The sequence below is a fragment of the Patiria miniata genome, unplaced genomic scaffold (genome assembly GCF_015706575.1).
Source record: "Patiria miniata isolate m_02_andy unplaced genomic scaffold, ASM1570657v1 HiC_scaffold_18, whole genome shotgun sequence".
NCBI lineage: Eukaryota > Metazoa > Echinodermata > Asteroidea > Valvatida > Asterinidae > Patiria > Patiria miniata.
This window is the reverse complement of record NW_024037056.1, coordinates 3,855,246-3,978,731: the sequence shown is the minus strand read 5'-3', so window position 1 is coordinate 3,978,731 and position 123,486 is coordinate 3,855,246. Positions and strand designations below refer to the sequence as shown.

Sequence of the window (123,486 nt, the reverse complement as noted above, 5' to 3'; positions counted from 1 at the left end):
AGTAGAGAATCATTCAAATCGCTCATGCCCTTTTCCAGTTGTGGAATTTTGAACACAAACACCGTTTTTAACCTAGTCCACAAATCACAGTAAAGGTAAGCGATATTTCAGCAAAACGAAAACTATTCACGTAAAACCCATCGGAACACTCCCATTACCATGATAACTGGCACTTGTCATAACATTGATTTAAAAACCTGCTGCTTCCAATGTATAATAACATGCTTTACAATGTCAAGAGTTTATAGTTTTGCTCTGCCTTCTACTTGGCTACCTCGGAGACGTATGGGATTATTTTAATATCATTTTCAGGATACGACATAGTTTCATTTTCACTGAAATATCACGTACCTTAAATGTGATCCGTGGACAAGGTTAAAAAACGGTGGAAAAGTACATGAGTGATTTCAATGATTCTTTCACTAAAAGAAAGCTATTAATTGGACTTTCATATCCTAGATTTGGAAATGCTACATGCAGAAATCCGTTTAAAAATGAGGGCACCATTTGGGTTTCCATTTTTGACTCACCCTGTAGTAATGGTCAAGCAGACTAGGAGTTTGGGATCATTTCTCTGAATCATTAACTAGATATCATGGTCAAATTGGCTCTGTCACGGACATTGCACTTCTTTTTATAATGCAGGCATTGCCCTTAGTTTTTACCAAATTTACAGACGACCGTAAATTTGGTATAGGGGCAAAAGAAGTTTCGACGGCCGATAGATTTGTTACAAGAAGAGAGGAAAATGTATACCATGAAGTTATTTTCAATGGATAATTCAAACCGAGAGCGGCAAGCAATGATGCTTAAAGATATTTTTATTTGCTCAATGATTAAGTCTACATTTAAACGCGACCTTCATAAAGCGTATATCTTTTGCCCCAAATACTAGGCACTTTTGCCCCATATACTAGCGTACATCTTTTGCCCCAAATACAAGACACATTTCTGTGACCTCTCGCTGTCTTTTAAACCGGACTTAGCCAGTTTAAGATGCAGTCGCCCTTTACATCATATAAACCAGGTCGTGACGAGACTTAAGTGATCGCTCGCCATATTCGCTTTTTGGCATCGAATTTGTTGAACGGTTTCAGCCTTAACGACGCCGAAGGACAAAATTGCGACACACTTGAACGTGCCAAAAATTCACCATTGGCAACAGCAACTATTGATCTATGATTGAATTGCATCCATCCGTTGTCTAACAATGTAGCTGAACCTCAGTGCTGTGCTGTGCCCTCCATTATCGTTAACGGTTTTGACGCTTGACTAGTTCATTGTCAATTGAAAGGAATCGATCATTTGGTTTCCTCTTTCACGCACGCTTGTCATACACTCTCCGGTATCGATCCTGAATGTTTGACACCTGCTACAAACTCGAAAATAAAGGATCTTCATAAACGAAAAGTGATTTGGTGAAGATATTTTGCCCGACTTGAATTGGTTCCGTATAGATCCGACGTGGTGCGAGATTTGGATCCGTAAAATACGGACTCACAACAGTCCGTCAGACGGAATTAAAATAAGGAAAATTCAGTTGTGAGAGTAACGGTCAACTCTCTAAATTCCGAAGAGTGAAAAAATTCAGCTCCATTCGAGTGAAGATTCACTCCCACAGTCGGAAACTAGGAACTAGACGTTTTAGCGAGAAATTTCTTCAATCGTAAAGATCGAGTTTTCACTCGAGCTTCGACTGAAGTGGTTCTTTTTACAGACTATTTCAATCGAAAATGAGACCACATTTCAATAGGGGTCCAATTTTCATATGGCACTTGCTAGATTGATTGGAGTGATTGTCCAGATTTTTCAGGAGCCAGATAATGAGTGCACTCAAAAAAGTTCGGCAAAATGGGTTGATAATTCGACCAACGCTGGTCGAATTATCAACTGCCAACACTCTTGGGCAAATTCTTCCCAATAGTTTGACAGTTTTTACCCAATTCAACTCATTATGAGATAATTTCATACCAATTCTGGGTAAATTACATTGCGAAACAGTGTTTCATCCAACCTTTTTTACAGTGTGGTCTTAATCACATTAATGTTCCGGCGATCGTCTGATGATGTTACCGTGTGACAATGCCGAATTGTGCCGTGGCTCGCCCGGTCGACAAAGCTCCATTCAAGCTGGAAAGATCCGTGCTTCCCGGAGCAATCAAGCACACACGGGGACATGCATTTTACTGTCATTGCTAATCAACTCTGGGGTCTAGCATTCGCAGGGAAATTACTCCCTAAAGAAGTCAGGATACAGCAGGCAAAACTCGAATAACAAAAGTGCCAATTTCATCCACTTATAAGAAGTTTCGATCGACCCACACCAATTTTCCGCAGATGGAAATCAGAAATGGGTGAGTTTTTTTCTATAGGCTTGCAAAATGCCAATCCTCACTAAATCATGCCAGACTCCAATGTCAATTTTGCTCGACAAAATCCATAAAATTGGGGCAACTAGCGGCACAATGTTTTTGAAAATCACTTCAGAAAGACGCCGTGCTGTAGAGAATGCTCACTGAACATAATTTGATTTGCTTCTTCAGTCAAGGGCAGAAAAACTGGGTTCCGAATAATACTTCAAGATCCTCCCTGGGACAGCAAGGCCCACGGAAGACGGGTTCTTATTCTTAATTAATAGGAGAAGGAAGCGCGCTGGAACGGGCGGTGTGGTCGCTAACCGAACGCTCATCCGTTACGGTGTTGATCGGGAATGAGCAACGAGTGCAGCACTTGAGGTTCGTTTCATACTAACTTTATTTACCCATGCTCAATATTCTCTGTGTTTGGCACATGCGCGATTGCACCGAGTGCAGACTCAGCACGGTAATGTCAAGCATGCGATCTCAAACGCCACCATCGATCTCTGATTGTTTGAGTAAACAATCTGCCTTCCCCTGTAATGATTTCCGAGCTGAGATGAAGAGATATGAAAAAAGCTATGTACGCCTTCTCGATTTAATTGAAATCATGCGCCAAGGTTTTCTAAATAATATGCGCGCAGTTTCAGGGAATTTTAACGAGCAGGAACCGGCTTGGACTTTAAATTTCATGGAAATTATGTGAATATGTCAAGACCGTTATTATTTTTTGCTGTTGCATCGATTATATAATGATAAATCAGTGATGTATTGGTAAATGTAACTTGAAAATGATTAAATAAAACAGAAAATTTGCCGGACAATTTTGTTTCAAACTATTTGACGAATTCAGGTATCCAAACTCAATACTGTTTAACCATAAATGTTACTCTTGTAGCTACATTTCAGTGGACTGTCTCTTTACGCGATGTAGTAGTAACCTAATAAGACGTGCCAGTGCCTGCAGACTGAAGTTGACAGCAATTTCTTTTATTGCGTAAATTTCATTTTACAAAATGAAATAATTACATCACAGTAGACTGCAGGCAAAAATATTGAGCGAATGTTTACGTTTACATAAAATGCTTATAACTACCTTTCACGGGCGATGAAACTTTCTTTAAGGCAGTCTTGAGTTCTTCATCCGTCGCCCCATCACTTACAGTTAGAAACTGTTCCACAACAAAACCCTCTGCGTTCAATGAGCTCTTGATCTCCTGACCGAGAACGGTCCACTGTGGGTCACCCACGGCAATGATGGCCGTGTATTTCCAGCCGAAGTCTGCCATGATTGCCCGGAACGCCTCGGCAGTCGAGGAATCGGACACGCTCATGCGTGTGAAGGACGGATAAGCCTTGTGATCCGTTAGTCGGGTATCGGTGCAAGACCAGGACGTTATGGGTACGTCCCTTGCTCTGGCCAGCCGGGCAGCCGGATCGCACGTCATCCAGTGCGCGGGGCCCAAGATGGCATCCAGCTCCGCGTCGAGAGTCAACGCCGCCACGGCCAACAACTCCTTGGGAGGGGAGCACTGCGTCTCCCGTACGCGGAGTGCCAAGCTGACACCTGCCGGTATGATAGGCGGTGCCGATGCGTTGATCGCCCCCACGGCGAGCTCCGCCGCTACGTCGGCCACCGCGCTGGAGTAAAATGAGGTGCAATTGACAGGTGCTAGGACCTCCAGGGTGTAAGTATTCATGAAACTGCCGGCCATTGTCAAGAGATGAGAGAAGAACGCAAGACGCAGGTAGTCCAGCATCTGGATGACGAGGAATCATATCATCTGCCCATCGGCGGTACTAGTAACCACACGGACGCTAACATTAACCCAAACTCGCCGGGAACATTCTTAGAAACGTCTCACCATCTAGCTCATCTTTGGAAGGAATGAAAGTCTGGAAATCCTTCCAATATACATCTTCGAACATGACGCTCCAAGAGTGAGGCTAATCTCGACCTTTGATTCGCGACATCGCAGGAACTTAATCGTGAATCTCTTTGCGAAGTTGCCGTCCGTCGAATGCCGCCGCCGTGCTTGCTCGCTGTCCACTTAGCCTTTTCTTCCTTGGAATTGAAGTGCCGGCGATAGAATCTGTAGCCTCGGAGATAAATTGTCTGTGGAGGACGCGGCGATGGGCCATCTCCGCCGAGCTCTAGACACATACATTTTGTCTGGTGATTTCGGGAAGCGGTTGGTGCGGTTGGCATGGCAACCGCAGCGGTGATTTCTAGGAGTCGCAGCAGTATCAAAATGCCTCGGCACGATTCGATCGGACGGCGCGTGTGCCGTTTAATAGCGCATGCGCGTTAGGGCGGGTAGATGGACCTCTTTTTTGTGAGAATACTGCGGCGGAATTTAATTAAGCAAACAGGGCTCAAAAGATTTTAATTTTATCTTGAGTGCTCTGTTTTTATTTGGAAATTGGAAGATCGTACCATGATCCTCCTTAGTAAACAATAGAGCCGCACTACAAACAGGAAGTGAATTCTTATAATTCATTCATTTTAAGTGGAGTTCCGATTTCGTTGTTATTAATAAATAAGTCGAATTCGACTTTGTGTATCGCTAATCTTTTTATAATTCACGAATATGCTTTTTGCACAAAAAGGGGGGGGGGGGATTGAGGTAGGATATAGGGTACAAAATGGAACTGGCTCATAAGTGTCTATAGAGGGCGCTTTCCATGACGAGATAATCCAAGGTTACTCTGGTTCCCTGACCTCATTATCCTTTGGACTTCATAAAAATGGGGCTCGGTAACTAGAGGTGAATCTGACATACATTGCCCGGAATTCTGGGTAATGTTAATATGCATGACGTGCGTAGGTCTCAATCCCGCCTCGCCTCGTGAATTCGAAATCACAACGGTAATGTTTGCGCGCAACCAGCCTGTTGCAAAATGGCAATAGGCCTGGCGACGAAAGTGCAATTTAGATTTTTGCTGAATTTGAAAGTATCTCTGGCACATATCATTGAAGAGAGAAATATTGCTGTTCAATTTGTACAATCTATGCAGTTGAAATGCTTGAAAGTTGCTTTCATGGAGCCACTGGTGATGTAATTGTCTACCTTCTGTGGTAAGCCGAGCTTGAGTTTCTTGATAATCGTGAGTTCAATCACCGGCGTCCATGCACAAAAGTTGAACAGCGATTCAAAAATAAACAATCATGATGCGCACGCGCAGAAGCGATCCAATCAAAGGCTTTAAATGGTGCTAGTTACCTGTCCCCATATCTTTGGTGTGTGTGTGTGGGGGGGGGGGGGGGAACAGTCTAATCCAAGGAGATTACGTAATAAAAACTAAATTGAGAATAGGGGTTTCTTTACCGAAATTTAGTGTTTGCACAACCGTCATAATAATTGAAATGCAGTACTCTTGAAAAGCGTAATTTTCAAAAAGTTTAACAAAATTGGTCGATCATGCAAACAATCCCTGGAACAATAGTTGTCGAAAATAGTTAATATTTCTTTTTCCAAGTGGATGTCGACATTCTGGTGCGTTGGATGCTAGCCTGAAATTGCCGGGTCGATATAAAAAAAAAGACTAAAGGGGTGTCGACAGTCGACACTATTCGAACCTTAGATGACTAAAATCCTCTCAACAGGAGATTTCACAAGTCGAATGTTGGGTAAATCAAAGAACGGGATCGTTCAAAGTTACCATGCCGTGCCCGCAGCCATACAGGCCGACAGTAATTCTCGCCACCTTCGGTTAATTATAAAACAATGACCCTGCAGGCCCCACCTGTTAAGTGCCATTTCTTTAATACATGCCTCGTTATTCCATCCACAAATGCGTCGCAGGTGTATGTAGTGAGCCCGTTCGCCTGCCCTCTCAGTAGGTGCATTTTTTTCGCTATTTCTGAGCGGTGAAAATGTCATCAATTTTTTATGATCGTGTCCCTGCCCTAAAAGGGTGAATTTATTTAATTTATGACATGCGTCTGCACTCCAAACGGCTCTTTAGATTTGACAAAATACACAAACATCATTCTCATGTACATCTAACACTACACTCTCAGCCTTAGCAGGGATCAGCATTTCTACCCTTTTTTTGTTGGAGATGGTGGGGGGGGGGGGGTTAAGAACTGTGCATGTAAATCGGGGGGAAAAGTCAAATTGAAAAATGCATTTCAGATTTTGTCAAAATTTTATTAAATTTGTCAATATTGTATTAATGAAAAAAAAGGTAAAAAACAAAACAATCCTGAAAAAGCACAGGAAGGCTACCAATGAATTTAGGAACCTTTAACAATGAAACCCCATAATCATAAAAAATATAAACAGATTCAGGAACTCTTGGAATATCAAAGATCAAGTCCTGTGTTCCGTAGAATCAGGAACATTTATCGTACAATTTTAAAACCTGTTAATAACATGACTTCTTACGGCTGGGCTCAACGGTGGAATTTTCCTCGCAATAGTGATCATATCAGGCTCATTTGGAGATCGAGGCTGCCTCCCCCTCCAAAAAAATACAAGACGCGGGAAGGAGGCCGTGTTTTTGCCAAGGTTCCATCGTGATTAATAGTCGCCACGCAAAATTAACCCGATTCACATCTAATGAATTCAGCACATACGGCTCATTACACTACAAAAATGTAGGTCTACACGATTGTTAAAATGCTTTTCACCTTCTTATATGTTGTAATATTTGCAATTAAAACAAAATTTATTACTTCAGAAACATCTTTAGAGGACATTTTTATTCCGAACATATGAAAAAAAACCAAATCACTTCAAAGCAAAATAAGGGTGTTGTAGGGCCTACAGAATACAGTCTCCTGACGACGGGCAGCGCATACTGTCCGAAACGTTGAGTTCCCCCGTTCTTTCAGAACCTCAGCAACTCACAAGAGAGATTTGTCAAATGATGCTACCGTAAATCTTTATCTTATTACAAATTTCTGTAAACCTTCCACTATAACTGTAATGATGACCACAGTCTTAGTAGTGTTTGTTAATTTATAATATTGCAAAACATCTTTTAAAATGTGTAAATAGCAGTATTTTGGCCATGATTCCCGTGAAGAATTCCGAATCTTGTATAGAGCACAGTGTCCATATTCCGATTTGGGAACCGTTGGAAACCAATATAATTCTGACATTGAAACCGAAAACCACGCAAAACACTGTGCAGATAATTTCAACCATGAACCTAGCCTTTTACACGAACACAAGTGGTCATCTTGACCAAAAAAAAAAAAATCCAGTGTGAATTCAAGCAGGGTAATGGTCTCGTTGACACAAAGTGCATTTACAATCGAAGGAGAAGTGACCCTTCTCCAATGAGATGCAAAGGATGTGGCGATGGTCAGACGAAGCGTCAAATGTAGCGTGCCTCGACCGTCTGCACGGTGCAAGGAAAGATAAACAAGTGCGGTGTTTTTCTCGGTATTTTTCTTCATGCTTCAAACTGATCGCTCACAGTGTCCTTAAAAAATGCTCTCTTAACGTCAGTGTCGTTAAATCAACACCGTATATCTTCCTGCTTAGACAGGGCGTGGGTTAATAGCAGCCGCCTACGTCTTAGAGAATAGGCCTATATCCTTTAAGATCAGTCGTTGTCATGAAATTGCGAAATTGTAAATAAGCTACAGATATAGTCGCCGACAGTTGGAAGCGGTGTGTCTTGGATACTGATCGACTACTGTCAGACACAACATCTTGACATGTCGGAGACAAGCATCAGCTAGGACGACGATCGTGGAAAACAAGGTTAAAAATGTTGATATAATGGGAGAAATCACAACACAAATGGCACACTGCTACGTACTTGATACGCGAGAGGGCTCACTCTATTGTGACAAGTGTCGATTTTAGGACTTCAGAATGGTAACATAATGCTTAATCTCTTCAAAATACGGCTGAAGCAATTTCTTACCTTTTTGCCACTAACATGTTTCCACTAAAAAAGAAGAAAAAAGAATGTGCTCGACATGTTTACTTATTTCAACATTTTGAAAATACCACAAATTATTCATAAGATTTAAGGTAATAAAACAATATAAAAACAAATTAAAAAACCCTTTACCTTTTATACTTGAATTACTAAGTAGGTAGATGTAGTGCCAATGTAATAGAAAACAATTTGGTGATAATAAGAACAACAAGTAGTACAAGATTTGTGATATATCACAGTAAATGTAAATACTTTTAACAATATTTGTCATTTTGAAGTATTGCATTGAAGTAGATGCTGAGACAAGTTGAGGAGTTAAAATTCCCATTTCTAAGATGCAGTTAGAGGAAGTCGCTACCACCATAGGCTGCTCAGGGGATTGTTTACGCCACTGACTGGACCACTGTGGTCCTGTTGCTTTGAGAACCTTGCCGTCGGTTTCCCCTTGAACCACAACCGCAACACAGCATCATTACGACCCTCTGCCGGAACTGCTTCATCCGGAACGCGTAGACGAACGGATTGACGCAGGAGTTCAAGAAGGCAAGGATGACGGTGAAGTGGTACCAACCACCCTGGTAGTCCAGCGGACCTCCCAGGTTAAACTGGAAGAAGGTGGTCTGATTAGGCGCCCAGCAGATGACGAATAGGACGAAGAGGGTGATGAGAGTCATGGTGATGTTTCTGTTACGAGCCGACATCTTGCCAGCACCGGTGCTCCCGGGCTGAGCCGGTGTATGACACACTCGCTCCTGGCGACGAAGAGCTCTCACGATGGAGATGTAACAGAATCCCATGATGCAGACTGGTAGCAGGAACTCCCAGAGGTAGAGCATAGAGCCGGTCAGGGCTTGGACGATTCGCCCCAACGGGGCGACCGCCTTGCAGGACCCGCTAGCTACGGTCGTCCAGAAGGTAGGATGAGCGTATTGCATAACGGGCGCAACCAGCCAGAGAATCGCCACGAAGATCTTGGTGTTGCGTCGCGTGAAGCAGCGGGCGTACTTGAGAGGGTGTACCACGGCGGAGTAGCGCTCCAGAGACATCAGCATCAGGTTGAAGGAAGAGATGGCGGTGAAGAAGAACAGGACAAACTGGGTCCACCAGAACCGGCAGAGCCAGGGGCTGGTCGGAGACCGGTGTCGCCAGATCTGCGTGATGCCGAAGAGGATCAGCAACACACTGGTGATCAGATCAGCCAAGGCTTGGGTGAAGATGAGCAAACTGACTCGGTTCAGTTGAGATTGGAAGGACCAGAAGGCAGCACAGGCCAACAGGTTCCCCAGCAAACCACACAGGCCGATCGCGCAGTAAGCGGCAGTCTTAAACTTCTGAATCGGTGTAAACTCGTCGTCAACATCAAATACACGAGTGGAAGAGTCGAGAGTTGTGTTCAAAGTATTTTCAATATCACTCACTATGGTCGTATAATCCATTGTGCTGTATTCAAAATACAGGTGAAATAAATTAACTGATATTATAGGTTAACGGAGAGAAATAACTCAGTAGGACACTTCCAAATAGACAGTTGCTTCCGATTGCCAAACTAGTCATGTATCGACAATACACGCATCATCGTCTACACACCAACGTAATTGGAACTCCTCTTCTTATAACAGGCAAAACAAAACAATTGGTTTAATGGGAAAGACACTTAAAAACCGCACCCCAAAAAAACCACTAGAGAGAGACACTTGTTTCCAGTCATAATTGCCTTTACTCGCCAAAAGCTGTTAGTTATTTTGTTGCAGGTATCAACTCAAAATAAAATTTACGAAATACGTCAAGGAGCTGCTAATGGCATCCCGGGAAAAAAAATTGCGTAGCTTAAAGGATTTTGAACCTTTTAAAAGCTTTAAAACAATGGAACACGTAGGTGCTCTGTAATCTGCCTAAAAAGCTTGCGAAATTGACTTCATATTTTTGAAAAAGAAGAATCTCTTGGATCGTTAACGTCACTAACACCTGTTACACGTCGACGTCCACAGCTTTACCCTTTGCTGCATAATGTTTTTTTTTTTAAGCAACGCTGCACCTATAGTACCACAGTTAATAGACCGTTTGCACTGCGGCCAACTTGGAGGTGTGTTTTTGTTCAACAGGTCTATGAGAAATATGAGACCCATTATGTAGCACCTTATAAGGGTTTACAAGGTGCTGCGGCACATATTGCAGCCACTGCCAGAAACACCGGGGCAAACCCCTTCTCTTAGCGATAAGTGTTACTGGGTTCTTTAACGTGCATTACACAACACACGGGACCTACGGCTTCGCGTCCCATCCGAAGGACAAAGCAATAATTGTAAAGTGCCTTGCTTAAGAGCACAAGCACCATGTTCTCACAGTCAGGATTCGAACCCACGTACCACGAGTCGAACACCGTAACCATTGCACCACATCACCCAAATAACGGTACACTGAACAAAATTCCATTTGTTTTCTCTGCAGGAGGGAAATTGATAGATCATTTTGGTTGTAAAGATTGTAGCTTAATGATCTTGACTCACAGTTCGGCAGTACAAAATAAAACGACACGAGAGTGAGACTACGGTATCAGACAACGGAGCCTTGATGATATTTGAACAATTAATATCGGCTTTAATTTAATTGGATTTTGGCAGGGAATGAGGGTAATGGTGTGATCAGGCATTTTATTTTATTATCATAAAAAAAGAGTCCATCCAACCGCGTCCATCCCCCATTACGATGGTCAGGTCCCCGGCGTAAAGGAAACTAACATTACATAAAGCGTCGTCAGGGTTACTTCTAATGCAGTCTACCACTCAATATAAGGTATGAACAAAGTCGTCGACGTTTTCATGTTAATACAGCCGCAAGAGGGCGCTGTCATGAACGCGCGGGGAGCAATTATTATTTTTGTAATGATTGAAGGTAAACTATTACCAATTTTCTGCTCTAAAGCGTAATTAATATTCTGAGACCTCAAGGAATTGAATGGAATGTCACAATTCTTAAAGTTATGCAAAACAAACTTTCTTTGAAGAAAAAAAAGGTCGGAATTTTAACTCTCGAACTCGAAGTCTGGTGAAGCTTTGTTTTATTACCATGGACGTATTGTGAGGGGAAAAAGCTATTTTGTTTTTCAGATAAGTACTGGGGATTAAGCTCGAAATCACCAGTTAAAAAGAGGCTTGGGGTCATGTTTTTTGTTTGTGCAGTTTTTGTCCTGAAGAAAGCTGGAGCCAAAATCATTTTGACGAAAATCAGGGAACAAATCACACACGCCCAATCACACACACGAGCAGTTCATAAGCTGTACTGTAGTTTCCCAGAACACGTACACAAAAGTTTTCACTGGAATAGGCATCTTAAGGCTTCAGATCTGAATACACATGTACATGTATAAAGGTAAATTATGCTGTACCCTGTACGTAATTATGGGCATGGTACGCTCACCAGGTATTGTCACAGTAAGAAAGGGTCCGAGCCTCCTAGGGTTAGTACAAAAGTTTGTGCCTAAACGCAGAAACACAGACTGTTGATGTTCATTCAACCACATCTTGATTCTATTGACGAAAGCACCGCTGATTTCCGCCAGGTACACTCACTCCACTCGCCGGAGGAATTGTTATGCAGTCAGTGGAGTACCGTATACCACAGAGCAACGAACAGATCCGCGATGAATCTTAAATCACCACTCTAAAACAGGTGATATCTTAACTGATAGGTGATATCTCGGTACTAACTTTGGATTGCTACCGATCTTTATGAACAGTTTGAGGAATACCGACTGAAGTAAAGCAACTCATGAAAGGTGAGCACAACTTGTAACGGATCGCAGCCATGGCACTGAGGTGACAATTAAGTGCTGTTGTGTAGGACAACATGGTACAAATGTAGGCTACAGTACATCGCCATAGATGCCTCCAGACTACCGCATGGTCAATCTTCTCAAAAAGTTGGATATGTACCAATCTAGTCTTAGGCTTCAAATTGAAATCATTTTGCATCACTCTCAGTTGCGAATGGTGAAGAAGGATCTCCTTCCAAAATTGAAATGAGCTCAAACTTGGCTGGTGATATACTGATCGAGGACCTTGTCTTTGCCTCATGAACATTTTAGACAATTGTGTCTGCTATTAAGGAGTGAGTTGCCCTAATTTTGTGTTGCATAATTTTTTTTCTGCAAGATGTCCAAGCCTGATTTTAGCCTAATCTCCCGTCCGCATGTCAATCATTGGATTAAATCTTCACAGTAACATTGATTTGCTATAAACTTCTTTAATTGCACAGTCACACAATCGTTCGTTTGCATATTACAGCCGTGAAGCCAACGTAGTGAGAAAGAATTGAAATATATCTGTTCGTCTGATAACCCTGGCCAGCCGTAACCATGGAAATGGAAACATCACGGGAAACATCTCCCATCCTGTCTCCTAGCAACGCTTCGTTAAACGGAACGGGACCTCATTCCTTGTCTTTGAACCACACGGAACCGGCGAAAAATGGCGACGAAAAATATGAAGAACTGGATGAGCCAAACGACAGTCAAGTGAGGTTTTTTTGAGCGAATGAGGCTAGAGGGCTCCGTTACGGGCTCTTTTTTGGGGGGGGGGGGGAATGGGTGGGGATACCAACAATTGTGAATCTTAGGTTATTGAGGCTAGGTTAATTCAAAATTTACATAATTGCAATTTTTGTATTCTCCATTGAAGTAACGTTACTAAATTGCTTCGATAAATTTGCCATTCTACTGTCTGTCCCAGAAAATGGCGTCTATACTACACAACGACATGGCCCATTGATCGAATAAAACTATAACACTACGAATACATTCCTTTTTTAATATATACTTAGTTGATCATTTAATTTTCTAAAACTTTACTTAATTGTTTATGTAAACAGCAAATGGTTTGTTTCAATTATCAACCTACATTTCCAAAAACAAGAAAAATACAACCAGTTAACTTGCATTTCGAAAATTTACATCGAAAAACCTGCTTAGAAACGAGCATTATACATGTACATAGGCTGACGTCATAGTCCGTTATGCATTATTCAACAGCTTGGAAGTTTGTCTTGATTTCTATTGACCAGTTTAGTGTATATTTTCTCCACAGAGTGGCAATGGTTTGAATGTGTGGCAGGCCGTTCTGTTTATCACCGGTCTTCTCGTTGATTACTCTCTTCTCGCTGTGGAAGCTTTGGTCGTCAATACAGGTAGGATTTGGACTTTGATACCTAAAGAAAAATTAAAAAAAAATGCTGTTTTTTTTCTCTACAGAAATTCCTGAGATCCCGAAATAAGGAAGTTTATTCTCGCGTTCAGGCATGTAAAACAAAATTATATATGTGTATTGCGAAATTTGTTTTCATAAAGGCGTACCCAAATCAATGTGGGACGACTTCCTTAATTGTTTAATAACAAACACAGATCACAGGAAAAAAATCCCTGACTTTTCAAATCTATTTAAACTTGAAATATTAAAATAAAAAGGCACTCAGTACTTAGCCTTGATTGTAGGACCGGTAAATTTCATTCAGCCATACTTGCTACCAAAGAAGATCCCATTTTCGGTGTTAATTTTAAAGCGGTCATTAATTACAATGGTCTCTTTTGCGGCTTCCGTAGGCTGGATTGGCCTCTTTCTGGCGACTGTTCTATGTAGCGTGATTGTCTTCACCGCGATACTGATCGGCCGTTGCTGGAACATCGTACGGGGAAGATGGCAGAATGAGCGGCATCCTTACGGAGCTATCGGCTATGAGGCTTTCGGGTCATGGGCAAGGTCAGTTGATAACACCTCTGAGATGCAAGAGGGCGCCATTTACGATAGAGGGGGCTGTTTGATACAGAGACCTCATTACGGCGCTTTGCGATTTGAAAAAGGAAAGCCATATGTCACTCCATATCACGGTTACACTCGAGTTGCCATGGTATATTTTGGGGGTCAATAATGAAGTATCTCACGTGCAAACAAGTAATTAATTCGGGCGATTCACAATGCAGTGCGCCACCAAGAGTTTGCAACGGAGAGTCCATTTTTCAAGTTTACGGTCGACAAACACATGGTCCATTTGAATGAGTGTCGGTAGACAATTTGAGCTAATATGTCATAGATTGGGGCATAGCGTTCTGCCCGCGCTGCGAATTTGTCGACCATCTCCCACAATGCACTGGGAAAAATGAACTCTCCGTGGCAAACTCTTGGTGGCGCACTGCATTGTGAATCGCCCGAGATCGACTTAAGTCGAGTTTTCCAATGATCCGATCCGAATTGTCAACTTTATATAAAGTATCAGAGACCGGTGTTTTCGTGGATGTCTTCACGACCTCTAAATTGGGTACAATTTATAGTATGCAAATTGTAAACGTACAAAAATAGGCGCGCTTGAACGAGGAGCAATCAGACTTTAGGGAAGTTTGAATCGTCTAGGCATAATTATAACAATTTAAAGACACTTAATTCCAGGCAATGCCTGTCTTGTTTCATGTAATAGATCATGTCACCAGATAAATGTTCCAGTTTTTGTCAGCTCAATTCCAATGGGAGACTTTTCAGACGCGTGGTGGCAGCAAACACAAAGGTCCTTTTCCATAATTGGTTACGTCATGTTTAAGCTAATGTGCGCATCTTCAAAATGACGTAAGCAATAATTGTAAATGACCGTTATGTTTGCTGCCTCCAAGCGCCTTTATTTTATGTGTTCTTATTTTCGTGAGGGCGTCTTGCTTTTGCCTCGATAGGACCGCCATTAATGTGATCGTGGATATCTGCTGTTTTGCTGTCACTACTGGCGTTCTGATGGTGACAGCAGAGAATCTCTTCGTGCTCGGCGGGCAGGCGCTTCACGGCAAATATTGTCTTCTCCCGGTCGTGATTGCCGTGGTCGCCTGCCCGTTCATGTGGCTTGGGACTCCCCGGGATCTTTGGTAAGTAACCACGGTATTAAACTGTCTTTGTATTATGTGCTGGAAAAAGTCTCTTTTTTTCCCGTAACATTTTGTTTTGAAAATGACTGCAATTGACGGAAAATGAACTTACATGCAGATTTGGCTGTAGTAAAGAGCTCAAAACAGAACAGTATTACATTTTATGACAATATTGCTTTGATTTCTGTATCCACACATTACAACCTGACAATATATTTAAGCTCATAGATACAGATTCCTTTTTTTTTCTGGCATCTATAGGTCTTTTTTTGCCCTGTAAAAAAGATTGACAACTTTCTAAACAAAATCGAAAGCTTTAGTTTCTCTGAAACCCACGCAATGCTTGGTGCCATGCTTTAGGGCAGAATAACCTTCAAAGTAGACCCGCCTGATTCTTTGTCACCGTTGAGGGGGTACTTCAAGTGCATGTGAGTCCATCGTTATTGTTCTTCCTTAGGCAATTGGGTGTATGGGGCGCTCTGACTGGTACCCTAGTGTACCTGCTGCTATTCATCGGCGCAATCGTCGACGACGAAGACACGGAGGCCGATACCGACTACTCCAACGTCACCAATGTTACCGTAGGTACGCCCTCTAACGTTGGACATGTACGCGGTACTTTGCTACACAGTACTGTGCTGGTGCATCTGGCGGAGATTTGCGGAATCGTCCAGGTCGCCCTTGGTATACATTACATTGCGCCGGGTCTCCAGCGCGACATGAAACGGCCGGAGAAATTTACCAAGACTGTCTGTGTGTCGTTTGCATGTGAGTGATCGCGCGAGACAGATTATTAAGATACTTCTATCATTTACCTTGTAATATATTATTTTATTTTACTTATTCATCTATTTCATTCTTATTTTAACTGAAAAGCATTCAGTGGAATTCACTGGTCTCACATGGATCCCAAAAGAGAGAAGACAATGTGAAGAAATTTCAGTTGAAAACTCCAGAAGAATGTTCGGGGAAAAAACACGGAATCAAGTCGTGACTGAAAACCCAATCCGCATATTGGTCCACCTCAATTTTATTTTACAAAATGCGTTTTTGATGCATGTTCAAAGGTTAGCCTTCTCCCGTTTATAAATCATACTGAAGGCACTTGAATTCTGTTTAATTATGTATGACATAATTTGCAGGTATCAATCGGAGAACTCTTTTATTTTCTTTAGAAAGCCTTGATTTGCCCTTGTTTTTTTCCCCGAAGTCCTAACTGTATTTCTTCGATTGTTTTATTTTCCCCCAGACACATTTGCTTTAGCTATACCTGTTCTGGTTGTAACATACGTCTTTCAGCGAGATCGTCTAGCTTACGTGACAGCCGACACCACCGTTCTTGCCGTGCTGACCCCGGGGCCGCTGTCTGTTGTCGCTGCTGCGCTGTTTCTACTCCGTAGCGTTATGGTGCTAGTCAGTAGCAATAATCCACTCTTCCAATCACTGGAGGAAAGACTAGACATTCCTTCAGGTACAAAAGAAGTCAACAGTTTTCTTTTCATAATTGGAGGTGAAGAAATTCGTGATCGAAATGTACCCACAGCCAATATACCGCCCTCACTTGGTGGCCTCAGGGGCACATTTCAAATTCGTGGAAAAAAAATTATGTCTCATCATGCTTATAGGATGCAACGGCGCAATGGAATGTATTCCCTCCGAAATGCACCAGAAAATATCACGTGACCAGAAAGATGGCGGTATCCATGAAACGGCCGTGCCCCTGGAAAAGACTGAACCGTTGAATATCTCGTTCCAAACTTTATAAACTCTTTGATTTTTTTTGTACAAACTCCCTGAATTTTGTTTAATAAAATCATTAAATACGAATCCGTTTTTGATATTTACCTTTTTCTCGGTTGTTGTTTTGCGGACGGCGACACGCGCAAAACGGCACAGGAGTCATTTTCTATGGATTTCCTGTTTTACATATCGCTGGCACATTGGACATTATTTAAGCATTAGAGTATACTGTTAAGTACACTTGCTTAAAAAAAATCAGCGAAAATTCCCCCAAAAGTATACCAAGCCATACACAACAGGTTGGTCAACATTTGGTCTGTATTCAGCATGTTTCGCTATAAAAGTCGTCTTTTGCTTTAATGCGTACCAAACAGCATGCTCATCATGTCCATGTCCATTGGCCTATCTTTTCTTGTGGCTTTCCTCCTCAGAGTTTACGTGGAAGCGAGTGGTATTGCGGACTGTCGTGTTTGTCATGCAGCTCTTGGTTGGCGAGACTATACCACACTTTGGAGTCATCTTTACCCTGCTGGGCGGCATCTGCTTCCCCATCCTTGTCCTCATGGCTCCCGCTATGTGTTACCTACGGCTTCGCAACATCCACACGCCTGAGAAATACAAAGAATCCAAGTAAGCTCACGATCGGTGGACAGACGGTCAGACCAATTTTGTTTGAACTAAAAAAGGAAAGAATATCTGACACATGTGATGTGCTCGGCGCATAATCGCTGAGAACATGACAGATTTTAAAGTATTGCTGGTCCCGAAAGCATAGACATTTCTACACAGATTAATCAGAATCTCTGTTCATCTTGACTTCGTAATGGGCCGGATTCTGCCCTTTCACTGGCTTTGGGGTAACCCTATATAATGGCACTGCCCGGGTCACCAGTTACGGTCAGTCCATGAGATGGGTACATAGCAGAGGGTGGCACTCTGGGGCCAGCAATCAACCATAGTTTCATACACATTTGGGCAAAATGCCTGTTTTGTGGTGAGAAGCTCTATGATGAAATGGGACCCAAGCGAACCCAGCTGATAGAAATATTGTCGACTGATCGACATAATTAATATCCAGATCGACATAATGAACAGACCGACTAGCAGAGTGGCTGTTTGGTTTTCTAGCCGACCCTAAAGTTTAACTAATATATTAATTATATCCAAATACAGGGTTTGTAGGAACGAAATGTGTATGCTGTAAGGGAATTCAAAGTCGAACCAAAGTCGATCGGAGGGAAAGATGAGAGTGAACGCCTGCAGATTTTAAACAGCAAGGTTCCACATTAACGACTGTTCTTTTCTTTACCTACAGGGCTATATGGATACTGGAAACAGTCGTCTGCTGGCTGATTATCGTGATCACTCCCATCATGGCGGTGATAATACTGTACGTAATGGGAGCAGGCATATTCCAAGGAAAAACAGTCCTCACTGTTCCATGCTTCATCAATGCCACATTAGCTCACGAATAAAACAGAACGCTCAATTTAGTTTTAAACGTAAAACAGGTATTTAATAAGGGAATAAATGTGTGCTCCGGAGGTTTTTATCACTCTGTTTAATACCACTTAGAGTCTGGGTGCTGATAATTACCCGGTAAAAAAAATATCATATAATTCGTTCAAAACATCCCGATTTTGTTCAACAAATTCACTTTATGCTTTTTGAATCATCCCTCCTGCAAAATAATGGAGTGTTCAGCTGGCGAGTAAGATGAAAACAACCCTTTTATGGAGATTGACGCGCGCGTATCATGTTCTATGCGATGTCGCGCAGAACGCACCTGGCGCGTTGCGTTTTGAATTTAGAACTATAAAATTCTGACTCGCTTGTAGTGTTGCGCATGCCTACGTGAGGATTGTGAACGTTCAACCAATGAAACGGTAAGAGGCACTGGATTTTTAGGAGTCCACATTTTATTGTGACACTGGAAAAGTGTTTAAGACCAGCTAGCCATGTCTTTATCATCCGTTTAAGACCGGCCACGTGACGGGCTCTCGACCAATAGGAATAGCTAAACTGTCTGAGGTATTTATGAATAATCATTTCAACCATAAGTGCACGCATGCGCACATTCTTTTGAACGTCGTGGTAATAATATTATATAAGCAGAGATCATGCAGACGGATGTTTTATGGTTAGAATCAGTAGCGTGAACTACATTGATCACAATAACGTGAACATAGTTATTGCTGTCTTCAGGACTACATCCTCAATACGAAGTTATTACTTTGTGCTCGGCGTACATGGTCCACTAACATAGAGACAGCCTATATTTACAATATTAACAACATGAAGCAGAATTGTATATCTAATTACGAGTATCTTTATAAAGTCCAATCTTAATCGTAATTAATCATCTACGTAAACACTATGTACATGTACATGTTTACATTTTGACATTCCGTTCAAGAAAAACAACAGAGAAACAATTGTCGTATGCTGCTAATACTTATTGAGACTTTATGTTTTAATTGACGTGAGATTATACTGAAAGAGTTAGTATAACATGTGGTGAAATAACAAGATGTTTGGAACTTGACGGGTCATTATTGAACCAAATCGAATTTTTCCAATTCCCATCCGAAACTAGCCTTTTCAATTAACGTTATTTAATTCTCGGTTTTTTTCTCTCTTTTCATTGTCGAATCATACTTGCTTTAACAACACTCTACAAAGATCATTCCGCGTACAAGAGCGCGCTTGATTTATATTTTTAATTGTAACGATTGACCGTATAGCAAGCAGCAATATTTGTGCATTATTTGCATTTTAATGAACTTCAAATATATTTAACAATTTGATTAATAAGACTTTTCGGTTATTTTGATTCTTGCATGTTTATTGTGTTGATATACTGTACCACCACTCACTTGTACATTTGCCGTTACATAAGTATATTTTTGGGTGCTGCTTTTTTTTGGGGGGGGGGGGCAAATCAAAACTTAAATAAGAGGATCATATGGATTTTGTTAAAGGATGACCCCTTTCTACTTGTCAGATCTTTTGCCTTTACCGAGAAGTGCTACCAGAATTATGAGGAATTAACACACTTTCAAAGATAGGGAACAAACTACAATTGACTGGGGACAAAAATAAACCTTGCACTTAATCTGACCCCAGCAGTGCAACTTCCCACAAATGACTCGAAAGGACAAACAGCGTACTACGTCATAGTGTTAAACTGCTAAAAGTCTATCATGACTCTAGACACCAACAGGTGGCGCTGTTCATCAAGGCCTCGGGGCAAGGCCAGCCATCATTCAGTTAGGCGCTGTCATGTCAAACTTGATTTTACGGGTCACGAAAGCTACACACAGAGTGACGAGAGGACCCGTAGTGTAGTCTGCGCCAGCAGTTGAAGTTCGTTGTTATTTTGTGTTAAAAATTGTTGGTTTAACACTCCAAGTTGTAGTTACGCCCGTGCTGCAATTCTCCAGCGTGTTTTGAGCGGTTGTCTGGCCAGCAGTGACGGGGGAATAATGAAGATTTACGCGGCGGACGGCAAGGTGCAACAGGCTAAAGTTGTGTACAATGGTGACACGTACACCACAGTAGCTGTGCCAACTAAGGCAGGGCAGTATGAATGCAAGGTAGGTTAGACATGTCACCCTGGGCGTAGTTAGCCTAAACACACACTGCATGAGTACCTGCATGTGCATATTGTTCACGTACATGGCAAGGTAAATAATTGAAGACCGTACACTGTGCACGTATAATGAAGGACATGTTAAACTTGATATTGAAGACCGTAAATTCATTTAGTTTTTGACATCCAACCGTTAGCTGATCGTCCGAAAACTCACCATATGGTACGGATACACAGAAGTTTTGTTTCTGCGTTAGATTTTGCAACGTTATATTTCCATATGTCTGTTTGTTCGTCGTGACAAACAAACTTTGCAGAATGATGCAAGAAAAAGCGTATATTGTCTCTGGTCGGTAAAGTGTTCTTCACCATATTATCGATCATGCATTTTGGTTGAAGACTGAAGTGTTATGGATTAGAAAACAATGTTAGGCGTTTTTTTTTAAATGAGACGGAACTAGGCACAGGCCGTAGTGGAGAAAAAATGCAAAATACCAAATTGGGGTAATTTGTGTTTAATTTGCAGATGTATTGGTAATCTTTGATATGTGTACAACACATATTTTAAAGAAATGGCATGACAATTGTGGAAAAAAGTGTTTTTATGGAAAAATTGGCATCTTTCATTTTCACTACAAAACTCTGAATCTTTAAAGGCCACTTTTCTCAGTATTTTACTTTTTTTTCTTGTCGATAAAAGCAAACTTTAAACAACCATAACTTGTCAACGGAATGTTCAATTGGAGTGCAACAGACAGTATTGCAAGGAGACTTTTATTCTCTTTCCTCATGCTCGCAAACCCTTATTTCGTCCTCTGCCCAGTTATGTCTGATTTTGCTAGAACGCCTAACAAACTTGATTTGGTGCCTAACTTAAATACTGGCCACGGTGTGCGTATTATACTACCGTCACGCTTAAAACGTAGAACTTGTGACATACAACCTCGTATATTTATTTTCACGTGAGTAGTTCGATCGGCTGGTCTGGTGGTCCGACTATATACGTTTATTCTTTGTATGCAAATTGGAGATCTTCAGTGAATGAAAATGAACTTTGAGATCAATTAAGCCGCATTTACAAAATGATATGCGATAAGTTTGGTTTGTTCAACCGCTATCATATGGCAAATACTTGCAAACTACAATGTAAATAGGGCAATACCTTCCGATTGCTAAATATGTCCCAGAAGGTTCGTGCCTCTTCAATGCATAACGTACCAGGGCCGGAGGACTTTTACCGCCCCCCCCCCCCCCATTTTCCCAGGCCAACAATAGTACCCCTCTCGCGTTTATAAATGTGCCCCTTGAGATGAAAGCAAAACTACTAATGCCCCTCAACCGCACACGTCAAAGCATTTGATCGCGGTACCAATAAAATTGTCTGCTCTCTTGTAATGCTAAATTGCCGCTCAAAAACACAAGTACCCCTCTCGATGTAAAAATATTGTGCACCTTCTCGAGATGGAAAACTATCCCTCGAAAGCACAAACACCCGTCTCGCACTTATAACATGTTGCCCCTCTCGAGATGGAAAATTGGCCGTCAAAAACAATAGTGCTCCTCTCATGATAACTTCTCGAGATGGAAAACTGCCCCATCGAAAGCACAGTTAGTGCCCCGCTCACAACATTAAAATTATTGTGCCCCTTCTTAAGATGGAAAACTGGCCCCTTAAATGAATAGTGCTTTTCACGCGAATAAAATGGTGACTGGACTGGCCATCAAAGGGAACAGTGCCGTTCTCGCGATACAAAAAAATGGTCTCTTTACATAATTAGGTAAAGAAACATAAGAAAGAGCAAGATGGACAAGTATTCATAATTTGTTCCTCGTCATACAGGTTTATAGCGAAACGATGTTAGGGAAAGCAGTAGAGTTTATTGAGATTTCCTCGGTATTTCCCATGATGGCAATGCAGATTGACGATTGTTTTCAAATGTTGACGCAGACTTTACGTATTGCCAGAGCAACCAACTTTAAAAATTGCAAACAAAGTGCTCACTGTTGTTATTAAATTAATCATTGCAAATTTTGCGATAAAAAATTGCGATCGTTACCTCTTACGTTTTCATTCGGCAACAAAAATATTAGTCTTTTTTTCCATACAATCTTTGTTTTGCGAGAATTCCTGAAATTATCGTACGAAAAACAAAACTGAAATCGAACCATTCCCAAGATCGACTGTTTCTATTTGTTTTCTTCTAAATTTACATGAGGTCATTGTCAATGTTAGTGCCGTGTGTCAGGTTGTGCAAATGTCACTTATAGTGTGCACTCTAAAAACTTTGTTTAGCAATTAAACATAATCTTGCTATCACATTTTTAGAAGCTTAACATTATACCTGTATGTTAAATTCCTAAACATCTATGTTCAATTGCTAAACACAATCCATCATTACGTTAAACATGTTTAGTATTTAAACATGTTTACAAACTGATAGCAAGAAAGTGTTTAGAAAAGTGTTTAATAGCTAAACACAGTTTTTGCATGCAGTGTGGGTTTTTAATACTCTGCCAGTGTATGTCATTTCTCATGTGACACAGCCTACTCGATCTAACAATCAGCACACTCTCACCGCTTTTCAGTCAATGAATTCAAGTTATCCCTTTAGGGGCTAAAAACATGACTTGTCTAACACTAATAAACCAATCCACAAGATAAGTCGATTAGAAACGGTTTAATCTCGAACCTTGATAGCAGTCGTGCACTTTGAATACGAGCCTTTATAGTAAGAACATGTACAATCATGGCCAAGTCACCTCAACCTATGGTATTCTAGCGTGATTCTGGCGTGGATAGTACCGGGGTTCTGGCGTGGTTTCCCCCGTGTATTTAGCGGATGTTGTATCACGAAGTTGTCATCTCTCGCAGGTGATGTGTTTTCGGCTTCAAGGAGCCACACAAAACGTGCTTCTGCACGAGAAGAACCGTATTTCCCCCCTGTGAGTCAGTCCATAAAAGTAGCATGCTGGATAATTATGTTCAAACAATGAGGTATCAATTTGAGATATAAGTCGGATTAATTGATATCTGCATGTAAACTATTTTTTAGCCTTACTTTTGAGGCCCCGCGTATTTTACGAGATTACAGACATGCTATTGGTCGAAAGAGCATTGAGCGCGCGCGTGCAGCCTGCGCGCGAGCCTCGTGCGTGCCAACCGCGTAATGACTTCAAAAATTGTGGTGATTGGATGAGTTTTATATTCATGCCTGCATATAAATTCTTCATCTTCTGTTACTTCCAGAGCGTGTTGGTTTGAAATAAGACCAACATCACTTTGCCACCGACAGTCAGCGTCTTATGTTGGTATGGATTTTCATCTCGAAGATTAAGCAATTATAGACCTCGTCTTCCTCGACTTGTCAACAGTTCCTTTAGACAGAGGATCCCATCTGTACCCCTACCCCCTCCCCTACCCCCTGCGGAAGTTCAGATTATTAGGGCTTTTTCCTTCCTAAACCGAATGACGTCTTTATGTATTTCTGACCTTCAACTCGAGTGTCCAGCTAAGGCTTGTTTTGAACCCGTCCAATTAAGTGTTCTGCTTTGGATAAATATTTTTCAAGGCGACCGTATCTCCCACGGGACGAAGTTTTGTGCTTGTTAATGAGCCACTATTGTAGCGCCCTCTACTGACACACATGGGAAATGACAGGCAGTAAGTTATGAAGAATAAGACCTTGGTAAAATATGCCCTTTTTTGACAGTAGCTTACATTAGCAATTGCTTGAAGAAAACTTGCTGAAGGAAGTTATTGTTTTGAATGAAGTGTGATTTTGTTTAAAAAGTGTCGATTTTGTTCTTCCCGAAATCAAGTCACACGAAGGTTCCTCCAGCGCGTTACACTATATAATACAGTCTAATACTTAAAAACTAACATCTGACGTTAGCTGGAAATGAAAATAACAAGTTGAAATGTTTCCATTTTGAAATCCTGCAGATATCAAAACACACACAAATTCAATCCTCGTAGGCATATGGTTACACTGCGGTCAAAATGTTTAACACTTAAAAATCACTTTTAATTGTTATGACAAAAACATCCGGAGTTCCTTAGAGCTACGGGGCCCGGAATATCATAATAAAGCCCCCTAGATCGGTGATGTGTCTATTTCTGTCCGCACCGAGCGACATTTGTTGCTGGTTTGTAAGTGCACTACGCACAAACTGAGCTTGACAGGAAGACTACTAAAACAACAAGGAGACTAGGTATAAAAATAGCGGCCAGCTAGGGACCGGGTCATATCGCACATTATTCATCATGAATCATCCACTGATGCACACACAATACAAAAACAACTTGTAAAATACATTGCGAGGAAAAACATTAAAGGCAAAGCGTCATTTTTATTGGTTGTGACATCCTTGACCCGGCTAAATGCAACAGAATGCGTTGTTGCATCTTGTTGCATAGGGTAACTGCTCATTATTGTGCCAATGCTATAGGCCTAGCTATACAAAATAACCAACTGTTGACTTTTGCAGCTTCTTGCATTCAGCAGGGCAACTGCTTATAGTTCCAAGGCTCAGAATCCACTGTTGTAGTTTGTAAAATTTAGCACGGTAACTGCGCATATGCAACATAGTTCACTGTTGTATTTGGTTGCATTTAGCAGGGTATCTGCTGATAGTTTGAAGGTTTATACGACAGAATGCAATGTTGCATTTGGTTGCATTTAGCATGGTATCTGCGTGCATATGCCAAGGCTGGTGGTGCAACATGCACTGTTGATCATTTGTTGATTTCATCAACATTGTCTTTTTAACTGAGTTGGATTTTGTTGCAAAAATTAAGGAGGGTAACAGCTCATCGTGCTAAGGTTGGTGCATGCAACGTGACCCACTGTTGTATTTTGTTGCATTGAGCAAGGCTTTCATTTTAACTGTTGCACAGACCTTTAACTCAGACAGAATCTACCGAAAAGAATCATCGATTATAATGACACTCATTCAAGTCACAGTAAACAAACTAGCCAACGACTCTACGTTTAGTCTCGAGACAAACGAACCGGTCTAGTCTCGAAAACCAGCAGCATGTGCTCCCCAATACCTACGGAGCATGTTACTCACAGAGACATGGACAAGCAATGTAAGAACTGCATGGGCAGTATTTTTCCCGCCATTATCAGACACAACTCCTCAGTCAACATGGTTGGGCGCGTCCGGTGGCCGTCTAGTGGGCCCGGCTGCGCTGCGTGTTAGGGGCTCACGGCAGCCTAGTTGCAGGAAGCTCTGTTTAGCGGGAACTCTACAGGCTCTATCTGCCGATGTAGTAATTGACCAAACACCGGTCTGCTCAGCGTGGGGGGAAACGACGCCAGAAGTACTCAACGTCTATATTTAGACGCCCCCTTCGCCTTAGATTTTAGCTCGTAGAGTTTTTGGCTAAGATTCAACGGTCTGGGAAGGAAGGTTCGGGAAAGCAGGGAGAATTTAAGAAGGTCATTGGGGTCGAGACGAGTTGTAAATATAGCCTCGGTGTGAATTTATTTTTAGACAGCAGCCATTTTCTTTTAGTCTTATTTATGGTGTTCCCTTGATATAGATTAACTTTGTCTGAGAAAACTTTAAATCAAATCTCAGTTTAACAAGAAACAGTCTGAACATTACTAACCTCTAAAAAGGCATTAATATTCAAATAAAACAGTTTTGTTTCAAACGTATATATCCCGATTGTTATGCCAGCTAAACTGCTATAAAAAAATTAATGTCGTCACCAACAGATTGTGGTTTGCAAAATAACTTCAGCTGTACACGTCCTTGTCCTAAATTAACGTCACGTTAACGCGGTCATATTGTTTCTGACTGTACATTTCTGTTCAGCACAAATTCAAGACACGTGACTAAAGTTGCCTGGCACACGGTTACCACAAGAGTCCATAGCGTTTCAACCATCGACGTCAGGAGACAAGACAAGATGGCGACCATGTTATAAGCTCAGAAATAGCAAGTTGGAAATGTAACGCCTACAAGCGGTAACGCCAAAGATAGAAGTTTAAACAAAACATTATCAGCAGGAGTTGATGTTTTCCAGACGGTTTCGCGCGCAAAGTGAGTTTACAATAAGCGCGGGAAGTAGTAGTTAGTGGGTGAAGTGATTAGTCCTGACAAGGTGATCTCAACTAATTACCGCCAAGGCTTAAACACGCATCAAAGCGGAAAGAAGATCACAGCCCGAAAAGCCCAGGATGCTGAACTGATAACCAATTTCACAAACAAGTGACCTGGGATGAATACAACACGAGCGCCGCCATCTTAACTGGTTAGCCATTAAGGATTTTGAGGTGTCAAACATTTGGTCTAATCCATGATTTTATATACACTCTCAGCGATAATTGTATTTGCCACGCAGGGCGCCCGGAAATCCCGCATTCTTGCAAAATCTCCCTGTTTCTATTAGATACACTGTTTATTTTTTGATCAACTTAATTAGATGCTTGACAACAAGCCTAAAATATCTTTGATTTAAAATTAGAAGAAAATTCTGACTGACGAAGAAATTAATTTATATCTCGCCGTATCTCCAAAAGTAATTGGTCTAGAAACTTGGAGATTTGTGCATGTTGTCGTCCGATCCTACTATAAAGCTTTCTATCCATAAAATGTGTGGAGAAAAAAATCCATTCTAAATACATTCACGTGTATAATCAACCTTTGCTAACAGGCCTACACACGGGATGTTTGACACACAACAGAAGCTGATCAATACATTATATCTTGTCATATCTCCAAAACTATTTGAGAAACTTGGGGATTGTTGCATATTGTTGTCCTAATATCCAGCTTTCTATTCATGTATCACTGTTTCTCGAAAATCCCACGTCTAGATACATTTAAAACCAACCTTCGCTAACGGGCCTACATACGAGATTGTTGAACACACAACAGAAATTGGCCAAGAAATTGATTTACATCTCAGCAGATTTATGACATCGTTCTCTGATCATCAGTGCCGTGGCTATTGGCTAAAACCTCGATCGCGACTTGACAATTCTTAAAGGCCGGTTTTGGCAGTTTATTCCTGTCTCATTTTTTGCACGGTATCGTGAATGCACCCATGTTCAGTTGCAAGGTGTGACACATCAACCCACACCCCCTGGTCCAGTGAGCGACAGGTCTCTAGTTCATCCACCTGCGCGCACCCCCGGTTATTCATGATAACACATGGAATCGACCCCACGGGAGACCCCTCCATAGTGAACCCACCTGGAAATCTAGTCTCCAATCCAGCCTGTTTTTAACATGTATATACCGACTGAAGTTCAACAGTATATTTACCACTTTTTTTAGAAGAAATTCAATTGAACGAATAAATCCAAGAGATTCGAGATTGAATTAAGAGATTCAAAATTTACAAAAACACTTTGTTAAGACATCAAAAACTAAACAGAAAGTATCTTATCGAAGTTATTTCGTATGATTTGGAATGAGAAAAAAAACATCAGATTTTTAACAATGTTTAATATTACTTCGTTGTAAAATGTGATTTTTGTTTCGTTAATTTGTAGTGTAAAGACGAAGACCTAAAGTTGACCAAGTCCTCCCATCCAAAAGTTACGCCGAACCACCACCAGACCCGCTGCTGGAGCTGCGGCCTGAGTGCCTGTCTAATATTCTCCATTGTTGCCTCGGTTGGTTTGTTCGTGCTTCTCTACTCCGCTGCGAGGCCGGTGTCAATAGAGGTAGGTTCCCCTTTACATGCTAATTCAATGAGTTTGAGTTCTGGCGACCGTTAAGGTAATATACAACATTTGGAAACATTAAACAAATAATAGGAATTACCTAATTACTTGACTGTAAGTGAATAATGTTCTCAAGTGGCCTGTGAAATCATGGCACCTGGTTTGCTATCATTTTCAAGAAAAGTGAATTTTTTGTATCATTTTCAACGGTGGTCAGCCGACCATCGTTTGAAAAAAACCCTGACTTTTTCAAATACTGCCTCCAATTTTAATTAGTCCACATTTTGCTTGCAATCGGTTTACATACGTGAACGGACTCGCAAGCCAGCTAGTCTGGTTCCCTGACCTGACAATTTACCGACGTCTATAAATTGCCCCGTTTCGTTTGAAGTTGGGCCAGGGAACCAGAGTACAGGAACATCATTTTTTTTCCTTCGTATTCCAGCATCTATGAACACAAAACTTCATACGAGTCAGTGTAACAATTTTTGCTATAAATACTAACCCCCATATCCATCCATTTTTGAAAATTACAACAAAAGCAAATGTTGTAACTACCTTTAATTAAAAATGACAAACGTTTTGAGAGGATTTATTTTACAACGCCCGACAGAATTAAAATGAGAATACATGTATTTGGGGAGAAAATAAAACAAGAAGCGACATGTCGAATTTTGACTTAAAGTTAAACTTTCAAGTGCAATTCAAGATAATTTCTGTTGTCAATTCCGCCTGTAATGGACTCGATAAATCTGGCTAATATTTGAACTACAGATAAAGAAATCGACACGAAATCAAAGCTTTGATCTTGAGCCGGTATTGTTTGAGCGATAAAGTCGAGGTCAGTTACCAGTTAAGTGCAGAATTTTATTTCAAGCATCCTCACTGACCAAAGTCCCAAAGTGGCAATTCGGGTAACATTTTACGGCAACAGAGATTGTTAAAAATTCACATCCGAAAAAATGGTTCAGTTTGCACACCGTTATAATAATATAAACTGAATTAGTGTTTCCTTTGAGGTTTCAAAACTTCCCATTCAGAGCTCGGAATACACCCACATAATTTCCTTTGCGGCTTTTACGCATTTTCTCTTTATTTGTTGTAAAATCTGCTATTCATAGTAAAGACAGGGAGGTTTTTGGTAGTCTTAATTCCAGAGTTGCCGTAGCTCAACTTACTTCCACAAATGTTTAAATACCAGCAAGTATTTTTATTACGGGGAATATAAGAACGTGCACAAAATTATTCCAACTTTAATGACCCCTAACCCCAATTTTTACCTGTACAAATTCAGGTATATCTACGTTTTGAACCACGAATCGATCTAGCCTATTGGCGACGATACAATTGTGCCTCTAACTAGGAGTTGTGACATTAGGGAGACGTTGAAATGTCTCCTTATAATGTCCGTTGTCTCCCTAAGGTATAACTACTTATGACGAAAATGTCTCCTTAAGGGTACGTCAACAGGAATTTGAATACCAGCAAGCTTTATTGAAAGAAATAATGGGTTATGTAATACCATAATTACTTGCATCCAATATACGTCCATACTATAATTTGGCATCAGAAAAAAAAGATGGTTAAATTTGATCTCCGTCATGAATTGAATTGGTAAAAACATTAGGCCAATAAGCGATAGATTTTTTTTCTTGCCACAACACACTTTAGCACGGTTTTGAGGATTTTTAAAAATAGAATGTCGGACACAAGGGCGTTCCACTTTGAAGACCTTGCTTGAACTTTAAATAAACCTTCGTTTTACTTTATCTTTTTTTGAGTGGATGGTAATGAGATCCGGAAGTTCAGGCTTTCAGTGAAAGTTTGGGTTTACGGAAAACAAGGATTTAGTGCATCTCAACTGTTGGTGGTTTCAGTAGTGCACAGTACACACTGTGCCCATGGGAAGCGGGAAAGCGCTATCATTTACGTTAAACACCTCCTCCTTCGTACATCCAGGCCAATCAAAAGATGACCTTTGACATTTTGGAAACAGGTGCATGGGCAGGCAGCTGACCAATCAGGAAATGATTAGTGACAGGGCTATCTGTCCCTGTACCCGGGCTGCATGTACATCTAGACGCGTTTCGAGTCTGTTAGTGGTAACGACTCTCATTGATCATGCACAGAGACGATTCCAAAAAGCTTGAGACACGGCCACAGGGGCGTAACCAACATGGGCGGTTGTCGTTGAAGGCGTGAGTGCATTTGAAAGTAACGATTGGCAAACACCAATCTGCATTGGTTTTGCGTTGGACTGGAATCAGCCTGGAATCAAGTCTATATCGTAGTAGTAGCCCAGTTGTGAAAAGTGGCTCGGTGCCAAGCGGGCACTGATTTCATTAAGGGCACGGATTTTGAAGATTTACTCCTGTCAGCTAATTTCCTGTTCCTCTCTTGCTCAAGGAAGCTCAGCTCTCTCCTTAAAAAAGACTTTCCATACCCCCGTCTCGTCCTACGCGGGGCTAAGCTCATGTAGCCAAGCACTAGGAGACTTCTATGGCAAGTTTAGCCAACTTGTAATCTTATCGCCCCTTGCATAAGATTAGCCCAACCCCCAAGGGAGGAAGACGCAGGCTTGAAGACTCCTCAACCGTTTATAAATGCTTCTGCCGTCCTTGAGAAAATATCATAAGCCCACAGAGCTTGTTCGGTTAAAAATAATACTTAAACTGAATTCCGCGCAATGCGCGTGTGATAATTGCGGTGTGGCAAGTTCGCGCCAAAAACGGTCTTCCGCCATGTTGTGAATGAATCACGTGGCCGGGGGTAAAATTCCGGCAAGAAAAAGGAGGCCAGTGAGAACGACTTTTGAAAAGCATGCAAACATGGCTTGTAAAAATAGAGTGTATAGTGCGCTGCCCGACTCGGAGTAGCGTGGACATAAAAAAGCGCGGGAAAGTCTTCGAGGAGTTCGGGGACTTGCTGTTAATCAGCGTTTCCTTTTGAAAATATGGATTTAGAAGCAAGGCACCAAACCCTAATCAGGTTAACCTTTTACTTTGGTAACACAAGTAACTCTGAAGCCCCAAAGAGTAGGTCTGATGGATTTCCAACTACGGATAATCTTAAGCAATAACATAACAAATAAAGTCTCCTTTTTTACAGCCTGAGCACATTGGGTTTATGGTATAGCATTCAATGTGTTAATGTCTGAAGTTGCTTCTGTAGCCCTCCAGTTTTGCAGATGAAATTGTCAAATTCCATTACTGCTGACGTATCTTGTTCGGGTGAATGTTAAGTTTACTCGATCGTGACATACGAGTCAGTATTACCAAGTTCCGCACGAAGGACAGGGCCATGTTACAGAAACACAAGTTGCAAAGTGGTGACTATTCACCGCTGAGTGATTCATTTCTGTCGATTCCCTTTCGACTGGTATTCAAACCATGAAGTGATAGCTTTTCCGGCGTAGGGTTGACCCCGTACTATATGGACTTAGAAGAGGAGTGCGTGTGTTATGATACAGCCACTGCAGTCGCCGCCATCTTGGAATTGTATCATACATTTGAGTTACGCAGTTTGTCCTAACCTAACTTCAAAGTCAAGTGGGTATTTAGCACTGGCGCATTGACAGCTTAATAAACCTCCTTAACCGGTTTTCGTTCTTTTTTTAATCAATACCTTAGCTTTGTTTATTGGGAGCAGAAAGAGAAGTGAAATAAGTTTGCCGAGTGGACGGTAAAGGATTCTGACATGAACAAGTGTAACAGCGCCCGTAGAAGTGTCTTTTGTTCTGAGACTTGTCATCTTTACAGGGGGTTTGGAGAGTTAATCTAGTCAATCATAAATCAATCACAAGTCAATCTCCGGTCAATCCCCGGTCAATCACAAGTCAATCACAAACAATGACAAGTCGAACACAAATCAATCACAGGACAATTACCGGTCAATCAGCGGCCAATCACAAGATAATCACAAGTAAATATCAAGTTAAGCACAAATCAATCAATAAGCAGTCAATAATAAGCCAATCACTAGCCAATCACAAGTCAATCACAAGCCAATCACAAGTCAATCACAAGTCAATCACAGGTCAATCACAAATCAATCACAAGTCAATCACAAGCCAATCACAAGTCAAACACAAGCAAATCACAAGCCAATCACAAGTCAATCACAAGTCATGAAATCACAAGTCAATCACAAGTCAATAACAGGCCGATCACAAATCAATCACAAGTCAATCAACGGTCAATCATAAGCCAATCACAAGCCAATCACAAGCCAATCATAAGTGAATATCAAGTTCATCACAAATCAATCATAAGCCAATCACAAGCCAATCACAAATCAATCACTAGTCAATCACTAGTCCATCAGTCCATCACAAACCAATCCCAAATCAATCACAGTACCAGTCAAATAAAAGTCTTAATAATTATTCGTTAAAACAATCGACACTGAACTTGATACTGCATGGATAACAGTTTATTAAGTCTTGTGTATTTTATTCGCAGGATAGCTTCAGTGTTGGCGAATGCGAGTTGCCGATTCTTCCCGACGAACGTCAGCCATACGGTTACAAGCAGCACATGGCGGCTGACAAGGAGACTATGACAGAGACCTTTGACATCCCGGAGATCAACGCCAACCACCCAGCCACTATCATGCACGACTTTTACAATGTAAGAATATGCCGGGGAAATAACCAATGTTTTCAATAACAATAGGCCCTAATTTTGCGCGAAAGAGGGCGCTTTTTGCGGGGTGCACAAACATTGTATAATCCAAAATTATTAATTTTAGTTTACATGTTGCTATAATTAAATAACTACACTTTTAACTGCTTCATAAAACATACAATTTCCAATCCACTGTTAGTTCACAGGACTAAAATAGCTTTGATTATAGCGCCCTCATTCGTCCACACTATGGCTTATTCAAAACGACAGTTCAACCATGATTTAAGTGAGTGATACGGAATTTCAAGATGGCTGCCAAAGTTTGAAGATACAAATAATTCAACGCTGGTTTTGTCAGAAATTGCACATAGTGCGTAACTCGTATTGCGAAAGCACCTCCGAGACCAATTCGGAGAAAAACAAACCCAATGTCTTGGCAGGGTAGGGGCTAGGTTCCCCCAGGGATCAGAACGGATGGACCAGGAGGTGGTCACGGCCTGACAGAATGGGCGTATCCATGTACAACGCCGTCTGATTCCACGGCGCTAGCCCTCTACATGATCTGTTCTATGTGCTACTACATCGCACGGATACGAGTTGCTTGTAGCACAACTGCGCCGAGCAGTAATTGAAAACATGTTTTGGCAAAGGAACTGAAACATACACGCAGTTTCCCGTTTGAAGATGTCGGCATAACGATGACAGTAGAGGGCGCTTTCGAACCACTCCCTAAATCGCCGTCTTCTCCTTTATTGGCTGTTGGACTCTTACGTAAACACATCATTGTAAACAAAAACATGGGGAAAAAACCCAAAAAGATGACTCCTGCTAAATTTATAGCTGTGGCTTGGTTGCAAGTTTTATAATGATTGTTATCTCATCAAATTTAACCGAGTTTTTTAGGAGTTTGCCTGACATCTCAGTCTCAGTCAGTTACTTTTTCACGCGTTAATATTAAATTCAACTAAATATTTTGTAGCGGACCGACTCGCTGACTGACTCATAGACCGGCTTACCGACTGACTGACTGACTGTCAATTGTGACCCGGGCAGTGCTATTGTATAGAAGTACCCGGTGACACCAATGAATGGGCTAACTCCAGTATGAAAAGACTTCCAGTGAATAGCCATTCTGATTTAATTCAATGTAGTATTTTGTTCGCTCTGGGACTATCTTTACTACCCCCCACCCTCGTGAGGGTTGTGTGCTTCAAAGAGTCAGTACTAATTGGGTTAATCATGGCTGCATGATGTTCTTTTCTGAATGGCAGGAGGTCACAGTGTATCTGGATCGATTGGAGGGGATATGTTTCGTCATGAAGCTGAACACAACACAAGTTGTGCCGCCCAGGTATCTGCTGGAGGCATTCATCAGATACAAGGTTTGTTAGAACAAAAGTCCATACTCAGGCACCATAGTGACAATTCGCAATTATTGCATAAAGAGTTATATGAAAGCTGAACCGCCATTGTAGCTGTTGTTACGGAAACTTTTAAAGTAAACACGCAAAGGCAACAAGTGATAGTTTCCGAACAATTATATTTGATGTATGATGACGTCATTTACTTATATCATTTGGCGTTTACTTGCCTAAATACAGAACGACGTCCACATTATGTTAAATATCTTAGCCGCGAGTGGACACAGACAAAAAAGAAAGAAAGACACCAAACGAAGATACTCAAAATGTTAACATAATCTGATTTTGTTTCATTGATCTAGGTTTGTATAATAATGTCACTCAAAGTAGTTTATTGTACTTCATTGTTACTTTCGTATTACATGGTTCAGTAACCACTGCAAGATTGTTCTTGCTGGTGTCAGTGGTGCATGGCTTCTTCACGTTTGACTAGTGTTGGAATAAAATTAATGTTCATTTTCTACCCATTTTCTTTTTTCAGAGAGGTGATTTTGCGCTGGATATTGACACCATTCAGGAGACCATGGAGGTTCAGACGCCCCCTATTGCCGACATTTCCTCCCTGGGCTTAGGGACTGAGCTCTTATGCCACGAGCTGCCGACATACTGGCTCGTCAAGCCGGGAACACCGGGTAAGGTGTTAACTGAGTTAGCAAATTTAACCAGCTGAACTGTAGTGGAAAAGTTAATTAACTAAGTAATAAAACAGTTGCAGTTAGTTAAACCAGCATGTAACTGGCTTTTGAAGTTTCACCTGACAATATATATACAATAATTATTTAAGATGATACCGAAAATTGTGTTTGTTTCTAAAAAACAGTTCTTCGGAAGCGGAGTATTCCTTCAGATGGGCATCACGTGACATACTTCAACGGCCTGCACATGATTGACCTGACGGTTACCAACGGAGGCGTTTGAAGGAAACCAGGAGAACAAACTCAAGACGTATGACATATGTTCCGGAAACAAACGTCTGAAAAAAAAAATGTTTTAAATCGTCCATTCACAAGTCTTGAATAGTTAAGTATCGCATAAATTTAACCCGTGTTTCAATCAAAATACAATCAAACTGCATTCTCTTTGCGTCCGGAGAGGGCGCTAGGCATACGCTACAGTTAGAAGATATCCCGTCGAGTAAAAAAAAACGGCGTGATCGAGCGCAGCATTCTCTGGCGGAGTTCAAACAGGCTCAGTATCCGTGGAAGACAGTGAGGCACTGAAGACCCAAACGCTCGTCCGCTATTTGACCGATTCTTGCAGACCTATTTAAAACATGTTCATAATGCATGCCCGGTAATCCACGTTTCAAATAGACCATGGGTATATGCGCCTACTTCTTGTGGTCAAACATTAATAATCCGGATTAAACTATTCCCCAATTATCGTCGACAATCGAAGCTAGCCAATGCCCGTCCAAAAACCGACATTAGCTGGCCCTATAGCAGCATTGATACCCCTCCATTATAGGCGACTGCAGCAACCCCATTGTCTAATAAATCGTTTTACATGTCACGCAAGCATAAAGTCACCATGTGACGTGTACACGGTTTCAGATATCAGTCGACTATGGTTGAACTTTCCTAAACCAAAAAGTGAGATATTACTGGTCATGTTGGCCATAATAAACTAAGCCTTCAATCGTAATTGCATGGCTATGATACAAAGAGTGAATGCTGCAATCCTGCTTAAACATTCTTATAATTTTGTAACAAAGTTTTTCCGTAAATAAAATTGGAAACTTACTTGAACGCCTGGTCGCTGCCTTGATTCACACATATCAACAAAGGCGCCACCAAGCGTTCGAAAATCCAATACTTGCTGACCTCTGACCTTTATCGTCGCCTGATGGAGATTTGTCTCGATTGTTCTAATTCATGTAAATTGCATGCATCATGCCTGGTCACTTTTTGTATCACTTATGAATTTTCTCTCTAATCTTGATGAAGGTGTCGAAATGTAAATAGACTTTCCAGTGCAATGCAATGAACGCTTAAATAATTGCAGGCCAAATTTGTTTTGAATTTATAATTTTGATTCTTACTGAAAGCGTTGCACATTGTATTATTTAACAGCTCGCATTCTGCTTGCAAATTGACGGGATTTTCCACCCGACCATTGATTAGTGAACAGTCAAATTTTTTTTTTTGTTATTATTGTTAAAAAAAAACAAGGATTCTTGTATCTAATTGTTACATGTATTTAAACATATCATCTTTGCTCTAAAAAACATGCTGATCAGAAAATAGCGGAGAAAAACATTAACAAAAAAAACCCATGTTAACTTCAAAATTATCAATTTTTTTTAACAATAATGATATTTTGTAAACCAAACTCGTGCCTTCATATACAGACGGGCATTCTAAGGCCGGGGTATTTTTTTAATACTTCTTGCGTGGTGTACAGGCCAATAATATTATCAGCTGTAAATTTTAAAATGAATGCAAATTAATAAACGAATATTTTAGAAAAGTAGCTGGTTCCATATGTATTCCTTGACTTCCTAGAGTCTTATCAGGAATATGAAAAGTATGGTGTATACCTTCAACAAAGGAATGACACCTGTTACTTATTCAATTAATCGATAATTTAATTAACTGCCAACTGACCGCCTGAAAATCATCAGGTTCAATCAAGTCTTATTTGCGCAGCCGCTGCAGTTTATGATTGTTTTTGGTAAGAGGTTGTATGTACCATTTCCGGTATTGTTATTGGTCAGTGGAACAGGTGTAAGGATTGTGATTGGTCCAGTGAAGTATGACGTATTTCCAATTTGCAATGGTCCACTATCCGTCGAGGCAAAAAAAGCCACTGCATCGTTGCTAAAAGGGCAGTTTTGTTCAAGTTGGCTCCCATACCTTACATCGTTCCCGCTTGCTGAAAGGTATGTTTAACAAGATTTGAATGTGTTGGATATTTTACAAAACGTTTATAACCTATTTGGGTATTTCGAATTTCAACGGTTTAAGATGACACGCAATGTAACATGAGTAAAGGAGTCAAACCTATTTTGTAATCTATTTTGCTTGGTCTCTTCAAAATTATTTGGAATCATTGTTCTCCACCTGCATTTAGTAATTGCATCACCGGATTGTCTCTTTTTTTTCAATCCAGATTCATTTGACACAATGCTGGCTACACTTCTTGTTTTGCTGAGCCTCCTTATTTCGGGCGTATCCCCGAAGCCTCTCCCCGATATCACCCACGCCTCGATGAGGTTCGCCGCTTCAAGACGGGACTCAGAACCTCACAACTCCCTCCATCGATCCAAGAGGTTCATCAGCACCTCACTCTCCGACCGGCGGCCAGAACCACCCCTCCGCCGTCCTGAATGGAGGGACCCTATGATGTCAGCTGCTAGTCTCGATTCAGCCGCATCTATGGTATCTAAGCTTCTACGAGGTTCGGTGGATGAGACCTTGCCAGTGAGGTTACTTCGTCAAGAAGGTGATGAGGTTCCCGTGAAGCGATTCATCGGATTGGAATCCAGTCCGGTGAGATACCTCACGCAGACAGATCGTGAAGGTCATCCAGACGATTCATCTATGGCGATGGGTTCCCATGGAGATGACGGAGCGCCCCCAGCGAAGGATCTGATCTCGAGGCTGATGGCCAACAGATATCATGCAGCCCCGTCAACAGAGGGCGCGGTTCCTCCTGAAGTTAAAAAGCCCCCTCTCACGGTGAAGGATGAGGAAGCGATAAATATGTCCGCTCTGGAGATTCTTTTGAAAAGGCTTCTGAGAGAGAAACTGGCGAAAGGGGAGGATTTTGCCGAAATGTCGTTTAGAAAATAGAGTAGATCTACCAATCGACATCACGGATCCAACTTCATTCCACCACTTTATTAAGCTCAGCCAATGAAACCGCACACATAATTATAACTTTTAAAAATTATATCCCAGTTAGTCAGCTCCATCCAAGTTAGTGAATAATTTTGCTTAAAGACAGTTAGTGAGTTAGTAACTGTAATTTTTACCCAAATGACGTAAAAGTTTAATTATCGAAAACGACTGAGTTGACCTACTGAGCCCCAAACAGTTGCTGTCACTGTCTTGATCAAATTGATAATGATTAATGTCACCCCTACAAACGGACTACTTTCTCTGAGTGTCTGCAATTATGTTTACACGGCTTACACACTTTCTGGGAGTGTTAATCTCGCTACTAATGGGCAGAAATTAATGTAATTCCTGGAACGTGAGCTCGTGCGAATGAATTGCTCATACGACCCACCGTTGTTCGTGTCGGTTGCGGTCCCTCGCGGCCGGCAACACGCGACAGAATCCCGCAAGGGAACGATCAAGTTTCAGGTGATTAATCAATGCAAACAAGCCGACCGGCAAGCCCTGTACATCTAATCGAAATGGAACGTGTTCTCCAAGTCTTCCGATTTCCATGCTCCCTGTATTCTTCACCAACATAACTGGCCACATCCACCCACGTTAATGCTAGCTTGATCCCTCTGAAAGTGCAGCTGCATAATGGAGAAGTAAGATCAAAGTGATCCTTAAAGTATAAAGCCTCGACTCTGTGGGCTGCGTGCGCGTTTCTCACTAACCCCTGGCCGTGTAGATTACGAAAACGACAATGATTGATTATTCAGAGCGTAATGCGCGCGTAATTATTTGCTGCGCGCCCTATTGCACGTCCTGTACGTCACGTCGTGTGCGAACATTTTTTTTTCAAGACCGCGCGATGTCTCATCTACGATATGGAAAGTCAAGATGAATCTTTTTCTTTCCGCCAAAAATAAAATAAAATTTATAGAGCCTACTACAAAATTGCGCTTTTTAGAACTGACCCCCGGTGTTGGGTGCATTTAAAACAAAGAGGTTTATATAGCGTACGAGTTTGCGAATCAATTTTCACTCAAATTCGTTGTAAATCACCAAGAATTAAAGCCGAAACTCATACAAAACTTGTCGGTTGAATTGTATAAGAATAGCCTTTGTTTCAACTACCAAAATACATAGTAAAATGTCCATGTACTTGCAACCAAATGTACATTATTTGTTTTCTTCAAAATATTTACCGTAGCGGTAACAGTGCCCGAATAATAACAATAGCCGTTTCTCGATGCATGAATAAAGTTCTATTATGACGTATTGTGCCACTTCTTTCGATCTCGGCTTGCTTTTCTTTCCTTTTTGTCCTGCTCCTAAAATCTCATTGTAAACGCCCTTCGACTCCATTCTGCAGCAAATAATGCAATATAATTTCCCCGAAGATTTGCAGAAAGGCCGCACTGCGTGCCGCAAATCATCTTCGATCGTGGGGCGGCGCCGACGGCGTCATAATCCTATACGAACGCCATGGACGAGTCTGCGTCCTGAGGCGTTGTCTGCGATGTTCATATGCCTACGTTTCCGGCCACGCTGTCGCAGACTACTTACGACAATACACAAACAATGCTTCCTCGTCTGTGTGCGTCATTGTTATTGGCCAGGGAAAGTCAAGGATTGGACATAATGAGTATAATATCATTAGTGAGCAGAATATAGTCCGCGCTGAAAAAAAAAGAAATACAATGTGGCAAAGTCCCTGTGTTGGGAATACATGTACCATACGCAAGTCAGTCCGGCGGTTTTGTTAGATGCAACATTTCACAGTCGTTTGGACATGAGTGCAACATTAATAATCAACACCATAGTGCCGCGCCTTTCTTCGCAGCTGGAATCAACGATCAATCTTCGGGGTGTATTTCTGAATATGTGTTCGCAGAATTTCTAGTTTATTAAATAAGTGTGACAGTTTGAAATCTGTATCAACCGGCATCGGGTGTGGAAAGCAAAGCGCCTTGGTCTGCCTGGATCTGAGACAGGTAAGAAATGTATTGGTATAACTGGAACTTCGCAAAAACAATGTTGTTACTTTTTTGATTTTCAACACATTACATGTTTCGGTAAAACCGTGCAAACGTAATATTTGGGGACAATCTTTAGTCGTTAGTTTAAATTTGCCTTTGCCGATTGATTTGTCATCTGATGACTGACACATAACTGCTCATTCTATTTAAGTTAAGTCTAAGTCTCAAGAACTAATATTTTGAAAATGAAAGCGCCAATCTACGAGACAGTTTAAATTAGCAGTCGTTGTTGGGTCGGGGTGGGTGTCGTAGATTGCCGTCGCTTAGCTGGGGCCGTATCATAAGTCCGACGCCTCATAGGTCCGACACCTCATAAGTCCGACAATGGACAAACGCTGTTTCGGACTTATGAGGCGTCGGAGCTATGAGGCGTCGGACTTATGAGGCGTGGGACATATGAGGTGGAATAAATATATGTCATGCACGCCTCATAAGTCCGACGCTTCATAAGTCTGACGCCTCATTAAGTCCGAAATTTCGGACTTAGTGCTCAACTCGGAAGGTTACCGTACATTTAACTTCATAGTTTGAAAACATATTTCGTTTTTTACTTCAAAAGTTTTATTTTCCAGTCACCAAGATCTGTTTATATAAAAAAGCAATGACTTTTCACCGTAGGCTGCTTTCAGAGGAAGCTCGTACCATAGGTATAGGGGAATACATTTGGATACAAACGAATTGTTAACGTTCAGGCTTTCGTGTATAAATTCCCCGGATATCAAGTGATGCGTTTATATAAACATGAATAATAATCCTAAGGCATTAAGAAAAGAGACATGAATATTATCTGACAATTATATTAAGACGATAAGCTTAGCAGTTTTGAATCTATGAATTATTATATTTACCAACGGTACCAGCAGAACTATCGAACTCCAGGACTGTTTGTGCCGGTACTATAAAAACCAAGAAAAACAATCATTTTTCTGTAGTCTGGTTCCCTGACTCCATATAAGAAGAAACAGAGCAGTTTACATACATTGGGGAATTGTAAGGTCAGGGAACCAGTCTAGCTGGCTTGTACCCGTTCATAGGTGTGTAATCGATTGCAAACAAGTTCGATGGTCAATTGGGGCCAGTATTTGAAACAAAGCCAGTTTTTCCAACGCTGATCGGCCGACCAGCGTTGGAAATTGATACAAAAATACTACTTTTCTTGAAAATGACAGTATACCAGGTGCCATGATTTTACAGGATGCTTTACACTGTCATTCACTAACAGTCCAGCAAGGTATTTCAAAATGATTTGGTAGTTTTATTTTTTGATGTTTGCAAATGTTGTATTTTCCCTTTAACATATTATTGTGATGTCAGAGGACACCTTCGTTTATTAGTTCGAGGTACGCTCTGCTGAATAGGCCTATGGGAAGCCAAAGTTGATTCCGTCCCTTCTGTTGTATTTTTTTCCCCCATCTGGTTAGAAAAATCGTTTTATTTTCCACCCCTGTAGTCAGGAGAGTAACATACAAACTAGACATCCAAAGTGTTCTCGGTCACTCCTGCTACGTTTTGACATCCCCCAGCAAATCAAAGAGATCTATGCTCCACTTGCAGCTGGTATTGAGGAGAGGGGGTACGACTGTAAACCAATCTGCTTTGAAGTAGGCTACCGTGGACTGATAACTAAAGACAATAACAACTGCATTGGTGCTTTGCTAAAAGCTGTCAATAGATCGGCCAAAACTGCAGCTCATTTTAGACATATACCTATATCCAAAGTAGCCATTTTAGCCTCTTATGCCATCTTCAATTCCAGGAAAGAATCAACTTGGCAAAAACTGCCTTTCATCATGTAAATCTTTTAAAGTATGTTCGACGTCTTAATCTGCAGAGTTGTTCTTATGACTCAACGTAATTTTGTTCATCGCATGTTTTTACCATTTTTAACTGTTTCGAAACCGTTTTATTTTACTGTTTCTCATTGTTCGTATTTTGTCCTTGTCTAGTCTTGAATGTATTGTATTGTCAGCCTTGTAATGCCCTGCTCATAGCCTACAGAAATAGCCTAGGCTTGAAACGTTGTTTCAATCTTTGTTTTAATAAAGTTTGATTATTATATTTCACACAAAAATACTGTAAATAAATACATACTTTATAATCAGAAAAATTCACCGATGAGACAAAAAGCGCACCAGTCACATTAAAAAAATCCCAACCTAACCAGTTTGCAAAGGCCATTTGCCGCTGGAAAAAAATACTGATGAATTTTCAATTCAACAAGTAGGCTTACAGGCAAAAACTATATGCCTATTTTGCGCTCCATACTGTAAAACGAGGAAAGAAAAAAACAAATTACATGTAGGCCTAAACGGCTGACTTCTCATAAAGTACCCGACCTTTGGAACCAAACGCAGAAAGGGGGATTCGTGAATTATTATGACTGAGCACACTGATAGAATCAGCCACGTTTTGACTAGTTCTTAACTTTATGAAGCCAAAACTAATGGCTCTGTCTATGTGATAACGTTGGCGATAAAAAGCACTGGCGTTTGACGAGACATTATAAATGACTGCGCACTGACAGAGCAGGAACTCAGTCATGTGATGATTCCCCGACCAGGATTCAAGTCACATCCACCGGTATATACGTTAACAACGTTCACTGCAATTCATGCATGTTATTCCTCATCCCATCTCATTCTTCGGTTTTATTTTCTTCCGTGCGGACTCCTGTCTCGTTGACGAGCAGACAATCAACTGCCGGCAGATTGCAATCATTCACGGTGAGTTGACGGCATTTAGAAATCCTTGTATAATGTAAAAGCTTGGTATATTAAGCGAGACCTGGACATAATTATGTATATCGTCCATCAAGCCGTGATTTGCTCAGTGCCATTTCGATTTCTCCATTAACCTACATTTTGTTGTCAAAAGTTATATTTTTTTCTTCCGGCGATTTGTCGTCTTCACGACCTTTAAACTGGCTGCACGTTTGCACCAAAACGCCCTTTCATTTAGAGGTTACTTATATCCAATTCTCTTTCAATAACAAAAGAGAGACGATTTAAATGTGCATGCTTAGGTCAATTTGTAGTTTTTAAAAATACGTCAAGAAATATCTCTTGAAGAATTCTAATTAAATCAGTATTAATTTCTCAGGAAGCTTTTATATGTAAAATATACATATCCAAATCTTCACTCTTTACCTAATCTTTCATCTTTATACTTATCTTTATTTAATGTTTAATATTTAGTTCTATTATTACTGTTATTTATGTAACCATTTGTTGTTGTTAAGTCTAAAAGCTATCTATTTCAGTTTAGATATTTTTGGTGTTGATAAACCTAAGCTCAACGGTATATTCACGGGGTTCGGCCAAGTGTAGGCCTTGGTTTTCTGCCAGACTCCATCATTCACTTGTATAGTCTGTTCAATTTAATTGTTCATTTTTTTTTTTACAATTATTGTGATGATTGGAACTAAATCAATTCAAATCAAATCAAATCCACTAACGAAATTGAGAAAAAAAGAACGATCTCAACAGCTGTTTTTCTGTAAATATTAAATAATTAAAAATTTGACTTTCGTTTTGGCCGACATTTTGCGTCTTGAATTTAGCCTGATAAGCGTAAAAAGAAAACACAATTCGAAGTGACCTACTTTTGTACTGAGGTGAAGCGCAACACAAAAATAGAATAGGCCTATATTTTTTTTCAGGGACTAATCCATTCATATTTTTGGCAACAAAGGCTTTGCGATGACTAGGCATTCACCGTGGGTCCTGAACCGAGCCCTATGAGGTGTAAACACTCTAACGAAAACAGTTTCGATCAGGTCAGTTTAGTTCTGCGAAGCAATGTACATGTACCTGAACGCCGCCATTACAAAAGCCTATGTGTACCAGCCAAAAGTTCAACACAAGTACATGAAGTATGAAGTATAAAGTAGGCCTACCGCGTACCGCGTACAATACCGCCTGCAATGCAGTACATCCAACATGCGGAGCTCGACTGTTGATAGTACACCATGTCATTATTTACATAAAAACATAAAATGCATGATCCGTTTGTTATGCGTATTTACATAGTTGATTGGTATCTGTGGGTAACATGATAAATAGTGACTCACGGTACTCGTTCTGTTTGTGTAATCTTTCATTTCTGTTTCGGGGAAAATAATTCTGCATAAAAGCAAACGAACAACTTCATCATCATCTAGCGGTCGCAACCGAGATCTCGTTCACAACGCCACGCCAGGTGTCTTTATACCTACATACGTTTGGAATGAAATCGTAAATTTGAAATAAGAACTAACAGTCTAACACTCAACTGACTTTCATAATATGTTTTGGAAACGCATGGAAAAGAAAACACGACATCTCCTCCTAAAAACAAACCACAACACAAAACAGTTCACAAAATCACAAAATATCTCGGCGAACTGTAGTCGTTAGGTCTACAATGAGATGTGGGATACAATATCTGCAATTTTCACTTTTCGTGGACAGGATTTAAAACAAACCACAAATTAAATCAATTGTACTTTGTACTGGCGTTGCTGCGAAGAACTGCGGAGAAGATAATTAATGATCCACGCACCCCATTGTAAAAGATGCAACCAATTTGAAATTAAACAAAATGGCTATTTGGAGCCGCATTCAATAGCATTAGAATGTAATCAAGTAACGATCGCGCGAATCCACGTGAACAGGTTAATGAATGGTGGTACACGTGGTCTCTTCAATGACGAACTATGGATAGCAATTTGGACCGAGAGATGCACGCAGCAATGATCGAATTTCGAATCTTTTGTTCGTTTGATTCATTCTTTGTCACTCAAGTTATACATTGTTATTGTCTGATATCACTTCGCTTCGCTTTGTTCGATTTCCCTTTGTGTCCATTCTAGTCACGGTGTTCCTCATATCGAGTTAAGATGGAAATATCACACTGGCACAGTTATCAAAGGCAATTCTTAATGGTAGGACAGTTGATAAGCATTAATAATGAAAATGTAAACTAAAAAAAAGTTAATGTATTTTATTTGGCGTAGTATTTTTCAGCTAGTGAATATTCACTAGGCCTATCCCTTTTAAGAATTTTGAATGCTGATGAATAATTTATATGCAAACCACCATTCCTATTTCATGAAGTTTGCCGAACCAAACACGAAGTGATCCGAACCAAACCGAATCTAGTGGAACCGTACCGATCTCTTTCGAATCGAGCCGAGCCGAGCCGAGCCGAGCCGAACCAACCAAAACTCGAAAACGTCCGTGAGCAGGACAGTTCACTAAACATTAAATCCCTCTGTTTGCTTCCTATGGTGGAGTATTAGTTTCTGTAATTTCAAAAATTTCGGAGCAAGAAAGTAATTAGCTTTGTTCCTCATGTTTACAGCTTTTCTTAACTTTAAGATTCGTTGAACTTTCACTTTTAGCCATCGTAACCTGTACGGTTTTGTGCTGCTGTCAAAATGGCCTCGATCGCTGCTACGTCCAGTATTTTTGCTACGTGCAAATCGTGTACGATATGCTACACTTTCCGAGAGGTCTGTGACCTCGAGCAAGAACTTCAACCGGAATTACTTGTCAAATCATCTGGTCGGGTGAATCTGCATGTGTTTCCTGTGGTGTTCGAATGTAATCATAACAGTGGGAAAAGCCCATTTAAAGGGACGTTTTAATCTGCTACATTCAACATTATGTACAACATGTATACGGCACAAACAGTTAATTTTAATGATTACAGACTAAAAGCTCAAGCGGGAATTCGGGCAGGTATTGTCCTTTAAACTTGAAGATTCGTGGAGTTGGACAAAAATTAAGGGTGCATTTTCCGTCTTGCAATTGTAAAAATAAAATAAAAATTACAACCTTGCACGGTGCGCCCTTGCTGAGGGCATTTTTTTGGTTGTTTAAATTCAGTGAAAATGAAAGTACAAACTGTCCACTCATGCGTATCAGAGAGAAAAAAAGACCTGCCCTCAGCTGTGACGTCAGCTGCAAAGGGTCTGTTGCGAAGCAGTCAGTCAACACGGACCATTTTACACAGTTCAAACACCCATTGGCAACACCAGTAGTTCACGGACAAAGCAAACAATCTTGCTTTAAACATATTAAACTGCCTAGCGGAAATTACTTTGTGGCTCTAGACCCTTCTGACATTTCCTGAGTGCGTACACCACGTACTTCCTGCTATAAACCACATATAAGACCCTTGGTGTGCAAACCAGGATGTATAGTGTGTCAGTCCCCTTTCCAGAGTTCTGTCTTTACATCGACAACTTTGTGTCACAATCAGTTTTTGAAAACTGGACTAAAGTTATGAAATTTCTTGGATTTCGAACAACGTGCAGTATCGCAGTGACAGCTTGTCGCGCTTAATTTTCGCAGACGGGTAAGTGTTGTCGATTACAAACTGTTTGTATGTGAAGTGAAACTTAGAGGCAAACTTTCTTCTTGAGTCGTGTTCCTTGATTATCATGTGTTTCCGTCTATATTTTCGGAGTGATCTTGAAATATTTTTCATTTATTGGAAAGACATTTGTTGGGTTCATTTTATCGCAATTTCCACTTTTATATCCCTTTTATTGTAAAACCGATATATCAAGTTTATATCCGTTCGAAAAATGTCATTGCTATCCGTGGACAAATAGAGATAATAAATTTAACAGCTCAAATTAACGAAATGAAAAATTGAACACTGAAAACTTACCAATGCATACTTCTGTAGAGTGATGTTATTCCCAATTAGTGCTTGCTGTACATTCGAAATCTTCCTGTCAATATCGCAGTCCTCTCGCACTGTAATGATCCATCAGCAATAACACAAACGCAACAGAGTTACTGCTCGACCGAAGCCAGAGCAGTGCCCTTCAAGTGGGGAATGAATTTCTCCATTCCCGGCGCTAGAACACATGGGTGTTCGGTAGTTTTCGTAAATCCAGTCAGTTTCCGGCGTGGCTGTACCATAAATCGCCATGTTGCTTCTCAAGGTGAACGACAGTAGAACGGATACATTTAGGTTGACTTAGCCCCATAAATGTGGCCTATTTTACTGGACTGCCTCCGTAAACATATGCCACACATCCACATGTACAAAAACGTGTCGCACTTTGCCAAATTTTGATTTTCACATTTAGGCTTAGTTTGTACGATTTTTTTGCTTTAGAAGCATACTAACCCTCTTTATAGGCTAATCAGAAAGTGCTGCCTTTTTCAGATGTCTAATTTTTGTAAAATTTCATGTTGAAATTTTGATACGCAAACGTGTAAAAATGAATCTGGAAATTGCACGAAAAATATACATCTGAAAAAAGGCAGCACTTTCTGATTAGCCTATAAAGAGGGTGAGTATGCTTCTTAAGCAAAAAACCCTACAAACTAAGCCTAAATGCGAAAATCAAAATTTGGCAAAGTGCGACACTTTTTTGTACATGTGGATGTGTGGCCTATGTTTACGGAGGCAGTCCAGTAAATAGGCCACATTTATGGGGCTAAGGTTGACTACACTCCGGTGTTAATGGCGGTCTGTGACTGAGCACAGTGGTCGAAATTTCGATGTCCACTCTTCCAGTATTTTCCGGTACCACCGCTTTCTCACAAAGAGATATTTTTCCATCGTGTGCCCACAACCTTATTTCACTATAGTGTACGTATGCATTTCACGCAGCATTTAAGAATCTTACTAGTTATGGCTTAACCGAAACTTGCAATGGCTTTTAACGTTTGCAGTCGGTAACTACAAGATCATGTAAATACTGTATGGTAAGGTCGAGGGGAAATCGAGTAGGTCTACACCGCCACAGAAATGTGGAGAATTAGGAATCCTGGGGAATCATTTGCATAAGCTTTGAATTTTTCAGATGTATAGTTTCAGTCAGAGAATGGACGGATTTGTAAGTACGTGCAAGAATGCTCATAACTGTTCCTAATCCTCTAATCCTCCTTATGATGGGATCGACGCCAAAGTTAGCTGCCTTTGATAGCTCGCTATCATTTGATTCGTCAGATTGATAATTCGATTCGGCAAATTCATCATTCCATTCGGCAAATTCATCATTCCATTCGGCAAATTCATCATCCCATTCGGCAAATTCATCATTCTATTCGGCAAATTCATCATTCTATTCGGCAAATTCATCATTCTATTCGGCAAATTCATCATTCTATTCGGCAAATTCATCATTCTATTCGGCAAATTCATCATTCTATTCGGCAAATTCATCATTCTATTCGGCAAATTCATCATTCCATTCGGCAAATTCATCATTCCATTCGGCAATTTCATCATTCCATTCGGCAATTTCATCATTTTTTTGGCTCCGAATTCCACATTCTTTTCTGTGCGAATTCCAATTTCATTGTGCAAATTCACCATTCTGTTCGGCAATTTCATCATTTCATTCAGCGAATTCATGCTGATGAATTCGCCGAATGATTTGGGGAATTGGCCGTTTGAACGTGACGATTTGGCGGAAATAAAATGATGATTTCGCCACAGTGAATGAAATACTGATTTTGCCGAATGTTGAAATCACAGAACCGAATGATAAAGCTCATGAAATAATGATTTCGCTAAAAAAAGAGTGACGAATTCGCGGACTTGAATGAGTTGGCCGAATGGAGGGACGAGTCTGACCATGGAGCGATATGAACCATAAAAGGCAGCTTTGGCGTTCCATACATTCTTGCTCAAACGGATACAATTTAATAATGGAGCTGTACATTAATGGCCCCGCTTACGATTTGAGATTACGATCTCATTTCTGTGCTAAAAGCGCAGCATTTGCACTCCTTGGCTGACTCAGTGACCCCAGAATTCTCAAATTACAGATGTACGCATGCGCACAAACCAAAAATATCTTGCTAGACCACGAAATGCGGTAATTAAACCTATCGACCAATCACTTTGCCCATGTTTGTGTGGTTACTGGCTGTCTCTCCACCACTGGTACGCTCTATGCTCGCTGTGGTATTTCGCACAATGCATTCCCCTTTAATCAGTGTCGTAATGTCAGAATCGGATCGGTGTAAAGTGGGGGAATTCCTGCTACGGTCAGTTGAGACTTCGCTTACGGTAAGAAGAGCCGTCAGATCTGAGGCCCGGATCCGTAGACTACATCATCTGTTTCCGCGAGGCTAATCAGTATAAAACACTCGCTTTTGTGTAGATAAACTCGCCCCTCGACAATCAAAAGTGGTGTCAAAATGTCACGGTAGTTAAAGATAAGAAAATGTTGTTTTTTTAATTTTATTTCCTCCTCCACTTAAGAAACAGCTTCCCGATTTAGTTAAATTTGAGTGGAATACAGTCATGACTTAACATAATTATGGGCCATAGTGGACTGAACTGGGTTCAAATGAAAAAAAAGTCAAAAAAACTTAATTTTTGGTCATTGAAAATGGCTGGACGATTAGCATTTGAAATCGAAATCGAACTCAAAATCAAATGGAAAGCTAAAACGATCGGCATGTTTTTGTAGCGACTATATTTCCCATCTCTTCTGCAGATTTTGAGATTTACGTTATTCTGAGGAGCTTAAATTGAATGGCTCTAGGCTATACGGACATGTCGACCTATGGAGGGCGTTGGGGATTAACGGTGCAGCCGCTACAAGACGTCTGTCGGTTCTTAACCATTGAGCCATGGAACTTGAGATTATGGTTAATGAAACAAGGATTTCAATCAATAGATCGTTTCTTTTTCATTAAAAAATTGTGACCGAATTGATGTCATTTTTTCCCCGGTCGACGACCTCAAGCTCCCCTTTTTCTCATTCCTGAAGTCGTCTTTAAAAAATAAAAATAAGTTCACGGAAGTAGGAAAACAATATCGCCATTTTGGTTTCCTTTTTCCTCATTTCAAGTGTTTTCTCGTGCACGATGAGTATTCTAATCAATAATATTGCGAATCACTAAACCACTGCGAAGTTTTGATGGCTTTTTATTCAGTGTGAAGGAACTAAAACACAAATGCAGCCTAACTGTTTGACCTCTTATGTGTTGTTAGGCGAGGTATGGTTTCAGGATACCACACGCTACACTGAAGGGTCTCATTTCTTACAGGAAAGTACAGAACATACCGTTGAAATCATTGTAGCAGTTACAATATTTCCCAATTTCAAGTTCAGTGCAGCAGTCTTGAGGACATGGGAAGTGCGTTGCTTCCTTGTTTCTGTCTCAATATTATTCAATTTGTTTTTACATAAATTTACTTAACGATTATTGTATGTAAATTGGTGGGACAATAATGCCCAAAGTCATTGTTAAAAGTGACGTAATTTTCTTGCTCAGCCATTGGTCATCAGTAGTGAGTACAGTGACCGTGTGATGAACCAATCAGAATTCATTGCGTGGAGCACGTTACGACCGAGGGCGTGAATTCACGTAAGGACAGGGGAATGTTTCGCCTGTTTAAAACCATAGCCTACTCATTATTGCTTTGTGTTATTTTCAACCGAAGGATTGAAAAGCTGAGCACACCACTGAGCTTCGAGACGGACCTTCACCGAGTCTGATCGCCAATCTGACAGCATCGATACCATCAAGCAAAGATGGAAAACGCAACCACTATGATGCAAGAAACTCCCAAGACGACTCCCACAACTTCGATGACCGTCTACGCCGACCGGGACGAGCTTTCGCCCAGTGACAAATTCGGAATCGCCATCTACTGCATCATTGGCTGCTTCGGTCTGGTAGGCAACCTCTTCGCCTGCATCGTGTTCAAGACGATCAAATCCAAACGGAACCAGGTCAGTTTGCTCATCTTCACGCAAGCCGTGGCCGATCTGGTATCGAGTTTCGTCTTAATAATATTCGGTATCACCAGGGTGTATCGACACCGGTTGCCGACTACCGGCAGTACCGGCGAGTGGCTCTGTCGATTCTGGTGGACTCGATTCCTCATCTTTTACTTCTTCGCCATCTCCACGTACAACCTGACGCTGATCTCGCTGGAGCGTTACATAGCCGTGGTGCACCCGTTGACCTACGCCAAACGCTTCACTCGACGCAACACCAAGATCTTCGTTGTCGTCATCTGGCTGTTATGTCCCATCATGCAGTGGGGTCAGCCTTTGTGGGGTTACACAGTGGTCAACGGTACCTGTGTGACTGTTGCATCCTGGGATCAAGTCGGACAGCCTTTCTTTGGTGTCCTGCTGTTCCTGTGGGAGCTCATAACTCCAATTTGCGTCATGGGCGTGTGCTTCTTCTCCATCGTCAGAACCTTACGGAGGAAGGAGCTGGCGTGTAGGACTCCCACTATGGTCAAAGTCAAACCAGAGAGAGCTGGCTCCGTCTTCAAACCAGCCAAGAAGAAAGTTCGTCGAGACATCACCATGACGCTCTTGATCCTCTTCATCCTGTTCGTCATCTGCTGGACTCCCAACCAAACCACGTTCGTCCAGTTCAACCTCGGAGGCCCGCTGGATTTTAACGGTGGGTGGTACCACTTCACTGTGATCCTAGGTTTCATGAATTGCTGCATCAATCCGTTCGTCTACGCCTTCCGACTGCGGCAGTTCCGCGTTCGGGTCCTACTCATGTTGAGGTGTCGGTGTGGCGCTTTCGACCGCGCGGACGAGTCCGACAACGAACTGTTCCGCGATCCGGCCTCCACCAGCAGCAAGTGGTCGACTCGCCGGGAGAAACTCGGCAAGATGTTTAAGCTGACGCGGCACGACAACGCCAGTATCTCGCGGACTCCGGAGAATACTGCCTCGCCTGAGGGTTCACCATTTCCTGCAAAGAAGGCCACCTCAAATCAGACACACAACACCAACGGAACGTCGTAAAGTATGCATTTATTCATACATTTAGTTTATAGCAAGTCGTTGCATTACAAGACAATATGATAATTAGTAGTTTTAAGACTATAAACGCTACAACAAACTGAACCGTATTTGAGCTTTGGATATACCAATGTTTAAATCATGTCCGCAGCTTGCTTGCCATAGGAAGATGTATTTATTTTTTTCTAACTTAGAATTTACTGAAAGGGAAATGTAAGAGAGTGCACTCATTTGGCATCGACCCATTGTTATTATTGTCCTTTGACCCAACGTGAACGCACACACAGGCGTATGGCCGGCCAATTCTCTCAAAACCACTGTAATGTCTTTACCCGGTTAGCAGGGAAACAGACACTGTAAACTATTGTTATTGTAAATGCCGCTATTTTCCTTCATATAGCTATTAAATTAATAAGTCTAGACCTGTTTTGAGACTGGACGCTGATAATGACCCCTGCCTTCGGCTCGGGTCATTATCAACGTCCAGACTCCAAACCGGTCTTAAACATAGTGTTTAAAACCGGTCAAGCACACATTTTATTCCCTTATTCATAGCCCATATATACTTTTTTTCTAGACATCATATCATTTTGCATTAACGGACTCTGTGATCAAACCAAAGAGGGCGATTTGACAAATACTGTACAGCGTTCACATTGTATGTTTATACTGAATATTATATGGTTATACTAATGATCTATCGACGCTCTTTTTCATTTCAACCATTGAGGGGGTACTTGAACGAAGTTCGCCAAACGTGTTTATTCAAGGAACGAGATTGTTCTTATAAAGTTAAATACCGTGAGCAACGTGCCTGTTGCTCGGTAATACGCAGTTTATCTCAGCCCTGGGGAAGTGTGCCGTTCTGTCTTGCCATCAGTAAAGCGACATAGTTACACTAGCTTGCATTTCTTTGAAATGAGGGACATGAAGAAAAATAAAGGTTTAATTGTTCAGAAAAAAAAAACATTTTCTTTGAGCAGGATCGTTGATTGATGTTTTAAGGAGAGGTGCTTGAGAAACAACACCTTCTAAATTAAATATTTTTCTTCATTTTTTTTCTAATGTAGTTTTGGCTTCAAGTGTGTCGTGAATATCACCAAAGAGATATTTTTTTCAAGCAGACTGTAACACTTGCGTGACATGTTTAATAAAACAAAACAGGAAAAAAGAATTAAAATTTTAATCTTCAAGGCTTTTCTAATGTAGTTTTGACTTCAAGTGTGTTATGAATGTCACCAAAGAGATACTTTTTTTGTTCAAGCAGTTATTGCATGCATGACATATTTTATAAAACAAAACAGATAATAAGAATTAATATTTTAATCTTCAAGGCTTTTCTAATGTAGGTTTGACTTGAAGTATGTTATAATATCCCACAAACGAGACTCGTTTAAATCAAACAGTAATAGTAACAGTTGCATATTTGTATTATAAACCAATACAAGAAATTCGAAGACAGTGTAATACTATTTTTTTACTTCGAATCTTATAATACCATCTCCAAGGTTATAATTATGTACATAATATTTATCCGGAGAAGAAAGTAAACACACTCAGCAAGAGTTACGTGTATAATTGAACTGTTCCTTAAAGGGAATATACAACATTTGCAAATATCAACAAACAAAACTACCAATTTATCACGAAATGACCTTCAGTGAATGACAGTCTAAAGCATCCTGTAAAATCATGGCACCTGGTGCGCTGACATTTTCAAGAAAGGTGTACTTTTTTTTAAATCAATTTCTAACGCTAGTCCGCCCACCAGCGTTGGGAGAAAGTTTTTTTTAAATACTGCTCCTAATTTATCATATTTAGTTAGTAAATACTGCTCCCAAATTAGCGAGTCCGCATTTGTTTGCAATCGATTACACACCCATGAACTGGTTCCTTGACCTTACAATTCCTCGATGTCTAAAAATTGCTCCGTTTCATTTTAGGTGGGGTCAGGGAACCAGACTACAAGAACGTATTTGTTTTTCTTAGTTTTTCCAGTATCTATGAACACAAAACTTAAACTTCAGTGTAACAATATTTGCAATAAAATAACCCCCAAAATGTATCCATTTCTGAAAATAGCAGCAAAAGCAAATGTTGTACATTATTTATTTTAGAGCGGCTTATTTAATTATGAACCCGGCTCATTTTTTTTTGGGGGGGGGGGGGCTGGGGGTCATGGATGAGAGCCTAGTTCGTGAAATATTGATGGTGCTTTCTTGTAAGTTTCTCCAAATTCCCGGTGGTCAACTCCTGGGTTACTCTGATGATCAACCCCGCGTAAGCTAATTATAAGCTACCTTTATTTGCAAATCGATTGTCTAAGTTTTTTTTCCTGATGTCAATATGAAAATGAAACGATTTGTATTTTTTCGAAATAGTTCTTGTATATATATTTTTTGTGTCGATATAAATTTTGCTGTCGTTAAGGAAGTAATACTTTGTATTAAAAGTAAAGTAATGTAAGCATTTTCCTTGAATATTAAATATTTCAGGGAGTTGGCACTTCAAGGATAAAACTCTGTTCTGCATCTGCTCGAGTCTGTGGTTACTTTGAGGTTAGCCCGCCCTCTATCAGTCATAACTTGACAGGCTCCCTTAATGAGTGCAAACTCAGCATAGGGGTGCAGGGCAGTAAATAGGCCCGAAATTGCCCACGCCGGCCAAAACACGATCTGCATGCCCTCAAATTCTTCGGTATTAGAGTATTGCGAGGGCCATGAAGTTGAGGGTTTGTAAAAAAAAAGAAAAAAAAAAGTGGAAGCTGTGCAAAGAAGTGCCAACTCGTATTTCTGTGAAACTGGGGTGGAATTAGGCCCTAAAATGGCTCTATTTTGCAACCAGAGCGCGGGCATCCTTTTTCAAAATGGCGATGTGCTTCAGGACTACTTTTAGGGGTGATCATCTTTCGATGGAATTTTCTCCCCAAAATCACTTGTTGACCCCGAAAAAAATTGAACATAAAGATGATGAAATAATCTTTAATTTGATATGTCTCAAACATCTGGGAGAGTTGTGAGTATTTTAAAATAAATTTTGGAATTGTACGTAATATTATCACTGAGGTCTATGGCAGTCTATTTTCTGGTCTGAAACCATAGCACTCGCCCATAAAGTACGTACGTGCTAATCGAAGTTGACCCCACGCTTGGGGTCATTAGTGCAGAAAGCTGACGTGACGGTCTGACCGTTCTCTGACAGTAAACCTTGATGACGGTGTTGATTGGACCAACACAAACTTCACGCAACCCGAGTAGTTAAGGCACACACAAACAGAGCAATGGCATCGCGTCGGCACACGATTGGAATGTTACGTAAAAACCAAATATTGATAATCTTACATATTTTGCCGACATGAAAACAAATTATTCAACAAATTAAAGAATTTACAGAGTTATAAATGAGAAACAAAACAAAACGACGATCTAGGTCAATATATTATCACTGCGCATGCGCTGTGCCCTTATTAGGGCCAAAGACCCATATTTACCAATTCGCGTTAATTTAACTTTCATAAATCAAGTATTTTCATAAATTATGATCATTAAGATGACTGCGTTTGGTACAATTTTTTAATCAACAATGACACCTCTTAAATGTCAGTACAGTCATCACGTTGAAAATGAACACAAAAATGAAACTGTGGTGAGAAAAGTTACCCCGAATTGATAACTGAAAATAAAAATAAAAAAAAAAGAATTAGAAGTTCGGAGTGGCACTGATTTTGAAGTGGTCCGGAAACCAAAGGAAGAAACCGAAATAGCCCGAGTGTGACCCTGGCGCTTTCGGCGGAAGGTCAAAGGTGAAGCGCTGCATCATGGTCGCAAAGAACAGGAACAACTCACTACGGGCCAAGGTTTTACCCAGGCACATCCGGGAACCTGAGAAGTAAAAACCAAACAGCGAACTATCAGGTTTGGTTTTGGCAGAGAGGAGCCTATCTATACTCAGTGAGCCAAACTGTAGTGAAGTGTAAAAATATCTAATTAAAAAGTTGGATTGTGTCTAGCAATCTTCACATTGTTGCGAGCAGGAGTGAATTAAATTGTGGTAGGCCTACTGTACAAGCAAGGGGAATCCCCACAGAACAAATAAGACTGGTGAAAATGTATGTGTAATCGGGAAATGAGCAGGAAAAAGAAACCCAATTATACATTTTTTTTTTGCAAAGAGTGATAGTTCGATAAAAAGGGCAAGGGCAAGGAAAGGGAAGTTCTCCATAAAACTACATCACCATCTGTGCTGAACCGTTCTATTGGGAGATAATGGCTGGTTGGTTGTGTTTTCTTTTTTCAAAGTGACCTACCCGTGCCGAAGGGCAGAAAACCAGGTGGCAGCACCATCGACTTCCCGTCTTTAGACAGAAACCTTTCCGGATCAAACTCCTCCGGTTCCTTCCACGTCCCGGGGTCCATGTTCATACAGGCGATGGGGGTCATGAGCTCCGTGCCCTCCGGTATGTCATACCCAGCCAGCTCGATGGATGCCGTGGTACGGTGGAGTAGGTTCAGGGGTACCGGGTGGGTCAGGCGGAGGACCTCGTTCACCGTGGCTTGGGTGTACGGGAGGCGGGGCCGGTCCGATAAATCGGGGGCACGCTCGGTGCCTACTGCGGTCAGTATTTCACTGCGGACCTGGTGTGAAAAAAAGCAGTTTTAAAAAATATCTATATAAAACAGACCTCATTATGAAAGAAAAAGATCTACTCGAGTATGTAAATCAAAATTTTCGAATCTACTCGAAACGATCCAAAAAAAAAATCCTACGGGCGCACTACATCGCGCCCTCAACGTTGAACATTGTCAACTGTCCAGTTTGTTATTATAACTGAGATATTTCATTTGCTATATAAGGAATCGTCTGATCCTGACGATGTACCAATTTAAGCTTATGTTAAGTTGGACATAACATAGAAAACGGAAGTGGAAGAAAAATCTTACCTTTTTCTGAACGTTAGGTTTGAGCGCCATGTGCCATAAGGCAAACTGTAGTACCGAGGACGTCGTGTCTGCCCCCGCCCCGAACATGTCAATCAATGTCCGGTAAATCCGATCGTCTCCGAACGAGAACAGCGAGTCCTCGTTTGAAGTCTCCTGAATCAACTTGTCGGTGACGTCACGGTGGTGATCCGGGTCAAAGGTTGCCTTGTGTTGGGCCACGATGTCAGTGATGATCTTCCGGTAGGTCAGGCCTCCCTCTCGGAAGACCTTGAAGCGGGGTGCGAGGAAGAGGAGCGGGATCTCCCGAGTGATGCTGAGGCCTGAGATGTGAGACACGGCCTGCAGACTGAGGACAAGCTGCATCAACTCCGAGGACGCGTAGTCGAACCTCCGCCCGAAGCAGAGAGTGCAGATGATGTTAGCCACCGCCATCTGGATCTGGTTTCTTGGATCGAAGAAGGTTCCTTTACCGGTCCTCTCTAAGGCTCGGCACAAGTGCTGGGCCTCCTCCATGATCAGTCTCTCCGAGGACTTCTTGCCCAGACCGAAGTCTCGAAGAGCCCGGAGGATGAAGCGACGAAGTGGCTTGACGTCACTGCCGCTGCAGCTTATTATTGAGCCTGCGTGATGGAGAATTTTTTGAGAACAGATTTTTCGAAACTCGAATAGGACAAGACACATGTAACTTTGTTATTATTATAAACATGACTGACACAGCCTGAGCTAGTTGGAGCATCAGACAATAACAATCAAGGGAATCAAGACTGACCGTCGAATTTAGTTTTTTTTTTTCGGGTGACGACCCAATCAAAGAAAGGCGAAAAGCACCCAGATTTACAATATTATAGCTTGAAAGCCCGAAGAAACCTTCAGGGGATGTGATGAAAACCTCAAATAAAATGGGGAAAACCTAACTCATTTATTGGAGGCAAGGTAAGTACCACTACGCCAACCCGGCACCATAAAATAGGGGGCGAACTCTGTGGAATTATTGGAAATACATGGTGGTTTTAAAAAGTTTTACCAGACACATCCAACCAATCAAGCGTGGAGGGGTCTCGTGCGCTGGTCGCCTCAGCTTTCTTGCAGTGGGCCTCACGGACGAGTTCCGGATCGGTGATCACCACCGTTAAGCGAGGACCGATGCGTAGACTGAAGATCTTGCCGTACCTCTTGCTCATCTCGAAGAGGGACTGCCCCGGGTTGCTGCCCAGACGGAAGTTGGCTCCGAGCAGAGGAAGACCCCAAGGCCCCGGGGGAAGGTTGGCGGGACCACAGAGCCACTCTAGGGTCCATTTGATGATGAGAACGGTCAAGAAGAAGGCCAAGAGAACGCGGACACTCGGCAGGTAGGAGAACATCTGGACGGCTGTCTGAAAGGCCATTTTAGTGCCGAGGTTTCGATGGAAGCACTGCTGGTTCAGGTTGATGATCAAAGTCAAAGTGAATATTCCGTTGAGGTTTTTGGCTTCGGTTTTATAGTCACAGGTGGTTCAAAGTCACGGGCGTGTCACTCATGATCTCTATTGGATGTGTCGCAAGGTTAAAGGTGAATGGTATGAGTTAATATGCAAATGATAGCATAATTCATAGGGTTTCGACTTCGTATTTCTATACATTGGAGAAAGCATTAACTGAAAATAATAGACCTGGAGGGTTTAGACAGTGTTGACATTGCCATTTTTCCAAAGTCAGGCAAATGATATGACATGAATGGTGGAAACAGGAGGGGGCTGAGGGTGTCTGCCCCGCCCCTTCCTCTGGATAAGACCCCCAGCTCCCATGACTGCAGGAGAGCTGGCTAAATGTCTTGTTAGGGTTGTGTTTAGAATAGCATCCCCCTCCCGTCCGATTCCCGGATCCTCCGCTTAACGATTTAGACTATTAAAGATGGGGGGGGGGGGGCTATGCTTGCTGGGTATCAACCAAAGTTCAACAAGTTTAAAGGCCGTCAAATTTCGCAACTGCTATGCTATCATGTTTTTCGTCCTGGAAACGCACGTAATATACCCGTGACGTGACGAGTTTTGTTTATTACACAAGTTTGTTACTTATCGTAATTGTTCCAAGAGAATTTGACCCCAGATTCTCAGGATTCTGCTGCCACAAAGTTTGTTGACATGGACCCGCAGATGACTTTTCTAAGTCTGCCGCCAGGGTCATAAAAGCAAGTCAACTTTTTGGTTTGCCATAATTACATAAATGTATGAATTTCTGATTCTGTTTATTATTTTGTGTTTTCCTTATAAAAAACGAACACATTTTTGGCTTGATTCTTACAATAAGCAAAATGTTCAAAAGCCAGAACTCGTAAAGGGATATTTAACCGCATGGTTCTGTTCTTGAACAAGATGATTTACCGTGATTTTCTTGCCAGGAACCAAAGAACATATACTTAAATTATACTATGTTATTTGTTTTCATCTCAATTTCAAAAGGACTTTTAAGAAAATAAAGACAAAACCAGTAAAAGAAGGAAAGTCTTTAATTATGCGCGGGGAGAGAGCATTAATACGAAAGAAGTACCTCTTTTGCCTTACATTCGTGTTTGGCGCTTGAGTGTTTATTGCTGATTAGACTTGATTACATTTAGATAAAGAGTAAACAAAATATATAGTCTATGCTGTTATTGGTTTTGGCAAGCTGGTCATGGCAACAAACTTTTCGGCTGGGGTTTTCTGCGGTACAAGGTTCAGGTTCACAAATTAATGAAAGAAACGAAACTGAATAGTACTCTGCAAACAAAGGGAGTTAGGAAAGAGTTTGGATCCTGCCCAACCTAATGAGAAAAGGGTATCATTAGTAGCTCTTTATTATTTCGTTGATTTACTGGACTGATGTTTTTCGTTTAGTTAAATTTTCGAAACATCTCAGTAAATCTAAATTTCAAGGATTTGTTATATTTTTGCAATTTATTATAGAAATTACCTGATGCAAAAGATAATTATCTGAATCTTTTACAGAGAAGCAACAAATAAAAAATAAAACCAAAAAGAGGATGGGGGCACCAGCTTTGGCAGGGATTTCGAAATCTATTATCTATGAAATTTGGAATCCCCCAGCATGGAGAGGTAAACACCGATGTTTGCATTAAAATTGTTTCTACAATCACTAAAGATTGGGCACGATTGGGCCACACAATCAGACTGATAATTGTGTTTACAGCAAAGAAATGAACACTTATTAAAGGGACTATTTCATCACGTTGTTGTGATATAACGCATGACTGGTACAAGTCTATTCATGTCTATCCTTGGTTACGTACGCAACGTACACAATTGTACTCGTGTGTTATGTGTGCAACCTCCCTGTAAAGCAATCATAGTCAGGTGGCTTAGATCTAATTTTTGTCCAGATCGTGACCGACTGGTCCAAAGCACCAAACTTGGCAGATAGATTCTTATAGACCTAGAAAAGATATTTAGAAGGGGTGACACCTAAAATTCTTTTGGGAAGGGTGCTTAATTTGCATAAATCGATAATCCCTGTCGTGTAATATATTTAATCCCATATTTGGGTATATTTCTATTTTTTTTTTTTTTGAAAAGTGTATTGTGGGGATTCTACTTACATATCTTTACCCAAATAACATTTTCCAAAGCATATAAGTGACTGAATAATTATGAGGACATAGTAACGATCAAAAATGGCTACTATTATGCCCTAAAATTGCGCGCATTTACCTTGTCTCCAGATATCATCAATTAGTCTTGCCAAACATCAGCACTGATGAACTTCAAATTCACCAAGTAGCTTACTGGTACAGTTACCCTATTAAAACCTTATGCAAAATCATGTGAACAATGATAGCATTGTGATATTTAGCCCAGAAAACAAAAACTGGGAAAAAACGAGGTGCCTATAAATTAGGCTAACAAGTAGGTGAAGGGTTGCCTAACATGGAACACTGGAACAAGTTCAAGGAAATTCCCAAAATTATTGTTGAGAAAACGTTTTGGCGTAGACAAAATTATTGTAAACAACAATAATCTCTTATTTAGGTGGATTTCGTTGAACTTGTTCAAGTCCCTACGTTACCCTTCCCGTACTAGCCCAATTGACGGACACCACATTTTCCCCCCCTTTTTTGGTCTTTTGGGCTAAACATCAAGATTTTTTTCAATTTTCAATTGATTTCTAAGTTATTTTTGTTAGGGTAACTATGCCAGTAAGTAACTTTGTGAATTTGAAGCTCATCAATACCCACGTTTGGCGAGACTAGTTGATGATATCTGAGGAAAAGGTAAATGCGCGTAACTTTAGGGTAAAATAGTAGCAATTTTGGTTCTTTACTATGTCCTCCTAATTATTCAGTAACTTATATGTTGTACAAAATGTTATTGAAGTAAGAATATGCAAGTAGAATCACCAAAATACACTTTTCAAAAAATAAAAAAATAAAAATATACCCAAATATGGGAATAAATATATTACACGGCAGGGATTAACGATTTATGCAAATTAGGCACCCTTCCCAAAAGAATTTCAGGTGTCACCCCTTCTAAATATCTTCTCTAGGACTATAATAATCTATGTGCCAAGTTTGGTGCTTTGGACCAGTCGGTCACGATTCCGACCATATGCCACCTGACTATCAGACGATTGTCAATAAATCACTCCGTGTTGAAGCCGATATATAATCTCTCCAGCCTTGTCAGTAATACCACATGGTGTCAGAAGTATTAAAGGACCCTTGGGACTTACCTGAACAGGTATTTCAGTAGATACAGTGACTACAAAACCAGCGAAAATAGGTGCAAAGTGGCTGACTATCTGTCGCTTATTCTGGAAAATTACACGCGTACATTCAGCGTGTGTATTACGTACTGTACAATACCGCATGCTACAGTGTAGGCCCTGTCGTACAAACATTACACTGTGTGTAACTTGCTTTCGGCTACTGTGTGCACAAAATAGATAAACTATTCTTGCAGTGATGGATGTACTGCCGCCACCAAGCGCACTTGAACTTACCGGTAATGTGGCGGAAAACTGGAAAAGGTTCAAACAACGTTTTCAGTTATACATTGATGCAATTGGGGCATCGAAGAAGGACGACAGACAACAAACGTCGATCCTGCTACATGTTATCGGTGAGCAAGCCCTTGACGTTTACAATACATTCAAATGGGATGAAGAGGGCGACCAGGAAGGGGATAACATGCGCCTGGTGAAAGTAATGGCCAAACTAGAGAAATACTGCACCCCCAAGACCAACTTGACACTGGAGAGATTTCACTTCAATAACTGTTGCCAGCAACCTGGTGAAGGCATTGACGCGTACCTCACTAGACTGAAAAAGCACAGCAAAAAGTGTGAATTTGGCACACTACAGGATTCGCTGGTCAAAGATAGACTGGTATGTGGCATCGTCGCTAATGTAACCAGAGAACGCCTGCTTCGAGAGGAAGACTTAACTCTTGAAAAAGCAGTCAAAATCTGCAAGGCTGCTGAACTTGTGAAAGAGCGTTCAAAGGAGCTACAATCAACAACTCCAACAGTCCATGCCGTGCAGAAAAATCCATCTGCAAAACCAAAACCGCAGGGAGCTAATAGAAAACCCCAGGCAACAGCTAAGCCACAGAATGCACCTAAAGGAAAGCCCAGTCGCTGGAAGCCCAGAAATGATCAACAGCAACAAACTAGTGACAAACATCACTGTAGACGCTGCGACAACTGGCATGTCTCGGGAAAATGCCCAGCGTACGGTGAAACATGTGCTTACTGTAGAGGCAAAAATCATTTTGCCAAGTGTTGCTTCAAGAAACGCGCACAGGGCCAAGTGCACACAGTAGACAATGACGAGTCCACTGACTTTTTTCTTGACACCATTACAGTAGATTCAGTCAAGACACAAGCAAATGACTGGATATTTCCCCTCGCTATGAATGGTACAATCATACCTGTCAAATTGGATACAGGGGCACAGGTGAACATTTTGACAGAGACAGACTTCAGTCGGCTGAAAAATAAGCCACAACTACACCCAGCCACAGAGACACTGAAAGCCTACAACCACAGCCAGATAATCGTCAAAGGCAAGTGTGTAGTGACTGTGGACCATGCAGCACGAAAACACAAAATGCTGTTCTTCGTCGTCCCAGGTGATAAACAAGCACTGTTGGGCAGACAAGCTTGCGAACAGTTAGGGCTTGTCAAAGTAGCCTGTGCTGTCACGAATCAGGAGCAACCCAAAGACCCCAACGACAACTACGCGAACCTGCTACACGAATACGGTGACATATTCGAAGGACTGGGTTGTTTGCCAGGGATGCACACAATCATCATTGATGAGACAGCACAGCCAGTTGTACATGCCTGCCGCAAAGTACCATTCGCACTCCATAATGGTCTAAAGAGAGAACTTGAACGTATGGAGAGTCTTGGCGTCATCACCAGAGTGGATGAGCCTACCGACTGGGTAAATTCCCTAGTCGTTGTCAAGAAAAAGAATGGAGACATTCGTGTGTGCATGGATCCGAGAGATCTCAATCGTGCCATTAAAAGAGAGCACTACAAAATGCCCACACGAGAAGAAGTCATGTCACAGTTCGCTGGTGCATCATACTACTCCAAACTCGATGCATCACAAGGATTTTGGCAGCTTCAACTAGACGACAAAAGCAGTCGCTTGTGTACATTCAACACGCCGTTCGGTAGGTTCAGATATACGAGACTACCGTTCGGCATATCATCAGCACCAGAGGTCTACCATAAAACTGTTCACCAAATCTTCGAGTCAATCGATGGTGTCAGTACCTTCGCTGACGACATCATCATCTATGGAGCAACCAAAGAGGCCCATGATCGCAGCCTACGACTGACACTTGAAACAGCACGTCAAGTGAACCTGAAGCTGAACAGAAGCAAATGTGAAATTGGCGTCACACAGCTCACATTCATTGGTGATCTGGTAACGACAGATGGTGTCAAACCAGACCCCAATAAGGTCGCGGCGATCAACAACATGCCCAAACCAGAAAACAAGCAAGAGCTTCAGCGCTTCTTGGGCATGGTAACATATTTGGCCAAGTGGATCGCGGGACTCTCGCAAAAATCAGCCCCGCTTCGAGCACTGCTGAAAGATGACAATGAATGGCAGTGGGGTCCAGAACAGGAGAGGGCATGGAGCGACCTGAAGGCTACAGTATCTACGGACCCAGTTCTTCAGTACTATGACTCAAATTGCCCAATACGCCTGTCATCCGATGCAAGTAAGGACGGTCTGGGAGCAGTGATCCTGCAACTTCATGACGACAAGTGGTCACCCGTGGCCTATGCATCGAGAGCCATGACAAGCGCAGAGACTCGCTATGCGCAGATAGAGAAGGAGCTTCTTGGGATAGTCTTCGCATGCGAGCGCTTTCATCAGTTTATCTACGGAGCTACGGTCGAGGCCGAAACGGACCATAAGCCTCTCATCAGTCTGTTTAAGAAGCCACTGAACGATTGCCCACTCAGAGTGCAACGGTTGCTGCTCAGGGTACAGAGGTATGACTTGCACGTAGTCTACACCCCTGGGAAGCAACTGGTGGTCGCAGACGCCCTATCGCGTGCACCAGACCGAAATGCTGATCAAGGGGAAGCAGCACAAGTCCAAAGCCTTGATGATGTCGTCGAGGCATTTGTAGACATGATCATCGAGACAATGCCTGTATCTGACAACAGAATGAAGCAGATACGTGAAGCTACTCAAGCTGACGACCAGCTGACCAACCTGAAGCAGGTAATACTACAGGGTTGGCCAGAGGCGAGCCAACAATGTCCAAGTGACATTCGCCCCTTCTGGAATATTCGAGCTGAACTGACAGTGGCCGAGGATGTCATATTCAAGGGTACGAGAATCGTTATCCCTCGAGTCCTGCGCAAAGATGTATTGCTCAAGGTTCACGAGGGGCATATGGGAATAGAGAAATGCCGCCGTCGTGCCCGTGATGTTGTTTACTGGCCAGGCATGAACGCCGAAATCAGCGACATGGTAAGCCAATGCGATGCTTGCCAGAAACATCAACCCAGTCAATCCGTGGAACCACTAAATCCACATGAGATACCAGTTCGAGCATGGCAACGAGTTGGAGCAGACATTGGTACCGTCAAAGGAAAGGAGTACTTAATTGTCTGTGACTACTACTCGGGATATCCAGAGGTGGTAACCCTAACCACCACTACAAGCAAAGCTGTAATCAATGCCATGAAATCAATGTTTGCTCGACATGGCGTGCCAGATGTGGTTATTTCAGACAACGGACCACAGTTTGGCAGCCGAGAATTCGCAGACTTCACTAAAGACTGGGGATTTGAACATCATACTTCAAGCCCACACTACCCAAGATCCAACGGCTTGGCAGAGAGTGCTGTCAAAACTGTAAAACAGATGATCAAGAAGTGCCAGGAAACAAAACAGGACTTTCACAAAGCTCTGTTAGCCTATCGCTCTACGCCACTCCAAAATGGGCTGTCCCCGAGTCAGATGCTAATGAACAGGCGTGTTAAGACAACCCTACCTGTTCATCCACAACGCTTGGAGCCAGAGGTGCAACAAGGTGTGGTCTCCGACAAGATCCTGAGACGAAACCAACAAAAACAGGTGCATGATAGGAATGCACATCCGCTGAAACCACTTCACACACAGGACAGAGTGAGGGTGCAGGACCATCGCACAGGACTATGGACAGTGAGAGCCACTGTTCTCCGCAAGCTGGCACCCCGATCCTACGAAATCAAGACTGACGTTGGCTGGATCTTACGTCGCAACAGAGGAGCCATACGAAAAGACACAGTACCGGACCAGACATCGATTGATCCTGAACTGCTGGAGGAGGAACTGGCTCTACAGCTAGCCACTGAACATCTGGTTGGGACTGAGGCACAAGAGCCAGCTAAACAGGATCATGCCACACCTGTTCGATCACTTCGGGAACAAACTTTGAGAAGATCCACCCGCACCATCAGGCGTCCAGAACGTCTGATAGAAACACTATAACTCTGTTAACATGAGCATTATCGTGCTAAACACTTTAGCTATGATTCACATAACATACCTCAACCAGATCAGTTAAATTTTGGGTTTAAGTCAACACTATAAGTTTAGTTTAAGGTTTAAGTCAACCTTGTAAGTTTAGTTTTCGAGAAAAAAGAAAAAGAAAAAAACAAAACAAAAAAAAACATGTTTAGATCAGCTGCATTAGTCGTCCTAAATTTCAGTCAGAAAAAAGTGCATGATCAGTCGGCCCTTCCCGGAAAAACAAGGAGGATAAAGGCATTAAGACAGTTGATATGTTTTATTTTTATTAAAGAATCAAAAGTTGTTGGAATGATTCAAGTTTAAGGCTTAAGAAAAAAAAAAAAAAAAAAAAGGTTTAAGAAAAATACTTTCTTTAGGGGGAAGGTGTTGTGATATAACGCATGACTGGTACAAGTCTATTCATGTCTATCCTTGGTTACGTACGCAACGTACACAATTGTACTCGTGTGTTATGTGTGCAACCTCCCTGTAAAGCAATCAGACGATTGTCAATAAATCACTCCGTGTTGAAGCCGATATATAATCTCTCCAGCCTTGTCAGTAATACCACACACGTTTCATCATGTTTATTGTGTGTGAGAAGAGAAAGAAAATGAACAAAAATGAGAATTATGGAGATGTTCGATGTTCCTAAGTCGACGTGTACCTCAATGCCATCTTTCCCAAAGTGACGTATTAAATGACGCAACCAAATTAGGGCCAGATTAAAAGCCAAACTTTTGAGTATTATCAGTGCGATACACAAAACTTAATGTGCTCATCGACTCTCTTAGACGAAATGACTGAGGGCGCTGTTCACACCGAGTCTCGGCCAAACGAATTGTCTTTTCGCCGTCCCAAGCAAGATTCACACAGCTTTTTAGCAAACAACTTTGCTGATTTGTAAAATTAAGAATCCCCGGATCAGCTCTGAATAGGAATGCAAGCGTGAAGACCCTGGAGGGACTGCTAGCAAGTTTAACGTTAGAGCCTGTGCCGACTGGGGGCGCCCATCACCGAGCAGCGTTGCATCCAGTTCCACTAGGTATCAGTTCAAATAGCTGAACTACATTATAAGGTTACTGTATTTCTTTCCCCTGCTGATTGTTCAGGGACAAAGTGTTAAGGTCAACAAACTGTTAGGACTCGAATTCAAATTCTAGGTGACAAAGCGAAGTCCGACAAACTTTTTAAGGCAATAGTCACAGTGAAAGGTGAAGGTCTTCTAAAGGAATCCTGAAATGAAATGTAAGGTTTTATTTTTGTTTTGTTTTAAAGGTTTAGTTGAAAGTTATTCAATTCTTTTCGGCAATGGAAGCAAGAGTTTAGTCGAAAAGCTAAAATCGGTCCCAATTGGGTTCGAGACTCTGACAAACTCTAAATAAAAAGAACAAACAGCATCTCCAGCTTCGAAACCCTTTTATCATACCAATTTCGGTCTTATCACCTTGGTCAGCTGATGTCTTGCGTCTTTTTGACACCAAACGAGTGCCAAATTTGGAAAGTTTATCCTTTTAGACTCCTGGTGGCGTCTTGTAGTCCACGCGAAACACTCATATTTATTCGCCATTGATGCCCCTTTTAAAGAAATAGAAAAAGGAGTGTAGCTTTTCTTTAACGAAAATAATAGTGAACAAGTTTAATACCTACATTCGAATTCAAGTAATGTTAACATTATTTATTGTAATGTAACTTTTAATTTTTTTCAAATTGTAATACATTCCATGTATTTCTGACCATGAAAATGGTGACTCAAACCAATATCTGTGACAATTGCGTAAGTTTGTATCCGTATACCAGCGTAAAAACCTTGACACAGTTCTTGCACGCTGTGACGTCATTGTAATATCGCTGGGGATCTTTTCCAGCCAACCACGTGACTCTCCTTATTTTACTAATCAATACTCAGTTGATCTGATGGTGGATGGCAACAAACTTTGTTCTGGAATGTTTGTATTTGAAGGGTTCACCAATTGAATTGTTACCCTAAATGGGTGAACCAACTTTTAAGTCTAGTAAACGTAAAGTAGATGTGATCAAAATGTGTATAGGGTCGACAAACTTATCCATTTCGTAAAAAAAAAAAAAAATCCATGGTTACTCGATACAATTACCATAACTCAAGGTAACTGTCCGAAGAAATTGAAATACATAATATTCCTATATTGGAGCACTTTGAATTATTCTTCTGTGATCGAGTTTATTCGCTATTATAAAAAAAAGTGCAAAGTCACATTTAAAATGCTTACTAGCTTACTGCTAGTCCTTACACAACAACGAATCACCAAAAACAGAGAGAAAATGTATGACTGTACAGCAACATATCCAACATTCAGGCATCTTATTGTGCTCAGTTAGCTGTAACATTAAGGTTTCTGCCCTGAATGACATCACAGTTTTGCTCATGAATATTCCAAATTTGTATTAGCATAAAAACCAAGAAGGCATCATAACATGTTCGTATATACCCCTTAAAATGGCACAAATGAAAATTGAAGAAAAAAAAGGTTAAATGGGACACGACACAAGGGTGCATTTTCAAGGATTGCTTTAATTAACAACATTACATTGCATGGGCCCTTTAAAGGTTGACCATGACAACCCAAGTGAGCCTCCTTAAGACATTAAGATAGTGTACGTGACTTATTGTCAGTTTCTTGGCTTAACAAGTCAAGAGTTCTAAGCCGATTAATGCTCCTCCTCCTCCTAGGAGGAAACTCCGGAAGGATGTAAGATGCGAAGAACACCATCGGTTTTCTTTTTACTTTTTAATCCTCTTATCAAAAAGGAAGGAGTTTGGGCCACAAATTTGTGAAAGCATCGGCACAAATGTCAATTTGTTTTGAGTTTTCTTTTGCAGAAGCGCTGAGGCTGAAAACCAAGACGGGAGATCAAACGTACTGCTTTAATAACCTTTGTAAGGGTATCATCGCAATGACGATCGGGCATAGAATAGAGCGCCACCTATTGTTTGTATTGGGTCAAAGCAGTGTTCGGTGAATATTTCACTGGGACTCCACAGCTTAACTCCCACCTGCGAGCAGATGAAACTGCGGTTTTCTTTCTGTTCGCATGACATCTTCCGACTCGTTGGAGACATAATTACTTACTCTCTCCAGATTTTCTAACTGTTTTGGTTTGGAGTGGTTCCAGTTGAAATTATCAAAAACCAATAGAATTCTGGTCACGTAATCCGATACACTTAAAACAAATCAATATTTACTATCAGTCCCATCAAGTGTCTGCAACAATGTCTTCATCGCTTCACTGGCGTTCATCACAGTTTCACCTGCATGATTTGTGTACATTATGGACTGCCGTTCGACTCTGCTTTGGTTTACATTGCGTATATGGCAATTAAAAAGGTCTGTGTGTCTTGCTTCATTGACGGCCTAACGTGATGCACGCGGATCAGCCCATTTATTGTGAATATAGAGGGGGTTGTATAATTTTAAGGCAGGAGTAACTAATAAACCTCGTTTATTGGCTGCGATGTTTGGCCAGTCTCCGCCCAAAGCGCAGTCACCAAAGTATGACGTCATGTGTGCAACAGCAAACATTCCTGCATGTTGGCAATAAATAACTACCTTGCGTTGGTTGTGGACGGATTATATAAAATAAAAAACTCTCGCTGGGAGCACGTAAGACACTTCGAATGATCCTGTAAAATTGCCTGTTTATTGGCATATCGAGTTGCCGTGTGAGTACATGTAATGGAGACCGTAGCTTGGACAGATGGCGTGATGTCGAGAGAGCCCATGGAGGCGAACATGACTGGTACGACGACGCCTTGGGATGTCAGTACGGAGGCAACTGACGGAGAGATGTTGGAGGGTCCTGCGGCCCTCTCGGGCAGCGAGTTGGCTAGTGTGATCATCTACTGGACTATCGGCTCGTTGGGCGTCATTGGTAACACTCTGGTGTGCATCATCTTCCGTGTGTTGAAGCAACGGCGGAGCCAGGTCAACTTGTACATCCTCAACCAAGCCTTCGCTGATTTGGTCACAGCTTTACTCCTGATCGCGTTCGGCACCACCCGGGTCTACCGGTCTGATATCCCCCTTGTTGGGGCTCAAGGTGTGTTCCTCTGCCGCCTGTGGTGGTCTCGTTTCTTCCTCTTCTCAGGCTTTGCCGTTTCCGCTCACAATCTCACCTTGATGTCCTTTGAGCGGTACATAGCCGTCGTGCACCCGTTGCGCTACGGTAAGCTCTTCACTCCTCGCTTCACCAAACTCACCATCGTACTGGTTTGGCTGATCGCGCCCATCATGCAGTACATTTTTCCCATCTTCCAGCGGTCTTTGACAGATGGGAAATGCACGTTCCAGTCCACGTGGACGCCGATTGCAGGCTCGGCTGTCGGTGTGTGTCTCTTCGTCTGGGAGTACTTCTTGCCATGTGTCATCATGTCTTACGCTTACATCACCATCGTCTGGACTCTGAAGCAGAAAGAGAAAGCTCTGACGGCGTCGACCCAGAGCCAGACCGTGCCGACCGTGAGCGGCGGCAACCGTGCCCCGTCTAAAGCGGCCTACTCCCGGCGTCGTAACGTCACCATCACGCTCCTCACCGTCTTCGTCGTCTACGTTCTGTGCTGGACTCCCAACCAATTTACTTTCCTGCAGTTCAACCTGGGCGGGTCGGTGAACTTCGACGGGGCCTGGTACCTGTTTACAGTCGCCGCTGCCTTTATCAACTCATGCGCTAATCCGTTCGTTTACGCGTTGATGCACAAGCAGTTCCAAGCAGGACTGAAGCTGATCATACGCTGTCGACGGAGAGGCAGAGCCATCATGGATGGATCCCTAACAGATCGAAGCACCATGGGAACAGTTGTCGACTAATCACCACAACACTCGAGATGCAAGACTATAGGCTGGACTGAAGCTGATCATACGCTGTCGACGGAGAGGCAGGGCCATCATGAATGGATCCCTAACAGATCGAAGCACCATGGGAACAGTTGTCGACTAATCACCACAACACTCGAGATGCAAGACTATAGGCTGGACTGAAGCTGATCATACGCTGTCGACGGAGAGGCAGGGCCATCATGAATGGATCACTAACAGATCGAAGCACCATGGGAACAGTTGTAGACTAATCACCAGAACACTCGAGATGCAACACTGTAGGCTACTCAAAATAATTCCCTACAATAATTTACACCTACCAAAAAACACTGAAGCATCCCAACAGAAACAGCTTCAGCATTTACTCCAGTTAAAATTCGGATGACGAGCAACCCTTTTAAGAACACTTGACACCATGCTGAACTTCGTATAAGTTCAACGACAGCAGACAGTGTCGTGTGTTTATAGAAGCATGGGGGAAAAGCTCAATGATTGAGTTATGAACGGACGATTTCTTCACACTCACATTTAAATTGCATTTACAGCAAATAGTCTTTGGCGTAATTGGCGACATGAATGTAGAGGCAGTGAACATGACAGATCAAATCTAATTCCAACAGTGAGTGACCTTTTCCGTTTTCATCAATGTCTCAAAGCCGCATCTGGTCCAACACAGCATTAAGCTCACATGGAATTCTATTTAAGGCTTGCATCCTTGTGTAGGTGACTGCTCTATGTTCCGACACCCCTGTGCTCCGACACCCCTTGCCCGGGTAAGGGGTAGGGTTAGGGTTATAGGGAAAGGATTAGGGTGTGTGTCAGAACATAGGTGTATCGGAACATAGACCCTTGTGCAAATATAGAAAGTGAAATTGAAAAAAAAATTTGATTCACTGCAAACAGTGTGATACGATGTCCTTTCGTCATCAAAACCAATCACATTCGGCATTAAGATAAAGTGCATTATGTCCATACATCAATTTTTGGGTTCAAAATATCAAAACCAATCAAGGAGTTCAGTTTTTGATATTTTGAACCCAAAAATTGATGTATGGACATAATGCACTTTATCTTAATGCCGAATGTACAGGAGATTGTGAAAATCGCTTCACAACACCCGTACGCACTGCGTGATGATACAATTGTTTTAATACTATTTATGTATTCAAATCGATTTTCTCGACAACTCAATTTGTGTACGCCAAGAACACCCCTTGTGAATTGTCATGTTTGATGTTGTGGTGTTCTCAAATGTCACGGAAGAATCCCTTCGTCGGTGAAGTAAATGTCACGGTTCTAATTCCCAAAGGCACTGCTGACAGCATCTAAGATATTTCAGGCCAAATAAAATAAAAACCGACAGTTTCTCGTGCCTGTCCGCTTCTTTTTCCCCGGCCGCCTAGCTCCTTTTTAATTATTTTTTTTAATTCATACATTTGCAATATATTTTGCACGTACATTGTCAATATCTTGTATTTTTAAAAATTCTGTTCCCAACCATCTTGTAGCTAAGAACAAAGCGTTATGGCTTCTTTGGAAACAATTTTTGTATCATGAAAGCAGTCTAGAAAATTGAAGTATCTATCTATTATCTTGGACTCAAAAATCCGCCAACTCGGGGAAAAAGCGCCCGCCTCCTTCATTTAAAAAGAAAAGCTCGGACGAGAAACTACTTATTTTGTTTACTCGGCCTTATGTCTACAGAAGTCAAGTTGTATTAATACCTGAAGTATACCATTTGTTATATATGCATTTTGTTTTCGTTTGAAGCAACAAAAGTGCTCAAACTCTAAAGAAGGGTGCTTAACAACTAACCTGATGAAGTTTTTCGCTCAGTGAATGCTGAATATTCCGAGAAAAAAATATTCTAGGATCTCGATTTCAATTCAAAAGTTGCCGAGTCAAGATTTGAATTGCGCCTAAAATCAGCGTCTGGGTCACTTTCTCATTCAGCCGATTGCACCTATACGCGATATCACGCACTGAGCCGACAAATTATAGCAACCGCGCGCGCGTGTGCGTCGTGTCAACGCTTGCGCGCACCCATTCACGGCTTCGCCGAATTAAAAACCAACTACTATAACGGACATTTCCAAAAATGCTTGCATCTTTGGATATGACTTCTTTTATTGTTTTCTTCAAATGACAGCATGCCAGAAACAATAATTTCAAAGGGAGTTTAGTGTCATTACTATCTTTAAACCAAGTATGCTTTTCAACACTAATTTCGTCAGTCACTTTGTGGATAATTGCAAATTATAGTGTACCTTTAAACACAATATCGGCGCCTTCTTCATAAAAATAGACCATACGGAATTGTTGCCAGTGGCCTTAATTGTAGACTTACATTAAACCATCTGCTACCTCATTAAGTGGTCATTAAATACCAACTCGATTGCAAACACTGTTTTTAAAGCGACATCCACGATTCGAAAAACAGAATAGTGTTATTAGATAACGTAAATGAAATTACGTTTCTTTTGGATGGTATTAGAATCGGCAGATAGGTGATTGGATTGTGCCTTTGACGATACAAGCATGGCATTTGGCACACAGTCAGAGTATGTCATGAGAAAGATATTTGTCTATAGGGCCATTGCAGATTTGTGCTTTGAAAAAATATAAGTAGAATAACAAGCAATGGCAGCCATTTTGAAAGTTTTGAAAATTGCTTGTTAATATTCTACATTAATTTTTTTTCAAAGGACAAATCTGCGATGGCCCTATGGCCAGATACCAATTTCTCATGACATACTCTGACTGTATGCCAAATTCCTTGCTTGTATCATCAAGGGCGCAATCATCTCAAATACTTCCCCTATATCTGCCCCACTACAGAATACGTTACATTTGTTTTAAAATTAAACGAACAAAACACCTGTTTATATTAGTATTCACAACTTGTATATAGCATTGCACATCTTGTGGTCAAGTATTCAAGATGTTGTTCATTTTTGTTGTGGTTACAAATTTCATTTGTTGCACCTCTTATATGTTTAATCAACACTGTGCAACCTGCAAGGAAAATTTGTAAATAAACTAAAAAATTACGAATAAATACATAACAGTATGTGAATATTTTCCTTCAAATTACAGGGGTAATAATTGTGTAGCGCTTTGAGACCTTTGGTGTATTTCGCTAAATTAAGCACCACAATTATTACATTATTACATAATAAAACAAAAGTGCAGTTTAATGTTAAATGTCTTTCCTTTGGATGAACATCGTGAATGTACAGAGAACATACACCACACTCAACTTCAACCATTTGTGTTTGTAGTTGTACACATAATAAAAAAAAAAAATGGTGATTTTGCTGATGTTGATCGGAAAACAAACATCGCCAGTATATTCTTTGACATAGCTAATTAAGTAATATCCTTTCCAATGCCGAGTCAATTCGCTTTACTGCTCGCTCCTTCGGCCTTGTCTACTCAATTATAGAGACTGGCATTGAATTTGCAAAAAATAAAATATATATATATATATATACCCTCGTAACTTGATAAGCTCCTTTTGAATCTCCCAATTTGCAGGTTGAGATTATGATGTTCCATGCTATCGAAGGTCCTGTTCAGTCGGTATCATGTCGGTAGATGATTTACAAAAGTGCAGTTTAATGTTAAAATGTCTTTCCTTGAGATAAACATCGTGAATGTACAGAGAACATACACGACACTCAACTTATGGAAATTATTATAATGGAGGCAACGAAGGATCACCGCAATTTATTTGACAACAAATGAGGCATGTACGTCCATGAGGCATGACTGTTGTTGACAACCTTGATGTTATTGCATTTAATTATTCAAAAGCATGTACATGTATAGCCTCAAGGTTCCCACAGATGTGTATTTGTTTTGTGTCTAGTCTGTTGGAACACAACAGTTATGTATTCCAGTTTTACGATTACGACTGTTTGGCGATCGCTGGCTACGGAATAAACGGGGCGAGGTTATCACACAAAAACATGCACAGACGTAATTTTGCATTTAGAGGGTGAATATGCGAGTCGTGTCGAGTGCGATGTACATTTACCTCATTCTTCTCAACAAAACATGTTGAAAAGTTTGGCCACTCATTTCAGAAAATCGGTACGTTTCTGCCCCCGGAAAAACACTGTGTGTTGGATTTTGTAAGCAATTTCTCATTTCCGACACTAAATTTCCCCTCAAACGGCTCTGAAGAAAATTGGTCACCCTATTAAAAATGGAGCCTGCTGATATCACGGCAAGACAACGACCGCAGATTCGATGTTCTCATTGGTTGCTATAGGTCCATGACGATCTGCCTTCTCTGATGTCTGATTGGCTGCGCTTTGCAAGTCGGCGCAGACGCAACACCAATTGTGCGCTTGCGTCAATATTTAAATTAACTTGGCCCTGTGCCAGATATTTACAATAATCAACCTGGAGTCTGAAATGAATGGACCGGATAACCAAATCCAATGGTTGCTAAAAAAGAAGAAAAACTGCAGAACAGTAATATTATATAATGATATACTTTGCAACCCGTGAATATCATTTTTGCTGGATAACCTCGTTTGCTAATAATATTGTATTTAATTATTTAACGGTATACCTACTACAGGAAATTTGCCTCCATTCTACATGCGGAAGTTAAAACAAACCCTCAATTTCATTATTATGTAACCACTGACCAGATCCGTCACTCACGGGCGTCAATCGCTTCTCAAAAAGTTTTTTTTTTTGGGGGGGGGGGACATACCTCGATCAGAATTAATGCGAGCGCGAAGCCCTAAAATTAACAGTGTGAGGTTCGGGGCCCGCCCAAGGGCTCCGGGGAAAAATAATGGATTATAGACGCTCTGTGGCGCAATTTGAGGCAATTTCTGACCATTTGAACCAAGTTTGTTGGACAAATAGATCATCATTTAAACATCAGTTATGAGTTCGGAGTCACTGAATCAGCTATTCTGAGCCATATAATAACTTGAAAAAAAATGGGGGACAAAGATATATCCCCTCACTTTAAAAAGTGTGGGGGGGGGATGTACCCGTCCCCCTCCCTATCCTCCACCGATCAACGCCCATGCCGCCACTCGAGATTATGACATTAAACTTTATTTGCCAAGCGTGATAGCTCACCTCAGCCGAGTAAACACAATCAATGATTCGAAACATAAAAACGTCGTCATTCTTGAAAGACACCACACTAGCCCGATAAAATATGAGACTTGGTTTCATGAGTAATGACATGTTTGTATTAATTCGATCGGGATTGGCAGTCACGCTTCAACCATTTGCTACCTCGTCAGCGGGAAATTAAAATCGTGTTCGAACACTCGACACATATTCCTGTCCAAGTTTCTTTTACAGATTAGCCCTGTGCTCAACATTTCATTATTTTTGTACCGGAAACTCGGAAGATGTATTTGGCGCCAAAACTGACGAAAGGTCGAGACACGCTTGCGCACTATTAACTACAGCGTGGGTTGTAATAACGTGCATGATTGTGGTGATTGTGCTCAACAGAGTCTCACTCTTGAAAGGGATATTTCGGCCAGGAAAACGCATTTTCAACGAAATAATATTAACCGGAAAGAGTATTTCAGAACGTCCACACAACCATCCAAAAACTGGACGTTTTTGTGTAATTCTTGCGAGATTGCGAGAACCGTGCGAGTTGAAGGAGTATCGGGGTCACAATTTCGTCCCGAAAAAAATCGCGCTGTTCGAGTGGTAGTTCTGATCCAAGCCGCACAGTGGACTTGTAAGAAACAATTTGTTTGCAAGTATTGAAGCTGTGTAATTTATGTCACACTCACAACGTGTATCGTATATTAAACGAAAACAACAGGAAAAAGTACTCCGTCGTATTTTCAACTAGACCTTTTAAATAAGGCCCCCCAAAAAAGTCTCCGGTTTCTGGTATGGAGCTTGCCCCAAAAGTGGTGCGGCGACGCGGCTTTTTTTTTTTTTTTTACCTGTTTTTTTTTTTTTTTTTGCTTCAAATGTCGGCTGATGACTGCAAATGGTGCCCGACTAAACTTAGTGCAAATATATGGGAGTCCAGAGAGGCCACATAAATCTTATTCTCGATCATAACCCCTTCTAAAAACACGTTAAAATTGTGCAGCAGCAGAATTCCAGTCAAACCAGTGAGTTTGGCGGTTTTGAAACATCATCTTGTATTGAAAAAAAACCTTTTTTCATTTTGCCGACGCGCATGGCTTCGGCGACGCGCGCGCATACCAGAAACCGGAGACTTTTTTTTTGGCCTAATATACGTATAAACAATCAAAACATGAAATTTTCGGGGATTCAGGCCGTAATGCCCCTTTACCGCCAATCACGTATATTGAGTACATTTCCTAACTGCGCATGGCCTACGTATTTCCTCATTAAATTTACCCGGAATGGGAGGAAAATAAAGAAGGGAAATGAACGTACGACTTTGTCGAGGTACGTACTTCAACAATGCTCCACAAATTCCTGATCAACATTTCGGGTTGAAGAGTTTTGTTGACGTAAAAATGATGACTGTTTTTTCTCTCTATGTAGAAATAACAATGCTGAGGCTATGCATACTTGCATTATCATAACAGAATCAAAATGGGACTGCTTATTAAATTCAAAGGTTGAATCACGCGAAGGAAGTTCAGACTCAGGCTACATGCAGGACGAATAAACACTGATGATCGGGCTGTAGTCCGTTATAAAATCGCATATTGTAAAACAAGAAATCCATGATATAAACGGTATAAAAGCCGAGATCGATGTTGTTGATTTAAATATAAAGGTCTTGAAGTTAGATGGAAGGTCTGAAATGATGCTTTTCTTTCTATGCCGATAATGTCTTTCTCTCAGGTTCAAAAAGTCTGATTTCAGACTAATTAATTAGTCTGAAAAATATTCATGCAAATGTTCATGAAAAAAAATTGAAACTGTTTCTCAACTGCGAAATAAGTCTTACTAAGACACGAATATTTTAATTCCCCATATCTTTATTTGTGCCAAGACACCTTGTTTATACAACTGTTTCTTTTTGATTTTCAGAAAAAGAATTATTTACAAAATCACTGCACAATGAGTTGCACGTGCATGTCATTTATACATGGAGCATACACAAGTGCTACAAAATTTATAACATACAGTTGAGAAATCGAAATGGATGGATATTTTAAGTTGAATTTATATTTCTCGAACTACATTTAAGGAACAAAAACACCTCCAGGTCAAATTCAATTTATTTTTAGAGCACCATTAGTGACAGAGGAAGTCATGTTATGGCAACGTACACGATTCATTTATCTTATTGCCGTTTTCAATCTTCCAAACGATATTTCCCTGCGAGGTTCCAGCTCTCTTAAAAAAAATATTAAATCACGGACTCTCAAAGTCGAAACCTGCCCGTGCTGCATGCACTTAATGACAGGTAAAGGTTAGTGGGAAACATGATTACATTTTAATATCAACACGACAGCCGACCTTCGATGTATATCGTTTCGTATAATTTGATAATTAAAAAGAAGAAACTGGCGAATCGCGAATAGTTGATTGAAAAGTAAAAGGTTACTCGAACAGCGAGATAGATTAAATCTGACGGTCGCTATTAAATATCGATGCGGTGCCGGCCGCGCTCACACGAATGCCAGACGCGTCCTGAAGTTGAGGCGCGCGTGTTATTTAGAAACCCTATTGGTCAAGAAAGCACTGCGCCCGCGCTCGCCATCTGCGTGCGGCCTGCGCGTATATGACACCTGTGGTCTATCCGGTTCGTAAGACAGACTGCGTCAAACACGCGCCCATTGGCTTAACACGTCCCTTTGCAGTTGTACTACTTCTGGTTCTCAGGACCCAATGCTTTTTAATGCTACTGCGTGTGTGTAGTGGGCGTGGTTAAAAATGAAATGGCATGGCACACTTACCCATTTACCAACATTTACTTAAGTGAATTAAGTGAGTATGGGCTTATTTCAAACCTTGGTGACACGTTACTTAAACTAAGCTAAGTCCCGCGTAATAAGTTCGCAGGGCAGTTGAACATAACTTCGCCTTATTCTGTACGCTGCTATTCTCACAACCAGTCGTCGCACTCTGTGCTCATTCTCTAACCCAAATACTGATGAGTAGGCCTACTAGCAATCTCATCCTCTGCTGAACCAGATGAAAGCAAGAACACGAGGTGTGAACGTGTCTTGACTACGGTTAAAAACGGCAAGAAGCTGGGCTTCGTGTATGCATGAAAAGTCTTTCACTTAACACTTCACAAACTTGATTAAGATCACCTGAGCAGATATGACGCCAACAGTTGCGGTATTAATCTGATACATTCTAGCTCTCGAAATATTGCACGAACGATAAAAAAAAACAAACATAATGGACATGTATTACACTTCATTATTGCATCATCTCTGAGTAGATGATGTCTATTTTTTTTTTACAGTTTACAGTACACACTACTAAACAGCAACCCAAAAATAATGTCCTCAAATTTTAATTTACAGACTGTACACTTTACCATGCGTGCCGTACATTTAAGTTGAACGCTTTAATTTGTATGAACTCGGTAATATAGCCGGGGCCCCGGCAAGGGTCTATGATATGCGAGCAGATTCGGCGATAAATTATGCAAAACAAGACTGCGTCTTGCCCTCCAGATTCTCACCATTCACACTTTTTTTGCAACTTTCTACTCCTGTGAAATGTATGAAAACTATTTGACATCTTTTTTTTGTTCATTTTAATAAAAAGTGCACTTTTTTAAAACATAAAACAAGGTTCCACGCTTTTCCGGACAACCGAGGGCGTTGTTGCTGTGATGTCCTTTCATGAAGACGCTGTTCACTTTTGGTGTTTTCGTTACAATGGAACCCAAAAATGTGTTCATTGAAAACATTTGTGAAAAATATTTGCTCATTGGCTTGCTGCCATGTACTGACACAACAAATCAGAGGAAAGAAAAGCTTCAACGGCAACATATCCAAAAGTGTGGCAACTTTTGCGCTGAAATAGCTATAACATCGAGGTTTCTGCCTGAATAATGACATCACACTATACTTTTGCACATGAACATGGACATTTGCATTAGCATAAAGGGCACCAAAATATCCTTGAAAATGGCCCCCAAAATGAAATAAGGTTAATGGGACATAAAGGTGCATTTTCAAGGATTGCATTAAAAAAGTTACATTGCATGGCTCTTTAATTGACTGCTACAAGCACTTGCCACCGTAGATGCCAATTTTCGGGATATTTATTTACAGAAAAAACAAACCACATAGTATGGTGAAATCAATTATAATAAAGCTTCCTTTTTTATTTACAGATTAAAAATCATACGAGGCATTGCTAGCCTTTGGCACATCGGTCTTATGGCAATTTCATGTGGCTCAGACAACCAAGCAGACCAAATTATACGCCAGCCATCCTTCTTTAACGGTACAATTTGACCTTCGGTAAAAAAAAAAGTAGACGATATTGACATAATTCGGTCAGCAAATAACCGCTTGTTTTGGTTACAAGAAAGTGTACTGCATACAAATCCATTAGAGACTTTCTTGTTTGGTTTATTTACATCCCATTCTATTAAGGCCGAGTATCTGTCTTTCGTTCAGGCACAATTCTCTTTCACTTCGCTTCACGCTGTCACCGGAGTGACAGGAATCGAGGAGGCCTTGTCTGTTGTATACACACTCCGGGGAGACGTCGCTAAAGAATCACGGCCTTCTGGTTCTTGGACAGCTCCTCCAGTGCCATGAAGTGCCGGTAATTGTACCGCTCCGGTGGCTCGTCTCCTTGCTGCTGCAGACGGCGCTTTCTCCGGCTGCAAGGGAGGGAGGGAGGGAGGGAGGGAGGGAGGAGAAGACAGAACGATTCGGTCAGAAGATAATCAGTGAGAGAGCTAGAGAGAGACACATCGATCAAAGGTTGATCTAACGAGAGGGTCAAGGATGACGGGAATGCACTTTTGGGATGGGAAGGGTTATCCAGCGATTAGGCGCCATTACTGAACTGGTACCACGCTCGAGCGCGTTCTCAAATCTGGGGCGTGCGTGCATTTGGCAAAGCTTTGCGAGTTAGCCACGCCCCTTAGACAACCCTATGGAGTTTTGCACGTTAAGTTTTGTTTGACTCAGATTTTGCGCGTTGCGCGTCCATTATTTTGTATGTCATGTAATTGCACAACATTTCACAAGCTGCGTTGATCGATAGTCTTGATCTTTGAGTTCTAATCTTCAATCTGCTCACAAACATCGATATTGTGATCAACGTCCACTGACCTTTGATGATCGATGTATGACCAGTGATCTGTACACACAGATCTTCAATCATTGATTTCTTGATGAAATGCTTGATTCACTCTACACTTAACTCGTTGCTTTCTTTCTTTCATTTTTGCCTCGTTCTATTCAACGAGCTGCATTGGTTAGTACTTTCAGAGTTCACACTCACTCGTAACCATCTCGTGCGAGAAATTATTTTTACGCCAAGTGGATAGCTTTAACAAAACTTGATTTCCGCCTTAAGATCGAGCTGTTTGTTGGAGGAATCTTAAATAACTCTTCCGTTCCAGAACAGGCTATATTGATAAATTGAAAGGTTTTTAAATGGTGCATCCATGCGTGCTTACGGCTTGGCGAGGAGATATGAGCTTCCGTTTTCACAAGGGAAATATCACAATACAACAAAAATGAGAAATAAGTGTTGCTGTATTGTAATCTTTCATCCGTTCTCTTTTGATGACTTCAGAACAATCCAAACGAGTGAAGTCATCACGGCGTAAGGAGAGACGCGTTGATAGTTCTGTCATCACGGGTAGAAAGGACAGGCTATCCATTAACCCCATGTCTTAATGGGTATTAGATTTTTATAATGCCGGTCAGATTGATTTTGGTATCTAGCAATCTTAATCCGTTAAAAGCAAACTAGGAAGCACTCGGTCAGTAAAACCTGACTTACGTTTCCTCTAAAGCAACATCCTGTACGCAAGGGCTTAAGTCCCTAATGAATTTTTATTAAATCTGCAGTGGACAGGGATGTGAGTGGTCTCTGACGTTTTTGGAAGTACAACTGAAGTACACTGAGCAATAGCTGAAATGTAAAAAGGGAGAAATTACGTAGTCGACAGACTTTTTTTACCACTGGTTTCAGCAGATTTCAATGAATGCAAACATTACAATGAGGATTAACGTACATGTACTATAATATTAAAAACAAAGTCATTTTTATTCTCTGGTTCTGTTATCTGGTCACGTTCCCCCTCCTTTGAAAACAACACCTTTAGTTCTTTGCATGGTGCGTGAGAAATTTAATGAAAACAAAATGAGCCAGGGCTTGGTGTAAAACGCCCGAAGCGTGTCAAGGCCTACCGGGGGGGAAACGATGAAAAGCCCCGTGACAGCTTTGGCTCGGCACGCTGCTTAGAGCGACAGAGTCTCGTATATTGGTGACGTGAGTTGGTTGAGCGACAATAAAGCCTCATCACCTTCATGTGAATTAAGCTCAAGACCTTTTCTTTTGCAACGGGGCCGCTAAATAACCAGGCCACGGGCAAAATCCTAGGTAATAATTGATGGACTGTTTTCCCTTCTGCCCGTTACTCGAGTCGGTCTATCAACTTGAACATATTTTTCGTCAAAGCATAGTATATGGCAAGACATTTTATTAGCAATCAATACAACGGTTTTTAAACGCTACTGCCATGCACTTAGGCTACAGCTCCGTTTTGGAGTTCCAAATCACATACATTGTACCTACCTCCCTTGAATTCTATCTTTGCTACTGTTTAAATTAAAAACACGTACAGTTGTTTGCAGGGGTTTTACAAAAAAATTCGCCATCCGGGTTTTAAGCTTGCTGTCTTGACTATCGGGGTTCGTGTTATCATTGATATGATGGCGGATCACCGTCGTGCCTCACTAAGAACCAAGAACATTATGTGCAATCTACGTAACTATGGCTACCATGACAGACATGCAACGTGCAAAAACGGTCGCAGCTATGCAAACACACGTACACTCTGTGCAAAGTTGTCCTTTCGGTCAAATTCAAACAAGTGACTGTTTTTAACAGTAATTAGCAGGATTGACTGGCTGTGATTGTTATTAAGCCTGATGTAGCTATGCTTTGACTGTAGGTGATGACTGATAAGCCAGCTGTGCTTACCACTTGCCTGCTTTTGTCTGTTGACTGAATTTGTCTGGTCACAGTGCTTGCTACAAATATGATCCGACTGTTGGTGACTGGCCTGTGTACAAGGCATGGCAGGGGCAGAGCATTGATTGTTTGACTGTCTGTGATTGTTCAGACAACAGGCAGGAGGGTTAAAGATGTAATATTACAAGTCATTTCATCGAAATGGTCCAACTAGCTGGCGGATAATGCATGCAGTTTTCCCTCATTCTTTGGTCACATATTTTACTTGATCAATTTTATCTAAAAGAAAATGAGGTGTGTTGTACAGCAACGCTTATCTAACATTCAATCTTTTCAACTGTTGAAGTGCTATTTATGCACGGGAACGACGGTTCAATAATTTGAAATATGACAAAAACGGAATGGAACAACCCCAAACGCACGGAATTTTAATAGGCCTACTCACAGTCTTCCGCTTTACAAACCAAAGCAAAGTGGCACTCTGACAATTCGTGTAAGCAGGTAAAAGCAAAATCTTGCCGCGAGCTGATCGAACGCTTCACACGTTGCCCAACAAATCGAGATAACCACGGCTCGTTCCTGCGTACGTGTATTTGGACGGGCTGTTTAGGAAGAGTAACTCGATTTGACGAGCGCAGCTGGCCAAACAGACCAAGGTCAGGTCCGCGAGGGGACGTGGCAGGCACAGGTCGTCCCATGGGGAATCTTCTGCTTGGACGACCAAGTCTTTGCTCTTAAGGTCGACTGCATCACGGTCTTGCGAATATTTCTTGTGAACACATAACAAGTGCATTTTAGGCATCATGCAATATGTTGACAAGAAGTTACTTTTATTATACTTATAGTGTTCATCATCTTGTTTTAAAAGTAAAACCCTCGTACGCCTACAGGTGGGATATGATGTTTATTCAAGATAGTTTGGGTTGATGTGCCTACCTTTCAGATGTAAGGGCAGTGTCGGAAATAGACCACCAATAGCCCCACCCTGTGTCAGTAATGTTAGGACTCACATGCACAAACCATGCGTTACATGCTCAGAGCTCCGTCCGTGCGTCACGCGCAACGTGCTCCCTCACGGCTGTGAGCCTGACCGACTCTTGAGGGCGGGCTGGTTTGGTTCTGCTTTTAGAGCTGAATCAAAGAAACACAAGGTTTTAGGATATTGTGTGCCAATGAGGAAAATGACACGAGTGAGACTTTAACGCAGCGTCTGAACTGCTATCTCCTTTACAAATGATAGAAACAAAATGAGCTCAAGGTAAAAATTTATCTCGTCGGGTGAGTTAGAATGATCTGGACCCAAATTAAAGAAAATATTAAAAATATGTAGCAATAATAAAAAAAAAAGTGCATATGAGTCTCATGTAATCCATTGTACCATTTTGAAGAAAAGCGCTATAAGAACAAACGCTAATAAACACTCTGACCACGGTTCCATGGTTCAACAAATTTATTGAAATCGCGTACTGATGTGAAGCAGGGTAATAACAAATAGAAACCTGGTCATGGTGACTGACTCACTTGAAGTTATTGGCATACTTAAAAAAGGCAAAACCAATTCCTTGTGCAGACTGGAAATTGAGCCACTCAAATGAAAATGGCATAACTCCTCACCACAGACGCTAATTAAAAAAAAAAAAAATCAAAATTCCTGTGGAAGACAATGCACTAACCATTCATATGAAACACTGTATTTTCTCAATATACTCTATTTGCCACAAAAAAATGGTGAACTTGGGTCCAGATCATTTTGACTCACCCTGTAATCTTAAAACGAAAGTACAACAATGTTCATTTTATTTTGGTAAAACTAGTACTTCACACACTTAGAACAGGATTAGAAAATCACACACTGCATATACCAGTTATTTCAAGCTCTCAAAACGCCGCATGCAGTCAGGCATTTAACTTTTGACCTCGAAAAAAGAAAATGGTAAACTCGTGCTCTTACCTGATTTGTATTATAAAAATAATTACGACCCAAACGAAGGAGACGACATCAAAGAGGATCCACATCACCAGGAAGTGAACTGGGCTCTGGAAAACAAACAAAAAACACACCAAAAACAGAGTAAAAACATACCGGTGTTGATTGGACTTAAATACTACTGACACATTATATTCAAAAATAGGTTACTTCCAACACGATATTAATGTCACAAACTTTGAGTTGTAAGTATGTTACAGGTTTACAAACATCTCTGATTAACCGTATTGGCAAGCAGCATTTTACTTTCTCTCAAACAAAGATCAACCGATACAGGTACTGGAGGCGAAGTTTCGATCTGGACTGAGGAACGACTGCGTGCTCAAAATGCTCAGACTGCGCGTGCTTTCGACCGCGCAAGACGCGTGCTTGATAATGGACGTACCAGCTTGCTCTAATTATTAGACGGCGTGCTGAATTGGCTAGCGTGCTGAAATTGGCCTCCGTGCCGGAGTTCGACAATCTGATAAATCACGCTCAAGTCCGTGATTTCCTGTGGCGTTTGCTCGTTTACGAACTACCCTAGCTCCTTGTACCGATTTAATTGGACGGACGTAACGTCCTTAATTGATTTTTGCCTCAATTTCCGGGAGATTCACCGGGTACGGGCCGCGGTCACTCCACGAGATAACGAACAATTAAGTCGGGCTGAAGTTGATCAACAAATCAAACCTAGACGAGGGTGGTGATATCACGGCGTACGCAAGATGACAAGATTGAAACAAATTGGTACCAAGGCTACAGGAAAGGCCTACGTGATTCAGGACATGGCATGAAATTGCAAACACCAAAAACTATCAGTAATTTGTACAGATGTCCCATCTTTTGTTTGAAAACGGGTCAAACGTAGGGTAGAAACAATAAAAACTACATCCCGAGTTCCTTACCAGTTGCCACAAAGGAGCGTCTTCTGTTCGTAACCTTTGACACGATGACGTAGAGATGGAAGTTGCGCCTGCGCACCAGAATAAAGAGAACAGCCAGTCTTCGTTGACTGTCCAAACATTGGTTGTTACGTTCAAAGTTGCGTTACTCCTTGAAAGGGAAAAAAGAACATTGTAACGTTGATGAACAATCAGAATAAGTTCAAACTAAGGCAATCACTTGTTAACGTTAACAGACAAGATGCTAACAACTTAAAGGGCCATGCAATGTAATTTGTTTAATGCAATCTTTGAAAATGCGCCTTAGTGTCCCATAAAACCTTATATTCAATTTTCAAGGGTATTTTTGTGCCTTATGTATTTTTATGCTGATGCGAATTTCCATATTCATGTGCAAAAGGTGTGATGTCATTTCAGGCAGAAACTTCTCTGTTACAGCACTCCAGCACAAAACGTTAGCAGAATTGTCGATATTTTGCCGTTGTAAATTTTCTTTTCTCTGGTAAGATCGTTGTGAAAGTACATGTCAGTAAGCCAATGAGCAAACTTTTCTCACAAGTGTTTCAATGAGCAAATTTTTAGGTTCACATTTGAAAAGAAATTGAACAGCGTCTTCCTGAAATGACATCACAGCAACAGCGCACTTAGTTGTCCTGAAAAGCATGGACATTTTTTAAAAAATGTTTAAAGAAGTGCACTTTTGAATATAATTAACCAAAAAAGGATGTCAAAATAGTTTTCATACATTTTAGAGGAGTAGAAAGTTGCACAAAATATGTTCCTAAGAAAAGTTCATTTCATGAACACTTTAATGTAAAATCTTTCCGAACGTTAAAACGCACTTACCAAACTAGTTTTGAAACCAAAATGTATATACAATTTGAAGCAAAATATAGATCAAAACAACTTGAATAGTTTGTTACAACTTTAAAAGCAAAGTCATGCCAACATTGATGAATCAGAGAAAGCGAAATAATGATATTCACCTTATTTCAAAGAACGGTATATCGTTATATGCCGTCATCAGTCTCCGTTCGTCGAAAGTGTTGATCGCAAAGGTGTACTTGGTGTCATTGTTTGGCGTCTGCCAGAAGTTCTGTTCAACCAAAAAGAAAAAAAAAGGAAACTTCAATTGTTTTTTCACTGAGCTTCAAATTTGCCGATAATGTAACTCTGCACTCGGTGCAAGTACTGGGTTGTCGTCATTTCTTTTTAATGACCTTATATTGCTACAATACTTACAATATAAAGAAACCAGTTACCATTAAGTCCTGATTCCAATTCGTGGATTTGTAATAAAAAAAATTACAACAAATTAAATAAAACGCGATTCTGCCACTGCAATTCTCAGATTTGCAGCATTTTGTTTTTTATGCAAAATCGCCCAAAGCAAGGCTATAAAAGCCACTCTTGGCAAAGGGCTAGAAAGAAGAAAAAAATATGACGAAAACAATCAGGACAGCTGGAGGTAGGAATTGATATTCCTATTGTAACAGGATAGCTCGATCATATAGAATAGGGGAACACGCACAAGGAAAGGTGATTCAAAGAGATCAAAGAGATACAGCAGGTGGGCAAGCTATTAGAGTAGCTCTGTGCTCTACATCTCGGCACAGAGTGTTATGGGTGAGAGGAAGTAGAGAGTCTGGTTGCATGCTCAAACATCCTGACAGGCCTGGAGGAACCAAAAACCAAGTCAAACAAACTGGTGGAACACCTTCCATGGAAATATCTGTAGAACAGACTGAGGGTGGCTACAGACCTCGCTATTTAAACATTGTGACTTTGGGCGTAATCACTGACAGTGACCAATAGGTCACAGAGGTTTGTTGCTTAAAAAAAAATAGGGTTTAATGGCTCAGTTGGTAGAGCGCCGGAACGCTGTTCCGGAGACCGGAGGGTCAAAACCCAGCTCCTGCCAGTTTTATTTCGTCTTTAATCTACCAATTCAATTAAGTTTTGATTTGTTTCAGTGTCGACCTTGTAAATGCTTTCAGCCGAGCTATCTGAGCACTTCACTAAAGTACACTCAACGTATTTTCATTTAAATCAATTATTTACTTTTTGACTATTTTAATTATTTTAATGAAACCTTTCCGGAATCCATCTATAGGGAGAATGGAAACAATCTCTAATTTAATTATGGCCTCCTACCACGTCATCTTCGGCGACCCCCGATACCGAGTCCAGTATCGTCTGCAGTGTTATATTCAACCAGTCCTCGTGGAAAGGGTGGTCGTCAGGTGGGGGCCGGACATCGAATAAAATAGTCTTGTTTCTCTCTTCCACCTGAAGCAGCATTTCCGCCAGGGTTGGGATTTTCTGCTTTCTGTAGCGAATCATTTCGGTCTCGGTGAGCTTGCCGGCGCTTCCGAACGGATTGCACTGTTAGCGATAAAGAAAAACAATACAAGTGACATGTTTTAAAAATTGGTTTTAAATGGCGCGCTCCAGTTTAGAAATTGTGCAGAACGAATTAAGAGCGTCCCGTTCTTAATTCAAAAGTACTTGTAAGGCCAAAAAAAAAAGTCTCCGGTTTCTGGTACGGAGCTTGCCCAAAAAGTGGTGCGGCGACGCGGCTTTTTTTTTTTTTTACCTGATTTTTTTGCTTCAAATGTCGGCTGATGACTGCAAATGGTGCCCGACTAAACTAAAGTGCAAATATATGGGAGTCCAGAGAGGCCACATGAAGCTTATTCTCGACCATAACCCAATCTAAAAACACGTTAAAATTGTGCAGCAACAGGATTCCAGTCAAACCAGTGAGTTTGGCGGTTTTGAGACATCATCTTTCATTGAAAAAAAAAACTTTTTCATTTTGCCGACGCGCATGGCCACGGCGACGCGCGCGCATACCAGAAACCGGAGACTTTTTTTTTTTGGCCTAATGGGCCGATTTTTTCGTGCGATGGTTAAGTGGAAAGCTTATAACTAATGCAATGCTAACAAATTCTCAATTCAATTTGAAAATCTATTTTTCAAGGTGCCACACCCAAAAAGCACGTATACACCAACTTTAAGCATGTAATAATTTTGTAAAAAATCATGGCATATGGCAAAGGACCAACAGGAAACTCGAGTTTGCTTTTTAATTAATTTAGGTTTTGTGTTCAATTAATATCGCAACAACGAACCACAATATTTGGATAGGCCTACTTCTTTAACATAGACTGCATCGGTCATTTTGAATGCTCCAGCGTCCATTAGGGACGTTCTTCATAATGACGCGTTTTGAGTGTTTTCATGAGCGCTCCGTAAATACAGAATAATCGATTATACTCGGAAATAAAGTAATTGAATTTGACATGACGGGACTGATAACGTCCGGTCCCTTGCGTAAAGGGCCAGGGGCAGTCGGTACTGCAATTTTAAATTTGAAATCTAAGAGCCCCTGCAACTACAAGAACAAATACAGAGTATTGTGCATTTATGCGCTCTGGTTTTAGAAAAAGTCTTCAAATGGCCACCAAAATTAATTCCCCATGATTGTTAGCGATTTTAATTCAAGGCACCTTTTTGTTGCCAAACCAAACTGGTTTTCGACCCTGCTGAGCTAGAAATATTAATAATGAATAACAACTATAAAAGCTAGAGACGCTTAATATATTTATGCTTCCTTTAATATTACTCTCTTGTCAATCATTTCCTTGAGTCTAGTATATTTCTTTCCCCGGAGAGGGGTTTGCCAGTAGTAGGCCTATAAATGTAATTTTAGAAGAATTTAACCTGTCATGGTAGCAGCAGAAGGTCTAAGGTTTTAATCTTTGGCATTAAGGTCTGAAGGTATATTGCAAGCAATAATGTTTAGACAGCGGTGGTAGGATTGGGCGTTTAATTAAAAAGTGGGTTGAACAACAAACACGTAGACTTGGCAATCAATCAATAAATATTGCTGAGTGTTACATGCTGGCATCCCGAGAATTACTTATTCAAATATTTATAACTAAAATTCATTTTTCACTTTGATTTTGTTGAAATAACTGATTCGAGAAATGACAGTTAACACTACAATTTACTGTAACGGAAGCTGTTAGAATATGTCGCTCTTTGTGCCCATTTTGTGAGGAGAAATACGTCGAAGCATGATGTCACAATGTCCGATTGATGTCATTTCTGGAAATATTTCCAACTCGCTAAGGATTTAAGCCTCGTCAGAGAATCATGCTTCAATTTGCTATCAACCGATACTGCAAACAATGACTATATATTGTCCAACCAAGCACCAATAAAGCCATCGGGGAGAAACAAGTGTTGTAAAGTGTCTTGCCCAAGGACACAATCATCATTTATCACTGAGAAAACAACAATGCAAAGTGGTCAGTTTTTACGAGGTCAATGAAGCCTTTTGTCTAGTTTCTAGGTAGCCAATCTATTCAAAGAAAAAAACAAAAAAGGACTTGGGTAATTGTTGATCTCTGCAGGTGTTCGTGATTGCGTAGGTTACGTGTTGATAGAGTAAAACAACTTGATGGGAGGTCGGACTACTTCATATTGATTGGTATGACTAGAAACGTTTTAAGGTCAGTCAAACAATGAGGGAGCCAGTGTTTCTAATTGAGAAAATAATTGGAAATAAACCGAATTGGGCACAACGCTGCTAGAAAATGTTGAGGGTGAGACACCGAACTGAAAAACATTCACTACTGTAGAGTAGACTTTTACCAAAATGTCACACAATTTTCATTAGCTTCAATCTTCAGCTTATCACAAGTTAAGGTCTTATACGCTATACATGTACCCGCTGCTACATGACACGAAAGACAATACGTGGTCTAATTCAAGGTTTCCTAACTGCCGGAGCTGGTGCCGAAATCAAACTCGGCCCGGACTTTCAAAAAAGGCCTTGACAAATCCAGCCCGTCTCACCGTAATGAACCAGGAGCCTGCGTTCAGCTGCTTCAGCTCAGTCAGTGTAAAGCTATCGGAGTGGTCCGCGTAGCGTTCGGGAAACACGTCCGCCACGTTGGTCGTGCGTCCGAGGCGTTCGTCACGCATGATGTACGGCACGCCGTCATAACTACCAAAACAATATTCAAGCAAGAAAAAAACATCATTAATATAGCAATTTACTTTTACGCCACGTCGATAGGCCAACGCTCAGCACATGATTAGGCAACACATTGTCAATACCTGGGATAGGGAGGCTTAATCCCCCCTTTTCTTTAATTTTGCCATTTAACCATGAATTTCCATTCAATGGCGTTCGACTCGTTACGGGTGGCACGTGGGTTCAAACCCTGACGGGAAGTATGGTGCTTGTGTTCTAGGGCAAGACACTTTACTACAATTGCGTCTCTCCACCCAAGAGCATTGGTCCCTGTGAAGGTAAAGACCAAATTGTGCTCATCTTGAGCTGCAGCAGAAAAATAATGGCCTGATGAACAGGGGTAATACATGTGACATGCTTTGAGACCTTCGGTACACGGCGCTATATATAAGCACCCCATTATTAACCTTCATGGAAAAATATCCTGCCTGCTGATTTCATGGAAAGACTGGTTACCTTATCCGTACGTCGGTGTGGATACCGTGAGCGTGGTAGACGTCTAGCGCAAGCTCAAAGGCAACAGGGGTGTTTTCCGGTGCAAGCTGGAAAGAACAGACAAGGTGAAACACAACACACAATCGCTATTTGCCACAATCTTACTGATAATTTCTTTATAAGCTGTAAACAAAAAATGGTTGGCAACTTTATTTAGCCCAACGTTGGAATAAAGTTAATACATCATTGTTGGTTATTTCCGGTAAGACGGGTTTGAAATATACCAAAACATTTGCCAAACCTCTTTTTTTTTTTAGTATTTGGTCAAATTGTCCAGTTCGCCTATGGGTCCACACAGCTCTCTCGCTAAAACAAAAGATTGCTTTGAGTAACTAATATCTACGACAAAGGTTCCAACAAACTTTAGGTATAACAAATACTGGTTGTCAAAAGATGGAACAGCGGGGTGTACCAGGCTAGACGCCAATTTACACTCAATACAAACACGGGTCTGGGAAAAGTTGCCACTTTTTTTGGGAGGGGGGGGGAGGGGGGGGGGGGAGAAAAGATGCCGCTAGGAAGCCCTCCCTGACTCCCTCGATTCTCTCTTGAAATATCGACATTGGCTGAACTTTGGGTATATCCAGTGGACAAAAAAATGCCCATCCGTTAAGATTAATGCAAGGGTGAAATTGGGACAAAACGAAAACTCCACGGAATAATCGGCAGAGTGTTAGAGGCTCACAGAGGACCCATGGTATACATTCGTATTTCGGCTAAAGGCAACCCTTACGATACCCACTTCTTTACTTTTACATTTTACATTTCCTTTATCTCTCGGAATAGACAGTAAAACCAAGACGAAAAAGGTAAAGGACAACAACAGAGAACAACAAGAACCTAACAGCTCCCGAAGGATCGCCCAAAAGAGACAAAGTCTCTGTCGAGGGCTCTCCTGACTAAAAGATGCACACAAAAATGAATTAAATTAAACAACTAAATTAAATCAAATTAAATCAAATTACACTAAAAGAAATTTCTTCCTTAGTTCCATATCAACTTTCTTATAGATAAAAACACCTTTACGGTATTATTCAAGCAATCCAGATTTCAATACAGATTCTTATCCACACATCTTGAAATCAGGAAAACTCCTGACGAAAAAAAACGCAATCAGGAAACATCCTGAAAAAAATCTGAACCATGTTAACGACAAAATGTGAACGAGGACATACACCACACTCGAGATCCAATTATCAGCAGACAGCTATTGGTATTAGCGTAGCATATAGTACGCATCACGGACAACCAATCAATAAGCCACCGGCACCAAACCTCATTACGGGTTGTTTGTCAAGAATTCATCCATTATTGGGGGAAAGACACGGTAACGAGTTTCTGCTTAAAGAGGTTTCAAATTTCATGACTGCGAGAGGGGAACACACGGTGTCATTTACGTCAAAAAGGGCCTTCATACTAAATCCTGTTGTTGTTTTGCAGACTTTTTATTCCATTTAATTAGCAAAAACATCTAACTTATGCTAGTCCCGGCAAGCCGATCTGGTTAATTTTCGAGGGGTAAACAGTAGCTGATCTAGGGGGTTGGGGTGGAAACCCCCCTTCCCCTGGGGCCGGGGAAAAAGGAATATCATTAAATAAAAATAAAAATGCTTGCTGAATCCACCCCCCCCCCCCCCGACAGCTAAATCCCCCTCTTAAGCCAAGCCAGGACTCGCCCCTGGTAAGCATGTGAATATTACGCTATTTAGAAACATAAATCAAATCGCAGCTTACCATCAGCAAACAAATACCCGCTAGTGAACAAAAACCTAAGTGTAGGTTACCGTTTCTTACGGGCTACCATCTAACTTCAGTAAGGATTTCTGTGCTTACGGTTTTTTTTAGCAAGGAATATTTTTGCTAAAGCTGTAAATCCAGAATATGGTGATCGTTAGCTCAGAATTCTGTGGTAAGTAGAGTCATGAAACAAAAATGGGCCCCGCACATTGGTTCCTATCAGCCCTTGGTTGCCTGATTACGAAAACAAACCTTGTTTTGAAATCCTAAGGTTTCTCCACTTAGATTTGCATAATAATGCCATCGGGGAGAAACAAGTGTTGTAAAGTGTCTTGCCCAAGGACACAATCACCATTTATCACTGAGAAAACAACAATGTAATATGGTCAATTTCGTTACGAGGTCAATGAAGCCTCCCACAGCCAAATCCCCCTCTTGATCCAAGCCAGGATTTGCCCCTGGTAAGTGTGTGAATATTACGCTTGTTTAGAAATCCTAAAGTTTCTCCACATAGATTTGCTGGACCGGAATGACTGACCTCACTGACTGACTACCTGACTGAGTCACTGAGTCTAAATACAATATACAGACAAGTATGGTAAAACACCGCTGGGCAATGTTAGTTTCCCAGTATTGATAAGACGTTACCTCATTGTTGGCAAATCAGCTAAAATCAACCACCTATAATTGGGGTTTGCCCAAGAGGGTCGGCAGTTGGTATGCTGACCAACATGCCAACCCATCTGCCAAACGTTTCGTGTAATGTCATACACTGAGCCTATAGTGGGACCATCTGGACTAGGCGAAACCTAGTCTCGTTTGTCTCTCTAAAACCAACAAATTGCATAAGAAACCGCTTACTAGCCTTTCATAACCGTAGCAGACCTACAGGATTCTTGCCTAACGATTGCCTTACACTCAAGGGTGTAACTATTTTTGTCATCATTAGCGCCAACATTCGACATTATTGTTTTTTAAATACATAATTCTGTAGTGGATATTGTACATCTGAGAGCAACCTCAAAGGCAAAAGTATTTTTGTCATCATTAACTCCAAACTATACAACATTTGTCCTATAAAAATATTTTTTTTCTGCACTAATAATAAATGAAGTAATACTAAGAATTTTACACCCGACAGCAACCTCCAGGGTAAAATGATTATTTTTGTCATCATTAACTCCCAAATATATACAACCATTCTCCAATAAATATATATGTTTTCTGCAGTAGTTATTTTACAATAGTAATAAGAAGAATCGTACATGTAACAACAACCTCAAGGGTATAATAATGATTATTTTTGTTATCATTAACTCCAAATATGCTATTGTCCTATAAATACTTTTTTCAGTAGCAGATATTTGTTTATCTGACAGGTGTTACGTAATTTCTATACCCCCAACCACGCACCTGTTCAGCACCCCTGTAGGCAAAGACCAAAGGCTTAGGCGGTAGCTCCTCGTACTTCAGCAGGCAAGGGGAGCGGATAAACACGGGTGAAATGTAGAGAGCAAGAAGAGCTAGGAAGTACCACAGGGCTACGTCACGGACTGGGAGCCCTAGGCAGGAGACAGGAATAAAATAACAAAGAGATAAAGGCAGTTATTGTTTTAGCACTAAAATTATGTAAAGTATTATGACGATAATTTTGTTTTCAAACTAATGCTTTCAATGTTTTGAATTTGTAGAAGAAAATGCACGGGCTGTATTGTCATAGTACTATAAGATATTCGCTTGATTAATTTAGAAATAAGACCGAGCAACAAGCGGTATAATCATTGCAGTCGGTCTCTTGGTCATGTTTGCTCTACTTCAACTATTAAAGCAAAGGTAATTAATTATGTCCTCCAAAAACAGGTTGTCAGGATATTGTTCCCTTAACCCACAGTGAAGTTCATTCTCCATTTACCTCAGTGCCAGTGACCACTCAATATAAAAAGGACTTTTCAACTAGTATTAGTTTGTAATGCATAAATAATATAGTGTAAATCAATACAGCACTACAGCTTTTAACAGTGCGATCAAGCCCTGCGGGTCACAGTACGGTAGACGCCTCGCAGTGGACAAACCCAATTCGGGCGATTCACAATGCAGTGCGCAACCAAGACTTTGCCGTGCAGAGTCCATTTTTCAAGTTCACGGTCGACAAAACATGACAAAGAATGAGTGTCAGCAGACAATTTGAGCTAATTTGTTATAAATCGGGGCATATCGTTCTGCCGCCTTAAACATACCCCTTAAAAAGAAAAGGGTAAACAGATTCTGGAAATTATGCTTACAAATTTACTGACCCCAAAAACAAACAATTTTAAATGTCCTGCGCTGTGAATTTGTCGACCATCTCCCACAATGCTGTGGAAAAAATGGACTCTCCGTGTCAAACTCTTGGTGGCGCATTGTAGTGTGAATCACCCGAATTCTCCAGTGATCTACTGTTATTGTTATGGATTTGCTGAAGAGGTGTACAGTATTAATAACAATTTCGGGATATTTTTAAGAGTACCATTCACCTTTGCGTTGAAGGGTTCCCATTCCTCCGGCCACAAACCAGCTTAGCCCCGTCATGATGATCACACCAACCAAGTGCAGAAAAGGTCCAGCAAACTACGAATTCATAAACCAAACAACAACAAACAGTATGTCAAGAACCAATCACATTGCTTCATCGGGCTTTCAAATCACACAATCAATGCGAGTGATTGAAAAGTTTACATGATTAGATTTAGGCCTACACTAAACAAACAAAGGATGTGGTGAGAATTTGCATGGTAGGAGGCCATAATTAAATTAGAGATTTGCATGAAGTGAGCAATACGAGTAAGTTTACAGTTGCACCATGATACATCTCTATTAGTGAGTTTCGTGAGGCTCTGCAAAGAATCATGGGTAAACTCAACGTTTCGGGCAGAATGCTCTGTCCCTCGTCAGGTCTGGAGACTGTGCATGGTTGTCTATTTCACGAATTGTTAGGCACCAATTGGTTCATCATTATTGTGTTAACATATTAATTGGATCATAAATTACATCTTTCAATTTTAAAAGTTCATCAATGATTTCGTTTAACACACTCCCTCAGTTGCTACTGATTTCATTGAAGGAAATTCGCCTAGGTATACCATGCAGTCATGACATGCTTGCCCGTAGGCGTTGCGTTCACCCATGGGGAATGGGAATGGGTGAAGTGGCGTCACGTTCACACACGCACCTGTAAAACCTGGGGTACGAAATGCCACAGTGAGCTGGACCCGAGGACCGTACACGGAAACACAAGCAGAGCAATGGACAAGGTCAGATCCAGTATGATTCCAATCTGTGTAGATAGAATATAAAACACGATAGTGTCCACATACAGAGGGCGCTTAATCTGTTCTACAGCCGGTAAACGGGGACGTACCTATATAGGCCGTTTTTCCGAACCCCGGACTCGGCTCCGTATCCGGCTCCAGCCCGTTGCCAAACTGCGTGAATGGAGCCAGAGACGGAGACGAAGCCGGGCTTTGGAAACTTCCTTTAGTAAAAGGTCACTTTTTTACCGAATGAGGGTGCTGTTGCATGCTAAAAGAAACATACGCAAATCCTAGCTTTTTGAAGTATAATATATCTTCACGAACCGATAGCTGTATTATAAATGGATTTATTACAACTTTTTTAGTTTTAGATTGATGTAAAGTTACTACATTGTTTTAATAAACTTTTTGAATATAAAGAATTGTATACCTTGTGTACTCCGTGCAGTTGTAACTGTTGTCCAATAGCAATGTGTAAAAATGCGAAGATCTGCAAATAAAAACACAAAAATAAGACACACCTTTTTTACAATCTGATTTTTATCTTCGAATAAAACATTTTTACGGTGTTGTTTATCATTTTTTTTGTATTACGTTGATTACTAGTAAATGGAACAAAACCTAAATACGGATGCTCAGACAAAGCCCAGTAGACAGTGGAACGCTGTCCCCAAGGCATGACTGGCGCCCTCAAGATTCCAAAATCAGGAAAAGATATAATCACGGACTCACCAAGAGCAGAGCAGCATAGCCGCAGAGGGCGCATGACAGAGCCATGAAGAAGATGTAATAGCGCCACCACAGGCCCGTCATCTCTGCAAGGTCTCTGGTTTGAAAGCGGAAATAACACGTCGTGTTTCATTTTCTGAAGATGGATCCAGTTCTGACAAGAAAACGCTTAGTCTTTGTCTTAGGCTGAGTGTTACTTCTGATACATGTATTATACTTTGTACATTAGAAAAATCACACACGTTATGTTGTCACACAATTCAAGGCTTTTAAACATGGAGGTTTCCAAACAGAAACATATTGTATACAGACTCCCTTTTTTGAAAACATTTTGTTCAGTCACGATACCAGAAATAATTACAAAATGGTCTCTTCCAAAAGTTGGACACGTGCCGGCAGTGTTATGCTTTGCGTCATGATTGTGGTTAAAAAGTTTGCAGAAAATGTCATGTTAAAATTTAAATCGAGGACTCAAATTCGGAAAGAGAAAATCTCAACTTTGCTGAATGAAACTGTGGAAAATTAGTAAAAAGTGAGCATCAGGTTGACCTAATTTAGTTGTTATGCCATGCTTTTCCGGCACTTGCGTCTCAGTCTGGACGATATTGACCAGCTTTGGCAGCAATGGGGTCGGAAGGGGGGCACCGTATCAGGGACAGAGCAGTACACCGGTGATAGAGCCCAGGTCACCGGCGTTTCCCTCACCTGTTGAAGTCAGCCGAGTCGTTGACCGCGGACAGCCAGAAGAACATGTTGGCCAGTGACGTGAACGACACCAGCAGAACGAAGATGAACCACAGCCGCTCCGTCTGCAGAGGAAACATACCCCCGAGAACGAAAAGGTAAAAAAATAAAATTAATAACGGGAATAACCATAAGGGGGTATTTCCTGTTCCTTTCCAAACACATGCACTGATAGACGTCTTAATAGAAATATTCTCCTGACTCATGGAATATTATAATATTGACCAGTGGTGACGTATAGATAACATAGATCCTTAAAAATTCCGTTACGCCTGAACAACTTCCGTCACGGACAACAGTATCAGCTTGTTCACGATGTAGAAACACGGTGAACATTTCTCCATAAGAGGAAACAAAAAACATGAAATTCAGACTGTTGGACTGCTAAGGTTCTTTGAGGTTTCCTGAATTAAATTTGGGAAGGAAGTCCTTCTTAAGCGTCTAGGGGATCGAGTTTCACGTCTTGAGACTGGCTACAGAGCCAATCTGTCACCAAAGTGTTCGATCGTTACCCTTGGGAATCGCTATAGAAATAAAGTGCCCCGGTGTTCAAAGCAAAACCATGATTTGCTGAAATTCTTTTCCAGCGGTTTATAAAACATGACCACCAATCCCATACCCCTAAAACATGCTTTTCCCGTGTTTGTCATAATGCCATGGCTCTTTTTACTGCAGATGTAGCAATCTTCATGCTAGACAGTTGATGCTAATGACTTAGCTTTTAATTCGATTAAAAGGTCAAAGCTCATAAATTCCGAGAAATTGTTTAATTAGACTAATTCACATCATTCGATGATAGTTATTGGTGTCAAAACTAAACTCAGCATCTATCCAGACTTGCAAGTCGAATATTTTGACAAACGCAAAACTTTCTAAAGTTAATGAAAACAGAAGACGACGTGTACTTTACGTCTGTGCAGTCACAATAGCGTTACGATACACAATCAGTAGATCTACGGATTCATGATCGACTTCGACTTTCAAATTTTGGCATCCTCAAGCTTCAGTATACAAGACGGGGTGTCTTTCTTGTTTCTTATCAGCCCAAGGCAGTGGCAAGAGTTTTGCCTGGGTACCAAACTCCCACGAGACGCGCCGACCTCAGCGCGTCTGATCCGGAGAGGAAATTGCTACAACGACCTCACAATTGAAGAGTGGGTTTACTTCGTGCATGAAAAAAACCCACGAACATCTGCAGAGCACCGTGGCCGGAAGATCGTAATCACTCGAGTTACTTCATGTCTACAGTATACAGACTTTCGAACATTATACCAATGTGATACGCCTAAGCTGGTGTTTGACGTACATTAGAACTCATCACACAACAATATCGAGCCTTCTCACGCGTGTGAGAAGGTTATAAATTAATGTGTAAATGAAAATAAGCAACGGGGTGATCAGACACGAGATATTAACAAAAGGTACGACATTTGTATCATAATAGACCGATCCACTAATTAAGCCCCGCCCAATACTGTTTTGACCAATCACAGCCGTGATTAATGTCCGACGTGCGTGCACAAAATGTCCGACATGCGTGCACGCGCATATGACGCGCTTGTCTGTAACAAATAGTGTGGCATTGGAGAGGCACACGTGTTGTTGATCACGCGCGCAGTGGGAGGGGCCTATAATGAATCGGTCAATTGCTGCCAACCCAATTAAGTCCCCTCTCAGGAAAATGCAAGTTATGTTTTGTTGCCACGGTATGTATACGTAAAGTTTGTTCAGGCGGTAAAACTTGATACTGTCTTACAGCAATTGCGAGTTTGAACAAACTAAATACGATCGGATATCTCGGAAGCTGCAGGTCAAATTTGTGTTCACCTTTTTTTTACCTTTGACCCCGTAGCTGTAGGTCAGACAAAGATGTCACTGTGGACATTTTTAATGTTTGACCAAGGCAAACATGTTGACAGCGCTACTGTTGAAAGTTGACGTTATTTTGACCTTGACCCCATGATTACCTTTGACCCCAGTTTGGTCATGCGACATGTTGGGGCTGGGCTAATGATACTTTTGACAAAGTTTGGTTGAAATTGATCAAAATGTGTAGGAGCAAAAGACAATGTATTACTCACTAACGAACTAACTAACTAACTAACGTACGGACTAACGGAAATAGATGATGATTGGTTGAGCTGCTAAAAATATGCATTTAGTTTTTCTAATAACATTCACCCGCAATGTGCGTCACTGATATTTTGGATTTGTTTCAAAAGTGAAATGACTCGCATCCGACGCCCCATATTAAAAAGCTGCCGCAGAGTACACACACCTTCTGTGATATCTAAACATAATAAGGTTATCGTATAATTACGTACACATCACAGTGTGCAGAAGGAATCCTGAAGAATCAAAGGCTCCAGGGACATGGCCATGTTTCAGTAACAACTTTTTTCGAGTGTCGACGATGACAGAACGTATCAGATCCCAACATGAGTCAGGCTGTCATTGATACGACATTTTGATAACGTTTCCTCTAGGTCCTTGAAAACATGACACATATTTGGTGTGAACTTGTGGTTTTTGAAGCCTCTATGTGTCGATGGGCTAAAAAATAATTTGCGAAGACAGTGAAGGTCAACTTTGCTAAAGTAAAACTTTTCTTCTTTATAACGTGATAATTCAGAATTGAGGACACTAAACTGTCCTTTCTTTTCACTGCAAGAAACAACGGACACTACAAAGAAAATATCGCTCAAAGATCTTTTCAATGCAGGAGTTTAGCTACAGGGAGTTTAAACGCAAGTAAAACAGATATATTGCGCGTAGAGAGGCCGTAAAAATAACCAAAGGCAATCCGATTGATGCTTGTGATCATGTGATGCCAAAACAGTCGCACGGGAAATCTGTCCACAGCAATGAATGTGATTTGGCTTAGCAAATGTTATGCTCTGCGTGAGAATAGCGTTGACAAAACTTAGTTATCTGTATAGCCTATATTTTCCAACCTTGTAACAATGACCAAAATCAGGTGTATTTTTATATATATTTCACAGTATAAATGACATCTCAGGTCCAAAATTCGTCAAGATTGTCCGTGTGTTAAATTTGTCGATACCAGTTTATAAACGTTGGCCGCACTCACGAATGTGGATCTAAAATGGCGTCAGGTTACAAGATGCATGACTAAACCGGATTTGACCTAGCGCGCCCTCAAGCGGTTGATTTTTCAAACGTCTCTGCATACATCTAATGGGTGAATTGTGACAGCACTGCACAGGAAGCAACTGCCAAGAGAAGCACGGGCCTTATTATAAGCAATATTCTGGACAAGTTGCCGGTCCGGTCGTAAATGCAACTACATGACAGCTAAAAGAGCCCAGACGAGTTGATAGAATTCATTAAGAAGAACAACACGGGACGGAAATTTGTTAGGTGCTCGTTAAGAAGTCTGAGGACAAAGGGAAATTCCAAGTTATAAAAGGGATTATGTTACAAGGATAGGGGCAGGAGAGTTGTGATAAGGTGCGGATGCTTACAGCGTGAAAGCAGATACGTATTTGTGACGGTGGCATTGCCTTTGGCACTGTATAGGTGGACATGAAAATCAAGTTCCTACAAACTTTTCTGTATGCTTTAATAGCGTATAGATGGCCCTCTAGCGATCGAAGCATGAACAGTTCCTGGTTAGAGAGGTAGTTGTGTATAGTACATACCATTTTTGTAATGAGGCAGGCCAACCAACAACAAGGTCATTTTTGGTTTTAGGAGAAATCAAATGTATCGCCCTCAACAGAGCGTGCATCGAGGGGATACAGACACAATAATGTGACTGATGAATTAGGCCCCCTATACAAACAGTTAGCTCGATCTTGGAGCATCGAGCCTGTGTACAAACCCTTCTAGAAATATCTCCAATATAACCGAGATATCTGTGAAAATTGACCATTAATCATAGAATCACTGTTTCAAAATACATTTATACGTGCATGGGTCGTTTGTTCACCGAAACAACAGTGACCTAAACATCAGTTTAACATTAACGAGCCAGGAAGAGACTTTTAAGCGTCGAGTAAGCTCACGCAAACATCCAAATTATCTCCATATCTTGCAGTATGCTTCTATGATCATCTTCACTTTAACAAACCATAAGTGCATGTAAGTAATGTAACAACGACTAAACATCAGAATAATTGAGTGTGAAACATAAACCCGGGCTACCACTTCAATGCCATGGCTTTCCAACCGCCCCTATGAGCTTAAGCTAATTTCCTGCTTTCGCTTATAGTTTTTACATCAACACAATAACAAGTACATGCACGGAACCCTGCTGGAACAGTACAAGTGTGCTTCATGTCAAGCGATGGTCAAAACCATAAATATTAAAACTCTGTGCCCTGGCTTTCATTTTCAATTGTGTTATCAGGATCAGGCTGTGTATAAATCATTCACGAACGAATCTCTGCGGAAGATTTAATTTTAAAAGTTTTGGTTCTGTTTTATTTCATTTTGTAAGCAACTCTCCTTCATCAAAGATTCCGCGCTATGATTTTTTTCATACATCAAGATACTTTGAAGTTAAATGCCTCATATAATACACAATTTATGCGTTCTCTTGATTTCCATTTCAAAAACTTTCGTGCTCATTCCAAGATTGGGGTGTACTGTACATTTAGCACTTCATTTCAAGTTTTGTATCCAGAAGTCCGTCCTATGATCTTGGAAGAGATTCTATACGGCGCAACTGATTTCTTGACTGGCCAGCTCGATGTAACACGAATCGTAACATTTTCTTTGATCTTTTCCTCTGTAAACCGTGCATGCACTAACCCATAGTATGAACATACACTCCTTTACTCCTTTTACAAAAAAAAAGATCTGAAAATATTCAGCTTACGAGTTTGGTGGCTTCTCTCTTTTCGACATCGTGCCTGCCATGGCACCCGTAACATCCAGTTACCAAAGACGCACAACAACCACAGAAAGCCGTCATCTTGCCGCCTGGAGGAGGAGTATCTACACGGCAGGCTCAGACGACGCAGACCCGCTGCTGGTACAAGAGCTTCCTGTCATGGGAAAAGGGTACAGTGCATTAGTACCAAATCACATTTTGGAATTTGATGTCGAAATCAGACATATCTAGCAAAGAATACAATGGGTATTCAGGTTAAGTCATACCCCTGATGTTATGAGTAAACGGCCTAGCACATCTTCTGTCTTCCTAGGAAGGTCTTGGAATAAAATAATCGCCTTATTAAAGACGGAAGTTCCTTAAACCCTGTAATTAGTTTAAGAGAAAAGTTTGCCACTTGTTCAACAGGTTGCCGCGTCTTCTGATCCAATACTGAGACCTGTACAGTCATATCTCAAGAAAGGGAGCAGGTTGGTGGTTTATCCGCTCAGGGGAAAAGATGAGGTCATCATGAGGTCATCGCGCAGGAGCTTTGTGACCGGTCAGGGGCATGTTGCTGTTGACTAAAACGTGTATCCCAGTCGAAACCGATTTGTGGATTAATTGGTATGGAAATACAGAGACGATAAGAATCGATGGAGATGATGGACGCAAAATTGGTTACGCAAGGGATCAATTTGAGCACGGGGGACAAAGTAGTTTAAGATCTAGGATAAGATCGGTAGCTTCTTCTGGCATACAAGAGATGTTTTGCCACTTCATACCGCCATTGTGGTCTTTTAAGTTTTTTCAAAGTTTCGACTAATCTTTTAATTTATAAAAACTGATACACTTCGGGTATCTTGGAACAGCAAAAGCGCCACACCTTCAATTTTGACAAATTATTTTAAGATAGAATAAGATCGGCAAATTTTGCCACTTCATACCGCCACTGTGTATGTGGTCTGTCAAGTCTTTTCAAAGTTTTGACTAATCTTTTATATAAAAAAAACCCGGATACACTACGGGGATATCGGTACATGTATGCCAAAAAGTGCCACACCTTTAATTGTGTTTCAACTCAGTCTGCCAGATCCAAAGGAAGCATGAAAAAGCAAACTTGAATTTTGTAACTTCATGTCCCGCATGGTCACTGAACCATTGCCCGTCCGTTCGCGATTGGTTCTGATCGCCAAACGCGGCGTTGACAGACGAGACTGTCAGTCCTGATTATCCTTCCACTCTACGTCCACTCCTATAGTCCATTATATAGTGAATCAGCATTATATAATTTTTTTATAGGGAACATTTCTGCCCGGTCTCCGGTGTTACATGATTATATGGAAAGCCATGTCGGACAGAAATGGACAGACATTAATTCGACTTATGTCAAACTAAATTCAAATTGTGTCATAAATAAATGTCCATTTTCAGTCCAGCTTGCGTGTTGAGCTAGTGATTTGACATTTGTAATGAGACTGGTTAGATCACTGCGCGTGCAACTGCGAACTTGGGGTCATTTTTGTTTTACTAAACCTATGGCGCGCGTTCATTGAGTTTCATACATTCGGCATGGTTTTCGTTCATTTCGTAACATTTTGGCTGACGCAGATGTCGTAAATGTTGGTTCTTTTTACTTACAGATTTAACGTTGTTACAAGAGACCTTATTCACGAGACGGCCATATTGAACTGACAGCGAGGTAAACTCTTGTTTTTGAAACTTGCGAGTAGAAATGAAAGCAATGAAATAAAAGTTCATAACAAACTTCAAAGTAATAGGCCTACCATGCCAGTCTGCTCTGATAAATCAACCCAGGTGTTAAATGGGTACCGGCATTATTCAATGCTGGGAAGGTAACAGACTCGCTGTGGAGGAGGTGTGGCGATCCCCCCACAGCAGCATATGAGTCTGGGGCAATTGCTAATGAAAGAGAGATGGGCACTCCGTTCCTGTTAACACAGGTTCGTCCCCTTTACTTTAACTTACTTTACTTTCTGATAAATAATGTAACTTTTGTGATTAAACATATACGCTAATGTTTTAAGCCTCATTCACAAGAAAAATGAAAGGAGGCATGGAATGCATTCCAAGCATATAATCGTCTGGCACCCTCCCATTAAACAATTTATAATTCATAAAACAGATTGGGGAACACGATCAAAAATGGCTTCCCTAAGAATGAGGTATATTATCCTCCTTCCACAGGGTTCCACGATTCTTCTGAAATGTTTGGACAGTGATTCCAGTTTCCCCCTATCTAAAAGATTCGGCAAACTGTGCAAAGTAACACGGATAGGCCTTACACCAGCGCGTCCAGCTCTCAGCCCGCCGTAAGTTGCTCCGACATCTCCCCCAATTGAGTGAAATGTAAATGGATTTATTGGCTAATTCCGCGGATATCCGGACTAATTAGTCAGATATTCCTCGCGCTCACAGCCTGTACATGACTGCCTGTGAGTAATCCAACCTTCCCTCCCATCCCATAATTTAATCACTGGTTGGATGCGCGTTGCCAGACCACTCCAATTGCATGTGGCTTCCATGCCTTTTTTTTTTTTTACATTTGTTACAAGTGTTTTACGTATTTAATTTCCAAGAGGATGTCTGGGATATTTCTAATGGCAGGATCAGTAATTACATGATACATCCTTTACAGGCTTCCGTACAACATAATCCGAAACTCTTTATAAGTTCACATGGATAAAAAAAACACCTTGTTTTCTTGAGTGTTATTCTGATTAAGTTAACTCACGAGTTTCCTTCCGGGAACTGCAACATTACAAGTTGACATCAAGTTCAATGTTAAAACTGATTTGCGATTGCCAAAAGTTTTGAAGGATGTCACAGCCCTAGTAGACAACTCTCCACAATCCGGTCACTTGAGGAAGTTGAAACTCGTATACAAAAGGTAAAACAACAAATCTTTGAACGGTCTACCTTTTAGCCATCGAAACGGCTGGGTGGGGGGGGGGGGCAATGGCTCAGGTGGCAAATGAGAGAAACAAGACGGGGAAGAGGCCCGTTGGGCGCACGAGTCATCAGTACATGTATATCGTCAGGGAGTTTCCTCAAGTACTACGAGGTGTGAAGATTATTTTCCTTGTGGGGGGAGTTGATGATTTATTTTTTTCCTCAGACGATTCATCTTGAGAGTTGAAAGCTTCGTTCATTGTATAAAGAAACCAAGACAAGCCCAAATTAACCTTCAAAAACAATCGACGAGAGAGCAACATCACATCACGAAATTGTTGGGACTGTTTCGGAATCTCGCGTCAGGAGCATCTTTGTTGTAAACATGCGACATTGTACTCTGTTGAACATTTTTGTTGTAGGCCTATACACCATTCACAAAAATAGAATTAGAGATGTGTTTGAACTGTCACAGACAGTCAAAAAAATCAATCCTCTTCCATGCCATGCCTTTTACACACGCTATCAGATCATATTTCTAGCAAGCAACGTGGCTAGTCAAATTCAGTCAACAGACAAAAGCAGGCAAGAAGTATATAGGCACAGCTGGCTTATCAATCACCTACATAATGCAGTCAAAGTACAACTCTATCAAGCTACATAAACAGTCACATGTCATCCAGTCACTCCTGTAGGCTGGGAGCTATTAACTGATGAAAACAGTCACTTGATTGATTTTGACTGATGAAAGGAGAACTTTGCACAGAATGTATGTTTGCATAGGAGGGTTAAGTGACAATGTTAGGTCTTGGTACAATTTAAAAGAAGATTTTTACTGGAACAGGTCTTAACATTCGCACACTCAGATATTCAACCCTCAAATGAGAAACCATAGACGAGAAACACAAAATGAACACTCTGGCCTCTATTGGTAAAAGGCGGGGATGACCGTACATTCAACATTTAAATGGTTACAAGGATTTCTTACAGTCTTTGCTCAAACCATGGACGGTTATTCCTCCATGTTCAAACTAACAGGTGCAATGTCCGCAGGCACGGTCAGTCAAACCCTGGTCAGGATCTCCTTGAATCCCAGGTTTGAGAGAAACAAGCAGGGAAATCATAATGACCCAGTGGACATGGGTAGTTACCCTGTGTCCGTTTGTCTCTCCTCGGGCCTAACGAATTGCCATTCTGTTGCCCTACTACTTCACTCAGACTGACCAACGGGCAACAACTCTCTAATGTCTAGTCCCGCTCGTTCATAAATCGTCTTTATTAATCGGTCTGAAGATGAGCAATAAATAGTTGGATCAAAAATGTCTATATAAAAGAAATCCTCCGGTGATTTCGCCAACCTTCTCACAAATGTCCTGAAGGCGTCAAGATCTAAATATAAAACGCAGAGAGTCTTGAATTACAGCAAAGTAAAATTTTTCCAGGCAAAACTAGTGGGGCAGATAGGGGAGATATTTGGGGGAATTGTGCCTTTGATGATACAAGCATGGAATTTGGCACACAGTCAGAGAATGTCTGTCTTAAGAAAGATATTTGGATATAGCGCCATCGCAGATTTGTCCTTTGAAAAAAAAATAGAATGGCTGTCATTGCTTGTTATTCTACCTCTAGTTTTTTCAAAGGACAAATCTGCGATGACCTATAGCCAAATATATTTCTTAAAACATACTCTGACTGTGTGCCAAATGCCATGCTTGCATCATCAAAGGCACAATCCCATCACCTACCTGCCGTACTAATAATAAAACAGGAAAGTGACTTTTATGTAATCTCACTGCCTAAAGAAGCTGCACCGTCTGTACTCCAAAAGTTTCCAATCTACAAATGACGTACACACTGATCCCAAGTTCCCAACCACAAACCCCAAAAGCATGTAGACAGCTTCGCATTTTGCGGCACCATTGTTCTCTCACTCGAGGAGCTACCCTTTAAAATTAATTGGTCCTAATCGAATCAGGGAAGCGGAAAACTGTTCCGCAAATGGCTGGCGGCGCTCTCAAATGGTTGAGATTTTGCCTTCCAGGCTGCTCGCGCGGCCGATCCCCCAGAGATATCCAGTCATCGCCAAGAGAGGGCGGGGTGACATGGGGTAAATCAAAAAGCCCCCAGGGCAGAAGCCCACCCCGGAGACGGTAGCAGGAAGGTCCCCCTCTCTGGCAGCTTGACAGAAGTAGGTCATCACCGTGGAAACCAACAAGGTCACTTGATTAAGCGCGCTCTCCAGAGACTAACCAAAAAAATCATTACTGACGTTCACGTACTTTTTAATTACTCAAGTACATGCACGGGAAGATGAAAAACAATCTAGATTCTGAGAAGATTTCAACTCTTGTAACAGATTTGTGACGCCAAAAGTACCGGATGATACGCAGTTTGGGATGCTTGAAAGTAAACTGCACCGAGTCCCATTGGTTCACATGCAGCAAGTGAAAATCTCCCTTAATGCTCTCAGATTGAAATGGAAAAATACACTTTTCAGGACCCAATTTCACCCATCTATACAGCTGTCTGACGTCGCTTGTTTTTACCAACCGACTGGGTAATTAATAACTTCCTTTATGAATCGTAAGGTCGTTCCCCCAGAGTATTCGAGGTCCATTCCGTAGTTATAATTCGTTAATTAGTTTATTCGACAGTAGTGTCTGATTGGAACTTCCAACTGACCTTCTCTTTTGTCGATGTTTGCGCATCGAAGCAATGGGAATCAAAACACTGCAATGATAGAACTGAGTTTGGACACACAAAACTCATTTTTAAAAACACTGGTCTGGAGAAATGTAAGAGATATAAAACAAAATGTACTGTATTTATGGGTTTATGGGCCCGAATATTAGGCCTATATACGTAGACTCTTAGAGTGTTGTCAAATATTATATGGACGACGCGAAAATCTTTGTTTTGCCACGGAGAATGCGTCTTATTTCTCCATGGTTTTACAAGCTTATTGTTTGTTCCAATATGGCGGATCTGCAGAGCTAGAGCGCATGCGCAACCAAAAGTGTATAGCGCTCTCAGCTATGCACAGAGTTGATAGGAAATGAGAAGGGCTTAAAATTAAAAATGAAAAAAACCCAATAATTCAACTCATCCCAAACATAAAAGAGGAAGTGTGATTCCATATTTGGGAGATTTTTGACCAAAAGTCTCATCACGCCAATCAAAATCATAGCAAGTATAAAATGCGTGGGTTAGATGTTTTAAATTAAGATCAATTGGTTCTTGGCAGATGAACCGTCAATTCCAATGCAAACTCGGCGAGGGCGTAATATGGAAATCAATCCATACGGAATCTATGAGTGAAAGGGGAGGAACCAAGGACAAACACAAATTAATCGCACTCGGTAACAAATAAAAGCGACGGAAATGACCAAATAAAAATGAAAATGCGCGCAGACACAAAATGGCAGAATGAAAATTACTCGGCCTCCTGGGAAGGGAGGGCGCACTTTCCGAGGGACTTTGTTTGATTCGATTACATAAAAACAACACCTTTAACACATTATCAAGCGGATATGAATAATATAATATTAACTCTACGCCAGTTTTTCCCCCCACTTATCAGTGCAATATTGTTTCATTAGGGGCTGTAATATGCCCCGCCCTCTTGCGATCATGATGTCACGACAAACTTGACATCGAATTCTCCGGAGGAAATCTATGCACAAGTTTTAATATTTCCTGAGGAAACAGCAGACATGTTTCACATACAGATATCTCAAACAAAGTCCGCTTGTGCATCAAACACTGAATTCCTTAGGGTTTGCGTAAAGTTAAAGTCACGTCGTGGCTAGGTGCATGTTCGTGAACACAACAATTCTTTACTTTTAGCCAACCTATACACACTAGAACCTATAGGCCTAAAGATTTTTCTGTGGGGTTTATGAGCAGAATTTCTCACAATAAGGACGTATCGTCAGTTCTTAGTTTTGTGATTGTCCACTCTGGGCCACCGTAACATTGCAAAATCCGGAAACAACATGTCCGATCAGACGAATACGACACAGATGTAAATACACGAGGCCCCCTTTAATGGAGACACCGTTCTGCATGCTATTGTACAAAGCAACCGCCCCGTGACGAAGAATCTGAACAATAGCTATAACACAATGCTTTCTCCATTGAAGGGGGCCATCGCGATAGAATTGTTAGCGTGTCTCTAAGATTCCTCAGAACATGGGATGAATGAAAAGCCACTGAAAAGGACATGTTAAACTGAAAGCGAGGTATAAACTCTTCATTTTTGGAACTTGCAAATAGAAATGAAAGCAAGGAAACGAAAGTTCAGTACAAATTAATACCAGTCGGCTCTGATGAATAATATAAAATCTGATGTGATTAAACATACCTTAATGTTTTAAGCCACATTAAAAAAAAAGAAAAAAAAAAGTGAGGCTTGGAACGCACTCCAATCATAAAATAGTCTGGCACCATATTTCATTTAACACTTTAATATAAAATAGATTCAGGGAACACGATCGAAAATGGCTTCCTTATGAATAAGGTCTTATCCTACCCCATTAACCGTTAACAATGGTCTGACCAATGATAACCCAAGTTATTTTATTATGGAGGAAAGCAGACAAAACACATGTCACAGACTGAAAGGCCTGGTCGAAATGTCAGCTTCCTCTGCGGGCGTGCACCGCATAACGTGGAGGAAATCACTCCCTCGTGTATCGGGTCGAAGACAACAACACGCTGAACATGAAGCCTCTCCCGGGCCTTATCTTTGACACCATTAATGGCGATCTGTCAAATTTGGAGGTATTGATACTAAATAGGGTGCACGTGTTCTGAAGTGAATATCAGATATTTCCTTTTTTTTCTTAAACTGCCCTTTGAGGTTTGTTGCAATTGTAATCGACCACAGCAGTCAGTGTTGAGCACTTCTGTGTTATTCTGGTTATATCTCTCTAGGTTATTCAAAACATGTTCACAACAATCGAAATAACAAAGACAATTATATGGCATCCTGCACGCGACAAGGAATAGAGGAATGTTTTTCCGAGTGAAAATAACTCTTCACAGTCATGTAATACAGTGAAAGGTTTTATGCAAACTTGTGGTAAATAACTCGCCATTTTCACGAAACGGCTTAAGCAGCAAATAATTAATCGCTTATATAGCAACATAATGCTTAGCAATAATGAAGCCGAGAACCAGTTACTTATACCAGCAACTAACATCGCATATTATTATTGGCTGGTAATATTTTTATTGTCATTGAAATGTTATGTGATAAGCACGTTTCTATGTTCAGTATAACGCCAATAAAATGGACCCAGATCATTCTGGGTGAGAAAATCAAACAGAACAAAACAAACATTAATGCTTTCTATTTTGAAATTCTCGTTTCTACACCATAACGTAAGCTATAATGGTGCTGCATATATTGGTTTCGAAGTGAGTCAGGTAACCAGCATGACCTGCGAAACAAAACAGATATTTTCCAGGAATAGGCCTATGTCTACTCGTGGGCCTACAACATTTGACAATTTATGCGACCGTTCCGCAGCAGCAAACACCGGCCAATAAATTCAACCATGACCCGCCAAAATGCTCGACCCATGCTCGCAAAATTTAAGGCGACACTTGTGCTCTTTCACTACTGTGTTAAGAAAATAACAAGATTTGGGAAGCGACAGTACTGCTGAAAACGGCTTAGTTGTGCTGCTGTGCTATGTGTAAGCAGATATAGCTGGAGGCTGTTTGGGGCTCGGGTGACTCCTTACGTACGGCCTTGGCTGTGGCACGCAGAAATTGCAAATGACATGTTGAACTCACCATAGTTGTAGTTGTATGGTACTGTACTGAACAAATGCAATGGCGCCACGCCACGGAACGCTGTATGTACACATCTTAACTTTGTGAACTTTGGAAAACAAAACCACATTAATAAGGTTAATACTCGATATTTTGACTCACCAAAGGACAGGTCAATGGCCAATTCAAGTATCTAGAAGTCCTATGCTGAACAGCTGAAGCGAGTTAACTTAGTTTCGAAAAACAATCCATCCAGCGCAGTAGCAACTAGCATGCATCAAGGTTTTGGCGGGTAGTACGGTAACGTCTGCTTCCAAAAAGTCAACGTGCGTTCGACAAAAAGGCCGCCAAAACGCTAGAAAAGAAGAATTAGTCATAAAGGCCGAGTCCTCAGTGATTACGCGACGTGGTCTGCACGGCTCCAGTGTGCACACTAACTGAAAGTTTCGACTGTAGCTGTGGTTCCAATGCGGAAGTAAAACTTGAGTGCTTCCAGCCGTTCGACTTTCGTAAAATTTTTCCAAGTTCCTGTTTCCGAAGGTCAAAGTTCATACGCCACGTGCGTGCTGGGAGTTTTAGTCTTTGTCTCAGGGCGTTGAAGTGTGCATATGTTGATACTTTCATTTTTCTTGTGGATATTATTGGAATGTGACGAATGCATTCTTGAAAAATCAATTATGGACAATGCGTAAGAAACAGGCGAAGTCAACGCTGATCCCGTGGCTTTTCGGTTTAGTCTTCAATTTCCGCAATTCGATGAGCAAAATCTGACTCATTAACAAAAGATGACACGATTTGCGTCCACGCTGTAAAAAAAACCCACCAAAGCAGACGACAATGACGTGAATCACACACAGCATTTAATACGAGGGCCGAAAATAGAAGTTGACAAAAACGAACAGATTATGATGATCCAGTGAATTATGTTTTGGGCGTTTTTAGAATGAAAAGGCCCAGCTTTTATCTTCTGTATGGGTAGAAATAGTATAGTTTCATTTAACTACCTGCTTGGTGTAGTAAAAAAAATATCTGGTCCGAAGATAACCCACTTTAACTTGATCTCCAGGCACGCGGGAAATGCCTGGAGGCATACTTATAATGAGAAGTCTCCTTTCGTAAATTGAAATTTTATTTCAATTTTTGTCATGAATAAGGCGACGACAGAGGCATTCTATTTGTTCCAGGTTTACAGAGGTGTAGATTGTCAAACGAGAACAAAAGCTGATTAAAAAGTGGAAATGTATCTGGCTTAAAGGTACTATCCAACATTTTGCTTTTGCTGTAATTTTCAGAAATGGATGGATTTGGGGGTTTGTATTTTATGGAAAATATTGTTACACTGACCTGTTTAAAAGGTTTCTGTTCATAGATGCTGGAAAAACCAAAATGTTGTTTTTGTAATCTGGTTCCCTTACCCAACTTCAAAGAAACAGAGTAGTTTATAGATGTCGGGGAGTTATTGCCGGGTCGGGAACCGCACCCATTCATGATGGATGTGTAACCGATTACAAACAAACTGTGGACTAACTACATCGGGTAATTAAGAGCAGTATTTGAAAAAGACAGGTCACTTTTTTCAGGTTTTTGGAAATTGATACAAAAATCCTACTTTTCTTAAAAATGACAGCATACCAGATGCCATGATTTTGACAGGATGCTTGAGACTATAGTATCCACTTACAGTCAAGTATTTCATAGTAATTTTGGTATTAATGTTTGCAAATGTTGTATAATTAAACCTTTCAAAGGCAATCAGGAAAGCCACAGTAATTTTTCCGAACATAATTTTTAATCCCTTTATTTTGTTTAACTTCGTGGAAAACTAACTAGTCATAGTTACGGGGGAATGTCATTTTGTTTTTAATCGGTATATTTATAACCATTGACCTGCTGCAATTGCCCGAGGCCCAACATGACCGGCCGCCCACAGGTACTAGACTTGAAATTATTAATTTACGCCACAACCGGCGAGACACAGTCTAATTGTAGTGGTTCGTCGGATCTTCTTTGACCGTACAGTAAACGAAAGGGAAAACAACTGGCGTTATCATGTTATACGCATCATCACCATTTTTTGACCGAAGATCCTTGAGAATTATACCTATAAAAAGTGAAGAGTTCAGTTTTACAGACTTGTCAGTCAGGCCTGAGCGACAGACCGGCACCAGACTACTGGGCAGGGTACTCAAGCGGAGGTCCTTCATTTAGTGATGGCACAGAAAAGTCCCGTTAATCTGGCGTGCTCAGGTTGCCTCGTGCTGAGCTTGCACATTGAAAGAACGCGCATGCCCCCAAAAATCTGAGTGTATAAGTTCACGCTGGAGTTTGTGTATAGACTTAGAAAACTGCGCATGTGTAATATTCTCCCGGTTAAACAAAATAATTACCAAGCGGCAACTCAAAGCAGATGTTTCCCCGAGTAAGGTAAACTTGAAGGAAAGGAAGGACAAAGTACAGAAGAGGAAAACAAGTGGCATGCAATTAAAAAAAGGGGGCCAATCTTAATCAGGGTTTGACATTTTGAACCGCGGACAACTTATAGATTTGTTTTTAACCTGACTGTTCAGAACACCGTCACATCTAAGGAAGCACCTGAGCACGTCGCGTCTTTGAACTTTTTGCTCTTAATCCATTGAAAGTGATATTCAGGTCACGCCCCTATTTCCAAAAATTGAAAGTTCTTATTTTGCGTCTACGTCCATAGAATTTAATTAGGTCCAAGGTAATTTAGTGTTTTCGGTTTCACATAAACTTTCTCCTCCAAATCGTTCAGCCGTCACTAAGTTCCCGTAATGTGAAACAGTTGATGTTGAAAATGATACAAATGTTACTAATTATTTACAATTGTTGACAATAAGGGTCCATTTTTAATAATCGGTGAAAAAGTAAGGCAAAAGCAAAACCAAAACTTGTGATTGCCAGAACAGTGAACAAATACAACAATGATGTTTTGGAACTACAATAAAAAAAAGAGTTATCTAAGGTTTCACCGTCTCTTATTTCTATTATATCAACCCTGTCCAAAACACCCCCCCCCCCCCTTTATTAGACACCTCGGGTCCGCCCTCTGCTGGAAGTTTACGTGACAAATAACTATCACATGAGGGCGCCCTTTACAATCGCCCGATGACATGTTTTTGTTTACGTATTCAGTTCAGTGTACGATAGATCTGCTGTTCACCCAAAAAACACGTCATTGTCTGATCAAAATCTTTGTTCTGTTTTGTTGCCTTACAAAAGATTATAGGATGGTCAAGTTTTACTCATAAAAATGACGGTGGTTGTTCACTCAGAGAAGCAGGTTTTCTAGTGAGATTTGGTAAGCCGTAAGAATTAGAAAATGGGCGAAATTGCATGGATATCGTTGATTGTTCTTAATGTTTATTTTTAGGCCGTGCCACTGTCACTTGAACTTTGATAAATTGTGTTTCGTAACTTAAACTTGTTGATCGATTAACTCGGCTCAGCTGTCACATGTTGACTCTGCCTTGTGGCTTATATAAACATGGCTTTGTCCCCCTAACACTAACAGGTGCAGGTGGAGGGCATGGAGGGAAAACGTATTCAATTATGAAAATATAAAATTCCAAGTAATACTAGTATAAATACTTAGCTTTTACTTAAGTTTTAGTTCATGTAGTTTTAGGCCTATAAATTATACTATAAACAATAACAAAAAATAAAACTTAATTAATTAATATTACCAATTGTGTGTACAACAAAAGCTGTGCTGATTTCTCTAAGGATTTATAATTAATCTTTAATGTATTGTGTGTGCCAACTATCATGACTATGAAAACTTGGGAGAAATTGTGACTGTGCTCCAACTGTGCCAAAGTGTTGCAGGATTACAAGTATTAAATGTCTGATTTATTTTCCAATAAATTATTTAACCAAATCAAGATCATTGAAACCTTCCTGTGTGTTTGCGTAAACTGTCATTCCTGTTTGGTCAATTGGGGGGGGGGGGGGGATTTCGTTTGCCTAGCACTGCAGTTATAGTGAAATGTTAGACACAAAAGTTTCAGCCGGCGAATTATCCTTAATTTAGATGCATTTATTTCTCAAATTCACATTCTAAACACAGTACCAGGAAAAAGTGCCAAGCTTAACCATAGGATCATTTGAGTGTCTCTTTAAACCTCATAATGAAACCGAAAATTGATAATGAGATAAGACACACCAGTAACATATATTTTTCTATTAAACCCTTACAATCCTATCACAGAGTGAGCCGGATTTGTCCAATCGGAGCCGACGGATCTTGCCATCCTCTATGCAGCTAGACAAGCGCCCTCGGTTGGTAGATGGTAAACTACCAGTCTTTGTCTTCCCTACAGAGCTGGTGTACTACGCCGACGATCGGAGCTCCCATAAGCAGGTGCTGACCGTCTACAATCCCTATGACTTCACGCTGAAATTCAAGGGTGAGCCAGGCTAGACTTCAAGGCAGTGGATATTTAGCCAGTGCAGGTTTCCTTTCAGTTAAAGGGAAGATACAACATTTGCACTCATCAAAAAACGATATGATCACATTATCACGAAATATCTAACTGGATTGTTAGGGAAGGACAGTCTAAAGCATCCTGTAAAGTTGTGGCTCCTGGTGTGCTGACGTTTTCAAGAAAAACTGTATTTTTCCAACGCTGGTCGGCCGACCAGCGTTGGAGAAAACTGGCCTTTTTCAAAAAGTGCTCCTACTTTTTTACATTTAGTTTGTCTGCATTTTCTTTGCAATTGATTACACACATGTGAAGACTAAAACCCTGCTAGACTGATTCTCTGATCTTACAATTCCCCAAAGTCTATAAATTTGTTCGTTTTATCTTAAGTGGGGTCAGGGAACCAGACTACAATAATATGATTGGTTTTCTTGGTTTTTCCAGCATCTACGAACCCAAAACGTGAAACAAGTCAGTGTAACAATATTTTCTATAACATACTAATCCTCCAAAACCATTTATTTCTGAAAATTGCAGCAAAAGCAAATGTTGTACATTCCCTTTAACACAAGTTTGCCAGAGGAATCAAAGACGACCTCTGGCGAACTAACGTTTGCTAACGAAAAGCTGGCACAGCCAAAATGACATAATTATATATTAGCCAATCAGAGAAAACCTTCACTAAATAACATTTACTAAAGGGTGCAGGCCAGTAAATAGGCACCAAAATTGCCTACGCCGGCCAAATCCTGATTTGCATGCCCTCAAATTCTACAGTATTAAAGCATTTTTGAGGGCCATGAACTTGTGTTGGTTCGTCTACCATGTTATAACAGTAAGCATATTTGGTAAAGAGAATTATTAGTTTTCCAAATTAAGGGTTGTTTAGTCATTGATTTGTGCACATTGCTTCTGTTAATTTCAGTGCTGTGCACAACACGTCGCAAGTATGCGGTGGTGGATGCCGAGGGGACCATCAGACCAGGCTGCTGTGTGGATGTGTAAGTCTGCCAAAACTTTCTGCTAAAACCTTTTTATAGGCAAGATTTGTTTTTACAATAATTTATTATTTTTATGGAGTGGGGGTTGGGGTGGAGAATCATATTTTCTGGCTAGATTTGGTAGTTCATCGAGCTGAATGCTGTGGACAGGCAGACCACTGTTGTCCTTAAGGAGGACACTTTACTGCAGTTTATGACATTGTATTTTCATTCAGCGGTATACAGGACTTGATGGATCTTTTCTAAACACCACTCGCATAAAATACTTCAGTCCCATATTATGTATAATGTCCACAGTCATGAGAATTCTACGTTGGCCAACAGGATTAGGAGTAATAATGATGTTACAATAAGTGTACTTTATTGATGCTACCGTTGTTTTATAATTACTTGCAGTGTGATACGACACAAGGAAATCAACGAAGCCTCCTACGGCATCAGTGACAAGTTCCGGCTGAACCTCTACGAGCACGGCCGCCGTGATGCCATCGGGAGCAAAGACATTCCCACAATCCTTCTGCCCACATCTCAGGGACGAGAGCGAGAATCGGAGGAGCTGTCATCATCGCAGGCCGAGAGCTCCGCGAGTTTGCCATTTACTGCTGGTAAGAAGACTACATGTAATCGGTAATGACCCCTAACTCCATGGGCATTTTTCACTAGGAATATTCCCGTAGTGAAACATGTCTTTCCCGAAAGATTTCTTTAATTCTTTTCTATTTCTTTCGAGTTTTTAGTCCACACATTGGGTAGCAGTTGGCCTTGTGTTCGGGCGACATCCTTAAAAAAAAATGATTCGTTTCAATCACATTTTCTCTAAATTCATGTTACAGTTGCTAGGCAGCGATCAGCTACCCCAGGCCCGACGGTTGTACTATTAGCTTTAGTCTGTGTCGCGGCCCTGCTACTACCAATGCAAGGAGAGGCTGGCTCCAGTCTTCCAGTTTACCTCCATCTGACAGTCAACCAAAAGCTTATAGCCGCATATGTCTTAGGTGAGTCTCAGGTGATACGTGTTTGATAAACAAGGGAGTTAAGGCCATATCTGGATATCTTGGCTGTGGCTAGACCTAACACATGCATCTATGCGAAGTGGCTGCAGCCGCTTCCATAGGCCCGTGTGTAATTGTGAGCCATAGCCATGTCGTTTGGACACAGGCTTGATGGTTCTTTGCTCACCTTCCACTACTTTGACCCGGGTTCGAATCCCGCCTGGACAACATGTGTCTTGCATTTCCACTCGCCACCCAATGTACTTTGTGGGTGTCCCTGAGATAGTTCTATGGTTTTCCTGCCACCTCTAACATTTAATATTTCTTCGTCATCTCACATTAGATTTTGTTAGGCTTTCTACAGGGGTGCATACCTATGTTCCCAATACCGATGTTCCCCAAAATCCTTACCCTATAACCCTAATCCTAACCCTAACCCTAATCCTAAGGATTTCGGGGAACATCGGTATTGGGGAACATACATGTAGGTATTTGGGAACATCGGGTAGACCCCTTCTACAGTGCATCACTTTTTTTGAGAAATCGTTAATTTCATTCCCAGAACAATTAAAACAAATATATTAAATTATCATAACTATTCTGCCAGATGTTCAACATGTATTCTGTACTTTGCTGATATCAAACTCTGCGTTGTTCATTTTAATGTTGTAGGTCTTGTTACCATGGTGATTCTACGGACATGACGATGCGACCTTTGACCCGAGTTCACTAGAATTTCCACCCTTCGTTCAGCAAGGACCTGATGATGATGATTGCTGCAGAGTTGTTGGCTGTGAGAGTGTGACCCGAGTTATGGACTCAACTTGAGTTGAGTTGCAATCTTTTATTGAGCTGAGTAACTAAGATATTCAGGCCAAAATCCAAACTTTAAGGAACGTGTTTGTTTAAATAACAGAGTTGTGATTATTGGATTGTGGTAATTGACATTATGTGATGTTGAAAACAATGCCAAAATTGTCCTTAATAATTGTGCATTGCTGGGGGGGGGGGGGGCCTTTGCATGCCCCCATACCCCAAACAAGCGAAAGTTTTAGTTGCTTTATGAAACAATAATCAATATTACCAACACAAAAATGTGAGAAGTTTGCAACCGAATTGTAAAAGATTACAATTGTAGTCCATCCCCTAATGGATGGGGTCCCCCCTCCCCCACGAGGATGTGGGTAACCCCCCCCCCCCCCCCCCCCACGAGGATGTGGGGAATTTTAAAATGTCCCTCTGCATAGTTTTTAGATAAGCATTAGAGTGCTTGCAATAAAATTTCATGAATGCATCCCTAACATCTCCTTGCCCCCCTCCCCCCAATTAATTCCAAAAATGTCCCATAATTTTTATCTACCGTACTTTGAATGGGTAAAATTCTCATGTTTATTAAGGAATGCTGTTGTCAAATTTATAGCTTGGGCACTTGGGGCTGATAACGGAAAATCCCCCAAACGACCGAGCAAGAAAATCTAAAAAGTAAGCATGAACTTGCTAGCGAAAGATCCAAAGTTATTGGGCACTACTAAAGAAACAGGTATTATGCAACTCAGATGCTGCAATGCAATTAATGAAATTTGTCATTTTAACTGAGTGTACAAGATGTGTGATTATGCTAATCTCAAGTTTTAAATGTAGCTAAAAAAATGTGTGGAAATGATTGGAATATTTGCTTCATAGTGTGTTAAGGTGTTTTTTCTTTAAATCTCAACTGACAGCAGTTACAACAAAGCGGGGAAAATCCATTATATACTCGGACTTATTATGGGCTAGCCTTGAACCCACTCTGGTTTTGATGTGCAGACTTGTACATTTATTTCCATGTTCAATCCAACGCCAGGCTGTTCTGGGACCTACATTTTACGGGAGAGGGTAGGACATTCTCCCTTGGTTCAGTTCCGGACTTGGTTGTCTAGGTTTATACCTCGCACAGTTTTATATTCGAAATTTCAAAATAAAATGTTGCACCTGTCAAATGTACTGAAAAGCGTTTTTTGGGAGTTTGTGAATAACTCAACTAATTGAATATTTATTATCACGTATTTATTTATTTACTTTGTATTTCTGCTCTTGTTTTGTTATTTTTTTAAAGCTTTTTGTTTTTCAATGTTGTAATTTATTGCACTCTTTATTTTATAGTTGATTGAATGAGCAGTGGATTAAAGGAAAATTATTATCAAATATCGGTTGGAACAATTTGCTTTTGTTTGGACACCTTTCTTGTTGTTTGTATTTGTCCTTCGGTGTCAAACTTTCTACAACATTTTAAAAACTATTAGAAACCACAAACAAAAATGTCAAGATGGAATAGATGGAACTTTTATTGGCTTTTCTGTCCATTATTTATCCTTTACTTTTACAATATATATAGATAATTGTGAAGTGTAAGGGGGGGGGGAGGGTTCAGAGAATGTAATATAAACAGATTCTGATTTGTTTACGTTTAAAAACACAACTTGGTATCTTCTGGGGAGGGGGGGGGTTCATTATAGTCTACTCAATATTTATAATTCTAAGCAATCCTTTCCCCTTTTGTGCAGAAAATCAAATCCTAAACATAAAATGGCATATTCACAAAACCTGCCTATACGTATAGCAAATTTTCGCATGAATCTGTAAAATTTGATTTTTATAGTCACAGCCAAGCTTTGCACTCAAAGATCAAAATACCACTTGAAATTATGCTTTCAGCTTCGACCATAGAATTACATGCCTGCAGATTTCATTTTAGATGACCTGGATACTATGTTTGGGTGAAGGACATCAACGAGTAAAATTATATGGTTTAAATTTAAAATTCAATCTGGGAATTATTTTTTTGTTACGTGCTAGGACCAATTTCACACAGCTAAGCCAAAATCTACTGCTTTGAAATTCTGTGTACTAAGATAGCTAGGAACCAAATAATGGAGCAAATTAAATTCACATCACATGTACATGACATAGCGCTCACCTATTGTTAAACCAAAATTGGAGCCCTGTTAAATTTTTTGACAATAATATTATGAAACTCCCTAATTCACTTTTTTTTCCAATTATATTATTGAAGCACTAGCATTCCAATAATCTTTTTTTATATAAAATACATATTTCTGATTAGTTTCTTCTTTTTTTATGTACAAGCCTGCGATTATTCTAATGCATTAACAAAATTAAATAAACGGATACATATTGCGATTGTTAATTTACATTCACTTTAAGTTTATTAAGTTGTTAACATAATTTATATTCTTTTTTTGAGTGGTCCTCATAGCCTGTTTCAACGAGAATTTGGACAATTATACTATTTAACAAAGAACAGGGTAAATTGCAAGTCAAAATGATCCTTGATTTCCAGGGTTTTTATCAAATTTTTCCAAACCTTTTTGGAACAATTATTGTGATTTTTAGATAAGTCCAATAACAAGGCAATAGAGTGCCTCGATTTGATGCAAGATTAGGTGACATTTGAGTTAATATTCAACTTATTGGGAAAATGTGCTTTTCGGTTCAAAGACTCACAGGAATATTTTAAGGACTTTTTAAGACCTTTTGGAGTTTCCAAGTGTTCTTGTAATTTTTTTTTTGTAATTTCTGAATTTAATTAACTTGAATTTTGATTGCCTGATTTTCATTTACTGAAACCAGTTGCCTTGTACATGTACGATAGCTGGTATAATGCATCCGCCATGACTGGGGGCCATCATGAGCATACAGTGACTCTGCGTCCAGATTGGTCAATTGGTTAAAATTTATCAACTTAGTAAAATAGGGCTTCATCGCTATATGAACGGCAACTTATGATTTGTCTACTCATATAGGCACATATATAAAAAAAAATACATCCACTGCGTAATACACAGATTCTAAATATCAGAATTTCTGTCTCGCGACTCACTCTTCAACCGACAGAAATCATAAATAACTAAATTGTGCCAAAATAAACAAATTATAGCAATTAAAATTCATTGTGTAGTCCTCATTTTTTTGTTGTTGATCAAAATAGTTAACAGCAAATGTATTTTTTAGTGAACATTCAGTATCCGTTGAACAGACATCATGAATTTTGCGTTAGATTTATTGCAGACTCTAATGTTGTTTATGTACAAAAACTATCAGAGGAATAATTTTGTTTCTTTACATCATATGAACACTTAATTTTTGTAGGGGTCAAAGTTTTCACTGGATTGACCCTATTTCATGTTATATTTACACTGGCCACTTCGGTGCAGTTTTAGAGGGGAGGGGCTGGGGCAGCACTTTGATCAGCATTCCCCCCCTAAAAAAAAAAAAAAAAAAATTACCAACAACACCCTATAACAAACAAACAAAAAATTGGTTAGTTGTACATTTTCCTTTTGAGTTGAAAACATATTGAAGAATTTCTAAAGATCCGAAAGATTCATAAAAACTCAAAACAAATTCTAAAGTTTAAACCAAGTCTTTACAAGATTTCTTAGAATCATGCGTCAACCTTAAAGAAAATGAGAACTGCACCTGGGGCCATGGTTAATTTGGTGTGCATCTGAATCAAAATTAATGAGTACATTTCGAATTAGTACACAAAGTTTATAAACTAATAAATAGTCCGGTTGCAAAAACAAAAATAATCAAATTCTCATTGCAGAAATGTTTTTGCTGCAACTCTATTATTCGATAAGTACACTGTTAAAGATATACAAGTTGTTGAGTATTGTTTTAAAGCTGATCGTTTTCATATTTATTGAATATCACTGTTTGGCAGGTTTGATGTTAACATATGCTACGTTAACATCAGTGTCGTAGAACGAAGAATCGAATCAAAGTGGAAGCATCAAAAAGCAAACCATGCCCAAAAAACCATAGCAAATAATATCAACACTGACTTTATTTTAACCTTTTAAAGATACTTTTACTGCCAGTCTAATCAATATACCTTTATCAATTAATTTGTTCATGCATCAATAAATCAATATTAATCGATGAATGCGTCAAAGCAACATTCACAGGAACATGATCAATTTATGTTTATCACAACACATGGGCAATCGATAAGTGATCAATTCTTTTCTGATCAAGTATTGATATAAAGCGTATTGATAAATTAATCAATAATCTCAATATATATATTTAGCATCTCTGATTAACTTGAAATCTCTCCTGTAACTGGTCGCTGATTTGAAAATAGAGGGCGCCCCACACATATCTCCTCCAGCTTTCATTGGATCACAGTGGACACGTCCCACAGCTGTACGGACAAATTTATAAAAAAAATTGCAAAATTTATTTTATTTTTTTTCCTGGACAATTTTATATGACACCCTCATGTACAAAACATGGCAACAAAAAAAGTTGCAAATTTCCCAACTTTCATATTAAATTTATTCAATCACAGGTCGGTACACTTAGGTCTACATAACATGCTGTTAAATCAAGCCCAGCAGAATCTTACAAAGTACAGTTGAAACTGACTTGAACCTTCTCTTGCCATGGTGGAATGACGAAAGGTGGTAAAAGTATCATTTAAAAAAAAAAAAAGTTGACAACAATTTTGTTAGCTGACCTTGACCTCTGTCTATTGTGATATGAATGACATGAAAACAGGTGGTAGAAACATCTTAAAAAAAACAACCTTAATAATGTTTTGTTCTACTGACCTTGATGACCTTATCTGTGCCACATGTGACCAGTTGACCTTTGACATCATCAAGGTGCATGGAAACGACGGCATGTTTGCTGTCATAGAAGGAGGCCATCGGAGCCCGACTGCAATTCAGAAATGAACATTATGATCATGGTCTTGCGGCAGGCTTCTGAAGGGCTTGTGCCGGGCTGGTGATGGTTTTGTCACGGCTTTGTGATGGGCTTGTGACGGACTCAATGGAATACAACAGTCGCGCT

The 123,486-nt window shown here is 40.8% G+C and overlaps 11 protein-coding genes across 18 annotated transcripts in view; 7 read left to right on the top strand and 4 right to left on the bottom strand.

Moving 5' to 3' along the window:
• Positions 1–8,644: 8,644 nt before the first annotated feature.
• On the bottom strand, positions 8,645–9,697 carry LOC119725038 (apelin receptor-like). Its single transcript, XM_038196404.1, has one exon. It carries the CDS (start codon positions 9,695–9,697, stop codon positions 8,645–8,647), a length of 1,053 nt encoding a protein of 350 aa, XP_038052332.1.
• Positions 9,698–11,779: 2,082 nt separating this feature from the next.
• On the top strand, positions 11,780–18,534 carry LOC119724280 (amino acid transporter AVT1B-like). Of its 3 annotated transcripts, none has more exons than XM_038195261.1 (9): positions 11,780–12,036; positions 12,545–12,774; positions 13,343–13,442; positions 13,855–14,011; positions 14,971–15,156; positions 15,614–15,741; positions 16,406–16,627; positions 17,328–17,526; positions 18,212–18,534. In XM_038195261.1, exons 2-9 carry the CDS (start codon positions 12,616–12,618, stop codon positions 18,369–18,371), a joined length of 1,311 nt encoding a protein of 436 aa, XP_038051189.1. In that variant the 5' UTR covers positions 11,780–12,036; positions 12,545–12,615; the 3' UTR covers positions 18,372–18,534. The 3 variants fall into 3 exon arrangements, with proteins under 3 accessions (XP_038051189.1, XP_038051187.1, XP_038051188.1); XM_038195259.1 differs by having other exon boundaries at positions 11,782–12,036; positions 15,614–15,924; XM_038195260.1 differs by lacking the exon at positions 11,780–12,036 and having other exon boundaries at positions 12,516–12,774; positions 15,614–15,924.
• A 284-nt stretch (positions 18,535–18,818) lies between these two features.
• On the top strand, positions 18,819–36,691 carry LOC119724278 (integral membrane protein 2B-like). Its single transcript, XM_038195256.1, has 6 exons — positions 18,819–20,492; positions 28,000–28,173; positions 32,634–32,801; positions 34,070–34,180; positions 34,701–34,851; positions 35,040–36,691. Exons 1-6 carry the CDS (start codon positions 20,382–20,384, stop codon positions 35,135–35,137), a joined length of 813 nt encoding a protein of 270 aa, XP_038051184.1. The 5' UTR covers positions 18,819–20,381; the 3' UTR covers positions 35,138–36,691.
• A 311-nt stretch (positions 36,692–37,002) lies between these two features.
• Positions 37,003–38,698, top strand: LOC119724279. Its single transcript, XM_038195258.1, has 2 exons — positions 37,003–37,100; positions 37,331–38,698. The coding sequence occupies exon 2, from the start codon at positions 37,345–37,347 to the stop codon at positions 38,011–38,013; it is 669 nt and encodes a 222-aa protein (XP_038051186.1). The 5' UTR covers positions 37,003–37,100; positions 37,331–37,344; the 3' UTR covers positions 38,014–38,698.
• Positions 38,699–42,406: 3,708 nt separating this feature from the next.
• Positions 42,407–53,489, top strand: LOC119724277 (G-protein coupled receptor 183-like). 2 transcript variants are annotated; one of them, XM_038195255.1, is made up of 2 exons: positions 42,407–42,808; positions 50,493–53,489. In XM_038195255.1, exon 2 carries the CDS (start codon positions 50,584–50,586, stop codon positions 51,826–51,828), a length of 1,245 nt encoding a protein of 414 aa, XP_038051183.1. In that variant the 5' UTR covers positions 42,407–42,808; positions 50,493–50,583; the 3' UTR covers positions 51,829–53,489. The 2 variants fall into 2 exon arrangements, with proteins under 2 accessions (XP_038051183.1, XP_038051182.1); XM_038195254.1 differs by lacking the exon at positions 42,407–42,808 and adding an exon at positions 46,040–46,424.
• Positions 53,490–54,852: 1,363 nt separating this feature from the next.
• Positions 54,853–58,358, bottom strand: LOC119724275 (cytochrome P450 2J6-like). The gene is made up of 4 exons (XM_038195253.1): positions 57,790–58,358; positions 56,766–57,385; positions 56,132–56,459; positions 54,853–55,706 (listed from the first exon to the last, which is right to left on the bottom strand). Exons 1-4 carry the CDS (start codon positions 58,148–58,150, stop codon positions 55,525–55,527), a joined length of 1,491 nt encoding a protein of 496 aa, XP_038051181.1. The 5' UTR covers positions 58,151–58,358; the 3' UTR covers positions 54,853–55,524.
• A 3,007-nt stretch (positions 58,359–61,365) lies between these two features.
• On the top strand, positions 61,366–66,341 carry LOC119724274 (uncharacterized protein K02A2.6-like). Its single transcript, XM_038195252.1, has one exon. The coding sequence runs from the start codon at positions 61,702–61,704 to the stop codon at positions 65,746–65,748; it is 4,047 nt and encodes a 1,348-aa protein (XP_038051180.1). The 5' UTR covers positions 61,366–61,701; the 3' UTR covers positions 65,749–66,341.
• Positions 66,342–68,807: 2,466 nt separating this feature from the next.
• Positions 68,808–72,434, top strand: LOC119724273 (galanin receptor 2a-like). The gene has a single exon (XM_038195251.1). It carries the CDS (start codon positions 69,483–69,485, stop codon positions 70,611–70,613), a length of 1,131 nt encoding a protein of 376 aa, XP_038051179.1. The 5' UTR covers positions 68,808–69,482; the 3' UTR covers positions 70,614–72,434.
• Positions 72,435–77,572: 5,138 nt separating this feature from the next.
• Positions 77,573–111,704, bottom strand: LOC119724272 (glycerophosphodiester phosphodiesterase domain-containing protein 5-like). 4 transcript variants are annotated; one of them, XR_005270633.1, is made up of 16 exons: positions 111,352–111,704; positions 102,502–102,670; positions 97,620–97,723; positions 96,918–97,011; positions 96,616–96,675; positions 96,104–96,208; positions 95,409–95,502; positions 94,309–94,457; positions 91,120–91,205; positions 90,483–90,633; positions 87,771–88,001; positions 86,603–86,712; positions 85,620–85,767; positions 84,697–84,782; positions 83,682–83,876; positions 77,573–80,412 (listed from the first exon to the last, which is right to left on the bottom strand). XR_005270633.1 is itself a non-coding variant. In XM_038195250.1 (16 exons), the coding sequence occupies exons 2-15, from the start codon at positions 102,595–102,597 to the stop codon at positions 83,780–83,782; spliced, it is 1,611 nt and encodes a 536-aa protein (XP_038051178.1). In that variant the 5' UTR covers positions 102,598–102,670; positions 111,352–111,704; the 3' UTR covers positions 80,316–80,412; positions 83,756–83,779. The 4 variants fall into 4 exon arrangements, 3 of the variants coding, with proteins under 3 accessions (XP_038051176.1, XP_038051177.1, XP_038051178.1); XM_038195250.1 differs by having other exon boundaries at positions 80,316–80,412; positions 83,756–83,876; XM_038195248.1 differs by lacking the exon at positions 83,682–83,876.
• A 2,618-nt stretch (positions 111,705–114,322) lies between these two features.
• On the top strand, positions 114,323–119,823 carry LOC119724271 (motile sperm domain-containing protein 1-like). Its single transcript, XM_038195247.1, has 6 exons — positions 114,323–114,508; positions 115,418–115,616; positions 116,557–116,632; positions 117,029–117,237; positions 117,466–117,627; positions 118,297–119,823. Exons 2-6 carry the CDS (start codon positions 115,466–115,468, stop codon positions 118,326–118,328), a joined length of 630 nt encoding a protein of 209 aa, XP_038051175.1. The 5' UTR covers positions 114,323–114,508; positions 115,418–115,465; the 3' UTR covers positions 118,329–119,823.
• Positions 119,824–119,924: 101 nt separating this feature from the next.
• Positions 119,925–123,486, bottom strand: part of LOC119724270 (WD repeat and FYVE domain-containing protein 2-like) — a 7,466-nt gene continuing 3,904 nt past the window's right edge. For both annotated transcript variants that reach the window (XM_038195244.1, XM_038195245.1), the window contains exons 10-11: positions 123,243–123,351; positions 119,925–122,833 (exon numbers count right to left, since the gene is read on the bottom strand). In XM_038195244.1, coding sequence (XP_038051172.1) covers positions 122,804–122,833; positions 123,243–123,351 — 139 coding nt within the window. In that variant the 3' untranslated portion in view covers positions 119,925–122,803. The remainder of the gene's footprint in view (positions 122,834–123,242; positions 123,352–123,486) is intronic.

Coding starts and splice junctions, on each gene's coding strand:
- LOC119724273 (XM_038195251.1), top strand. CDS start 69,483: ATGGAGACCGTAGCTTGGACAGATGGCGTGATGTCGAGAGAGCCCATG.
- LOC119724272 (XM_038195248.1), bottom strand. CDS start 102,597: ATGACGGCTTTCTGTGGTTGTTGTGCGTCTTTGGTAACTGGATGTTAC. Junction 95,503..96,103: donor TCGTACCCCAGGTTTTACAG/GTGCGTGTGTGA, acceptor ATGAATTCGTAG/TTTGCTGGACCTTTTCTGCA. Junction 91,206..94,308: donor CCTACAGGGGTGCTGAACAG/GTGCGTGGTTGG, acceptor TGTTCTTTCCAG/CTTGCACCGGAAAACACCCC.
- LOC119724274 (XM_038195252.1), top strand. CDS start 61,702: ATGGATGTACTGCCGCCACCAAGCGCACTTGAACTTACCGGTAATGTG.
- LOC119724277 (XM_038195255.1), top strand. CDS start 50,584: ATGGAAAACGCAACCACTATGATGCAAGAAACTCCCAAGACGACTCCC.
- LOC119724275 (XM_038195253.1), bottom strand. CDS start 58,150: ATGGCCTTTCAGACAGCCGTCCAGATGTTCTCCTACCTGCCGAGTGTC. Junction 57,386..57,789: donor TGATTGGTTGGATGTGTCTG/GTAAAACTTTTT, acceptor TCCATCACGCAG/GCTCAATAATAAGCTGCAGC. Junction 55,707..56,131: donor TTTTCTGCCCTTCGGCACGG/GTAGGTCACTTT, acceptor TTTACTTCTCAG/GTTCCCGGATGTGCCTGGGT.
- LOC119724271 (XM_038195247.1), top strand. CDS start 115,466: ATGCAGCTAGACAAGCGCCCTCGGTTGGTAGATGGTAAACTACCAGTC. Junction 117,238..117,465: donor GAGTTTGCCATTTACTGCTG/GTAAGAAGACTA, acceptor TTCATGTTACAG/TTGCTAGGCAGCGATCAGCT. Junction 117,628..118,296: donor TATAGCCGCATATGTCTTAG/GTGAGTCTCAGG, acceptor TTAATGTTGTAG/GTCTTGTTACCATGGTGATT.
- LOC119725038 (XM_038196404.1), bottom strand. CDS start 9,697: ATGGATTATACGACCATAGTGAGTGATATTGAAAATACTTTGAACACA.
- LOC119724280 (XM_038195259.1), top strand. CDS start 12,616: ATGGAAATGGAAACATCACGGGAAACATCTCCCATCCTGTCTCCTAGC. Junction 12,775..13,342: donor ATGAGCCAAACGACAGTCAA/GTGAGGTTTTTT, acceptor TTTTCTCCACAG/AGTGGCAATGGTTTGAATGT. Junction 15,157..15,613: donor GGGACTCCCCGGGATCTTTG/GTAAGTAACCAC, acceptor GTTCTTCCTTAG/GCAATTGGGTGTATGGGGCG.
- LOC119724279 (XM_038195258.1), top strand. CDS start 37,345: ATGCTGGCTACACTTCTTGTTTTGCTGAGCCTCCTTATTTCGGGCGTA.
- LOC119724278 (XM_038195256.1), top strand. CDS start 20,382: ATGAAGATTTACGCGGCGGACGGCAAGGTGCAACAGGCTAAAGTTGTG. Junction 32,802..34,069: donor TCATGCACGACTTTTACAAT/GTAAGAATATGC, acceptor TCTGAATGGCAG/GAGGTCACAGTGTATCTGGA. Junction 34,181..34,700: donor AGGCATTCATCAGATACAAG/GTTTGTTAGAAC, acceptor TTCTTTTTTCAG/AGAGGTGATTTTGCGCTGGA.